Here is a 144,179-nt window from a genome sequence, read left to right on the forward strand (position 1 = left end):
CCCAACCTGACAGAGCTTGAGAGGATCTGCAGAGAAGAATGGGAGAAACTCTCCAAATACAGGTGTGCCAAGCTTGTAGCGTCATACCCAAAATATTCAAGGCTGTAATTGCTGCCAAAGGTGCTTCAACAAAGTACTGAATAAAGGGTCTGAATATTTATGTACAGTAAATGTGATATTTACGTTTGTTTTATTTTGAATACATTTGCAACAATTGAAAACCTGAAAACCTGTTTTTGCTTTGTCATTATCGGGTATTGTGTGTAGATTGATAAATAAATAAAAACAATTTAATACATTTCAGAATAAGGCTGTAACGTAACAAAATGTGGAAAAAGTGAAGGGGTCTGAATACTTTCCGAATGCATTGTACATAGCAAGTGTGCTATCACTATCCAAAATAACAATTTCTTTACATCTGTAAAGAAGGTAAATCTGTACTGAAGGTAAATCCTGAGCTGATATTTTACTGTTTTAGACATGTGTTTTTGTTATTTTATTAATCTATTATTGTTTTATGGTAAAGTGTATTGGGATTTTAAATGCACCAGTTTTGCTCATTGGGCGATGGGCCCCAGGTAAGGATGTCTTCAAATGCATCCTACTGCTGCTTATTCATTGCTGTAAAAGCTTCATTTCCATGTTTTTCTCAGATAAAAAATGACATCTCACTACAATAGACGAATAGTGCATGAATTGTTAGGCAGACAGAGAAGAGATCAGAGAAAGCAGACAAGCAGACAGACAGGCAAATATAAAAGGAAAAACAATAGTCTGTCAAACAAATATGGCACGTGTAGAAAGGCATGCAGGACTCCACATGGGTGCAGCAACTCACTAGTCATTGGGTTCTTTATTACAACCACTGATAAATTAAATCGCCAATCATGCTACAAGTACATGTTTTTTCTTCATGATCCTTGGATCAATGTTCTACTGATAATCGTGTCATCAGACCAGTTTACACACAATGATTCTTTAACCCCAACTAAATGTACTTAGCTAAGTCTTCAGACATCAGTCAAACGAGGGATTCAGGGGAGATTCAAATAGGTCATTGGAGATCACTTGAATGGAGCTTTGATATGGATCCATGGCAGGAATCTGGATAAGTGAAGCCATCTGATACAGTGCTGCTCTCACTGTTAGAAGCCATAGATCTGACAGTTCCAGTTCACAAGATGGTCTCTAGTTCCTTTAGAGACAAAGAGCAGCAGGGGTCCTCGTCTCCCAACCGCTGGGGCACAGAGACTGCAGGCTCTGTCTTGGCTCCACCACCACCCCCTTGGATCCCCTCGCTAGCAGCCCTGGGGTTCCTGGGAAAGGCACTAACACCGGCCTCAGCCCCCACCCCAGGCCTCCAAATAACAAGTTTCTGCCTGGGGGTCTCCGTGTTGCTGGGCACGTAACCTGGCAGGTTGGTGAGGGGGTGGAAGGAGGAGGTGAGGCGTGGCTGCCTGCTTCCCCCTCCCCCATTGCTTCCCCCAGCTCCTCCCATCCCGGGGGCCCCTGCCCCATTCAGGGACATTCCTCTGGGATTGGCCACAGTCAGACTCACGCTGTGGGTGGTGGTGTGTGACATCATGCCGCCATAGTAGCAGCTGCCCCCGCCCCCACTGCTGGTCACCCGGGTCTTCTGTTTGAGGTCCAAGGCCAGGCTCCGCCGTAGCCATGCCTTCTTTACCTCCGCCTGCACCTGGGAAGACAGGAATTAAAGTGGAACTGACAGTGTTTAAGCAACATTAAATCTTATAAAAATCTGCTACACTTTCTGACAAGCGAGCACTTAGATATGCTCGTCTTCATAAATTCATTGATTGTTTGGGAATGACAGACTAAGGCAATTGTGAAAATTCTATGGCAATAAACAATGAGAAAGCGGCCGTGTGTTTGGACAAATAATAGACACTGCTGTAAATAAAACCTAATAAAAACATCTGTCTCATCCGGGACCGGAGTCTACGCCGACCGGTGCACCCTAACCAATCAGAGCTACAGTAGCCCTTTATGCAAAAAAGCTATTTGCCACACGGGCCTGCCATCATTCACTTTGAACCGGACTGTGTGTTTACAGGCAGTAGTAACAGCACGACTTTAGATTATTAGAACGCATTTTTTGCAAAAGCCACAAAAATATGTAAATATCACGGGAGTCTTACATTTGGGAACTTTACAGTCCTATTGATCAAACAACCATGAAAAGGTAGGCTCTCTCTCCCTCAGTTATGCACATCAACAACAATATCAAATACTAATAGCAAGAGCAAGATTAGCTCAAATCTAACAAGGGAACATTAGATAATTAGATTAGATGTTCGTAAATTCAGAGCATTGTCAGCTAGTCTGTTCGTAAATTCAGAGCGCTTCTCTCTCCAAGCGTTCAGACTGCACACTTAAGTGATAATGCCCGAGAAGCCGGTGTTTGGAGGATATATTGGCACAGGTGTTGTTAGGCCCGAGACGAAACACCTGCTTCGAGGGCATTATCACTTTTATACAACGGGTTACCAACATATTCAAATAATAATTGACACATTTTCATTAAAAACGTTATTTTGTTAAATGTATTCATACTATTTCATCCTTCCACAAGATATAGTTCCGACACAAATCTAGGGTTGCTACCCAAGCCGGCTGGTCATTCATTCTATCGGTTTGGTTGCCAGAGACGCGACCCAGTCTTTTTTTTGTTTTTTTTGTTCTGTATCTATGGACGCGACCCAGTCATTTGTTCTAAGTGTTCCATTGACATACTGGCTGGCAACATTCTTATCCCTTGTTTGCTAGGTAGCCAACTATGGCCTTACAGTCACGTCAAGCAGTGCAGCCAGAATAACAACAGTAGCTGCATTTACATTTGTTTAAGCTGTTTTCTCACAACATTTATTTCGATACATCCATAATAATGAGCTAAAGAGACACGATTTTGCTTGGCATTAAAATCACGTCAACCTGAAGCTGGAATGACTGCAAAGTAGCTGCACTTCATTTCGTTTGACCTTTTTTCAATTGACATTGCTTTGTATATATCTATAAAAATTATGGCAGCTGATTCATGATTTCGACTGGTTGAGAAATGCTGCCTGTTTGTCTGTTTGTCTCGTCCCGACTCCTGAGATTTTTGCAGTTCGTTCCAGTCATTGGCAGCAGAGAACTGGAAGGAAAGACAACCGAAGGAGAAAATGGCTTTGGGGGTGACCAGTGAGATATACCTGCTGGAGCACGTGCAACGGGTGAGTGCTGCTATGGTGACCAATGAGCTGCGATAAGGCGGGGCTTTACCTAGCAGAGACTTGTAAATAAATGCATAGTCACTTCACCCCTACCTACATGTACAAATTACCTCAACTAACCTGAACCACTGCACAATTATTCGGTACCGGTACCTCCTGTATATAGCCTCGTTATTGTTATTTTATTGTGTTACTTTTAATTATTTTTTACTTAAGTTTATTTGGTAAATATTTTCTCAACTCTTCTTGAACTGCACTGTTGGTTAAGGGCTTGTAAGTAAGCATTTCACGGTAAGGTCTACACTTGTTGTATTTGGCGCTGTGACAAATAAAGTTTGATTTGATGTCACGCCCTGACCATAGAGAGCTTTTTTATTCTCTATGTTGGTTAGGTCGGTGTGTGACTAGGGTGGGTCATCTAGGTGATTATATTTCTATGTTGGCCTGGTATGGTTCCCAATCAGAAGCAGCTGTTTATCGTTGTCTCTGATTGGGGATCATATTTAGGCAGCCATTTCCCCTTTGTGTTTTGTGGGATCTTGTCTATGTATAGTTGCTTGTGAGCACTATAGCAGCTTCACAATTTTGTTTTGCATTTATTGTTTTCTTTGAGTTTCACTTCATAATAAAGAGGATGGAACCATACCATGCTTTATCTTGGTCCACTTATTATAACAATCGTGACATTTGATTAGATTAGTTACATTCATCCGTTTTTGTCCAAAATATTAAGTCATTGAAACTGAAACAGTGCATCCCGAATTGGTGGAGGCAGCAAATAATGTACCAGGCCAGCTGTGATTCACAACCAGATAGCAATATTTTTTGGACTACCAAGAAATGTATTGGTGAATTATATTAATCATGCAATGAACTGCATATACCTTATAATGACAAAGCAAAAAAAGTTTCAGAATTCTTTTCAAATTTATACAAAAAATGCACTGAAATATCACATTTGCATAAGTATTCAAACCCTTTACTCAGTACTTTGTGGAAGCACCTTTGGCACCTCAGTCCCTGCCGCTGAAAAACATCTCCACAGCATGATGTTGCCACCACCATGCTTCACCGTAGGGATGGTGCCAGGTTTCCTCCAGACGTGACGCTTGGAATTCAGGCGTTTCAATTGTTTCTCATGGTCAGAGTCATTTAGGTGCCTTTTGGCAAACTCCAAGCCGAGCTGTCTAGTGCCTTTTACTGAGGAGTGGGTTTCGTCTCGCCACTCTAGCATAAAGGCCTAATTGGTGGAGTGATGCAGAGAAGGTTTTCCTTCTGTAAGGTTCTCCCATCTCAACAGAAGTACTCTGGAGCTCTGTCAGAGTGACCATTGGGTTCTTGGTCACCTCCCTGACCAAGGCACTTCTCCCCCAATTGCTCAGTTTGGATGGGCGGCCAGCTCTAGGAAAGGTTTGTGGTTCCTAACTTCTTCCATTTAAGAATGATGGAGGCCACTGTGTTCTTGGGGATCCTCAATGCTCCAGAAATTCTTTGGTATCTTTTCCCAGATCTGTGCCTTAACACAATCCTGTCTTGGAGCTCTACAGACAATTCCTTCAACCTCTTGGCTTCATTTTTGCTCTGACATGCACTGTCAACTGTGGGACATTAATAGACAGTGTGCCTTTCTTAATCATGTCCAATCAATTGAATTTACCACAGGTGGACTCCAATCAAGCTGTAGAAACATCTCAAGGATGATCAATGGAAACAGGATGCACATTAGCTCAATTTTGAGTCTCATAGCATAGGTATTTTGTTTTTTTAAATTCTTAATACATTTGCAAATATTTCTAAAAACCTGTTATCACTTTGTCATTATGGGGTAGTGTGTGTAGATTGATGAGGAAAAAATGTATGTAATCCATTTAAGAATAAGGCTGTAATGTAACAACATGTGGAAAAAGTAAAGAGGTCTTAATATTTTCCGAATGCAGCGTATTCTGCCAACAATGTCTGCAAGGAGCCTTACATATGAAACAGCCTACAAGGCAGCATCCTGATTCATCAGCCTGTGAGCATTCCAGGAATAGAGCTCACCCACTCCATACGCACAAAAAGGTTATTTATCTCGAAATTTGTTCACAAATTTGTTTTCATCCCTGTTACTGAGCATTTCTCCTTTGCCAAGATAATCCGCTTCCTTCAACATCATTTTAGAGAATTTGGCAATATGTCCAACCGACCTACAACTTCCGACCACGTGTATTGTGTCATGTGTGAAAGAGGTTTTCTGGTGCCAACATTGTGAACAGAGCCCAACATGGTGGCAGTGAGGTTATGATATGGGCAGGCATAAGCTACGGAAAACAAACACAATGGCCTTTTATCAATGGCAATTTCAATGCACAGAGATACTGTGCCATCCTGAAGCCAATTTATCTGCCACCAACACCTTATGTTTCAGCATGATAATGCACGGCCCCATGTGACAAGGATCTTTACACAATTCCTGGAAGCAGAAAATGTCCCAGTTCTTCCATGGCCTGCATACTCACCAGACATGTCCCCCATTGAGGATTTTTGGGCTCCACAAGCTCACAGAACGGGACTGCTGAGTCCTAAAGCATGTACTGCATAAACATCGTTTGTCCTTGGTTGAAACAGTCACTACCGAGTTCCAAATGGCCTCTGGAAGACATTTCAGCATAATAACTGTTCGTTGGGAGCTTCATGAAATGGGTTTCCATGGCAGAGCAGCAACACACAAGCCTAAGATCAACATTCGCAATGCCAAGCATCGGTTGGAGTGGTGTAAAGCTCGCCGCCATTGGACTCTGGAGCAGTGGAAACATCTTCTCTGGAGTGATGAATCAAGCTTCACCATCTGGCAGTCCGACAAACAAATCTGGGTTTGGCGGATGCCAGGAGAACGCTACCTGCCCGAATGAATAGTGCAAACTGTAAAGTTTAGTGGAGGAGGAATAATGGTATGGGGCTGTTTCACATGGTTCGGGCTAGGAGCCTTAGTTCCAGTGAAGGGAAATCTTAAACGCTACAGCATACAATGACATTGGAGAGACGATTCTATGCTTCCAACATTGTGGCAACAGTTTGGGGAAGCCCCTTTCCTGTTTCATCATAACAATACCCCAGTGCACAAAGCGAGGTCCATGCAGAAATGGTTTGTCGAGATTGGTGTGGAAGGACTTGACTGGTCTGCACAGAGCCCTGACCTCAACCCCATCGAACACCTTTGGGATGAATTGGAATGCCAACTGCGAGCCAGGCCTAATCGTCCAACATCAGTGCCCGACCTCACTCATGCACTTGTGGCTGAATGGAAGTGAGTCCCTGCAGCAATGTTCCAACAGCTAGTGGAAAGCTTTTCCAAAAGAATGGAGGCTGCTGAAGCAGCAAAGGGGGGACCAACTCCATATTAATGCCCCTGATTTTGGAATGAGATGTTCGACGAGCAGGTGTCCACATACTTTTGGTCAAGTAGTGACCAAAAGTGACCAACAGATGCAAATCTGTATTTCCAGTCCTGTGAAATCCATAGATTAGGGCCCAAATTATTTATTTAAATTTCCTTATATGAACTGTAACTCAGTAAAATCTTGGAAATTGTTGCATGTTGCGTTTATATATTTGTTTAGGATATTTATACACAGTAATGCACACTAACAACCAGTATAGGTAACAAGCTACTTAGCTAACTAGCTAGCTCACAAGACTAGCCAAGTTAGCTGCATTATTCCTTGCATGCGATTGGCTGTAGTCTTTGGGGCACGCAGCCAGGGAGACAATTGCCTGTCAAGCATCAGCGCAGCCACAGCGCTCCTTGATTAAGTGATTGTTGTGCATCTGAACAAATTATTAGATGATGTGTGTAACTTTTGATTATATCTTGATCTTGACAAAAACAAGTTTTGTTATGTAGTGATTATGAGATAAGTCGTAACCTCGACATAGGGAAAAAAATGTTTTATTCATATGTCCTCTCTGGACTTCCGTAGATATTCAAAATGAGGTAGATTGTTCTGCATTTACCTCCCCATTGCAGAAACAGTAGATGAATGCCACAAAGAATCCCTGAAAGGATAAAAGGGAAAAAGGCCAAGTTTAGATAAAGGAAATACATTCAGTGCTGTTCAACATTTATGAACAGGACATAGGACAAATTTTTAGGATATAACATAAATCTGTCATTAATAGTCATCAACAGTTGATGGACAATAGCCTGCATAAATTTGGCAGATTAGTCTTTTTTCGTCATTAATTTTGTTCTGGAGGCAGCTCTGCAGAGTGGTTTCTAACTGACACAGCCACACAAAAAAACGCACTGCTAATCATAATGCCTAACCCTAACCCTTCTTAGGGCTAGGCCCATCTTTTCAAAATTTTTCTCAATTTCCACTTGAATGAATTCGTCAGGCCCTGAAGACAGGATATGCATATAATTGGTACCATTGGAAAGAAAACACTTTGAAGTTTGAAGAAATGTTAAAATAATATAGGAGAATATAACACAATAGATATGGTAGAAGAAAATCCAAAGAAAAACCAACCAGAATTTTTTTGAGAGAGAGACCATCCTCCTAGAATGGCAAGTATAAGGTCATATTGAAAATTAGCTCCCTGGATGCAATTCCTATGGTCTCCACAGGGTGTCAGCAGTCTATGTTCAATGTTTCAGGCTTGTAACTTCAAAAACGAATACGTAATATCAGTTTTAGTACAGGAACACAGTCTTGGAAATACGTGTTTGCGTGTGCCATGAAGACAGGACGCACCTGCTAAAATCGGTTACCTATTGAACATACTTCTTTCCATAAGAAGTATGTTATAGTTTGATTACATTTTAGGCAATCTGAGGAGTAAATAGAAACATATTTTGACTTGTTGAAACAAAGATTAGATTTTCGGATTCCTTTCTCTGCATGTTGAACAAGTGGATTACTGAAATCGATGGTGCTAACTAAACAGAATTTTTGGGATATAAAGAAGGATTTTATCTAACAAAACGACTCTACATGTTATAGCTGGAACCCTTTGGATGACAAATCAGAGGAAGATTTTCAAAAAGTAAGTGAAAATTTAATCACTATTTGTGAATTTATGAAACCTGTGCCGGTGTAAAAATATTTTGATGTGGGGCGCCATCCTCAAACAATCGCGTGACATGTTTTTGCTGTAATAGCTACTGTAAATCTGACAGTGCAGTTAGATAACAAGAATGTAAGCTTTCAAATCAGGAATTTCGTAAGGACACATATCCCACAGTATGGCATGAAGCCAAATAGTCCCACATTAGATTTTCTGGACATGTCCTAAGTTACATGTTTACTGGGCTCTCATTTTTGATTACTTATCTAGAGCCTTTCATAGAATTCTAGTCCCAGACCCATTGACCGCTCTGTTTGGTACAGTTGATGGGAATAACCACGAAGGGAAAGCTGTCTCTCTTTGTACTCTATTAGCCAAAAGGCTCATATTGCAATTTTGGAAACTGGAGACTGTACCTACCTTTGAAATGTGGTTACGGGATTTAGGGAATGTAATACATATGGAAAAGGATTTAGGGAATGTAATACATATGGAAAAGGATTTAGGGAATGTAATACATATGGAAAAGGATTTAGGGAATGTAATACATATGGAAAAGGATTTAGGGAATGTAATACATATGGAAAAGATTCGATACAATACCTCCAATAGAAGTTCAATGTGTTACAAAATATGGCAGCCGATACTGGATAAATGGTCTAGTCCCGCTTCATAACTGGGTTGACGATCTGCTGCTACTCTGTGCTGTACTCCACTCAATATTTATTTTTGGCTTAACTACACTGCTTGTAATGACTATATGCTGTCTTGTTATACATGCACCACCTAATAGGATTTAGTTTTATTTTGTGTATGTGTGAGTTAAGTTTTGTTTTGTCCTCTAAATTGGCCATCCCATTCAACAGTACAATGAATGTCATTGTTAGTATTGCTGTCTTTTTTCTTAGATTTTTTATTGTAAAATAATAAACATATTGTAAAATTAAAATAATGTAAAATTAAAATAATGTAAGCTTTCAACCGATATAAGACACTTATATGTACCTAAATGTTTATATCCATAACTTATGATTATTTATTTGAATTGCGCGCCCTTCAGTTTCACTGGAAGCGGGACGCCTATCCCAAAATTAAATTAAGACCAAAAATCAAATGTTTGTTTTCATACATTTTTACAATATAGCCAATTGTTACTTTTCAGCTGCCCTATCTATGGGGAAATCACTCAGTTCTGCCTCCAGGACAAGACTCATGACAATAAACGTCAACCTCAAAACACGATCAAAACACTGAAAAATATATGTTTTTCTCTCAGGGAGTATTTGCCCTTTGGGGTGTCTGACCTGGGAAGAGTTGAAGAACATCTCGTAGTGCATCTGCACCTGCCACAACAGGCCCGTAACCTCAGTGTAGGGTAGAGCCATAAACACCATATAGTGCACTCCAAACAAGGGCATCAGGACAAGGGTGGATTTCAACAGCTTCCTGTGGACAGGAGCAGACACAATTTTACAGATAATATTATAGCAGTGTAATATGCTATTTATCTATGTTTGAATAAAGTGGCCTTGATTTAGAGAAACGTGAAGCTATGTAAGACAACGTAGGATTTACCATCAAAATACAGCCATTGTATTCCCATACCATGCATGGTGATTTCTGATTTCAAATTATATTTTTCAAAACACAAATTTACAGTCACATGTCATGCAATCGGGAAAAACTAGCCTAGGCTCTATCGCAAGTGAAGAAATTGTGGGTTGTATCATATGCATAAAGCATGTATGCATTAATTGATCCATGCTACTACTAGTGCTGTTTATTACAAGTGCATTACTAGTTTACTACTAGTCTATTGTCAGTCTTTTACTGTTTATTAGTCTAATGCAGCCCCTCACCTGTACTGCTGACGGGGGTCCAGTTTGCCTGTGTTGGTCTCCCACAGCTTAGAGGCCAACACTCGTATGATGTTGAGGAACAGGAAGAAGTTCACCTGTAGGAAGAGTTAGAAATACATGTAAGGTGTCCATATTAAGACAGCCTCAGAGTCACAAGGAGTTGGTGTGTAACAGTCACTCTGACTTCGGACACCGTATTCATGATATGAATACCAATAAATAGTACCTTTCAGCTTTTGAGTTGATTTGGATTGTGTCAAATACAATGTTTGATGTGAAATCAAGGATGCTATCAAACAATAAAAAAGGGACAAGAGACCAATGCTTGTGAAGTGCATGAGTCTAGGTGAAAAGGAAATATTTGCTTACTACAATGGCTGCAAGAATTGGGACTTGATAGATCCACTTCAGATTTCCCGCACTGATGTCCCAGCACCTGCAAATGTGTGTAGAATAGCTGCTGTTAAGTGTGATTATTCACTTAATTGTGATGTACAAACAATTATGTATAAAGGGACTCACTGAGTGTCTGCCAGTGATGCTCGCGCACTGACCCAAATAGACACAAACACTGCAGGGACACCTATGAGAGAGGGAGGGAAAGCGGTAGGTGGGTGAAATAGATGAATGTTGAATTCCCATCTGTGCTATCTTACATACACAACAAAGGTATCTTTCCAGGGGGTCTTTTCCAGAAAAAGTACCCAATTGTCATACTTGAGTAAACGGAAAAACACTTTAAAAGAAAATGACTCGAGTAAAAGTAAAAGTCACCCAGTAAAATCCTACCTGAGTAAAAGTCTAAAAGTATTTGGTTTTAAATATACTTAAGTATTAAAAGTAAATGGAATTGATCAAATATACTTAAGTATCAAAAGTAAAAATCATTTAAAATTCCTTATATTAAACAAACCAGACGGCACCATTTTCTTTGTTTTGTTTTATTTTACGGACAGCAAGGGGCATGCTCCAACACTCAGACATAATTAGCAAACAAAGCATGTGTTTAGTGAGTCCACCAGATATTTTTGTTATTTTCTATTGAACTTTTATTTAACTAGGCAACAGATCAGAGGCAGTAGAGATGGCAAAGGATGTTCTCTTGATAAGTGTGTGAATTAGACTATTTTCCCGTCCTGCAAAGCATTCCAAATGTAACAAGTACTTTTGGGTGTCAGGGAAATGTGTAAAGTAAAAAGTACATAATTGTCTTTAGGAATGATCTCGCAACACATGGAGGAGTGTTTAAAGAGGCAATCTGTGGCTGCTTTTAAACCCTTTTTTGGATTTTTAGATTAATGATATATACCCAGTGGCGACTAGTCATTCAGAGCATTTTTAGCATTAACGTGTTTTGCATGTTCTTTTGGCATTAATACATGTCACATATCAGTTTACAAACATTGTAAAAAATAATACATATCATTGAGTTAATAAAGCTGCATACAAACAGGGTCTCTTTTTTGTTTTCTTGAGTAAGTCAGCTCCAAAATGCAGGTGTTTCAGTCTAGCGCAGTGCTTTCTGTGGTGGTGGGGCAGGCCAGCAGAAAATACAGGGTGTTGCGCTGTGATTGGCTCAGTGTTCTGTCACTGGGGACTTCACTTCACTGCCAAGTGTAAGAGCAGACCTTGAAAATTCTAGCCCTTCGGCTGCTGCCATAGAAGTACCCATCCAAGAAGGCTCAAGGTCATTGGCCACAGATAAAATTATGTCAAATCACGTTATATGTACAGTAGCTTTGATTGGACTGATCATGTCAACATCATACTTTCACAATCTTAGCGAGCAGTCATCATCATGAATCAAGTCGACAATCTACTGGCAAATCATGTTTAATCCTTGTCATATGAAGATAAATAATGAAGAGAAATTATAGATAAAACATATCGGTGCTCATCGGCCATTGGACATAAACATTTCACAAGTTGGAAATCGCAAATTCAACAATGAGTGGTTTGGAAGGAATCAGTGACAGTGGCTCTGTGATCCCAAATCTGGGATTAAGGGGTTCTTTTCCAAGTTTATAATGATAAACATCTAACATTGGCCATGCTATCAATGAAGGATGATTTGTGCCGCGCTCAAAACAACTGTTAACTCGAAGGACTACCACGCCACCTTCCTGTTCAAGTCAGCCGAGCACAACAATGTGAGTCCAAAAATATATTGTTTGTTGCTTCATAAACTATGTAATGTGCCAGGGAGTTATGTATACTGTAACTAAGAAAGTAATGCTAAGTGTATGTTGTGTAGTAAGATGTTAGTAGCCCACTGTTCTGACTGTTCTACTGTAGTCTATAACCTGTTTTAGAGAAATGTAGTCATCAAATATTGTAATTGTAATGTAAATCATTGTCTGCTTATATGCCCCCTTTATTTATCCTACGGTTCTAACTCGGTGTACAGGGAGAGCACTGTAAGAACGGCCCATGTTCTGAATTATGTTATTGTACATTTCAGAAGTGCTAAACAGATAGTTATATTGACAAATATAACAGTCCTAGCTCGGTTGTTGTCTTAATCGGAATTATGGATTGCCTCTTATCCGCTTGTCGTCCCCTTATGCCATAGTTTGTACATCTCAATTGTCATTAGAAACCACATTTGTTTAAGCAAGTCAGCCATATCAGCTATGTTTTTTTTAAAGACAGTAAATGAGGCTGAATGAACTGTTTTGCAGCCAGACAAGGCTCCGCTAATAGCCAGGTGTAACAGTGGTAAGATGTTGGGACTGCTGTTGGAACAGCTTTATGTAAACCCTAACAGTTTGCGGGCACCGTTTTCCACTGTTATAGTGCAATTAATATATTGTTTAGTGGCTTTGCTGGCATGCATTCCACTTTTTTAAATGTTTTGCCCCACCAACATTTACATGCTAAAATCGCCCACTGTATATACCCATTGATTTTTGAAGAATATCACTAATAAATGCCTCATTAGTTTAGTTCAACTGTCATTCCCTGTCAGATCCCAACATATACAGTAAGCTTGTTTTACCAATTTTTTTGTAAACAATGTAAATGTGAACAAACACTGTATTGCCTCAAGATATGACTCAAACTATAATTTGAAATCATGGACGGCCAGTCCTTAGTATGGCCTGTCCTTGCAGCCTTAGCTCTGTCTATGATTTTGAGAGTGGTTACATTTCTCCAGCACCATCCCCAGCAGTTTACTGAAACAGTGATGGGGTGCACGCGTCGTTATTTTTTTATACTGCAGATTGCCACTTTAACGCCCCAGGAACCAAATTCATACGATAAATCAATCTTCTGAAATGGCTGCAAAAAAGACAACTTGAAAAGTCAATGGGCTGAATCACTGGTCTACACTCTTAGAAAAAAAGGTACCATAAAACCTTAAAGGATTCTTTGGCTATCCCTGGAGAACCATTTTTTGGTTCCTTAGTAGAACCCTTTTTGGTTCTAGAACCTTTTTAGGTTCAAGGTAAAAACCGTTTCATCATAGAGTTTTTTGAGGGTACCTCGTTAGGTAAAATTGTCCTACCTGGAACCAGAAAGTTGTATCCTGCAGGGTGTGTAGAAAAACTCACCCCAGCCGATGATGGTGAGCGCCCACAGGTAGTTCTTGTCTGAGAGGAAGGCCATGAAGATGAGGCTGTGCAGGTACAGCCCCTCCACCAGGATCCAGTAGTGATTGGTCGCCAGGAAATACAGGAAGAGAGTAACGGCCACCTTACAGCCCACCTATAGGGTGCCAGAGAGAAGAGAGGTGTTCATATTGTTTATAAGGGACTTGGGACATTCAACATATCATCAGATAATGGTTCCAATGGATCAATGGGTTAGAGCAGGTGGGGCAAACTACGGTTTCAATCCGTAGCTTAAACTACATATATGTCGAAAGTATGTCGAAATTATAATGGACCTATATATTTTCCAATAACTGCCCTTTTTCTGGCCCCCTGGGATAGAGCACGGTGTAAAGAACATCGAATTGTGCGATTGAATCCCGCATGGGCCACATATACTGAATGTTTGTGTCACTGTCAATGTTGACATTTCTGTAATTAACTTTGGATAAAATCCTCTGCTAAATTAATATCTTATTTTTACTTGACATTCTCAGAGACATCAAGACTTGGGAGGAGTTTCATCACAGGGCCTATCACCAAGGGCAACTGAACACAAAAACCAACATCTCTAGTTGAAAACTGTGTCATCGATATTGGTCAGAATTATTTATTCCAGTGCCAAAACTGTCAAAAAAGTGTAAGTAGGATAACGTTGGTCATAAAGTCAATATATTCCAAAACAGAGTTTTGTGAGATTAGTGTAAATGCAATGACTTACATGAGGGCTGGGTTTTGATTTTGATCATTCCCACTTGCCCACTAACACAGGATGGTAACGCCTAGGGAGAATTGTCATGCACGGAGTTTGCACACTATCCAATCGTATTGCCATACCAGATGGTGATGCTCTCGAAGGTGCAGCTGTAGAACTTTTTTAGGATCTGGGGACCCATGCCAAATCTTTTCAGTCTACTGAAGGGAAAAGGTGTTGTCGTGCCCTCTTCAAGACATTCTTGGTGTGTTTTGACCATGATAGTTTGTTGGTGATGTGGACACCAAGGAACTTGAAACTGTCGCCCACTCCACTATAGCCCAGTCGATGTGAATGGGGTCGTGTTCAGCCCTCCTTTTCCTGTAGGCCACAATCATCTCCTTTGTCTTGCTCATGTTGAGGGAGAGGTTGTTGTCCTGGCACCACACATAAAAGGCATTTAGCTCATCTGGTAGGCTCGTGTCACTGGGCAGCTTGCGGCTGGGTTTCCCTTTGTAGTCCGTAATAGTTTGAAAGCCCTGTCACATCCAACGAGTGTCAGAGCCGGTGAAGTAGGATTCAATCTTAGTCCTGTATTGAAGCTTTGACAGTTTGATGGTTCGTCTGAGGGTATAGCGGGATATCTTATAAGCATCTGGATTAGTGTCTCGCTACTTGAAAGCGTCAGCTCTAACCTTTAGCTCGGTGTGGAATTTGCCTGTAATCCATAGCTTCTGGTTGGGATATGTACGTACAGTCACTGTGGGGACCACATCATTGATGCACTTATTGATGAAGTCAGTGACTGAGGTGGTATACTCCTCAATGCCATTGGATGAATCGCGGAACATTTTCCAGTCTTTGCTAGCAAAACAGTCCTGTAGCGTAGCATCCGCGTCATCTGACCGTTTCATATTGAGTGAGTCACTGGTACTTCTTGCTTTAGTTTTTGCTTGTAAGCAGGAATCGGGAGGATAGATGACGCAGATTACTTTTTGAAAATGTTCAGATTTTTAAAAAGGAGGGCGAGGGAGAGCTTTGTACGCATCTGTGTGGAGTAAAGGTGGTCTATGGTGATTCAAGAGGGACAAACAACAATAGCAAACATAACACACCCACATTGAACCGCATTTCTTAATAAGCAGCAGAAAAGCCACGGGAAAAGTTCAGCCACACTTTAAGAAGAATAATATGTAGCTTCCTCCTATATGTGCAGGTGTGGGGGTACTAATTATATCTTACTGTTTACTGTTGTTTGTTTCCTGCTGTGTTTTTCTATGCGGTTTATGTATGTGTGAGCTGTGGGAAGATGTTCCTCGTGTAAGACAATAAACTTCAATCTAATCAAATTTTAGTCAGTACAGAAGTGCACAGTACCATATGGGGTCTCTCTGCCAATTCCTCTGCTTCAGTCTTTCCGTCGTCAGACATGGCATAGAGGACAGCATCCTTCACAAAGATACTGATGGCCCGAAACACAAAGGAGGTGAAGAGGTGAATGTGGATGTAGTTCCGTGTACAGTGGAGACGCCTGGAGGGAAGAGAGAGAGCAATGCTTCTTTCACTAAATCAAACAACAGCTCAAATGAACTTTTGTCATAGTAACCATCCAGAACATGTGAAACAAACAAGAAAAATAATCATACAAAACCACCCACTGAAGACACATCAGATCTCATCCGTCTGATAACATTGTTGAGCAGTAATTCCAGTGCAGATTACAATAGGTTCAGAGACCCCAACAGCTACCTATGAGGCCTACACTTGCCACATGCTTATCACATGAAAAACAGATAGGTATCTTAGTGTGCATTGTTAAATTATGAGACTACTTGGTTTAGCCACAGAAAAAGTCAGCAACCTTCACGCTAGCCATGATTGGCTGAGATAATGAGTGGGCTGGACATCCCAAGAGATGAGTTTGGATTGGTCTACCATGCAGCACGCCTCTGTCTATTTGAGCTGGTCAGCATTTGTTGGTAATCCTGTCTAACGTGGCTTTTTTATGTATCACGTAGTAAAACTGCATAAGTGTTGCTCTCCATTTTCTGGGGAATCGAGTTCAGTGGAATTAGAGTATGCTAGCTAAGGAGATGGAGAAAACACCTGTCGCCGGATTACATCTTCAAATTAAGGACAACCATGGCACCCGTGAAAGGAGACGAGTCCATCTATGATGTACACAGGGAAGAAAGTAGTTTCATTTCAAGTAAAAGTGTACCTTTAGCTAGCTAACGTTAATCAAAATCAAAAGAAATCAGCCAAGACCTCAGAAAAAAATTGTAGACCTCCACAAGTCTGGTTCATCCTTTGGAGCAATTTCCAAACACCTGAAGGTACCACGTTCATCTGTACAAACAATAGTACGCAAGTATAAACACCATGGGACCACGCAGCCGTCCTACCTCTCAGGAAGGAAACATCTCTTAGAGATGAACGTACTTTGGTGCCAAAAGTGCAAATCAATCCCAGAACAGCAAAGGACCTTGAGAAGATGCTGGAGAAAACAGGTACAAAATAATCTATATCCACAGTAAAACGAGTCCTATATCAACATAACCTTGAAGGCCGCTCAGCAAGGAAGAAGCCACTGCTCCAAAACCGCCATAAAAAAGCCAGATTACAGTTTACAACTGCACATGGGGACAAAGATTGTACTTTATGGAGAAATGGGGGAGGCTTGCAAGCCAAAGAACACCATCCCATCCGTGAAGCACAGGGGTGGCAGCATCCTGTTGTAGGGGTGCTTTGATGCAGGAGGGACTTGTGCACTTCACAAAATAGATGGCATTATGAGGTAGGAAAATGATGTGGATATATTGAAGCAACATGTCAAGATATCAGTCAGGAAGTTAAAGCTTGGTCGCGAATGGGTCTTCCAAATGGACAATGACCGCAAGCATACTTCCAAAGTTGTGGCAAAATTGCTTAAGGACAGCAAAGTCAAGGTATTGGAGTGGCCATCACAAAGTCCTGACCTCACTCCTATAGAACATTTGTGGGCAGAACTGAAAAAACGTGTGTGAGCAAAGAGGCCTACAAACCTGACTCAGTTACACCAGCTATGTCAGGAGGAATGAGCCAAAATTCTCCCAATTTATTGTGGGAAGCTTGTGAAGGCTACCTGCAACGTTTGACCCAAGTTAAACAATTGAAAGGCAATGCTACCAAATACTAATTGAGTGTATGTTGTAACGTTCTCATGGGTTGAAGAAGGAGACCAAGGTGCAGCGTGGTAGGTGTTCATGATTTTTAATAAACTGAACACCGCAACAAAATACAAAGTAGAAAAAACTAAAGCGCACAGTTCTGTCATGCAACAAAACAGCTTAACAGAAAATAACTCCCCACAAAACCCAATCGGAAAATCACAGCTTATATATGATCCCCAATCAGAGACAACGATAGACAGCTGCCTCTGATTGGGAACCACACTAGGCAAGAACAATAAAGAAATAGAAAACATAGATTCTCCCACCCGAGTCACACCCTGACCTAACCAAACATAGAGAATAAATAAGGATCTCTAAGGTCAGGGCGTAACATATGTAAACTTCTGACCCACAGGGAATGTGATGAAAGAAATAAAAGCTGAAATAAATCTCTCTCTAATAATCTCTCTCTACTATTATTCTGACATTTCACATTCTTAAAATAAAGTGGTGATCCTAACTAACCTAAGAAGGGGAATTTTTACTAGGATTAAATGTCAGGAATTGTGAAAAACTGAGTTTAAACGTATTTGGCTAAGGTGTATGTAAACTTCAACTGTATACAAACAAGAGTACATAAACAGACGGGTATTACATATCGAGATACAATTTCAATTTGTCAAGAAGTTTTATGGTACATATTGCTTTTTTGTTTTTACACTTACCAATCATTTCAAAATCATTTCAATTCTATCTTAAACAATGTGAAGAGGGGTTTGTTCTCTGCTCACTTCATTTTATGAGTAAAGAATCTGGCATGAAAAATAAACAAATTAACAATGATAGTTAAATCAGGGTCTATATAATTTGGATCAAAATAAAACATAATATCAGAGTCTTTCAAATTGACATTAATAGCAGTTTAAAAAAATCTTATCAAAATCATCTGACATAAGAACAGTCCCAAAATAAATGGTCAAGAGCCTCTGGGTCACAACCACAAAATACACGTTTGTTATCAGTAGCTATTTCAAATCTGTGTATAATAAAGGTCTTTACATGGGTGCTTGTCTGCTGTTAGTACAGAACGCTCAGATAAACCCTTAAAGAGATGGGTGGAGATAAAGGTTAAGAGGATGTGAACGATGCTGAATGGGTGTAGACAAAGAAGGGCTCTTCAGTAGTAGTACCAAAAATATTTTCTCAAAAGTGAGTTTACAAGTTTATCAACTTTCAAAGCAAAATTACTTTCCCATTGTTCCTCAAATGTAATGTATGATATACCATTTTGTAGCTGAGTCTCTACTTTTATTCAATGTAAAAAATACAATTTCACATTTTGCTACATAAGCCTGTCAGTCACATTTTTGGTGTACAGTGAGACTGCCCCTAGACACTGATCTTAGGTCAGTTTTGAATATCCCCCACTAAATGGGTAGTTACACCCACAACCCACACATAAAACACCAGTCTCAACGTCGACAGTGAAGAGGCGACTCTGGGATGCTGGCCATCTAGGCAGAGTTGCAAAGAAAAAGCCATATCTCAGACTGGACAATAAAAATAAAATATTAAGATGGGCAACAGAACACAGACACTGGACAGACGAACGCTGCATAGAAGGCCAGCATCCTGGAGTCGCCTCTTCACTGTTGATGTTGAGACTGGTGTTTTGCGGGTACTATTTAATGAAGCTGCCACTTGAGGACTTGTGAGGCGTCTGTTTCTCAAACTTTGTTTCTAGCCATTTTGATCCTGTAATCAACCCCACAAATGCTGATGCTCCAGATACTCAACTAGTCTAAAGAAGGCCAGTTTCATTGCTTCTTTAAACAGGACAACAGTTTTCAGCTAGAATAACATAATTGCAAAAGGGTTTTCTAATGATCAATTAGCCTTTTAAAATGATAAACTTGGATTAGCTAACACAAAGTGACATCACACAGGAGTGATGGTTGCTGATAATGGGCCTCTGTATGTCTATTTAGATATTCCATAAATAATCTGTCGTTTCCAGCTACAATAGTCATTTACAACATTAACTATGTCTACAATGTATTTCTGATCAATTTTATGTTCTTTTAATGGACAAAAATGTGCTTTTCTTTCAAAAACAAGGACATTTCTAAGTGACCCCAAACTTTTGAACGGTAGTGTAAGTATTCAGACCATTTGCTCTGAGACTAGAAATTAAGCTCAGGTGCATGCTGTTTCCATTGATCATCCTTGAGATGTTTATACAACTTGATTGGAGTCCACCTGTAGTAAATTAAATTGATTGGACATGAATTGGAAAGGCAGACAACTGTCTATATAAGGTCCCAGATCTGGGGAAGGGTACCAAATAAATTCTGCAGCATCCCCAAGAACACAGTGGCCTCCATCACTCTTAAATGGAAGAAGTTTGGAACCGCCAAGACTCTTCCTAGAGTTGGCCACCTGCCCAAACTGAGCAATAGGGGGAGAAGAGCATTGGTCAGGGAGGTGACCAAGAACCTGATGGTCACTCTGACAGAGCTCCAGAGTGCCTCTGTGGCAATGGGAGAACCTTCCAGAAGAACAACCATCTCTGCAGCACTCCATCAGGCGGAAGCCACTCTTCAGTAAAAGGCACATGACAGTCCATTGGGAGTTTGTCAAAAGGCACCTAAAGATCTCTCAAACCATGAGAAACAATATTCTCTGTTCTAATGAATCCAAGACTGAACTCTTTGGCCTGAATGCCAAGCGTCACATCTGGACAAAACCTGGCACCATCCCTATGGTGAAGCATGGTGGTGGCAGCATCATGCTGTGGGTATGTTTTTCAGTCTCAGGGACTGGGATGAAAACATGACAACAACCCTGAGCACACAGCCAAGACAGCGCAGGAGTGGCTTCGGGACAAGTCTGTGAATGTCCTTGAGTGGCCCAGCCAGAGCCCGGACTTGAACCTGATCAAACATCTTTGGAGATACCTGAAAACAGCTGTGCAGCGACGCTCCCGATCCAACCTGAAGGAACTTGAGAGGATCTGCAGAGAAGAATTGGAGAAACTCCCAAAATACAGGTGTGCCAAGCTTGTAGTGTCATACCCAAGAAGACTCGAAGCTGTAATCACTGCCAAAGGTGCTTCAACAAAGTACTGAGTAAAGGGTCTGAATACTTATGTAAATGTGATATGTTTTATTTAGAATAAATTAGCAAAATGTTTGCTTTGTCATTATGGGGTATTGTGTGTAGATGGATGAGGGGAAAGAACAATTTCATCAATTTTATAATAAGGCTGGAACGTAACAAAATGTGGAAAAAGTCAAGGGGTCTGAAAACTTTACGAATGCACTGTATATAGTGCAAACTAATAGGGCGAACTCAGTGAAGTTCAATCTCTTGCATCTCTGCACAGCATGGCATTTCTTCTGCGCGGCAATCCTGGAGAAAGTGTGCTGCCATGTAGTACGGGCGCAGTTTAGAGGATACCTGCATACCAGTGTGGCAGATTCATCTGATATCATGACAGTAAACAAACTGGAAATACTGGTCTTTTTAAGGGGGTCCTAATTGTGCTTATGTCACCGCATCTAATTATAACCACATCATAATGCTATATAGCATTATTAAGTAAAGTGCTATTAATTACTTTCTACTTACCAAATGTTATCTTTGGTATTACACGTGCAATAAATCACCTATGTCTTAACTGAGTCTTTTAGATTTTTATGAATGGTGGACTAGTGTATTGGTATTACTATGGTATTACTACTGAAGAGGAGCATTAAAGGGGTCTTACTTGAAGTAGCAGAGAATCGAGACAGCCACCAGTAGGGATACCAGAGAGATGGAGTAGCCAATGGTGTACATCAAGTGTAGCCGCTCAAACACCTCCTAAAAATGGAGAACAAATACACTCAGCAAATGAGCGTGCGTGCGTGCGTGCGTGCGTGCGTGTGTGTGTGTGCAATTGTGCATACTTGTCTCTGCATGTGTGTGTGTGAATGTGTGTGTGTGTACGTGCTTGTGTGTGTGCGCGTGTGAACAGGAACAAAGTCAAGAACATGCTGTTCACAAATGGCTACGGTCCACTGCTGAAGACCACAGCTCGTAGTGGGTGAGTGTCATGATGGACTGATGAATTCCACATAGGGTTTTGATGTGATTCTTTTTTTTTATGCCTGAAAAAGATTCTTGCCACAAGCAAAATGCTTGGTCAACACAGGGTTACTAATTCATGCATTGTGGTTGACACTGTGATAACTGTTCACTTTAAATAGACAGAGAGGGCTTTGTTCAGGTGAAAATCCCCCCTCAAAAATAACACACACTACCATTTTAGTCATTTAGCAGCCACTCTTATGCCTTTTCATACTTTTTCCTTACTGATCTCCCGTGGGAATCAAACATCCAACCCTGGCATTGCAAGCGCAATGCTCTACCAACTGAGCCACACAGGACTGACACACACACAAGCGCACAAATGTGCCCACACACGCACAGCACAACTACACACACAACCACAACCACACACACACAGTCTTGTACAGCTAACCTTGTGAGGACATACAATTCAGTCCCATTCAAAATCCTATTTTCCCTAACCCCTAACCCTAACTGTAACCCTAACCCTAAACCTAACCCTCTCCAGACCAGCTCAATCTGGTTTTGTATATTTGTATATTTAATTGTATTATATATATATAAAGCACATTAACATAGCACTTATCTTTGTTGCACTTAATCCCTTCATCCCTTGGTGTGATTTCCAATTATTTGCTCACTTACTTAATTGTTTATCTATTAATTTATTGATCCAGTTTGTATGTTTTATTATGATGAATTATATAACATTTGTTTCAAAATTAAACTTGTTTACCCCCACCACTTTATCAACAATTGTCTTCCTCCTGTTGTTGAACTGTCACTGTTCAATATAGAAACAGGGCAGAAAGCTGCAAGAGGCCCGTACAACCCAAAGTTTGATACCAGCAAAAATAGAAATCCTCTTAAACCTAACCCCAATTCTAACCTTAACCCTATTAAGTAATAGCATTTGACCTTGTGGAGACTACTAAGATCTCCCTAGTAGGTCAAATTGTGTCCGTTTACTATTCCACACACACACACACACACACACACACACACACACACACACACACACACACACACACACACACACACACACACACACACACACACACACACACACACACACACACACACACACACACACACACACACACACACACACACACACACACACACACACACACACACACCTCTTCCTGGCTTCTATGGCTAGACAATAGGTAGGTGGTACACTCAGTGTAGTTGGCCCAGGTGCGGTTGATGCTAGGCACCTGCTCCCAGTTCCCTGAGGCATCACACTGACGATAGGCCTGACCTGGGGGATGGGGAGAAGAGGGATAGCATCAGCATTAGTACAATAGCCTTAAAAAGGGCAAAACAGAGATTTTGTCTCAGGAGGGGCTCTTGAGCCAAAATAGATCCCTTAAATGCCACAGAAATATTGCCCAGAAATGAAAAAGACTCACCTCCCAAGCCCATGAGCAAAAGCATACACCGAGTGTACAAAACATTAGGAACACCTTCCTAATATTGAGTTGCACACCTTTTGCCCTCAGAACAGCAGAAGGTGTCGAAAGCGTTCCACAGGGATGCTGGCCCATGTTGACTCCAATGCTTCCCACAGTTGTGTCAAGTTGGCTGGATATCCTTTGGGTGGTGGACTAAATGGTCAATTGTTGCGCTGGAAAAACCCAGCAGTGTTGCCTTGCACCTTAATACCCCCCCCCCCCCCCCCCCCCCCCGTTCTAAAGGCTTTGGTCTAGCCCATTCACCATCTGAATGGCACACAGGGTGAACATTGAATCCATGTCTCAATGGTCTCAAGGCTTAAACATCCCTCTGCTAACCTGTCTGCTGCCTTCATCTATTTAACAGGTGACGTCCATAAAGGTTCCTAACTTTCACCTTGATTCATCGGGTCAGTGTATGTCATGGAAAGATGTTTTGAGGCGGCAGGGTAGCCTAGTGGTTAGAGCGTTGGATTAGTAACTAGAAGGTTGCAAGTTCAAATCCCCACACTGACAAGATACAAATCTGTTGTTCTGCCCCTGAACAGGCAGTTAACCCACTGTTCCTAGGCCATCATTGAAAATAAGAATTTGTTCTTAACTGATTTGCCTAGTTAAATAAAAACAATAAAAGAAAGAGCAGGTGTTCCTACTGTTTTGTACACTCAGTGTATATTGTTAGACTAAAACTGAGGATTGTGTGCTTCTGTTGTATCTTATGTGTATGAACCATACAGACAACCAGATTCAAGCCAGAGTGTGATATTAACAACTACTGTAGCTACTAAACTTCCATACTGCATATTCAAAGCCAGGCTGATACGTGTTACGTCTAATGTAATGTGGAGTTAAGACACCTTATGGTAAAGCTTGGGACTGTTGTAAACACATGAACAAACTTGAGCGTGCATGCAGATGTCTGTAAGTACTGTGCAAAAAGAGTACTCGATTTGGGACTGGTGAACTGCATGAACTGAATTTGCTTTTCACAAGGTGCACTTTATAAGGAATCGACTGTTATTAGAAGGTTGGATGAAAGGGTCAGTTTCCCAGCTTGCTAGCCGTGAGGCTGCTGGTTTTGTTTGGTGGCCATGGGGCCTTTTGTTTTTTTGTTTTTTGTTTTTTGGGCATGCCTTTGGTATTTTTCCTTTTTCGTACATATTTATGTTTTGTCACCAATTTAACAAAGAATAATCAGCTTGGACTGGCTGACCAAAAGGTCAAGAGAGACAGAGCTGGCCAAGGTTAGCTTACTGTTTCCCTGGGAAAATTGACATTCAACACAGCTGATTCAGCTGATTTCTCACATAGATGCACATAATTCATTCAAGTTACATAATGCAACTTGGCCTATGACCCTTAGACAAAGCGAGTGCAACAATATCCGTAGGCTAGTTGTTGGTTTCGTAACACAATACATTTTACATTTACAAAACCTGAAGACCAGTGTCTGCTGGTAAACACAATCTATCACTGACTTGTCATGATTACGTAAGTGATCGATGTATGTGGACAATGTACTGTATTTCCTTCTACTGTCTGGGGTTTGTCCATTAGTGTATTCAAAAAGAACAAAGCAGCTATTGAGCTTTAGGTTAGTGATCTTGTCATGAGCCAGCCCACCTCTGTGGTTGAAGTCGTAGATGTATTCTGGACATAGAACCGAGACCAGCTGACTAGGCTTCCCTCTGGGCCAGCAGATAATCCCATCCCACTCCGGTACACAGTCATCTTCTGCAAAAATACAACAGCACAGATGGCCATTTTGTATGAGTCATTGTGCTCTTTCTTAATCAGTAGAACATTCAACCAACATTTCATTTCATAATGTACAATGCATTCGGAAAAACTCAGACCCCTTGACTTTTTCCACATTTTGTTACGTTACAGCCTTATACTAAAATAGTTTTTTTCCTCATCAATCTACACACAATACCTCATAATGACAAAGCAAAAACAGTATTTTATACATTTTGCAAATTTATAAAAAATGAAAAACAGAAATATCACATTTACATACTGTAACTATTCAGACTCTTTACTCAGTTCTTTGTTGAAGCACCTTTGGAAATGATTACAGCCTTGAATCTTCTTGGGTATGATGCTACAAGCTTGGCACACCTGTATTTGGGGAGTTTCTCCCATTCTTCACTGCAGATCCTCCAAGGCTCTGTCAGGTTGGATGGGGAGCGTTGATGCACAGTTATTTTCAAGTCTCTCCAGATATGTTTGATCGGGATCAATCCCAGGCTCTGGCTGGGCCACTCAAGGACATTCAGAGACTTGTCCCAAAGCCATTCCTGCGATGTCTTGGCTGTTTGCTTAGGGTTGTTGTCCTGTTGGAAGGTAAACCGTCACCACAGTCTGAGATCCTGAGTGCTCTGGAGCAGGTTTTCATCAAGGATCTCTCTGTACTTTGCTCTGTTAATCTTTCCCTCAATCCTGACTAGTCTCCCTGCTGCTGAAAAACATCCCCACAGCATGATGCTGCCACCACCATGCTTCACCGTAGGGATGGTGCCAGGTTTCCTCCAGATGTGATGCTTGGCATTCAGGCCAAAGAGTTCAATCTTGGTTTCATCAGAATCTTGGTCTGAGAGTGGTCTGAAAGTCCTTTAGGTGCCTTTTGGCAAACTCCAAGTGGGCTGTCATGTGCCTTTTACTGAGGAGTGGTTTCCATCTGGCCACTCTACCATAAAGGCCTGATTAGTGGAGTGCTGCAGAGATGGTTGTCGTTCTGGAAGGTTCTCCCATTGCCACAGAGGCACTCTGGAGCTCTGTCAGAGTTATCATCGGGTTCTTGGTCACCTCCCTGACCAAGGCCCTTCTCCCCCTATTGCTCAGTTTGGCCAGGTGGCCAGCTCTAGGAAGAGTCTTGGGGGTTCCAAACATGTTCCGTTTAACAATGATGTAGACCACTGTATTCTTGGGGACCTTCAATGCTGCATAATTTTTTGTTGTTGTACCCTTCCCCAGATCTGTGCCTCGACACAATCCTGTCTCGGAGCTCTACGGACAATTCCTTCAACCTCATGGCTTGGTTTTTGTTCCGACATGAACTGTTAACTGTGGGACCTTATATAGACAGGTGTGTGCCTTTCCAAATCATATCCAATCAATTGAATTTACCACAGTTGGACTCCAATCAAGTTGTAGAAACATCTGAAGGATGATCATTGGAAACAGGATGCACCTCAGCTCAATTTCACATCTCATAGCAAAAGGTCTGAATACTTATGCAAATAAGGTATTTCTGTTTTTATTTGTAATAAATGTGCAAACCTATTTTTGCCTTTGTCATTATGGGGTATTGTGTGAAGATTGATTAGGATTTTTTTTTCAATTTAATCCATTTGAGAATAAGGCTGTAACATAACACAATGCGGAGACACTTTCTGAATGCACTGTATCTCAGATGATACGATGCATCTGTAATTACGTTTCTAACAGATGGCCAATCACAATCTGTATCAAGACTCTGCATCATAACTCTATGCCCCGTGACCGTGAGTTGAGCTGGTTTTTCCTATCATTCATCTACACATCTAACCTTCCGTCACTGTGGAAATACTTCACTCCAGGATATTGGATTGATAGCGCTTTTGACTGCACTTGAACAGGAGGAAGTGACGAACAATCTTATTTGTCATCAATTACACTTCGTCCCATATTGGACTGATGGTGGTTGACACAAGGCAAGCTGATTTGACACTTTAACAAATCATTCATAATCTGGACAACCACTGCACCAGAAACCTTTTCTGTCCCTTGATTTTCAGTTGGGTGCATTACTGTAGCCAAAGGGGATCCCAATGAAATCATAAAAAAGTATAGGCTATGTCCTGTAACAGTGTTTCCCATACCTCTCCTCCAATACAACCAGACGTTCCATGTATTTGATGTATTCTAGAAGTATACCTAGGTTTGGGAAACACTGTCCTATGACTTGCGATGTGGTTGAAGTAGTTAACACACCTTTGACTATGGCCAGCTGGGAATGGATTATCCTCTCACACTTGGCACGGGGACCAATCAGGAGGTAAATCTGCTCGTCTCGTGTGATGACATCATCAGAGTCTATCTATGGTAGAAGGACAGGAGAAGAAGAAGAAGATCATATTACCAGGTCAGGACTGATGACTTGACACCAACGTGACACATGCCATGATTTAGGCGAGACAGTTGGCTAGCAGCCAGCGGTATCAACCAGTAAATGGTCAGACTGTCCACCGCTGTGTGTGACATGACATTAAAAAGTTGTTTGTCTCAAATGATGTGGCTCTCGAATGACAGTTGTCATGTCGTGTTCATGAATCATTGCATTATGTCGTGTTTGTTTAACAAGTAGGAGTGTGTGTGCAGACAGTGCGACATTTGTTTTATCCTTCAGGTGTGAAGTCTAAGGTCTATCTTCTTCTTACCTTACCCTTTGTCTGATCATGCCCGCATGTCCAAGACCTTCACCAATGAAATCTGAGGGACAATTAACCCCTCAAACCAAGCCTGGGAATCCAAACTGAATCGCTCTGTTTCACAGTTGTTTTATTTCACTGATTCAGTATGGCCATCTTTTCATTAAAACCGTATGTGCCTGTAAAGAGCGGCATTGTTCAAAACTCATTTGTCAGTGATTAGATCACCTTTAACCAATCAGAAAACAATCTAATCCAAATCTTTTGGACTCCTGGAAGAGCAGCTGTTGTGATTGTTTATTTGGATCCCCATTGGCTTTTGCAGAAGCAGCAGCTACTCTGCCCGGAGTCCACAAAAACACAAAACACAAAACAACAAGAAACAAAACACTGATAAACTGATAAACAAGGAAAGTCACACAAATGTCAAATATATAGCTAGATACAAACAATGCAACTAAAAAAATTATGCAAACAATACAGCACAACAAAATGTGTGTGTTAGTGTCTGGGTGTGCCTGTGTTCACGTGTGTGTCCCCTCACAGTCCCCACCGTTTCCATGAATTGTTTCTCTTGTCTGTTTTTTAAAGGCTAGTTTTGCTGTTTGCTTGAGCAATTGCAGATGGAAGGGAGTTCCATGTGATCATGGTTCTGTATAAAACTGTGCATTGCTGTGAAATTGTTTTGGACTTGGGGACTGTGAAGAAACCCCTGGTGGTATGTCTTGTGAAGTCTGTATGGGTGTCTGAGCTGAATGTTATTTGACTATGCAGACAATCTGGCATTTTCAGCACAGTGATATTTCTCATAAAAACTAGAAGTTAACCTCTCGTCAACCCTCAACTATGTGCAGTTAAGGGAAAGGCGTGCAGATCTTTATTTTCTGCAGTTGACCATATTACCGGACAGTAATCAATATGGGACAAATCCAGAGCGTGAATAACTAGTCCAGTTGATTTTTGTGTAAAACATGCATGACATCTTTTTATAACAGACATACCCCCACCCCAACTTCAAAACAATTTTGTCAATATGACTTGCCCATGATAATTGACCAGCCAATGTTATAGTAAAATCTAATGGGGATCCAAAAAAATACATTCAGCATTTGGGTTCTTGCTAAAGCTATCTATAGGTCCTGTGACGACCCTCCCTCTCTGTCTGCCGAATTCTTTCTCTTTGTTCTTGTTTTCCTTAGTGGAGTGTCGGTGGGTCGAGCCGGAAGGCTCGTCAGCGAAATGGGGCACATCTGGGCCGAGTGTGTCCAGGGATAAATTCACCTTTCCCCATTCATGGAGGGGACTCTCTCCATGCAGACAAGCTGTTGGATTTTGGTTGTGGCATTATTATATATATATATTTTTTAAATGTATATAGAATCAATTGTGGCTTGTCTGTCTGTGCAGCCACTCACTGACACTACTGACACCATTGTTGATTGTATATACAGTTGAAGTCGGAAGCTTGCATACACTTAGGTTCCTAGACATTTTGGCGTAGAGTACTTTGTTGCATTATGATGGGCTAATGCTAATTGGGATGTGCTTTGGTTGGTATTCACTGCATAGTCTTATAAATGTTTTGGTATAGTGCCTTAGAGTTACCAGTGATTTTGGTTGTTCGGTGATGTCATCAATGTGTTGCCTGTAAAAGTATTCCAGTAGGACCAATACAAGTGTCATTAGGCTAACTGATATGAGTATTTTGTTTTGGAGAAAATGTTATTGTTCGATAAACTCTGTAGGTGCTTTGTGTGCATCTTTTTTGAGTTGTAATATTTGTTAGGCCCAGTGTTGGTTGCCTTTGTTTGTTTGGTAAACTTACCACTGTGGTGGATAGTTGGTTGTGTGCTGCATTGGAAAGAGGAACACTGGTTAGTTTCCAGGCCCCTGCCCAGGCTGGCAACTTTTGCTCTACTCGCTGTTGGGACATCAGTCTGAGGTGAGTGCAATCTGCTGTGTACCTCATTGGGTATTGCAGTGTCATTTGCTACCTGGACCTATATAGCCTTTCTTTTCCCCGTTAGGCTTAGCGACGTGTTTCACTTTGGAATACGTTTGGCATGGTTATTTCGTTATTTTTGTGTGGTGTCTGTGGACTGAGCAGTTGTCTCGGGGGCACATCCGTGGCTTGGGGGAATCTGCCAGCATGCTGGGGGGATTTTCCTTGCCAGAGGGCTACAGCGCCTAATTGCCCACCGCAAATCCGCACGAAGGTTAGGGTTGAGTTATTGTAGGATTTGGGGAAGCTCCTTATATACAGTGCCTTGCGAAAGTATTCGGCCCCCTTGAACTTTGCGACCTTTTGCCACATTTCAGGCTTCAAACATAAAATATATAAAACTGTATTTTTTGTGAAGAATCAACAACAAGTGGGACACAATCATGAAGTGGAACGACATCTATTGGATATTTCAAACTTTTTAAACAAATCAAAAACTGAAAAATTGGGCGTGCAAAATTATTCAGCCCCTTTACTTTCAGTGCAGCAAACTCTCTCCAGAAGTTCAGTGAGGATCTCTGAATGATCCAATGTTGACCTAAATGACTAATGATGATAAATACAATCCACCTGTGTGTAATCAAGTCTCCGTGTAAATGCACCTGCACTGTGATAGTCTCAGAGGTCCGTTAAAAGCGCAGAGAGCATCCTGAAGAACAAGGAACACACCAGGCAGGTCCGAGATACTGTTGTGAAGAAGTTTAAAGCCGGATTTGGATACAAAAATATTTCCCAAGCTTTAAACATCCCAAGGAGCACTGTGCAAGCGATAATATTGAAATGGAAGGAGTATCAGACCACTGCAAATCTACTAAGACCTGGCCGTCCCTCTAAACGTTCAGCTCATACAAGGAGAAGACTGATCAGAGATGCAGCCAAGAGGCCCATGATCACTCTGGATGAACTGCAGAGATCTGCAGCTGAGGTGGGAGACTCTGTCCATAGGACAACAATCAGTCGTATATTGCACAAATCTGGCCTTTATGGAAGAGTGGCAAGAAGAAAGCCATTTCTTAAAGATATCCATAAAAAGTGTCAGTTAAAGTTTGCCACAAGCCACCTGGGAGACACACCAAACATGTGGAAGAAGGTGCTCTGGTCAGATGAAACCAAAATTGAACTTTTTGGCAACAATGCAAAACGTTATGTTTGGCGTAAAAGCAACACAGCTGAACACACCATCCCCACTGTCAAACATGGTGGTGGCAGCATCATGGTTTGGGCCTGCTTTTCTTCAGCAGGGACAGGGAAGATGGTTAAAATTGATGGGAAGATGGATGGAGCCAAATACAGGACCATTCTGGAAGAAAACCTGAGGGAGTCTGCAAAAGACCTGAGACTGGGACGGAGATTTGTCTTCCAACAAGACAATGATCCAAAACATAAAGCAAAATCTACAATGGAATGGTTCAAAAATAAACATATCCAGGTGTTAGAATGGCCAAGTCAAAGTCCAGACCTGAATCCAATCGAGAATCTGTGGAAAGAACTGAAAACTGCTGTTCACAAATGCTCTCCATCCAACCTCACTGAGCTCGAGCTGTTTTGCAAGGAGGAATGGGAAAAAATGTCAGTCTCTCGATGTGCAAAACTGATAGAGACATACCCCAAGCGACTTACAGCTGTAATCGCAGCAAAAGGTGGCGCTACAAAGTATTAACTGAAGGGGGCTGAATAATTTTGCACGCCCAATTTTTCAGTTTTTGATTTGTTAAAAAAGTTTGAAATATCCAATAAATGTCGTTCCACTTCATGATTGTGTCCCACTTGTTGTTGATTCTTCACAAAAAAATACAGTTTTATATCTTTATGTTTGAAGCCTGAAATGTGGCAAAAGGTCGCAAAGTTCAAGGGGGCCGAATACTTTCGCAAGGCACTGTATCTCTCTCCTGTGGTGCCCAGTGTGATTGGTGTTTCTCTTGTTGTGGTCTGGTCTGGTGGGCTCGCAGAGGAGAAGAGCACCGACAGAGGGGAAGAGCGCCGACAGAGGGGAAGAGCGCCGACAGAGGGGAAGAGCGCCGACAGAGGGGAAGAGCGCCGACAGAGGGGAAGAGCGCCGACAGAGATGGCCGCCTCGCTTCGCGTTCCTAGAAAACTATGCAGTATTTTTTTTTTATGTGTTCTTTCCTACATTAAAACCTAAGATTACCTGGGGTTCCATTACATACAGTTGGGAGGAACTACAGGATATAAGAGCAACGTCAACTCACCATCATTACGACCAGGAATACAACTTTCCCGAAGTGGATCCTCTGTTTTGCCCACCACCCAGGACAATGGATCGGATCCCAGCCAGCGAACCAAAACAAGGTCGCCATAAAAGGGGCAGACGAAGCGGTCTTCTGGTCAGGTTCCAGAGACGGGCACATCACGCACCGCTCCCGAGCATACCACTCGCCAATGTCCAGTCTCTTGACAACAAGGTTGATGATATCCGAGCAAGGGTAGCATTCCAGAGAGACATAAGAGACTGTACCGTTCTTTGCTTCACGGAAACATGGCTCACTCGAAAGACGCTATCGGAGTCGGTACAGCCAGTTGGTTTCTTCACGCATCGCGCCGACAGAAACAAGCATCTTTCTGGTAAGAAGAGGGGCGAGGTGTATGCCTTATGATTAACGAGACGTGGTGTGATCATAACCTTCTGTTCACCTGACTTAGAATTCCTCACAATCAAATGTCGACCGCATTATCTACCAAGAGAATTCTCTTCGATTATAATCCCAGCCGCATATATTCCCCCCCAAGAAGACATATAGACTGCCCTGAACAAACTTTATTTGACTCTATGTAAACTGGAAACCACATATCCTGAGGCTGCATTCATTGTAGCTGGGAATTTTAACAAGGCTAATCTGAAAACAAGACTCCCTAAATTCTATCAGTATATCGGCTGTGTTACAGATTTACAAATTGGTTCCTGAGGCTTACCGCCAATGATTTAGAACTTTAGAAAGGACAGACAAACAGACTCATGTTGAGTTTGCGCAAGAGTTATCTTCAGTTTAATCGCTGGTGTTCCGCCTCTGCGGTTATCCAGGTGATCTGATTATGCTAGAGCAATTTAAGGACACAATCCCTGATCGTGGCTGACGAGTATGTTTTGACACAGAAAAGCGTCTTTGCAGAGTCCCGTATTCGGAATGAGTGGGGGTTTCAGAGAGATTTGTGCCTCGCCCACCGAGACACTCTGGTTCACTGGCAGAGTTTCATTCAACTAGGGTGGAGCCTGGCTCGCATGGTAAAGCTGATTTTGGTCAAGAGTGTTACTACTGTTAGGGTTCAGGTCATTGGAAAAATTACTAAGGCTAAATTCAGGACTCACGCTTACATTAAACCTAAGCCTATGGTGCTAGCAGCGCCTGTCCCACATCAGTTCACTCTGTGTCATGCCCGGGGGCATGTGAAAGTCCATATTGAACCAGATTATTTACCTTTCATTATGGAGGGTTTTGTGTCAATCTTAGGAAGTAACAACTTTGTGCCAGTGAAGATCCTGAAAGACACAGGTGCCTCTGAGTTGTTAGTGTTTGTCTGTGTTACCCTTCTCTGCTGAGACTGATTCGGGGAATAGTGTTTTAATTAGGGGAATAGGTTTGAACACTGTCAGTTCCATTGCATAAACTGATGTTGGATTCTGAACTGGTGATGTGTTCTCTGCATGTTCGTGTGACGCGTTCCATGAAGCGTGGCGACCTGGTCACTGCTCTGGCTAACGATGATGGCACAAAGAAATATGTCACTACTTTCCCTGTTATCCAGTTCTGTACCCCGCTCCAATCTAATCAAGAAGCAACGGGCTGACCCCACATTAGAAGAGTTGTGTGACCAAATTGTACCTCTGGAACAGTTGGGAGATGTCGCCCATGGCTATTTTCTCCAGGATGATGTCCTGATGAGAAAGTGGGTGTCTCAAGGTAGTTGTTTTGTGGGGGAGGCTATTAGTTAGGTTGTTGTACCATTTAAGGTTTGTGAGTTGTTGCTGAAAACTTCCCACAACGATGTTGCTGGACATCTGGGCATGAATCGCATTCTAGGCCCTTTCTTTTGGGATGTTTCTGAGTTTATCAAAACCTGTCACACCTGTCAATTAACTGGTAAACCTAATAAAGCTATTAAGCCGTTCCCGTACTCAGCCAACCTTTTGAGTATCTGATTATTGACTGTTGGTCCTCTGCCTCGCTCTAAGAATGGTAGTAGTTACCTGTTCACGCTGATGTGTCAGACCACTAGGTTTCCTGCTGCCTATCCTCTCCGGTCTATCACGACTAAGTCTGTGCCAAAAGCTTTGACCCAGTTTCTCACTGTTTGGAATCCCTAAGGTCATTCAGAGTGACCAAGGATCTAATTTCACCTCTAATCTGTTTGGTCAGGTTCTCCAACAGCTCCATATTAAACACAATTTGGCTAGCGCCTATCACGCGCAGAGTCAAGGAGAGCTGGAACGTTTCCATTAAACACTTAAGTCTTTGTTGAGAGCTTATTGTACGGAGATCAATAAGGATTGGGAGGAGGGGTTGCCTTGGTTATTGTTAGCCGCCAGGGAGGCTTCACAGGAGAGCACGGGTTTCAGTCCGTTCACTGGTTTCAGTCCGTTCACGGGTTTCAGTCCGGTACCGTTATTTCGTTGGGTTCTTGTCATGCTAGGTCCTTACATGATGAGGAGGATGTTCCTGGTCCTGATGATTGCGTACTGCAGGGTAGATTGAAAAATTCAGAGACACTGGATGTTTGGATAGCCTTCTCACTCATCTACCTGCTGATAGGCCAGACGAGATGGTCGGTCTGATTCAGGGTTTTCCAGTTTTGTTTTCTGATCCACCTACAAACTTAATAGAACACGATATCGTCAGTGGTTCTATAGAGTTTCTTCAGAGAGATGGCGTTGTCTGGATGCTGAGATTGGGTACATGCCGTATAGTGATATAGCAGAGCCTTCTTTCTCCAGTTGGGCTTCTCCCTGTATCTTGATCAGTAAACTGGATGGGACACACAGATGTTGTATGGTCTACCGTAAGGTAAAGTATCACTAAACCAGATTAATTTCCTCTTCCTCGGATGGAGGACTGCGTTGATCAGGTCGGCGCAGCAAAGTTTGTGAGCAAATTTGACCCGTTAAAGGACTATTGGCAGATGCCATAGACGAGTAGGGCAAATCTCTGCCTTTATTACACCCTCCGGTCTGTACTCATATTCAGTTATGAGTTTTGACCTGCGTAATGCACCTACCCCTTTTCAGCGACTTATGAATAGGGTAGTCTCCGGTCTGGTTGGGTGCTCTGTTTATCTGGATGATGTAGTGGTATATGCAGATACTTGGGAGGAGCTTCTGTCCCGTATTCAAGCCTTGTTCGACCGCCTGGCTGCGGGTCGCCTTACTATCAATCTGACTAAATGTGAGTTTGCTCAGGTGACCGTTATAAATCTTGGTAAGTTGGTTGGGCAGGGTGAACTGCATCCTGTTTGGGCTAAGGTGATAGCTATTGATGCTTTTCACCGCTGACTACCAAAAAGGAACTGATGCGTTTCTTGGGAATGATTGGTTATTACTGTAGTTTCTGTAGGGACTTCTCTACTGTGTTCGCTCCCTTAGCTTTCAGTAAATCAGTCAAGGCGATTTACGTCTGGTCTCCTTTCTGTCAACAGGCTTTTGAGGATGCAAAGAGGTTGCTTACCTCAACTCCGGTGCTGGCTGCTCCTCACGTGGATTTGTAAATCGCCTTGCAGGTGAATGTGAGTCATGTGGGAGCAGGTGCAGTCTTGCTGCAAGCAGAGGTGTCTGGTGTTCAGAGGCCTGTTCGTTTATTTTCCAAAAAGTTTAACCATTATCAGTTGAACTATTCAGTGATGGAAAAAGAAGCGCTAGCACTCATATGGGCGCTACAGCACTTCAAGGTTTATGTCGGGTTGGGTGTAGTACATATTGTGGTCTTTATTCTTACAAGCATTCCATCTCGATGTGCGGCACATCAGGGGGACTGATAATGTCTTTGCTGACATGCTCTCTTGTGTGCCCTGTTCCTGAATGTCCACGTGACTGACTACAGTTTATTTTGTGTTTGGCATTGTCCTGTTCTGTTTCTCCTGTCCGTTCCCTTCTGTTCTCGTTTTCTTCGTTCCTCTTAAAGGTTGTTTCCTGTGTGCAAAGGTTGCTGAGGTCTGGGGAGGACGAGGTTGGCTAGTGCAGTGGGATAGGGGTAACCAGGGCAGTATTTTGTTGTTTATGTGTGATTGGTGTAGTGTCAAATGCGTCCTGGAAGATAGAAATGTGGCACCAGTAATATGGGGCAGATCTTTTGACCTGGTTGGGTTAGAAGCAAGTCATTTTCACCGTAGTAACGGTGCAACCGTAGCTAGGTTTCCATCCAATTGGCGACAGATTCGTGCAAATATGGTTTTTAAATGCATAAAGAAAATATGTGCATTTCCCCACCAATGATGTTTCCACCGAACGGACCCGCTGTGGATAAAAATGTGCGATGAAGTTCAACGTGTTTCTATCACATTTTCAACTCTACTGATAGTTTTGTCACAGAAACCTTTGTGTTAAATACCAAATGTCCCTACTTATGGTCTTGCACATGTGCTGTAGCCAACAGCTTGCTGATACAGTGCGGGTAGGCTGTGCGTAGGCCAGTCTAAATGATGAGATCATTATGAATAGCCTAAGAGCATCGATCAGTCATGCATTGATCATCAAGATCCTAGATATTTATTGGAAAGTTGCATCGAGATCGCCGTGTACTTTCACCACCCTGTGAAGTTCATCCTAATAAACTGCATGGTTTCCCGAGTCATAGTAGAAGGACCACACACACCATATCACCGCGTGACTCCAAGTTGACTTTGATATGATGGTTATTATATCAATATTTGCGCATTAGAGTTTCTACCGGCATTTCTTACATGAATTTTACCAACACAATATGATCCCACCGTGTTGAACAAAAAATTCTGTCGGCATTTAAAAAATTGTACAGAAATTTCCTGTTTTCATCCTAGCTATCATGACGATTTTTTTATATACGGTGAAACTTTACTCACATAGAAACTGTGAAAGGAAACGTGGTTCATGACGCTAATGAATCTGCACAAATCGTGTTTCACTAAGGCACTTGGAAACAATGGCACAGCAAAGCCTTATCATTAGCCTGCATCAAGTATTATCTGAGAGATTTTTTTCATAGTTACACAGTGCTCCAAAAATAAAACTCCTGGTCTCACAGCAAAATATTAGCTAGTTTTCCATCCAACTGTCAACAGATTTTCATGCAAATATTCTCAAATCTGCATATATCAAATAAAGTAAAGCCCTTCCCTTGGCTATCTAGCTTGCTTTGTTTGACCCCGATTGGTGCTTATTTGACAAAGTTAGAGTCGTTTAAGTGAATACTGCCTGCGTCATCGGCGTGCCATGATGGCGTCACTCTATGACCAAATATGTATAATGATATAGTGAAGTCTGGTTACGTTCTAGGATCTCTGAGAAATACATACAGACATGATTTGACTGGTTGAAACAATGTTTAGGGTTAGATTTTCACAGATTCCTTTCTTTGCAAATTGAATCAGTGGAAATACAAAATCTGTTGTGCATGCTATATGGACCTTTTTAGGATATGAAAAAGGTATCTAATAAAATGACTCATCTTATCTCTGGGACCCTTTGGATGATAAATCAGAGCAAGATTTCAGAATGTAAGTACACATTTCATCTTCAGAGGTAAATTTATCAAACCTATCAAGTGGAAAAATGTGTTTTGTTGTTAGAAGCTCTCCTTAAACAATAGCATGGCATTTTTTTCTCGCAGTAATAGCTACTGTAAATTGGACAGTGCAGTTATATTAACAAGAATTTAAGCTTTCAGCCAATATAAGATGTACCGACATTTGTTGTTTCTCTAAAATCTGCGCTGCATCCCTAAGAAGCTCTAGTTTACATGATGAGATTATGGATAAGAGAAGGAATATTTGTATTTGTCAAACAACAGTCAAGCATCAATCATCATGTCACCAGAATAAGACCCTTGATATTTATTGGAAAGGAGCATGAAGCTCATAGCTTGCAACAAACACCCTGTGGAGTTCCTCATAATTTACTTCATCTTTAGCCTTAAATTGCATGGTTTCCCGAGTCATAGTGGGAGGACCACACACCATATCACGTGACTCCAAGTGTACTTAGTTATTAGGGGGAGTATTGGTAAAGTGGGATACTTAAGCTTTGTAATGGATATATTCAATTGTGTACAATAACATACCCAAAAAATGTATGCCTGTGTGTTAGTGAAGTATGTGATGATAAAAAATGGGTTCAAACGTTATGAAGTCATCATTGTGGGCGTGGCATCCCGTGTAATAACACATGTCTCTAGAGGCATAATGATAAGTAAAATGACATAGGGTTCTGAGGAAAATAATGTAGGTTTATATTAAAAAAAAAATAAGGATATTCAAAGTTTCATTATAGCATACATGTATTTTGTAATGGGATGTAATTGTAAAATAATTACTCTAAATGGTTTGCTTACTACTTTCACCTTTTTAGAACACTGACATTTTGACTGTGTTCCAGTGGCCAATCGCCTACTGTCAAACTGGGACACCCTGTTACTGTTAAACTGGGACTCTCCTCTAGGCCATTTTAATGCAGATTTTTTTCTTCTCCTGAGGATTGTGAAATACATGTTTTCTTAACAGAAATCCATTTTCTAAATAGGATCAAACCAACGTAGAAAATCATAGCAAGCTACAGTATATTCATAGGTATATGATGACAAAAATATTATAGTTTGCTGTATTCAACTCTGGTGACAATTAAACAGTCATTGAAATTGTTGAGGGGCGAGGTCCACTAGAGTGTAGTGTTGAGAGTGTTGAGCTGATAGGCCTAGATGAAGTTAATTTGATTTTATTTATAGGCTATACAATTACATATAGGCTACATCATATAATTATAATCAAGTATGATGATGATAATAATAATTGATCATTCTTAATGTTCCACAAAAATACCTAAACGTTTTAATACATTTAATTTGTAATTATAATTGAAGTTAATAATTTCAATATTGAAATTACTCATACTCATTAATTTATCCTTCTTTACAATAAAGAATTAAGTGTCCCACTTTGTCAATCAAGGTGTCCCAATTTACCAGTATCAACTGAAAAGGACAATTTGTGTTTGAAGAAGAGTCATTCATCCTGTGTTTAATTTCTCTTTCTTTTGTATAGTGTAGTAGAGTTCCAAAACTGTTTAGAATGGTATCATGATGGGAGTCAATGGGATGATTCTGTAAGGTGTTCCGGAAAGCACATTTTCAGAAAGTGTCCCACTTTACCAATACTCACCCTATCAGTATTTGCGCATAAAATTATTTCTACCACCATTTCTCGCGCGATACATTTTACAGACTCAAAAAGATCACACCATGTCGAATGAACAAATTATCTGTCGGCATTTATAAAATTGTACCAAAACTTCCTGTTTCCATATGTGGTTTATATCGCACTTTAGAGCCATGCTCCCGAGGAGCTGATGTGCTGCCTCCAGGTGTTGTGAAATAGTTGTACTGGGGTGCAGTATGTGTCGATCCCTCTTGAACCCTTTTTTTTCTGTGGCTCCTGGGTGCCTTGTCCTCAGGGCCCTTGCCTTGCGAGTGATGGGCAAGCGCAAAACAAAGACGCTTTGTGAGCCCGGTACATTTCACAACCACACAGCAAAACTAGCAGCTAGTCAGCTAGCAAAGACTAGCTATACTAGCCATCAGAGAGAGAGCAAGAGAGAGTTATTGACAGAGAGAGATATACAGTCTATTCGGAAAGTATTCAGACCCCTTCCCTTTTTCCACATTTTGTTATGTTACAGCCTTATTCTAAAATTGATTAAACTACAAAAAAACATTTCTAATCAATCTACAAATAATACCCCGTAACATATGACAATGCAAAAATGTTTTTTTAGACATTTTTGCACATACAAAAATTAAAATAAATACAGAAATATCTTATTTACATAAGTATTCAGACCCTGTGTTATGAGACTCAAAATTGAGCTCAGGTGCATCCTGTTTCCATTGATCATCCTTGTTGATGTTTCTTCAACTTGATTGGAGACCACCTGTGGAAAATTCAATTGATTGGACATGAAAAGGCACACACCTGTCTATAGTGGCCTACATCATTCCTAAATGCAAGAAGTTTGGAACCACGAAGACTCTTCCTAGAGCTGTCTGCATGGCCAAACTGAGCAATCGGGGGAGAAGGGCCAGAATCTGATGGTCACTCTGACAGTGCTCCAGAGTTCCTCTGTGGAGATGGGAGAACCTTCTCTGCAGTACTCCACCAATCAGACCTTTATGGTAGAGTGGCCAGATGGAAACCACTCCTCAGTAAAAGGCACATGACAGCCCGCAATGAGAATGCGAAACAGCACCTAAAGGACTCTGGCCATGAGAAACAGGATTCTCTGATCTGATGAAACGAAGATTGAACTATTTGCCTAAATACCAAGTGTCACGTCTGGAGGAAACCAGGCACCATCCCTGCGGTGAAGCATGGTGGTGGTGGCAGCATCATGCTGTTGGGATGTTTTTCAGCGGCAGGGACTGAGAGACTAGTCAGGATCGAGGAAAAGATCAACGGAGCAAAAAAAACAGAGATCCTTGATGAAAATCTGCTCCAGAGTGCTCAGAACCTCGTACTGAGGCGAAGGTTCACCTTTCAACAGGACAATGACCCTAAGCACACAGCCAAGACGATGCAGGAGAGGCTTCGGGACAAGTCTCTGAATGTCCTTGAGTGGCTCAGCCAGAGCCCAGACTTGAACCAGATCGAACATCTCTGGAGAGACCTGAAAATAGCTGTGCAGCGACGCTCCCCATCCAATCTGACAGAGCTTGAGAGGATCTACAGAGAAAAATGGGAGAAATTCCTCAAATACAGGTGTGCCAAGCTTGTAGCTTCATACCCAAGAAGATTGTCATCACTGCCAAAGGTGCTTCAACAAAGTACTGAGTAATGGGTCTGAATACTTATGTAAAAAAAAACTTTTTTTGTTACTCTGTAACGTAACAAAATGTGGAAAAAGTCAAGGGTCTGACTACTTTCCAAATGCTCTGTAGCTGATAATATAACACTTGAAATGTCTATATCTTTATGAAACCTTTTTGAGAGCAATATTTACTGTTAAATTCTAATAGTTTTTCGTTGATGTTGTTTTGTCTTTTCACCTTTGTTTATTGTTTATTGCACTTGCTATGGCAATGTAAACATATTTCCTATGCCAAAAAAGCCCCATTGAATTGAGTGTTTTTTGTTGAGTTTTTATAATACATTTGATTTTATACTGAATTATTAACACAAATAATGGCACACTGTGCCTTTTTAGAAAATAAACAACAAAGTTGTCATTCCTAAAAATATATATATATATATACACAACTCATTTCCTCAACAAAAAATAGTTTTCCCTCCTACACAAAACAAACTGCTCCTTCGTAAGCCCACTTCTCCTCAAACAATGGGAGATCTTTTACAGCCGAGAAGATCTCAAAATCCACTTTTATTCTGGCAATCCTTTCAAAACACGTCTTACATCCTGCCAATATCCTGTGTCTATTTTGTTTACAACTCATCTTAGCTTGTCCAAAAAATGAATTGTGACAGTCTAACCACGTTGGACTAGTAACCGGAAGGTTGCAAGTTCACATCCCCGAGCTGACAAGGTACAAATCTGTCGTTCTGCCCCTGAACAGGGGGAACCCACTGTTCCTAGGCCGTCATTGAAAATAAGAATTTGTTCTTAACTGACTTGCCTAGTTAAAACAGTGTTATTGAAAATCTCCCCTACAGCTGTAAACAAAGACTCCAGTATTTCAAATAGAGACTATCCTATAACACTCCATAAAACAGTGAAAATTGTTTTGTCTTATGTTACAAAATAGACATCCATCTCCAAAATCTGAATTAATAACAGACACAAAAGCATGAACTGCAATGATGCCATGCAAAACCCCCCATTGCATGCCACCAGTGCCCTTTTGCAATGGTGGCTTGTACAATACTCTCCATGCTGGCTTTACCTTGTCACCAATGTCCAGTTTTACCCTCCAAGGAGTTTTCTTTTCAATTCTTCAATTTATCTTTATTCAAAACCTTGATATAAGTATATCCCATTCACCTCATCCAAACCCACTTCTTCCAACCCTCTCAAATCTAATAATAACACATTTCTTTCTGACTCTGGGATGTTGGGTGTAATCCCTAGTTTTGGAAATGGGACGTTTTCATCTTGTACCTTCTTCTTGTGACTATTAAGCATGAACCACTCTTCTACTGACAAAGCCTACCTGTAACTTCCCAGCAGTTGTCTGGTAATCCTTTTTAACCTCAACCCCAAATCTTCAGCCACTCATCCTCCATCCATTAAGGTGGGCCCAGCCATGACCATCAACTGTTTTGGAGTGATGATTTTGCCCTTCACCAGAATCTTGGAGAAATGTGGAACAGCTGCAGTTGTACAATCCAGTCTTGCCCCATACACTCTGCTGGAGTGCATCTGGACACCTTCATTATGCTCCAAACCTTAACAATGCCTCTGTAAAATGGAGGTAATCCCTCCCTAGAAATATGTCTACTATCAACCAAAAATAAAGTCTTATTTAAACCTAATACCCCGAGCTGCTGTAATACAACACCTGCCACCCCTCTCCAAACCACATGTTCCGGACCATAAAGCAACCTTTGAATAAACTTAAACCGGAAAGCAGCAGCCCTACTAGCAAGATATACAAGACCTTGTCCTCCCTCCTCTTTTGACAAATACAAAAAACTTTGTCAAACCCAATAGTATTTATCCCAAAATAAATCTGCAATAATCACCTGTATCTTAGCCAGAAGGCCAGATGGTGGCTCTATACATGACAACCGATGCCACAGTGCAGACCAACCACATTGTTAACAATAATAGTATGACATACAAGATAACAACCAATAACATATCCTCATCCTCCCTCCCACCATTTCAAGCACCCCGTTCAAATTTGTTTCATTGTCCCCACATCCACTAGGTACACTCCAAGATACTTAAACCCTCCCTTACACCATTCCAGCACCCCTGGCAAAGCAATGATCTCTCCAGACCATTTCCAATCTGTAAAGCACAACTTTTTTCCCAATTTACCTTTGCAGAGGATATTCCCCTTGAGACGAATAGGAGGAATATCCTCTGAAAGGTACACCCCTTCAATGTGACTTCTAATGGTAGCAGTGGCTCTATAGCGATGGCATATAACATTCCTGACAAAGAACACCCCTGTCTAATACCTCTACAAACTTTAAAAGGAGCACTCAAGCCACCATTAACTTTCAGTACACTTTCAATGTCAACATATATCACTCTGATCATGGCAATAAAACCAGAGCTGAAACCAAACACCTCAAAAGTGTTCAACTCGGTCAAATGTATTTTCCAGGTCAATCGAAATTAGACCAGTATCCAGCCTAATAGCCCTAGAGATGTCCAAAAAAACTGAATCAAAGAAATGTTTTCCCCTATCTGCCTGCCGAGAACACGGTAGGAATGGTCCGTATGTATGATTTGCCCCATGAACTCCCTCAGCCTATTGGACAAAGCCTTGCACAATAAAGTTACCGGCCTGCAGTTCTTTACCTCCCTAGGGTCACCCTTTTTTGGCAGTAAGGTGAGGACAGCCCTCCATCAGCTTATCGGTAGTAGCCCTCCGGTCAAAGTATTGTTAACTACTGCTAGCCAATCCTCTCCCCAGAAAGTCAACGGGAAACCCATCAAAGCCTGATGCCCTTCCATTTTCCATGCATTTTAATGCAGTGTATAGCTCCTGCAAAGACAATGGTTGCTCTAGCTCAACCTGAACTTCTGCAACCACCTGTGGGAGCCCATCAAGGAACTGCTGTGTCACTGTTTTATCCTCTGTGTACTCAAACCCATAGAGCTCAGCATAGAACTCTACTGCCCTCTTTCTAATTTCACTAGGGCTAGTGAGCTCTTGTCCAACAGCTGATTTGAGGCAATGAATAATTATTTTTTGTTCATTTTTTTTCTCTAAACCGAAGAAAATGTTGGATGAGACATCCATTTCAGAGATTCCCTGAAACGTACTTCTCACCAATGCCCCCTGGGCTCTGATACCCAGCAGGTCTGCCAATGTGGCTTTTTTTGTGTTTTTTCATACAAAACTGGTCTTTTTGAGACCGCTACCTCTCCCAGAAAAAAACTAAAACATTTCCGGAGGTGAGCATCACTCAATAAAGTTGTATTAATATGCCAGTTTGTGCTTTTGGGTTTTACAGCGTTAATGAAACTGTTATGAAACAATGATCAGAAAATCCCACTGGGGTTATCACACTTGATTTACAGACCTGTGGCTTTATTGTTTTGAGCAGCAATCTATGTAACCTAGCCAGAGAGATGGTGTTCTCTCTCACATGGGCCCATGTGTACTGTCTTGTGCCTCCATGTTGGCTCCGCCAAATATCACACAGTTCATGTGTTAAAATAAGACATTTTTAAAAAGTCCTTGAGGCTATATGAGGTTCTTTGTGGTTTCTGGGGCATATACATTTATTAAACACATAGTGATGTTTTCATACCTCGCTCTAACTTGTAATAACCTCCCTTCAACTACATCTTCAACTTCACATGACAAAAACATACACACGCACACACACACACACACACACACACACACACACACACACACACACACACACTCCTGTTGCCACATAATTACATTTTCAATATTACTTTGTGTGTCTTGTATAAAACTTATGTCACTTCCTTTTCCTTCATTAACTCATTCACCACGGCTCTTTTTTTAACATCTCTTGCCCCATTTACGTTTAAAGAAGAAATCTTAAAACTGCTCAAGACTGGGAAAAAATACAGAGGAAGAGACAGAAAACACACATTTTTACAGATTCAAGGCTGCAACTGAACTCTTTCATTTCCCTTAGAATTTAAATCACTTGTCACTCTTGTGACAACTTCCTTGAGTCTAGTGATTTCAGGCCTTGTCAAACCTCCCCCCATTTTTTTTCATTTTTAAAAATTCAATAAACATTATAATCCTGCATATAGTTCCTCCCTTTTGTAAATTTCAGAAATTGACGTACCTTCTCAATCCCATACCTCCCTTCCACCCCATTTCTCTCGCTGCTTTGTTGTGATGCGTCAGATGACTCTCTCTATCCTCCCCAGAGGAAAACTCCACCATCACTATAACCTGATTATCCTCAACTGACTTATCCATTTCTACCTTCCTCTTAGAATTAGAACTTTCATCACCACTTAAATTCATCCTCTTACTCCTCGGTACTTTTAAAACAGCTGCTTCATGTTCCATTGTTTCAATCTCCTCTTGAGCTCCAAATTCATTTTCCAGCACCGACTCAGCGACCCCAGTCGCTGTCTCACTGGCTGTTTCCCCTCCCTCTTTGTTCTGCTCCACCACAATTGCCCCTGTAGCCACACTGCTTTCCTTTCCTACTTTTCCAACCATATCTGCCCACCTTCTCCCTTCCCCTGAACCCTTAGCATGTTCATCCCTTCGCGGTGGTGCATTAGCTGCACCAGCGCTAGAGATAACACAGGGCTCTGCGCGCTCGTTCTTGGGACAATAATAATAATGTACCAAATGCACCTCTCTTCCGCAGCCAAAGCATTGAATTGATTCAGTAGAAGTGTTGAACACGTAATCAAATCCGTCAATCTTAAAACGGAATGCTAAATTCAGTTTGTCAGTATCCTTCTTTAAAATCATATGCACATGTTTCAGCAAAGAAGATTTGCATCCAAAAATAACCTTCTATTGTAGACACAAGTTGACTATGACGAGATAACTCTCGCCCTAACACTTCATCTCTAACAAATGGTGGCATGTTAGACCTTCTAACTTTCTTCAACGGATTAATTAGAGGATATACCGACGTCTGTGTATCCCGCAATACAACACCGCTCTCAACTATCGTATTCACCTTTTCAGTGGAATCTAAGAATATCACTACAGTGCTATTCATACTTGAGGCTGATTTTATGATATCATACCCAATGATAGCGCCAACTGCTAAGGTGCATTCTTCCAACTAACACCCCGCACGCGAGTGACCATTGCTACCAGAACCACCCGCTGGTTGCACCCTCGAGAAAAACATCCTCAACGATCACAATCCCCTATACGTGCTTACAGTGAGACAAGATAACCTTAAAACAACTAATTTAATCAATATGTATACACACACGCACACACACACACACACACTGAAAACACCAAAACCCATTAGAGTGAAAAAGATTCAGTCGCTCCCACAATCGCTCCTGCTTCCCGACTCACTCCAGCATGCACTCCGACTAGAGAGAGAGAGAGGTCATCACAAGCTATTATGGTAAACAGGCATTAGAAGAGGGGGAGAGGGGAAGACGAGGTACTGTAGATACACCCCTGCGCATATTTTCATCAACTACGTCAACTTGGGAGTAGGGAATTTTGTGTATATAGTGTAGTTTCTTTCTACAAGACATGTACATACATTTCACAGCACTATAATGGCTGCCTCCCACAAAAGTGAAAGAAAGTCGTTTCTGTGTCTTCGAACAAACCAAGACCAACTGGAACAACTCATAAATGCAAAAATGTGACAATCACATTCTACGCGTAATTCGCATAAACAAACTGCCTGTGAGGGAACAGTATTTTAGATATAGAGCACATTATCAATATCACGCAAAATATGTTTACACGATATCATCTCCAAGTGTGACCAGGCAAATTATTTTCATAATTGACATTAACCAACTGCCTGGGAGTGAATTGTAGCTTAGATACAGCATAGAGCACATAATAATCAATATCACCAACAGTGATATCATCTCAACGCATGACTTGATGTTTGAGAGGCCTCAATGTTACTTTTACATCCCGGTCAAGCCAAAGTCAACACAGACACCTACTTTACTGTGAGAGTTTTACTGTTTTACCGTTAACTGTAGACACATACTGGAAGTGTTGACATTGCAATGCTGACTAATCCTCTGCTATGTGTATGGGCGTGCATGTGCGTGTGTATGGTGCACACCACCCTTGTGAGCGTGTGTGTGTACTGAACCCCCATTCCCCAATTGTCTCAAGGCTTAAAAAAATGTCTTTAACCTGTTTCCTATCCTTCATCAACACGGATTGAAGTGGATATAACAAGTGACATCAATAAGGGATCTTAGCTTTCATCTGGATTCACCTGGTCAGTCTGTCTTGGAAAGAGCAAGTGTCCTTAATGTCTTGTATACTCAGTGAATTATAAAAATAAATCAAATGCATAGAACCTATTAAATCCTTTGGCTCTGCAGGCATAATGTACACTACATGCCCAAAAGTATGTGGACACCTGCTCGTTGAACATCTCATTCCATAATCATGGGCATTAAAATGGAGTTGGTCCCCTCTTTGCTGCTATAACAGCCTCCACTCTTCTGGGAAAGCTTTCCACTAGATGTTGGAACATTGCTGAAGGGATTTGCTTCCATTTAGCCATGAGCACTAATGTTGGGCAATTAGGCCTTGCTCGCAGTCGGCGTTCCAATTCATCCCAAAGGTGTTCGATGGGTTTGAGGTCAGGGCTCTGTGCAGGCCAGTCAGGTTCTTCCACACTGATCTCAACAAACAATTTCTGTATGGACCTCGCTATGTGAATGGGGGCATTATCATGCTGAAACAGAAAAGGGCCTTCCCCAAACTGTTCCCACAAAGTCAGAACCACCGAATCATCTAGAATGTCATTGTATGCTGTAGCATTAAGATTTCCCGTCACTGGAACTAAGGAGCCCGAACCATGAAAACAGCCCCAGACCATTATTTCTCCTCCACCAAATTTACAGTTGGCACTATGCATTGGGGCAGGTAGCGTTCTCCTGACATCTGCCAAACCCAGATTCATCCATCGGACTGCCAGATGAGGAAGCGTGATTTATCACTCCAGAGAACGCGTTTCCACTGCTCCAGAGTCCAATGGAGGCGAGCTTTACACCACTCCAACCTACGTTTGCCATTGCTCAATGTGATCTTAGGCTTGTGTGCGCCTGCTTGGCCATGGAACCCATTTAATGAAGCTCCCGACAAACATTTATTGTGCTGATGTTGCTTCCAGAGGCAGTTTGGAACTCGGCAGTGAGTGTTGCAATCGAGGACAGACATGTTTTACGTGCTACGCTTTTCAGTACTCGGCGGTCCCGTTGTGTGAGCTTGTGTGGCCTACCACTTCGCGGCTGAGCCATTGTTGCACGTAGGCATTTCGACTTCAAAATAACAGCCCCTTACAGTTGACCGGGGAAGCTCTAGCAGGGCAGAAATTTGATGAATTGACTTGTTGGGAAGGTGGCATCCTATGACGGTGTCACGTTGAAAGTCACTGAACTCTTCAGTAAGGCCATTCTACTGCCAATGTTTGTCTATGGAGATTGCATGGCTGTGGCTCGATTTTATACACCTGTCAGCAATGGGTGTGGCTGAAATAGCCGAATCCACTAATTTCAAGGGATGTCCACATACTTTTGTATATATAGTGTATGTACATATACAGTGCATTGATCTCTATATAGATCATTCATTTTCAAAAACAATTAGTGCAGGACCTCTCCTTGGCATTGTCCCTTAATTAGTTTTTTTCCCAACCCAAGTGATTTTCAGGTTGGCTGAGCAGCATACGTCTGCCTCAGGTTGACACTGATCGACTTCAGGTGATGAAGAGGATGGGAGGATGGAGAGGATGGAGCATAAATTAGTGGTACAGACATCAATTACAGAAGGGGTTAGAGGTCAGGGATGAGAGGTCATTTCAGAGCTGCTATGTGGTTTGATTCTGAGGTAAGCCAGACTTCAAGAGCTTTGGGGATATCGATGGCTATGTCTAAAAAAACAAAAAATTAAGATCAATGACTCGTTAAGAACAGTCGCAAGGGTTCTAGGAAATGTTGTGTTGAATTGATGGATCACTCATAACAGGGATATTGACTATTCACAATGACATAGGCACTACGATAAGCACAGACACTGTGGCATAAGCACTGTGTAAAAGCATAAGCACTGTTTATACTCCCAGTCGGTATTAGATAGAACGTCCACTTTGGGAGAAAACCAATGACTGTATATGCATGGACAAAGCCATCAATCCCGTGACACTTTTCATTCCTATGTGAAGATATAGCGCATTGAAGCCAAATGCAGTCGGTTAAGATGGCGTCTCGTGGAGACATGACATTCGCAGTTTGAGCTACTCCAGGAAGTGACTTTGCAGACTAGCTCAGTGCTGCTCCCTCTCAAGTTGAGGACTGACTGGGGTACTGCAGGTACCATTAGCATTACTTCTTCTGTGTTTGATTTTAACATAATCGGTTCAAGGACATACAGTACATGCAATTATTGGTACCATGTGTGTCTTTTTATTTTTTTAAATGAAGATTGACATTTTTCCATTCACTATGATGTGGGATCCTGTTTTCTTTTAACAATGCCTGCGGGGATTAACAATAGCAGGACCTAACCAAGATGGCGGACTGAACACAGCGGTGCAGATCGTATCAAGATACAAACATAACATTCAATGTCTGTAAGATAGAGTAAATATTAGCACTTCACATACTCGTGGGTAATAACCTTCAATCTGGATAACAACACAAAGCAAATCATTAGGCTAGAGAAATGTATCGACAAATATTACGAAAACAGCAACACCCAAACATGACGGAGAGTAAACAAGGAGAACCAATCTACAAATGAAAACGTGACTCCTTGACGGACACAGACGATTTATGCTTTTCACCAGCGGGAATGGTAAGGGTGGTAAACAGATCTGTTAAAAATCGATAAATGACAAACTGGGCATACTTGAATTTGTCAGTAAAGATATAAAGGAGTTGAAAGCAAGCCTCAAGATGAGTGAAGAAAAAGCTGCGACAATGGAGGAAAAAGAGCTAAAAGGAACAGTCAATAAGATTGAAATGGATGTGAAAGAACTTAAAAAGGAGAACATCTTTCTGAGAGAAGCCTTACTTGACATACAGACTAGATCTATGAGAGAAAATCGGGTACTTACCGGTATCCAAGAAAAAGAAGGACAAGTTCCTGAAAGTGTGGTGAAGGAATTCTTTCTTACAGTGCTTCAGATCCCACACGAAGCTGTCGACAAAATCCAACTCGAATGTGTACACCGTTTCGGACAGAGAGGACAGAGATATGAGCGCCCAATCATTGCCAAATTTGCTTTCTTTTAAAGATAAAATTTGTAGCTCTCGTAGTCTAAAAACTGTACAGTGAGGGGAAAAAGTATTTGATCCCCTGCTGATTTTGTACATTTGCCCACTGACAAAGAAATTATCAGTCTATAATTTTACTGGTAGGTTTATTTGAACAGTGAGAGACAGAATAACAACAAAAGAATACAGAAAAACGCATGTCAAAAATGTTATAAATTGATTTGCATTTTAATGAGGGAAATAAGTATTTGACCCCTCTCAATCAGAAAGATTTCTGTCTCCCAGGTGTCTTTTATACAGGTAACGAGCTGAGATTAGGAGCACACTCTTAAAGGGAGTGCTCCTAATCTCAGTTTGTAACCTGTATAAAAGACACCTGTCCACAGAAGCAATCAATCAATCAGATTCCAAACTCTCCACCATGGCCAAGACCAAAGAGCTCTCCAAGGATGTCAGGGACAAGATTGTAGACCTACACAAGGCTGGAATGGGCTACAAGACCATCGCCAAGCAGCTTGGTGAGAAGGTGACAACAGTTGGTGCGATTATTCGCAAATGGAAGAAACACAAAATAACTATCCATCTCCCTCAGCCTGGGGTTCCATGCAAGATCTCACCTCGTGGAGTTGCAATGATCACCTTACGGTGAGGAATCAGCCCAGAACTACATGGGAGGATCTTGTCAATGATCTCAAGGCAGCTGGGACCATAGTCACCAAGAAAACATTTGGTAACACACTACGCCGTGAAGGACTGAAATCCTGCAGCGCCTGCAAGGTCCCCCTGCTCAAGAAAGCACATATACATGCCCGTCTGAAGTTTGCCAATGAACATCTGAATGATTCAGAGGACAACTGGGTGAAAGTGTTGTGGTCAGATGAGACCAAAATGGAGCTCTTTGGCATCAACTCAACTCGCCATGTTTGGAGGAGGAGGAATGCTGCCTATGAACCCAAGAACACCATCCCCACCGTCAAACATGGGGGTGGAAACATTGTGTTTTGGGGGTGTTTTTCTGCTAAGTGGACAGGACAACTTCACCGCATCAAAGGGACGATGGACGGGGCCATGTACCGTCAAATATTGAGTGAGAACCTCCTTCCCTCAGCCAAGGCATTGAAAATGGGTCATGGGTGGGTATTCCAGCATGACAATGACCCAAAACACACGGCCAAGGCAACAAAGAAGTGGCTCAAGAAGAAGCACATTAAGGTCCGGGAGTGGCCTAGCCAGTCTCCAGACCTTAATCCCATAGAAAATCTGTGGAGGGAGCGCAATGTTCGAGTTGCCAAACGTCAGCCTCAAAACTTTAATGACTTGGAGAAGATCTGCAAAGAGAAGTGGGACAAAATCCCTCCTGAGATGTGTGCAAACCTGGTGGCCAACAACAAGAAATGTCTGACCTCTGTGATTGCCAACAAGGGTTTTGCCACCAAGTACTAAGTCATGTTTTGCAGAGTGATCAAATACTTATTTCCCTCATTTAAATGCAAATCCATTTATAACATTTTTGACATGCGTTTTTCTGGATTTTTTTGTTGTTATTCTGATTCTCACTGTTCAAATAAACCTACCATTAAAATGATAGACTGATCATTTCTTTGTCAGTGGGCAATTGTACAAAATCAGCAGGGGATCAAATACTTTTCCCCCTCACTGTATATAGATAACCAAATGTTTCGAGACACAAGACTACTCTATAGCTATTCTGAATATTACAAAGTTCCTATAGAGGAGTCAAATCATGGAACACCCAATACTAGCCATGGTAGGGATTGTAATAAAAAAATAGAAAAGCAATAAAATACAACAATTGCTAAAGAAATAAACTCCAACTACACTTTACCATTCTAAATAGGGAGTGTTTGTAAAATAATTAGTATTAGAATTTCCATGTATAGTATTTATAAATAGATAACAGACAGCATTTGAAGAAAGGATAATTTGTCAAATAATACATCTGGACCACAAAAGTACTCAATCAACACGGTAGAGATGAAACACAGCAAACAGAGGACATAGAAGGCACAGTACATGGGTGTGTGCGGATTCATTGTGATGGAAGGTGGGGTGTGTGCTTTTGTGTTTGGAAAAGTGTGGAGTTAAGTGAGTGAAAAAGGAACACGGTTGCAAATCCCAGAGCCCATGTGTATTTGTGAGCAGGGATTGTGAGAGAGAGAGATTTCAATTTTGTGCAGGTATGGGATATACATTTTTAAGTCAATTATAAATATAGTTTGTTTATTTATTGTGCTATCATGATGGAACCAGTCCCCAACCCTATACCCTTGACACCCACCTGTGCGACCTATACACTAAGTCCTTATCTGTGCAGTGGTTCATCCTTTAAAGTTGCGAGCTTGCGCCATGGGACTTAGAGGTCATTTGTGGTTTAGTACGGTACCCTGCGTCACCACTTCATTGCTCCAGACCAGCGCAAGGGGGAGCTAGAGCACTGATTATGCTTTTGGGTCCTATTGTGTCTCTGAATGGGCGACACAAACCTAAATAGAAACTGATAATTGTGCACAACTTCAGTATTACTCAGTGTAACAACAGTTTTAGTAAGGTTTTTATTATTTTTTATTTTGCTAGGATTATTTTGGTCTTACTGTAGTACTGTAGGCCACTCCTGACCGGTCACATTGTACAGTGCCTGAGTGGCGCAATGGTCTAAGTCACTGCATAGCAGTGCAAGCTGTGTTGCTACAGATGCTGGTTCAATATCTATGCTGGCCTCAACTGGGAGACCCATGAGATGATTGTAGGTTTTTGGTTTTTGTCCCTCTAAAAACAGAAATAAATAATTCTACAAAACAAACTGGCTTTATTAACAAATTAGTAACAATGTCTCACCCAAAGTTCAGGAATGGCCTTTTTCTTGCTCATTTGACATTATTTGAAAACAAAATCATCTCCAAAATATTTAAGGGGCATTGCACTAATAATGGCGCTGAGTAGGGAAACGTTCCCTCTGTTCTTAGTGCCAGTCTGCACGTTCAAACTAAAACAGTGTAACTAATAGTGGCATCTTTATGCTTTCCTTAATAAAATAATTATAAAAATACTCTTTCAAAATGCCAATGTTTATTTAGTTATGGATCCATAACCAATAACTATGTGAATTACAGAAATATTGGAACAAAGTTGCCTAATGAAGGTAAACAAAATGTTTCACAAATGCTGATGCTCCAGATACTCAACTAGTCTAAAGAAGGCCAGTTTTATTGCTTCTTTAATCAGGACAACAGATTTCAGCTAGGCTAACATAATTGCAAAAGGGGTTTCTAATGATCAATTACCCTTTTAAAATGATAAACTAAGAGGAAGGTAGAAATTGATAAAGCTAACACAACGTGCCATTGGAACGCAGGAGTGATGGTTGCTGTTAATGGGCCTCTGTACACCTATGTTGATATTCCATTAAAAAAATCTGCCGTTTCCAGCTATAACAGTCATTTACAACACTAACAATGTCTACACTGTATTTCGGGATCAATTTGATGTTATTTTAATGTACAAAAACAAGGACATTTCTAAGTGACCCCAAACTTTTGAATGGTAGTGCATATTTACAAAACAATAAATCGGGATTGAAAATGATGCAAACAATTACATTGATGGAAGCTACAAACCATCTGCAATATCAAAGCTGATCTACCCCCTAAAATAAAATAACAATGCCTGCCGTAATGCGTTCGGCCTTGTACTTCCGTGGCTTCAATGAGAGCAGACAGTTGTTCTCCCATGGGGAAAACAACCTGCGGTTACCTTGGTTACTCCATCAGCTCATCGCAAAAAAACTTGACCTTTTTCAAACACAACTTTCTTGTTGTCTGCTTGTTTTAGTCAAATGAATTTAAGAAAAGTACAATGTCTAAAGATGACTTTTCAACATTGCTAGCTCCCCAGCGCCCCCGCTACTTACAAAATCTTAATATTGTAGGGCTACCCTGTCCCTGATTAACCATTTTAATGACGACGCTAGCCACGTGAATGAGTGCTAGGTAGCTACCGACCACAACATTAGTAATCTAGCCAAGGCCAACAACACAAGCAAACGTTCTATACAGCTTCAAGTAGTGAATGTCTTACTTGTGATTATATGTTTTCCACACACATAGCTATGTGTACTTCCCCACTCTCCCTCAATGAATAGCCTGAAGCCACAGGGCTCTCCTTGCAGGAGAAGAAATTGGTTATTTTATAACGGGGGTCAATAGGGAAGGCAGATTTTTTTCCGCCAAGATGTAGGTGGTTTAGGGGAAATCCTTCTTATTACGTGAATATCGACAGGGGAGTATAAGCACAAACACTATGACATAAGCACTGTGTAAAAACACAGGCACCATGATATAAGCATTATGCAGTGCCTTCAGACAGAATTCACACCCCTTGACTTTTTCCACATTTTGTTGCTACAGCCTGGATATAAAATGGATTAAATTGAAATGTTGTGTTACTGATCTACACACAATACCCTATAATATGACAGTGGAATTTTGTTTTTATAAATATTTACAAATTAATCAAAAATGACAAGCTCAAATGTCTTGAGTCAAAAAGTATTCAACTTCTTTTATTATAAGCCTAAATACGTTCAGGAGTAAAAATCTTGCATAAACAAGTCACATAATAAGTTGCATGGATTCACTCTGTGTGCAATATTAGTGGTTTATTTTTGAATGACTACTCCAGCTCCGTAGCTCACACATACTGATAATTGTAAGGTCCTTCAGTCGAGTAGTGAATTTCAAGCAAAAATTCAACCACAAAGACCAGGGAGGTTTTCCAATGCCTCGCAAAGAAGGGCACCTATTGATAGATAAAAACAAGCAAATATTGAATATCCCTTTGAGCATGGTGAAGTTATCAATTATGTTTTTGATGGTGTATCAGTACACCTAGTCACTACAAAAAATACAGGCATACTTCCTAACTCAGTTGCCGGAGAGGAAGGAAACCACTCAGGGATTTCACCATGAGGCCAATGGTGATTTTAAAACAGATAAAGAGTTTAATGGCTCTGATAGGAAACAACTGAGGATGGATCAACAACATTGTACTCCACAATACTAACCTAAATTACAGAGTGAAGGACGCATTACTCAACCTTTGCTTCTCCCAAGCCCGTTGGGGAGTTGCAGCGATGAGACAAGATCATAATTGGATCACAATTGGATATCACGAAATTGGGGAGAAAAAGGAGGTACAAAAAATATGTATTAGAGCTAAGGACAGGCAAAATCCTAGAGGAAAACCTGGTTCAGTTTACTGTCCAACAGACACTTGGAGATAAATGCACCTTTCTGCAAGACAATAACCTCAAACACAAGGCCAAATATACACTGGGGTTTCTTACCAAGACCATATTGAATGTTCCTGAGTGGCCTAATTCAAGTTTTGACTTAAATGAGCTTGAAAATCTATGGAAAGACGTGAACATAGCTGTCTAGCATTGATCAACAACCAACTTGACAGAGCTTAAAGAATTGTTAAAAGAATAAGGGCCAAATATTGTACAATCCAAGTGTGCAAAGCTCTTAGAGACTTACCCCAAATGACTCACAGCTGTAATCACTGCCAAAGGTGATTCTAACATGTATTGACTCAGGGGGTTGAAAACTTTTCTAATCACGATATATTAGTGTTTTATTTTCCATAAATGCTTAAAAAATATTAGATTTGTTTTCTTCCATTTCACATTACAGATTGCTGTGTGTTGATTGTTGACAAAAATGACAATTAAATCCATTTTAATCTCACTTTGTAACCCAACATGATTTGGGAAAATTCTAGGGGTGTGAATCATTTCTGACGGCACTGTATAAGAACCGACACTATATAAGGTCAACACTGTGTATAAGCACAGGCATCATGATTTTGTACTTGTTTATGTATCATGATTGTGACTTTAAAGCAATGATTGGCAATGGACTAGCCTTGTGGCCAAATGCTAACATACTGTAGCAAATTTAGCTAACTGTAAGATACTGGAAATCCAGCCATTTCATTGTTATTCAAGATCCTTATAGTTCTGTTCCAAGCCCCCATTTACACAGTTAGCCATGTAAATCCTGTTGGATAAAGAAATATTAGCAATGTAAAGAGTAGAAACTCAAAAGTAAACGCTGCACTTCAGGGATTTTTGGTCTGAATATGAAAAGTTATTTGCCATACGCACACCTTTCCTTACAGTCATCTGTGTGAAAATACACACTTCACTGCAAATTTGTGTTTAGGCTTAGCACAAAAAAAGAGCCGCAGCACTCTCTTTGTTTGCATGGATAACTAACTAGTAAGTCAATTGACTATTTATTCATGTTTGCATGGATAACTACTCAATTGACTATTTATTTTAATAGCAATCCACATCAATTATGTGAGTTATTGATTTTTTGTCTTATTGATGACTGGCTTCCCAGAACATATGACATACTCAGGAGATTAAATGCCTCAGCAACGGTATTACACATCAAATTTAATGCACTCATCATTTTTTATGTCATTTAAATTTGGTCAATTAGCAGACGCTCTTATCCGGAGCGTACATTTTTCGTACTGGTCTGCCGTGGGAATCAAACCCACAACCCTGGTGTTGCAAGCACCCTGCTCTACCAACTGAGCCACACAGGTCATCAAATGCAACGTAGCTACTTACCATTTTATGGCATTCAAACATGGTGTGAAATATGCATGATATTTTCTGTCATAGTTGTGAATGGAAGAGGTTGGGGTGAAAACTTGAAAAGTCCTTTCATAAGAGGTTTGTCAAAAGTGGAACAGCAGCAACGTGCAGCCTGTGGCATAATACAGTATGATCACTGACTACATTGTTTCAACAATGAGGCACTTCTCAATTATACAGTGGCAGCTATCTGAATATTTGTAAAAGCATATCCAACATAAGTCTATCTCCATCTCATGTGCGTTGTAGATAATCAGTTAATATCCCACATGATCAGTGTCTTACAGGAGAAAAACAAATTAGGCCTAATAAGCTTACTATTAATAAATATGTATTTCATTACTCTGAAACATTAATAAGCATTTGATAATATGAGGTGGTATGTGGTAATATATAAAGCATTTATAACGTCTTACTCATATTATAAAGTGTTACCGAAATACATTGAATGCTTTCTTAAAAATTGCTAATACATGAATGACTGAATCGATCAATCAATTAAATTAATCAATACAAATTATTTAGCAGTTAGATAGATAGGATACTTACCACTGCACTGACATTCATCAATACGCAGCAGAAAACAATTCTGATTCTCCCCACGGACACCATGACTTCCTTTTGACCTTCAACCTGAACCAAAACTTTTAATCACCAAGACACCCCCTGCTCACAACTCCTTATCCTCTCTAGGGTGCAGCGAAGGGAAACGTCCCCCGAAACATGTAGAGTGGTGGTCCTCGAGGCTGTGTCCCATTGCCGCTCCTATTACCTTGGTGCCTGCACACGTCTCTCTAAACGCTTAGGCAGGAGGTGATCCTTCTATACTTCTCATGAATGGTACCACATGAACCATGGCATTGTTGAATGGGAAGTTATTCAATCAAAACGTCCAGCTTCTCCCGCACAGCTGAGAGTGAAGATAGAATCAGTTGTGGAAGTTAAGTAAAGGATTCTCTTTAACCACTGGTAGTCTTCCAATGCGAACTCTCTTCTCTTTTTGCAATCATCTGCATGTAGTGCTTCTCTTGTGAACAATGACCATTGGTAAGGTCAGGTCCCAGTGACTAGGTATGGAATTCCTCATGTATCTCAGGGATGAGTACCTTTGCCATGTTCCTTTGTGTGAGCATGATATTAGTTAGTAAAGGGAGGAGGGAAGACTAGGAGAGCTGCCCATCTACTGCAGCTCCTTCCATTGTTGACTGTGGGAATGGGCTGTCCTCTTGGCGTTCCACCTCAGTTAACTCTTTGCTGCCTGGTGCAGCCAACAATCCCCATCATGTATCTCTCTCTGTGTTTCTCTCTCCCTCCACACCTCATTTTCTGCTGTGTAGACTACTCTCCCTAGCTGCCTCTCCGGGTGACTCAGTATCTCAGGTTTGTTCTCTATTCCCTCAGTACATATTTTTCTCCTTCTCTAAATATGCTCTGTTCAATAGGCCATAGTTATCTCTTAGAATGTATATCATCAGAACAGCCATAGTCCATCAAAGACGAGGGCCACACACCAAAAACATACACCATGGAGCAAATGCATCCCATTACATTTTCACATGCTTAAAACAACAATGTCATTCAATGAGAACAATGTATTACTCTAAAAAAAGATTTGAAGTCATACAAATAATTAGCTTTTAAAGTTCTCTACAACAAAAACATTAACAATGAAGATGGTCCTTGTTTTTTATATCACTCAAAATCTATGTATTTAATGGAAATTAAATCTTAGAAACTGGCGTTAACATGATTATATCAAAACAATGTGCATTACTTTACCTCCAATGTTATCACAAAGACATTTTGAGAGGCTGTAAGAAATGTAGGCTTGTTTTTTTACAACCAAAAGACACACTTTAAATAATGTCTATACACATGCTGACGATAACATTTACTGTTGGAAATATTGTCTGTCGCCCTCTTGTGGCAACAGTAAAGCTTTAAATGGCGGACTTTTATTTTGAAAGGTCCGCTTCTTTCGTCACTAGACAACCCGGAAGCGTCAATTTGACCTCAAAGGACACCAACACTTACTCTTTATAAAGTGTACGTTTACGGAAAATGTGATACATTCAATAATTCATACGTTTTCCATTAGGAACAGGCATTATAGCTAGTAAGATAGCAGACATACTGTTATGTGGTCTTCTTAGCAGCAAGTAGTAACGTCAGCTAGCTAAGCTTATCAAATGTAAGTACTTTTTATGTGGTCTTCTTAGCAGCAAGTAGTAACGTTAGCTAGCTAGCTAAGCTTAACAAATGTAGTTTTTTTGTGTTACATAAAAGCGAGGCAACTGTCATAAGCTATTTTTTTCATTTGAACATACGTGTCCACGTGTTTATTCTGGTTCTCGCATGTATACCAAACATATACTACTGTTTGTCAATGCAATGCCCTTACGTTTTCGTTTTCTGACTCAGGGCAATGGGATGGGCAGTGGTGTTGAGGGGTTTCTTGCCTCTGTGTTTACGTCGACTTGCTCGCTTGACCGCCAACAATTACATGGGCGCAAGGATTCGTCCAGTCCGCACAGACCTGACGGTGACATGTCGCTACCCTCTTTGGACAACCCATCCTGTGAGAACACTGCATCTGTGCTCTAACTTGTGTGCTGGTCATAATAAGTGGTCTAAGGTGAAAAATATAAAAGGACCCAAAGATGCAGCCCGGAGTCGGATGTTCATGAAGTTTGGGATGATGATAAGAATTGCAGTCAAAGGTAAGCTTGACTGACAACTTGTTTACTCCAATTCAATGCACTATATGTGAGCATTATGGGGAATGCTTTGACTGGTGCTGCATCAACCATCAACCAGATTTGCTTGTTAATTCTGTTTTCTACAGAAGGAGGATCTAGTAATCCAGAATTCAATCTAGCCTTGGCAAATGTAGTGGAGCAATGCCGAGGCAAGAACATGCCCAAAGTGTCCATAGAAGCTGCCATCAAGGGAGCGGTAAGTTGACGGAATGATTAAACTGAAATGTTTTTGTAACACTTATAACACTCGGATATAATGCATTATGATACAATTACACTGAACAAAAATATAAATGCAACAATTTCAAAGATTTTACTGCGTTAATGTAAGGAAATCAGTCAATTTAAATAAATAAATTAGGGCCTAATCTATGGATTTCACATGAATGGGAATAAAGATGTGTATTTTTTGGTCACAGATACTTTAAAAAAAGTAGGGGCATGGACAGAAAACCAGTCAGTATCTGGTGTGACCACCACTTGCCTCAAGCAGCGCGACATCTCCTTCGCATCGAGTTGATCAGGCTGTTGATTGTGGCCAGTGGAATGTTGTCCCACTCCTCTTCAATGGCTGTGCAAAGTTGCTGGATATTGGCGGGAACTACCCCACCTCCACCATGGGGGACTCTATTCACATCAGCAAGCCGCTCAACCACACGACAACATACACGCTGACGTCGTTGAAACCGGGATTCATCCATGAAGAGCACACTTCTCCAACGTGCCAGTGGCCATCGAAGGTGAGCATTTGCCCACTGAAGATGGTTAAGACGCTGAACTGCAGTCAGGTCAAGACCCTGGTGTGTCTAAAGATTTCTTAGTTTGTGCAGAAATTCTTCAGTTGTGCAAATCCACAGTTTCATTAGCTGTCCGGGTGGCTGGTCTCAGACAATCCCACAGGTGATGAAGCTGGATGTGGAGGTCCTGGGCTGGCATGGTTACACGTGGTCTGCGGTTGAGGCCTGTTGGACGTACTGCCAAATTCTCTAAATTGACGTTGAGATATGGTAGAGAAATAAACATTCAATTTTCTTGCAACAGCTCTTGTGAACATTCCTGCAGTCAGCATGCCAATTGCATGCTCCCTCAACTTGAGACTTCTGTGGCATTGTGTTGTGTGACAAAACTGCACATTTTAGAGTAGCCTTTTATTGTCCCCAGCACAATGTCCACCTGTGTAACGATCACTTCTTGATATGCCACACCTGTCAGGTGGATGAATTATCTTTGCAAAGGAGAAATGCTCACTAACAGGGATGTAAACAAATTTGAGACAAATAATCTTTTGTGCATATGGAACATTTCTGTGATCTTTTATTTCAGCTCATGAAACATTTGTGATTCGAGTCATACTCAAGTCCAAGTCGTGTGACTCGAGTCCACACCTCTGCTTTTGTCCTCTTCTCAGGAAAAGTCCAAGGCAGGAACCCAGCACATGTATGAAGCCAGGGGGCCTGGTGGCTGCATGCTGCTCATCGATATGCTAACTGACAACAACACCCGAAGTCACCAGGACCTCAAACATCTGCTCAGCAAACACGGGTCAGACCAGGGACTTGGGGGGGGGGGGGGGGGGGGTGTTGGTAAATGTTTTAAGTGTTTCTTATGTTCAGTTTAGATAATGCAATTACTCAAAACATAATGAAAACTATGTCAGAGAGCCAGAGTCTGTTTACTGATCCATAGTTTATTTTTCTGTGTTTGTCCACAGGGCAGCGCTGTGTGACGGGGTGCGTCATAACTTCAGCAGGAAGGGGGTGGTGGTGGCACAGGGGCAGGGTGTGTCGTCCGAGCGAGCTTTGGAACTGGCCATCGAGGCGGGAGCCGAGGACGTCCAAGAAACAGAGGATGAGGATGATAAGTCCCTCCTACAGGTGAGACGTGGTTAGGGTCAATACATGCAGGAGAGCACTGATTTGGCCCTCGAGGGCTGCAGACCTGCTGGACTATGGAAAATCCAGGGCTGTGTTCATTAGGCACCAAACATGGGGGGAAATTGATTGAAATAGGGGCTACCTGGATGATTATTCCATTGCAAACCATTTTAGAACACCCTAATGAACACAACCCAGGGGTTTTCACGTCAATGTATAACATAAGTTGAACAAGGAAACATTGTGCCAGGGACAAATTAAAACCTGACCTCGAGGGTCTGAGTTGTACACCCTTGAACTAGTGTCCTATCCAGCATCAATACATTACTTTCTCTCTCTCTGTAAGTTTGTGTGTGACATGACAGAGCTGAAGAAGGTGCGGACCTCGCTGGAAGAACTAGGTGTGCGCACTGTGTCCGCTGGCCTGGAGTTTGTGTCCCACACACCCACGCAGCTTCCACAAGCCCAGCTGGAGGCAGCCTTATCTCTGATAGAAGCCTTGAGCGACTGCCTAGACGTGGTGCGGGTCTGGGACAACATCCAGGCCCATGACTGACAGTCATATTATGTACTATTGTCATATTACATATTATGGACATTTCATGTTAGGACATATTGCACGTTTGGAAATTTGAATTGAGCAGACAAATCTTAACACCAGATCTGCTCATCTATGGACTGTACAAAAGTCATGGTTGCAGTTATTTTAAGAAGACATTGCGTCTGTCAGTGCTAAGAAAAATGCATTTATCTGGAAGCTCGGGAGCAAGAGAAGTTGGACAGGATTCAGACTTGAGATCTGTGTGCTTAACTCAAATTCTCACCCAAGTCCGAGTTGCAGGTGCTTATTTCAACTCTGAATCGTCCCGATTGTGACTAGCCAGACTGAATCTGTGAGGAAAAAAGGAGTTTGTGTCAGGAAACCACGTAACACTGTGTACCTGCTTAAAGGATATCTTGGCTATGAATGTAAAAACAACTATCATGTCCAAATAAAACTATTTAATTTCTGTGTTAACTGCTCAGAACTCTGGAAGGACTTGGCTACAATGTCACTGCATGAATGTGAAGTTATCAAACACGCATTATCTGATACTGTTTGTTTCAGCACTGTTGATATGGTAAATCATCAACACTTAATAATTTCAGCCTTTCTTGGAACAAATATGACGGGGAAAACTATTTCTGAACAAAATGCATTTGATAGGTGTTAAAGATCAAATGTCCGTTTGGTTTTATTGTTTTCCATGATAAACATTACATCAGGAAGGAAAAGGCGCAACTCTCACTCGCAATTAAAAATGTGGTACTTTATTTTTCTAAATATTACAAATTGTGACAGCTTGGCAGTCAATGGCCTTCATCAGACTCATGATAAATGTTGCAAGTCTTTGTGCTCATACAATATAGAACATAAAACCCATCTATAATGTTCTCAATCATAAAGTGTGTGGAATTTATTTTTCATATTTCTATTATTAACATTTAATATAATCAACATATCTGATCTGGCAAAAAATGCTTATTTTTACAAAGGCTGCAACCTTTACAAAGGCTGCTCCCAGATATGTGTGTGCTTTTTCCCCACTCCATTGATGTCCTTGTCAAGCCAGACATGACAAGGAATTGTCAAGATTGCACAAACAGACTGGAACTGTGGATAAGTCCTCCATCCATCTCAGTGGCTTATCTTGTACACCACATCTCCAACCTGCAGGATCCCAGTCTTGCTGACGGTGTACATCTGTCCAAACAGTGGCGATGTCTTATAGATGTGCTTCTCGGCTTCATCACACAGTCTGTAGTTTTTTAGCGTTTCCAGTGGCTGTTTCCTACTGATGACCCCTGTTTCAGGGTCGACCGTGGTGAAGATGCACCTTCCGCACGCCATCACGCGGTGCATCCGCACATCACCAATCTGGATGTCTTCCCAAGAATCCTCATCAAAGGCTTCGCAACTGCTCACAATGATATTTGGTCGAAAGCGTGCAACTGTGACGTCATTCTCCAGCCTGCTGTTTAGATCCTTCACAGAGGCTTCAGACAGCAACATTATCGGGCCACAATCGGGGTACGCAATCTTTTCCCTCTGAAGATAGAGAGACTCTGTCTCTGCTGGCCTCCTGGGCTTCATGTGGGGCTCAAAGTGCACCAAGCGAAAGGTTTTTCCAGCAGCCAGGTAGCTGGTGAGCCAGTTAGACACTTCGTCGCCACAGTCCCTGCCTTGGATGTCACTGCTAAACACCCTGCAGTTGATGATGGGATTGTCAGGCTGCAGAACAGGGAACCTCAGCTGCTCCATGTCGGGTCCATTCAGACACATCTGTCCCCCCTTACTGGTCAACGACACCAGCACCAGGCGAGGCTCTTGCCTTCCCGTCACCATGTGGCCATCCTCAGTGATCACCAGCCAGTGCCTGCATTAAAACAAGGGCAGCCATTATCACCTCGCTTCAGTCACCTCAGTCAATAGGGGACTTTCTTTTCTATGCACACTCAGATTCACACACATACACGGACAGTCCAGCACACTACATACGCTCACACATCAAATACACAGCTACTCTGTTTATTATATTTCCTGATTGCCTAGTCAACTTTTCCCCCTACCCACATGTAAATACTGTATTACCTCGTACCCCTGCACATTGACTCAGTACTAGTACTCCTTGAAATAGTAACACAATAAGACTATATACCTTTTTTATTTAGCAAATATTTGTCTTTTTAATTCTGCATTGTTGGTAATGGGCTCGTAAGTATTTCACTGTAATGTCTACACCTGTTGTATTTGGCGCATGTGACCAATAACATTTTATTTGATTTAACATTCTACAAAACACATGTTATACAAGAACTAGCTGCTATGCACGAGCTCAGTATGGTATTAAAACTCTAGGTTCATGTCAAGACAACAGCAGTTACTTAACTCCCCCACCACTGTAAAAAAGTATTTTGGAAGCTAAAGAAATGCATTTATTAATGTCTACATTTGTTTTTGCCTCTTGTATTATATTACAGACACACTTTAATGCATACTCTTAAATTATATTATGGGAGCTAAACATAAAAATAATTTTAAAAAATCTATTTATTTAAAGTATATATTTTTTTCAAGTATTAATGTTACTGTCCCCACTACAACAACAACAAATACTTAAATACATACAATTTCTCCTTGAAACATTTAAATGAAATACTATGGAACTACATGTTGTGGGTTCAATTACTCTCACACCGCGCCCATGTAGGCAGGTTTTGCAATGGGTGAAAGTTGATTCCATTCGTTTTGGAACCGGGCTGCCTCCCGGGCGTGAGCCAGGTGCCCCGTTCAAAACCCATGGTAAAGTCAGCTAAAAACAATGTGAAGTAGGAGCACGTAGAGTAATGAGTAGATGTATGTGTTTTCACATGGAAAAGTGATTGCTTTTAAGCTTTATCAGCCTTCTCAATGAAAACGAGTAAGAAAATTCTAACATTTATTTTATGGAAAAGAGATATGATTCTGGATGATGCACTGTGCAGCCTTGTTGACAAAATGGCACAGATTACTGTTTGATTTGAGAAGGGCGCTCCTCCCTCCCCTCTTTTGTCCGATGACGTAACAGGCCTTTTATGAATGTAATTTAACCTATATTTAACTAGGCAAGTCAGTTAAGAAATAAATCTTATTTACAATGAAGGCCTAGCCCGGACGACACTGGGACAATTGTGCGCTGCCCAATGGGACTCCCAATCACGTACGGATATGATACAGCCTGGATTTGAACCAGGGACTGTAGTGATACTTCTTGCACTGAGATGCAGTGCCTTTACACCACTGTGCCACCTGGTGCTCTGCGGCACAGCATAATCGAATCCGCCCATTCATTCCTATGGAGTACTGCTTTTCTGAGGAATGCCAATATGGCCGACCGTGGCTCACATCTGCCATCGAGGGTTTATATTCATTTATATTCATCATTGGCTCTCCATAAAGCCAGCCAGCCAAACAAAGAGCGTTTCCTCCCTCCCCTCTGCTCCCAGAGGTCCGCATGGCCCTAAAATCAGCGTCTAGACTGCATTTGCCTTTTAAAATCAGGATTGGAACGATTTTATTAGCCTATTTTACAGAACAGAACATTCTGCCTCACTGACCTCCATTTAAAAAGTGCAAGGTGCCAATATATTTGACTGGATCTGTACATTGTTGAGTGGTACCTCATCAGAATCACCACCACAACATTTCCATGGCATGTTCTGATCTTTTACTTAAGTGATTCACTTGAATACTTGATAAATATACTATTTGTTATTGTTAGGGTTAGGCAACATGCAATTACTTCGAGCAATAAATGTGAGAAAGGATGATGACAACATAAAATACAGTTGCTGTTGACATGGCTTATGTAACGTTTGGGACCAGTACAAGGAGTGCATTAGCGACTTGTAAAAAAAAACATATTGCAATAATATTTAGGAAAAAGTTACTAACCTATCTCGAAGTTCACCGTACTTCAACCCGATCGGTTGACATTCTGCAAGGGCCACGGACACAGCTCTACCCGACTTCAGTGGGTGAATGAGTAGCTGTGACACAACTCCCACACGGTTAAGTTTATTAGGCCTTAGTAAAAACTTATATCCAAGACCAAGTGCGACAACAGTAATACCACCACCTACAGCCCAGAGCTGGGCTTTCTTATATATAAATGTAAACGCATTTCTCAACACATCTACTAAGTTCATCTTTACTCTTAGAAGGCGCAACAGATATACATTGAACTTGACAAAAATAACACCTCAGTAAAGGGGGCTGGTCTGTGATGATGTCGGAGAACGACAAGTTAGGGCATATTGCCGCGTTCAAAACAACTCGGGAACTGGGAAATCGGAAATCTCAGACTTTTGAGTTCCGTGCTTTCAAAACAACTGCGAACTCGGAAAAAAAACGAGCTCCAACTGGGAAAAATCGACGTGAAAAGTCATCCAACAAGGAATTCCAACTCGAGAACCTAGTTGTTTTGAACTCAGCATGAATGCTGTGTTCATGCGCTAGTTGGAACTAGGAAACTCTGAAATGTCCGGCTTGATAACTGGCTGGAGCTAGTTGAAGACGGGAAGTTCAAAAAAACTTAGGTTGGAGTCATTAAAAACGCGTTTTTCAACCACTCCACTAATTTCTTGTTAACAAAATATAGTTTTGGCAAGTCTGTTAGGACATCTACTTTGTGCATTACACAACAATTGTTTACAGACAGATTATTTTACTTATCATTCACTGTATCACAATTCCAGTGAGCCATACACTAAGTTGACTGTGCCTTTAAACAGCTTGGAAAATTTCAGAAAATTATGTCATGGCTTTAGAAGCTTCTGATAGGCTAATTGACATCATTTGAGTCAATTGGAAGTGTACATGTGGATGTATTTCAAGGCCTACCTTCAAACTCAGTGCCTCTTTGCTTGACATCATGGGAAAATCTTAAAGAAATCAGCCAAGACCCCAGAAAAAAAATTGTAGACCTCCACAAGTCTGGTTCGTCCTTAGGAGCAATATCCAAACGCCTGAAGGTACCACGTTCATCTGTTCAAACAATAGTACGCAAGTATAAACACCATGGGACCACTCAGCCGTCATACCGCTCAGGAAGGAGAAGTGTTCTGTCTCCTAGAGAAGAACGTACTTTGGTGCGAAAAGTGCAAATCAATCCCAGAACAACAGCAAAGGACCTTGTGAAGATGCTGGAGGAAACCGGTACAAAAATACCTATATCCACAGTAAAAATGAGTCCTATATCGACATAACCTGAAAGGCTGCTAAGCAAGGAAGAAGCCACTGCTCCAAAACAGCCATAAAAAAAGCCAGACTACGGTTTGCAACTGCACATGGAGACAAAGATTGTTATTTTTGGAGAAATGTCCTCTGGTCTGATGAAACAAAAATAGAACTGTTTGGCCATAATGAACATCATTATGTTTGGAGGAAAAATGGGGAGGCTTGCAAGCAAAAGAACAGCATCCCAACCGTGAAGCACGGGGTGCAGCATCATGTTGTGGGGGTGCTTTGCCGCAGGAGGGACAGGTGCACTTCACAAAATGGATGGCATCATGAGGCAGGAAAATGATGTGGATATATTGATGCAACATCTGAAGACATCAGTCAGGAAGTTAAAGCTTGGTCACAAATGGGTCTTCCAAATGGACAATGACCCCAAGCATACTTCCAAAGTTGTGGCAGAATGGATTAAGGACAACAAAGTCAAGGTATTGGAGTGGCCATCACAAGCCCTGACCTCAATCCTACTAAAATGTGTGGGCAGAAATGATAAAGTGTGTGTGAGCAAGGAGGCATACAAACCTGACTCAATTACACCAGCTCTGTCAGAAGGAATGGGCCAAAATTCACCCAACTTATTGTGGGAAGCTTGTGGAAGGCTACCTGAACCGTTTGACCCAAGTTAAACAATTTAAAGGCAATGCTACCAATTACTAATTGAGTGTTTGTAAACTTCTGACCCACTGGGAATGCGATGAAATAAATAAAAGCTGAAATAAATCATTCTCTCTACTATTATTCTGACATTTCACATTCTTAAAATAAAGTGGTGATCCTAACTGACATTTTTGGTTGTTTTTTTAAATATCCTAACTGACCTAAGACAGGGGATTTTTACTAGGATTAAATGCCAGGAATTGTGAAAAACTGAGTTTAAATGTATTTGGCTAAGGTGTATGTAAACTTCTGACTTCAACTGTATATAGGTGCCGCGTTTAACCATTTAGAAAGTCAGACATGTCAGAGTTCCCTAGTTCCCAACTAGTTTATTACATTAAAATGGTGGAAGCCCTCAATGGCACTGCCCATGCTAAGATGGCCTTTTGGCCTAATGTGGCTCATTTCACAGTGGTTTCAGAGTCCTGCAATAAGAACTAGGATGCTAATATTTATGTAAACTCTACATGGTTGTGTTCTGTGGGTGTCATTGAGTAGGCTGATACAAATGAAAAGCTGACAAACTGTAGAATAAGTCAAGGAGTGCCATACAGGACCTCTATACCAGGCCGTGTCAGTGGAAAGCCCCAAGACTCCAGCCACACAATCCATAGACTGTTCTCTCTGCAACCGCATAACAAGCGGTACCAGTGCACCAAGTCTAGAACCAATTGGACCCTGAATTGATTCTACCCCCAAGCCATGACTGCTAAACAAGGCTGCTAAATAGCTAATCAAAAAGTTACCTGGACTATCTGCATTGACCCTTTTTTGAACGAACTCTATTGCACTGACTCTATACACACACACACTGAACTCTACCCCCCCCTCCACACACACATACTTACACTGACACCCAAACACACAGACACCCACACCAGTGGAGGCTGCTGAGGGGAGGATGGCTCATGATAATGGCTGAAACGGAACCATGTGTATGGTGTGTATATTTGATACCATTCCATTCATTCCGCTCCAGCCATTACCACGAGCTTGTCCTCCCCAATTAAGGTGCCACCAACCTCTTGTGGCCCAGACACACATAACACGGGCACATATTCATACTGACGCCACACACACATACTGTACACACACTTTTACACTCACCACATACGCTGCTGCTACAGCTCAGTCTATTATCTATCCCGTTGCCTAATCACTTTGCCCCAACCTTATATATACATAGCTACCTCAATTACCTCGTATCCCTGCACATCGACTCGGTACTGGTGCTCCCTGTATATAGCCATGTTATTAGTACTTGTTATTCACTGTGTTTTTATTTCTTGTGACACTATTTTTATTTGATATTTTTGTATCTTTATCTTTAACTCTGCATTGTTGGAAAATGACAGTTGTTTGCTTCACTTTCAATGAGGGACATACATTTTGAAAGCAAACACACACACACACACACACACACACACACACACACACACACAGAGGATGACAGTGGCCGGTGACCATAGCAATGGAGTAAATAAACATTGCTATAACACCAAAAGCATGCATAATAAGTATTTACAGTCAACATAAATTATTAACTGAAAAATAAATTAGAAACAATTATTTGTGTTGTTAGATGTGACTAAACCAATAAAGGCCATGTTAGCTGACTGATATTATCTCATTATTATCTCAGAACAGGGCTAACATTTTTCTAATATTTTTTTGTTAACTGTCCCTTTAATTGCACATTTTAGTTAATTGTCCTTTTAATTACAGGCACCTCTGAGCCATAGAGATGTATAGAAATCACAACGTATCAGTCCACAATGGTGCTGTCTTTCATAATAAAGGTTAAATAAATTATATATTGTTTTAAATAGGACCATATAAATGTTCTGTCAAAAACGTGTATTTGCCTTCCTCTGGTGGCCCGGCTGCATCATTACATCAATTTATATCACTTCACTTCAACGTTATGTCAAACGGGCAGTACTTCGAAAAATATTTTTATCGAGCTCTACTGCTTCATGGCAAAGCAATCGCTGAATGTCTTGAGCAGCCGGATCTAAATACATAACTTTCATAGCGCTACAATAAAGAATGTAACCTACACACTTCCTTAAACCTAAAATAAATAAAGAGGTCATTTTGTGTGGAAGTCAAACATTTTGTTTTACGTCGGAGGTAGACACATTGCATAAGCTCAGAACGACAAATCGATCCCTTTACATAGCAGAGCTTTGTATGCGTCTCTGTGTGTGGAGTAAACGTGGTCCAGAGTTATTTTTCCTCTGGTTGCACATTTAACATGCTGATAGAAATTCGGTCAAACTGATTTAAGTTTCCCTGCATTAAAGTCCTCGGTTACTAGGAGCGCGCCTCTGGGTGAGCGTTTTCTTGTTGGCTTTATGGCGGAATATAGCTCATTCAATGCTGTCTTAGTGCCAGCCTCTGACTGTGGTGGTATGTAAAATAGCTACGAAGAATACAGAATCATGAAGCTAGTTGAGAGAATGCCAAGAGTGTGCAACGCTGTCATTTGAAGATTCTCAAAAATAGACTATATTTAGATGTGTTTATTACTTTTATGGTTACTACATGATTCCATATGTGTTATTTCATAGTTTTGATGTCTTCACTGTTATTCTACAATGTAGGGGGGGGGGGGGGGGGGACGCTACTACAGCAATAAAATATTGCCCTCTTGCTAAATTGACCAAAACCATATCGAAGCAGTGCAAAATGTCAACGGGTTAAACCAGCTCAACTGGTTAAACCAGAATGGTTAAAACGCTAAATCATAGAGGCAGAGGTGGGACCAAGTCACAAGATTCAAGTGTTAAGTCATGTCCCAAGTAGAGCATGTCGAGTCAAGGCCAAGTCATGCATTCTAAGAGCATGTCGAGTCGCAAGTTTTTTTTCAAGTCAAGTAAATAAAATTCTATACAGGCAATGACTTGTTTAACTACAGATATACATCAACAATCTTTGTCAATTTATTGAGGCTACCCGACAGCCCTTTTCATTATGTAGTCTAGAGCATACATGATTATTCAATAATACATTTGAACAAATTTCAAATGCAAGCTTCATAATTAAATGATTCATTTCATACAATTTTGACATACCAAAAGACCAGTAGGCCTATGCTGGTAATTGTTGCTTGATGGCCCATTGCTGGTGAGCTTTCAAGGTAAACAATTAATATTCTTGATCACCACTTTTTTGTTTTTTATTTATTTTGGAGCTGCATATATTTTGGAGCTGCCTTGACTCTCTAGCTACAATTTGACTGGTTTCAAACTTTTTGACCCGTGACATCCAAAAAAAGAGTGGTTCAAAGCTTGCAGCCCACACACATGCACGAGAGTGCAAATGTAGCCTGTCATTACAGCCATAAACAGTAACGCATTTTCAAAACTCAAGATACAGAAATAAACTGTGTTTTACACCGGCACATGACACCCAAAAGTACTTTTTACATTTGGAATGCTTATGTAACCGATGTGAAATGGCTAGTTAGCGGGGTGCGCGCTAATAGCCTTTCAATCGGTGACGTCACTCGCTCTGAGACCTTGAAGTAGTTGTTCCCCGCGGCTTTTGTGGAGCGATTGTCGATGTGTGCAGAGGGTCCCTGGTTCGGGGCGAGGAGAGGGACGGAAGGTATACTGTTACACTTAGCAGGACAGGAAAATGGTACACACACACAAAGAGAACATCTCTGGTCATGTCTTTTGCCTCTGACCTGGCAGACTCACTAAACACACATGCTTCGTTTGTAAATTATGTCTGTGTTTGAGTGTGTAAATGGGGAAAAAAAACATTGTGCCGTCTGATTTGCTTAATTTATTTTTATTTTATTTCACCTTTATTTAACCAGGTAGGCTAGTTGAGAACAAGTTCTCATTTGCAACTGCGACCTGGCCAAGATAAGGCATAGCAGTGTGAACAGACAACACAGAGTTACACATGGAGTAAACAATTAACAAGTCAATAACACAGTAGAAAAAAGGGGAGTCTATATATACATTGTGTGCAAAAGGCATGAGAAGGTAGGCAAATAATTACAATTATGCAGATTAACACTGGAGTGATAAATGATCAGATGGTTATGTACAGGTAGAGATATTGGTGTGCAAAAGAGCAGAAAAATAAAAATAAATAAATAAAAACAGTATGGGGATGAGGTAGGTGAAAATGGCTGGGCTATTTACCAATAGACTATGTACAGCTAATATAAGGAATTGTAAATAATTTATACTTTTACTTTTGATACTTAAGTGTATTTTATCAATTACATTTACTTTAGATACATAAGTATAGTTTAAACCAAATACTTTTAGACTTTTACTCAAGTAGTATTTTACTGGGTGACTTTCACTCTTACTTGAGTCATTTTCTAACAACAAGCAATGCAGATGTAGAAATGTTTATGCAACTTGATTGGAGTCCACCTGTAGTAAATTCAATGATTCTATTGTTCGAACTGCAGATTGTCCTGCTGATTCCAACAGCAGTCTGTTTTCATTAAAGACCCAGTGCAGTGAAAAACATGCTTTTTCCTGTGTTTGAACTTATATAGTATTTCCACGCTATGAGGTTCGAATAATACTGTGAAAATGATAATAATGCCCTCTTAGTGTAAGAGCTGTTTGAAATGACTGACATTTCTGCCTGTTTTGGTGGGATGGAGTTTTGGCCTGCCTGGTGACATCACCAGGCAGTAAATTTGTGAATTTATATATTTTTTATTTCACATTTATTTAACCAGGTAGGATAGTTCAAATCAAATCAAATCAAATTTTATTTGTCACATACACATGGTTAGCAGATGTTAATGCGAGTGTAGCGAAATGCTTGTGCTTCTAGTTCCGACAATGCAGTAATAACCAATGAGTAATCTAACTAACAATTCCAAAACTACTACCTTATACACACAAGTGTAAAGGGATAAAGAATATGTACATAAAGATATGTGATGACGTGGATATACACCTTAGATGACGAGTTTGGAGGGTACTATGGTGTTAAATGCTGAGCTGTAGTCGATGAACAGCATTCTCACATAGGTATTCCTCTTGTCCAGATTAGGGCAGTGTGCAGTGTGGTTGAGATTGCATCGTCTGTGGAACTATTTGGGCGGTAAGCAAATTGGAGTGGGTCTAGGGTGTCAGGTATGGTGGAGGTGATATGGTCCTTGACTAGTCTCTCAAAGCACTTCATGATGACGGAAGTGAGTGCTACGGGGCGGTAGTCGTTTAGCTCAGTTACCTTAGCTTTCTTGGGAACAGGAACAATGGTGGCCCTCTTGAAGCATGTGGGAACAGCAGACTGGGATAGTTGAGAACATGTTCTCATTTACAACTGCGACCTGGCCAAGATAAAGCAAAGCAGTTCGACACATACAACACAGAGTTACACATGGAATAAACAAACACACAGTCAATAAAATAGGCCATAGTGGCGAGGTAATTACAATATAACAATTAAACACCGGAGTGATAGATGTGGAGAAGATGGATGTGCAACTAGAGATACTGGGGAGCAAAGGAGCAAAATAAATAAACACAGTATGGGGATGAGGTAGTTGGATGGGCTATTTACAGATGGGCTATTTACAGATGGGCTATGTACAGGTGCATTGATCTGTGAGCTGCTCTGACAGATGGAAGCTTGAAGTTAGTGAGGGAGATATGAGTCTCCAGCTTCAGTGATTTTTGCAGTTCGTTTCAGTCATTGGCAGCAGAGAACTGGAAGGAAAGGCGGCCAATAGAGGAATTGTCATTGGGGGTGACCAGTGAAATATACCTGCTGGAGCGCGTGCTGCGAGTGGGTGCTGCTATGGTGATCAGTGAACTGAGATAAGGCGTGGCTTTACCTAGCAAAGACTTGTAGATGACCTGGAGCCAGTGAGTTTGGTGACGAGTATGAAGCGAGGGCCAGCCAACGAGAGCGTACAGGTCGAAGTGGTGGTTAGTATATGGGGCTTTGGTGACAAAACGGATGGCACTGTGATAGACTGCATCCAATTTGTTGAGTAGAGTGTTGGAGGCTATTTTGTAATGTGCTTAATATGGTTTACTGTGGGTCTGGAAGGAGAGTTTACAGTCTAAACAGACACCTAGGTATTTGTAGTTGTCCACATATTCGAGGTCAGAACTGTCCAGTAGTGATGCTGGACGGGCGGGCAGGTGCGGGCAGCGATCTGTTGAAGAGGATGCATTTAGTTTTACTTGCATTTAAGAGCAGTTGGAGGCCACGGAAGGAGAGTTGTATGGCATTGAAGCTCCAATAAGATATGTCTATATATATATATATATACATTCATACAGTGGGGAGAACAAGTATTTGATACAGTGCCGATTTAGCAAGTTTTCCTACTTACAAAGCATGTAGAGGTCTGTCATTTTTATCATAGGTACACTGCAACTGTGAGAGACGGAATCTTAAACAAAAATCCAGAAAATCACATTGTATGATTTTTAAGAAATTAATTTGCATTTTATTGCATGACATAAGTATTTGATCACCTACCAACCAGCAAGAATTCCAGCTCTCACAGACCTGCTAGTTTTTCTTTAAGGATCCCTCCTGTTCTCCACTCATTACCTGTATTAACTGCACCTGTTTGAACTCGTTACTTGTATAAAACACACCTGTCCACACACTCACTCAAACCTCTCCACAATGGCCAAGACCAGAGAGCTGTGTAAGGACATCAGGGATAAAATTGTAGACCTGCACAAGGCTGGGATGGGCTACAGGACAATAGGCAAGCAGCTTGGTGAGAAGGCAACAACTGTTGGCACAAATATTAGAAAATGGAAGAAGTTCAAGATGACGGTCAATCACCCTCGGTCTGGGGCTCCATGCAAGATCTCACTTCGTGGGGCATCAATGATCATGAGGAAGGTGAGGGATCAGCCCAGAACTACACGGCAGGACCTGGTCAATGACCTGAAGAGAGCTGGGACCACAGTCTCAAAGAAAACCATTAGTAACACACTACGCCGTCATGGATTAAAATCCTGCAGCGCACGCAAGGTCCCCCTGCTCAAGCCAGCGCATGTCCAGGCCCGTCTGAAGTTTGCCAATGACCATCTGGATGATCCAGAGGAGGAATGGGAGAAGGTCATGTGATCTGATGAGACAAAAATAGAGCTTTTTGGTCTAAACTCCACTTGCCGTGTTTGGAGGAAGAAGAAGGATGAGTACAACCCCAAGAACATCATCCCAACTGTGAAGCATGGAGGTGGAAACACCATTCTTTGGGGATGCTTTTCTGCAAAGGGGACAGGACGACTGCACCGTATTGAGGGGAGGATGGATGGGGCCATGTGTCGCGACATCTTGGCCAACAACCTCCTTCCCTCAGGAAGAGCATTGAAGATGGGTCGTGGCTGGGTCTTCCAGCATGACAACGACCCGAAACACACAGCCAGGGCAACTAAGGAGTGGCTCTGTAAGAAGCATCTCAAGGTCCTGGAGTGGCCTAGCCAGTCTCCAGACCTGAACCCAATAGAAAATCTTTGGAGGGAGCTGAAAGTCCTTATTGCCCAGCGACAGCCTCTAAACCTGAAGGATCTGGAGAAGGTCGGTATGGAGGAGTCGGCCAAAATCCGTGCTGCAGTGTGTGCAAACCTGGTAAAGAACTACAGGAAACGTATGATCTCTGTAATTGCAAACAAAGGTTTCTATACCAAATATTAAGTTCTGCTTTTCTGATGTATCAAATACTTATGTCATGCAATAAAATGCTAATTAATTACTTAAAAATCATACAATGTGATTTTCTGGATTTTTGTTTTAGATTCCGTCTCTCACAGTTGAAGTGCACCTATGATTAAAAAAAATTACAGACCTCTACATGCTTTGTAAGTAGGAAAACCTGCAAAATCGGCAGTGTATCAAATACTTTTTCTCCCCATTGTGTGTGTGTGTATATATATATATATATATATATATATATACAGTGCCTTGCGAAAGTATTCGGCCCCCTTGAACTTTGCGACCTTTTGCCACATTTCAGGCTTCAAACATAAAGATATAAAACTGTATTTTTTGTGAAGAATCAACAACAAGTGGGACACAATCATGAAGTGGAACGACATTTATTGGATATTTCAAACTTTTTTAACAAATCAAAAACTGAAAAATTGGGCGTGCAAAATTATTCAGCCCCCTAAGTTAATACTTTGTAGCGCCACCTTTTGCTGCGATTACAGCTGTAAGTCGCTTGGGGTATGTCTCTATCAGTTTTGCACATCGAGAGACTGACATTTTTTCCCATTCCTCCTTGCAAAACAGCTCGAGCTCAGTGAGGTTGGATGGAGAGCATTTGTGAACAGCAGTTTTCAGTTCTTTCCACAGATTCTCGATTGGATTCAGGTCTGGACTTTGACTTGGCCATTCTAACACCTGGATATGTTTATTTTTGAACCATTCCATTGTAGATTTTGCTTTATGTTTTGGATCATTGTCTTGTTGGAAGACAAATCTCCGTCCCAGTCTCGGGTCTTTTGCAGACTCCATCAGGTTTTCTTCCAGAATGGTCCTGTATTTGGCTCCATCCATCTTCCCATCAATTTTAACCATCTTCCCTGTCCCTGCTGAAGAAAAGCAGGCCCAAACCATGATGCTGCCACCACCATGTTTGACAGTGGGGATGGTGTGTTCAGCTGTGTTGCTTTTACGCCAAACATAACGTTTTGCATTGTTGCCAAAAAGTTCAATTTTGGTTTCATCTGACCAGAGCACCTTCTTCCACATGTTTGGTGTGTCTCCCAGGTGGCTTGTGGCAAACTTTAAACGACACTTTTTATGGATATCTTTAAGAAATGGCTTTCTTCTTGCCACTCTTCCATAAAGGCCAGATTTGTGCAATACACAACTGATTTTTGTCCTATGGACAGAGTCTCCCACCTCAGCTGTAGATCTCTGCAGTTCATCCAGAGTGATCATGGGCCTCTTGGCTGCATCTCTGATCAGTCTTCTCCTTGTATGAGCTGAAAGTTTAGAGGGACGACCAGGTCTTGGTAGATTTGCAGTGGTCTGATACTCCTTCCATTTCAATATTATCGCTTGCACAGTGCTCCTTGGGATGTTTAAAGCTTGGGAAATATTTTTGTATCCAAATCCGGCTTTAAACTTCTTCACAACAGCATCTCGGACCTGCCTGGTGTGTTCCTTGTTCTTCATGATGCTCTCTGCACTTTTAACGGACCTCTGAGACTATCACAGTGCAGGTGCATTTATACGGAGACTTGATTACACACAGGTGGATTGTATTTATCATCATTAGTCATTTAGGTCAACATTGGATCATTCAGAGATCCTCACTGAACTTCTGGAGAGAGTTTGCTGCACTGAAAGTAAAGGGTCTGAATAATTTTGCACGCCCAATTTTTCAGTTTTTGATTTGTTAAAAAAGTTTGAAATATCCAATATCAATCGTTCCACTTCATGATTGTGTCCCACTTGTTGTTGATTCTTCACAAAAAAAATACAGTTTTATATCTTTATGTTTCAAGCCTGAATTGTGGCAGAAGGTCGCAAAGTTCAAGGTAAGCTGCTCTGACAGCCGATGCTTGATGTTAGTGAGGGAGATAAATAATTGAAGTCGGAAGTTTACATACACCTTAGCCAAATACATTTAAACTCAGTTTTTCACAATTCCTGACATATAATCCTAGTAAAGAATACCCCGTCTTAGGTCAGTTAGGATCACCACTTTATTTTAAGAATATGAAATGTCAGAATAATAGTAGAGAATTATTTATTTCACCTTTTATTTCTTTCATCACATTCTCAGTGGGTCAGAAGTTTACATTAACTCAATTGGTATTTGGCAGCATTGACTTAAACAATTTAAACTTGGGTAAAGCATTTCAGGTAGACTTCCACAAACTTCCCACAATACGTTGGATGAATTCTGGCCCATTCCTCCTGACAGAGCTGGTTTAACTGAGTCAGGTTTGTCGGCCTCCTTGCTCGCACACTTTTATTCAGTTCTGTCCACAAATTTTCTATAGGATTAAGGTCAGGGCTTGTGATGGCCACTCCAATATCTTGACTTTGTTGCCAATTAAGCCATTTTGCCACAACTTTGGAAGTATGCTTGGGGTCATTGTACATTTGGAAGACCCATTTGCGACCAAGCTTTATACTGACTGATGTCTTGAAATGTTGCTTCAATATATCCACAAAATATTCCTCACTTGTGATGCCATCTATTTTGTGAAGTGCACCAGTCCCTCCTGCAGCAAAGCACCCTCACAACATGATGCTGCCACCCCCATGCTTCACAGTTGGGATGGTGATCTTCGGCTTGCAAGCCTTACCCTTTTCCCTCCAAACATGATGATGGTCAATATGGCCAAACAGTTATATTTTGTTTCATCAGACCAGAGGACATTTCTCCAAAAGGTAGGATCTTTGTCCCCATGTGCAGATGCAAACTGCAGTCTGGCTGTTTTATGGCTGTTTTGGAGCAGTGGCGTTTTCCTTGCTGAGCGGCCTTTCAGGTTATGTCGATATAGGACTCGTTTTCCTATGGATATAGATACTTGTGTACCTGTTTCCTCCAGCATCTTCACAAGGTCCTTTGCTGTTGTTCTTCGATTGATTTGAACTTCTTGCACCAAAGTACGTTCACCTCCAGGAGACAGAACGCGTCTCCTTCCTGAGCGGTATGACAGCTGCGTGGTCCCATGGTGTTTATACTTGCGTACTATTGTTTGTACAGATGAATGTGGCACCTTCAGGCATTTGGAGGTCTTGGCTGATTTCTTTTGATTTTCCCATGATGTCAAGCAAGAGGCACCGAGTTTGAAGGTAGGACTTGAAATACATCCACAGGTACACCTCCAATTGACTCAAATTATGTCAATTAGCCTATAAGAAGCTTCTAAAGCCATGATATAATTTTCAGGAATTTTCCAAGCTGTTTAAAGGCAAAGTCAACTAAGTGTATGTAAACTTCTGAATTGTGATACAGTGAATGATAAGTGAAAAAATCTGTCTGTAAACAATTGTTGGAAAAATTACTTGTGTCCTAACCGACTGGCCAAAACTATAGTTTGTTAACAAGACATTTGTGGAGTGGTTGAAAAACAAGTTTTTAATGACTCCGACCTACGTGTATGTAAACTTTTGACTTCAACTGTAAGTCTCCAACTTCAGTGACTTTTGCAATCCGTTCAACTCATTGGCAGCAAAAAATTGGAAGGAAAGGCGGCCAAATGAGGTGTTGGCTTTGGGGATGACCAGTGAAATATACCTTCTGGAGCACTTGCTATGGGTAGGTGTTGCTATGGTGATCAGTGAGCTGAGATAAGGCGGGGCTTTACCTGGCAAAGACTTATAGATGACCTGGAGCCAGTGGGTTTTGCGAGGAATATGTAGCGAGGACCAGCCAACGAGAGCAGACAGGTCGCATTGGTGGGTAGTATATGGGGCTTTGGAGACAAAACGGATGGCACTGTGATAGACTGCATTCAATTTGCTGAATAGAGTGTTGGAGGCTATTTTGTAAATGACATTGCCGAAGTCAAGGATCAGCAGGATAGTCAGTTTTATGAGGGTATGTTTGGCAGCATGAGTGAAGGAGGCCGATTCTAGATTTAATTTTGGATTGGAGATGCTTAATATGAGTCTGGAAGGAGAGTTTACAGTCTAGCCAGACACCTAGGTATTTGTAGTTTTCCACATATTCTAAGTCAGAACCGTCCAGAGTAGTGATGCTAGGTGTGCGGGCGGGTGTGGGCAACGATCAGTTGAAGAGCATGCATTTTGTTTTACTAGCATTTAAGGGCAGTTGGAGGCCACATAAGGAGTGTTGTATGGCATTGAAGCTCGTTTGGAGGTTTGTTATCACAGAGTCCAAAAAAGGGCCAAATGTATACAGAATGGTGTCGTCTGCGTAGAGGTGGATCAAATAATCACCCATCATTGAAATTTACAGAGAAAATAGTCGGCCCGAGAATTGAACCCTGTGGTACCCCCATAGAGACTGCCAGAGGTCCGGACAACAGGCACTCCGATTTGACACACTGAACTCTGAGAAGCAGTTAGTGAACCAGGCGAGGCAGTCATTAGAGAAACCAAGGCTGTTGAGTCTGCCCATAAGAATACGGTTATTGACAGAGTCGAAAGCCTTGGGGCCAGTTACTGCGGGGGGTGCAGAGCTGTGGAAAATGTTAAGTTCCTCGGCGTACACATCAAGGACAAACTGAAATAGTCCACCCACACAGACAGTGTGGTGAAGAAGGTGCAACAGCGCCTCATGGAGGATGAAATGCTGCACATGCACAAGAAAGTTTTAGTTTTGTCTGAGTTCAATAAGTAGCACACATAATCTCAATTTCTCTTTGTGTGTGTGTGCCTTTGTGGTTTTTGTGGTGTGTAAATGATTTTATAACTGCAGGGTCAAAAATAACCCTAAGACAATCTTTGTACCCTGGTGGTGTACAGCTTTCATGGAAATATGAACAAAGGCGATGTTTCACTTTTTCTAATGTTGGGGTCACTCTAGGAAAAGTCAAATGTGTTTTATGTGCTGTTTTTGAGGTTGAGTTCCCCACACATCACAACATTTTTCGGTGACTGCGTGATACTTATAGCAAAACTGAAAGAGTCCTTTGAATGTAGTGACAGGAATGTCCAATGTAATAACATTGAGCCCATTTCCTGTTGTTATCCGTGATTTGGGATTGATTTTATTTGTCGGCGGCTCTCTGCTGTAGTCATTGATCAGTTCACTGTGTTAGTGAATGAGGCATAGAGGCATAGCCACGTGTTAACGCTAACCCAGTTCACTGGCCTGTGGGAGTCAGACTCCGGAGGGGATGACCCTAAGAGAGGTTGTCATCTGTGGAGTTTAAAAGAGAGCATTCTAATGTATATTATTAGCAAAAAAGGAACCAGAAAACAACTGGCAAACACTTTGACGAAATCTCTTCAAAGTATTTACTCAAATCGCAATTTTGGCAGACATTTTCTGAGGGAACTGGTTTTATACCGGTAAAGTTTTTTGGGGAGGAGAGGAAGACCAACCGAGGACATTTTCTCAGAGGAGATACATTTTTAAAACTGTCTCTGACTTATATTTGTGGTGGAACAAGTTGCTGAACCAGTTGCTTGTTGGAACATTGTGTGGAGGACCATCTTAGTGGAACTAGTATCCTGAGGGGATATCCTTTCTGTCTCTCCCAGGGACATGAGGGCGGATTGGGGAGCCCAGGGTGGGGAAGTGCGCGTCACCACCAGTAAGTCCGTCTGCATTTGAAATTGCAACCTATTCCCTATGTAGTACACTTGTTTTATTTGTATAATGTTTTTTATGGGCAAAAGTAGCATACGTAGGGAGTAGGGTGCCATTTCAGACATTCCCTCTGTCAGTGTTAAAATACATTCAAAATCAATTTTGTGCTTGCTCAACAGACCTGTGTTCAAATACTATTTCAAAAATCTCAATAACTTTCACATACATTTTTAAGTATGTATTCAGATATATTTTATTTGACAAGACAAGTAACTCAAATACACTCCCATGCATTTAACCCAGGTATTTCAAAATAGTATTTGAAATAAGTATTTGAACATACTAGTTGGTTTTGACAAATAACCATTCAAATAAGCAAATAAAAGTTTTGGGCTGTGTACACAGAAATTATTTGAAATACCAGGTATTCAAATACACACATATTTGAACCCAGGTCTTTTGCTCACAACATAATAATAAAGTTTCCTTTTTAAAATCAATTTTTCTAATGTTTGTTATAGTAATGTACATGAATTCTAGTCCTGAAATCAAGTCAAATATAGTCAAACATTTCCTCCCCCTACTAAAATGGAGGTCAGAATTAATTCAAAGGAGTGTTGTAGCGCTGCGAATGGCGCTACAGAAATTGTGCCTTTTAAAAGGCTATTTCCCTGACATTCTACAACGTGCCTTGAATGATTCCGACCGGAGGCCGGGAAAGTAGGGATGTTTATGTGTATTCTGGTATGCATCTACATCAACAAGAAAATGGTGTGATGGGGCAACACCCCCCATTACCTCATTTAGCTGCCACAAATTAGGGGAGGGGAGATATGCACCTTAATTTAGGTAATTATATGGATTTTTATAAGCATCACAACACTCCAAACTTGTGGGGATTTTTGAAAAGAGAAGGGGAGCTGAAAGGTTGAATTCTGCAACCATAGTCACTCTTTTATAGCATATTTGTAAATTCTAATCTCTTGTGACAAACTGGGTTCTGGGTCAAGATAAGAAATCACATTTTGGTTCTTCATCAAAATATTAATAAGCAAATGCATACATAACCACATTGGGACTCATGTCATTGTCTCTTTAACTAAACATGGGTGCCTGTTTTTCTTTGTCTCCTGTCATTGGCCCCGAATTACCTGTCTGGTGGGAACATTGGAGCTCCATCAGACCTCCAGCTTTGCCAGCTGAACTCCACGTCCGACTCGGACCTAATGAAGACTTGGGGAACAGCCAACCGGGCCCCCCCTCCCTTCAAACCTGACATGCTGTCCCCCCCGACCTCCAGGGTGGAGCTCCTTGCTCCAGCTAAGGTGAAGGAGCGCACACAGAATGTCACAGACAAGGTCACACAGGTAGGGTGGTGTGTGTGTATACATAAGAATAGTATAAAAATGTATACAGTGTATTCACACCCCTTTTCCACATTTTGTGTTACAGCCTGAATTCAAATTGATTAAATGTAGATTGTGTCACTGGCCTACACACAATACCCAATAATGTCAAAGTGGAATTATGTTCATAAAAAAAATGTCAAGCTGAAATGTCTTGATTCAGTAAGTAGTCATCCCCTTTGTTATACGACAAGCCTAAATAAGTTCAGGAGTAAACATTTGCTTAACAAGTCACATAATAAGTTGCCTGGACTCTCTGTGTGCAAGTAGTGTTTAACATGAGTTTTGAATGACTTCCTCCTCTCTGTTCCCCACACATACAATTTTCTATAAAGTCCCTCAGTTGAGCAATGAATTTCAAACACAGATTCAACCACAACGACAAGGGAGTTTTTCCAATGCCTCACAAAGAAGGGCACCTATTGGTAGATGGGTAAAAAAAAACTTTGAGCAAGGAAGTGTGTCCTTCCTAACTCAGCTGCCATAGAGGAAGGAAACTGCTCCGGGATTTCACCATGAGGGCAATGGTGACTTTAAAACAGTTAGTTTATTAATGGCTGTGATAAGAGAGAACTGAGGATGGATCAACAACATGACCTAAATACAAACCTAAATGACAGAATGAAAAGGAGGAAGCCTGTAGCGAATACTCCAAAACATGCATCCTGTTTGGCCCTAAAGTAAAACTGCAAAAAAAATTAACTTCATGTCCTGAATATGAAATGTTATGTTTGTGGCAAATCCAACGGAACACATCACTGAGTACCACTCTTCAAATGTTCAAGCATGGTGGGGGCTGCATCATGTTATGGGTATGCTTGTAATCGGCAAGGACTAGGGAGTTTTTGGGGATAAAAATAAATAGTATAGAGCTAAGCACAGACAAAATCCAATAGAAGAAAACCTGGTATGCCTGGTATGGCATGACAACTGCTCAATCGGCCTCGGACCGCATGGCACTACAGAGGGTAGTGCGTACGGCCCAGTACATCACCGGGGCCAAGCTTCCTGCCATCCAGGACCTCTATTCCAGGTGGTGTCAGAGGAAGGAACTAAAAATTGTCAGACTCCAGCCACCCTAGTCATATACTGCTACAGCATGGCAAGCGGTACCGGAGTGCCAAGTCTTGGTCCAAGAGGCTTCTAAACAGCCATTTTAAACCATTTTCTTAAAACTGCATTGTTGGTTAAGGGCTTGAACATTACCATTCAAAAGTTTGGGGTCACTTAGAAATGTGTTTTTTCTTGTTTTTGCAAGAAAAGCACATTTTTTGTCTATTAAAATAACATCAAATTGATCCGAAATACAGTGTAGACATTGTTACAGTTGTAAACGACTATTGTAGCTGGAAACGGCAGATTTTTTATGGAATATCTACAGAGGCCCATTATCAGCAACCATCACTCCTGTGTTCCAATGGAACATTGTGTTAGCTAATCCAAGTTTATCATTTTAAAAGGTTAATTGACCATTAGAAAACCCTTTTGCAATTATGTTAGCACAGCTGAAAACTGTTGTTCTGATTAAAGAATCAATAAAACTGGTCTTCTTTAGACTAGTTGAGTATCTGGAGAATCAGCATTTGTGGGTTTGATTACAGGCTCAAAATGGCCAGAAACAAAGAACTCCTCACAAGTCTCACAAGTCCTCAACTGGCAGCTTCATTAAATAGTAGCAGCAAAACACCAGTCTCAACGTTAACAGTGAAAAGGTGACTCCGTGATGCTGGCCTTCTAGGCAGATTTAATTCTGTCCAGTGTCTGTGTTCTTTTGCCCATCTTAATCTTTTCTTTTTATTTGCCAGTCTGAGACAAGGCTTTTTCTTTGCAACTCTGCCTAGACGGCCAGCATCCCGGAGTCGCCTCCAGTTGTGAGGCGTCTGTTTCTCAAACTAGACACTAATGTACTTGTCCTCTTGCTCAGTTGTGCACCGGGGCCTCCCACTCCTCTTTATATTCTGGTTAGAGCCAGTTTGCGCTGTTCTGTGAATGGAGTAGTACACATCATTGTACAAGATCTTTCTTGGCAATTTCTCGCATGGAATAGCCTTCATTTCTCAGAACAAGAATAGACTGACGAGTTTCTGAAGAAAGTTATTTGTTTCTAGCCATTTTGAGCCTGTAATCGAACCCATAAATGCTGATGCTCCAGATACTCAACTAGTCTAAAGAAGTTTTATTGCTTCTTTAATCAGAACAACAGCTTTCAGCTGTGCTAACATAATTGCAAATGGGCTTTCTAATGGTCAATTAGCCTTTTAAAATTATAAACTTGGATTAGCTAACACAACGTGCCATTGGAACACAGGAGCGATGGTTGATGATAATGGGCCTCTGTACGCCTATGTAGATATTCCATAAAAATCTGCCGTTTCCAACTACAATAGTCATTTATAACATTAATGTATACACTGTATTTCTGATCAATTTGATGTTATTTTAATGGACAAAAGCTAAATTCTCTTTCTTTAAAAAACAAGGAAGTTGTGACCCAAGACTTTTGAACGGTAGTGTATATGTATATTATATTTAAGCATATTATATTTAAGTATTCCTCAGGATTCAGTATCACTGTGTTTGTATATCTCAGATAGCAACATTTGAGTTGGCTTATCAGAGTTTGGTATTGTGAGACAGAGTAAGCACTTGGAATTATTGTCATCATGAACATCTTAATTCCATATGATGTCACACATAGCAGTCAATTCATCTAGTTAGTCATATCATATTTCATCATGTCAATAGTAGGCCTCATTTCCACTATAGGGACAGAGGAATAGTGTAGAAATGTAGAAACTAGTGTAGAAATGCCATAAATTAGAATAGAAAGGCAAAACATTCTAGGGGAAGGTCTCCACCTCTCCACACACATTTCTAATCAAAGTTACACAACTTGCATAGAGCTGTCTCCGATCGCTCACTGAATTTATATGCTCAATGCGGTGCTTTGTTGGTGTATTGAGATTTGTCCTCCAACCCGTGACTCATACTGACTTGGCACCCTACAGGGAAATCATTGATGCCTGGTATCAGTATTAGGGCACGTGGGAGGCAATGTGGTTGACCCGCTAGTGGAAAAATCACTACGGTGGTTGAATAGATGTTATGTCTCCTGGGTGTGGAGAATGGCTGGCTGCCACTGTCCAATCTATGCCTGCTGGAGCCCCAGGGACAGTATCCTGGTCCAGTGCCATGGTATAATGTGTGTTTGATATCAGTGAAGGACAACAGGGTGTAGTTTTGTACTGTGCAGTCTATAATGCATGTATGGGACCCATGGCCATGACTGTCAAAAGGTGCTTAGCACATTTAATTAAATCAAATTGAAATGGACATCAACTTAAAGGCTTCATAGAGCATTCATTGTCTTCATGAGCCCTATATACAGTACCAGTCAAAAGTTTGGAGACACCTACTCATTCCAGGGTTTTTATTTATTTTTTTACTATTTTCTACATTGTAGAATAATAGTGAAGACCTAACTGTGAAATAACACATATTGGATCATGTAGTAACCCCAAAAGTGTTAAATCAATATGTTTTATATTCTTTAAAGTAACCTTGATGACAGCTTTGCACACTCTTGGCATTCTCTCAACCAGCTTCATGAGGAATGCTTTCCATCACTCTGTGGTCCAAATCATATCAGTTGGGTTGGGTTGGGTGATTGTGGAGGCCAGGTCATCTGATGCAGCACTCCATCAATCTCCTTCTTGCTCAAATAGCCCTTACACAGCCTGGAGGTGTGTTTTGGGTCATTGTCCTGTTAAAAAACAAATGATAGTCCCATTAAGCGCAAACCAGATGGGATGGCATATTGCTGCAGAATGCTTTGGTAGCCATGCTGGTTAAGTGTGCCATGAAATCTTAATAAATCACAGACAATGTCACCTGCAAAGCACCATCACAACTCCTCCTCCATGCTTCACGGTGGGAACCACATGAAGAGATCCTCCGTTCACCTACTCTGCATCTTACAAAGACACGGCGGTTGGAACCAAAAATCTCAAATTTGGACTCATCAGACCAAAGGATAGATTTCCACTGGTCTAATGTCCATTGCTTGTGTTTCTTGGCCCAAGCAAGTCTCTTCTTATTATTGGTGTACTTTAGTGGTGGTTCAGTGAAGTGGTCTCCTCTGAACAGTTGATGTTGAGATGCCTGTTACTTGAACTCTGTGAAGGATTAATTTGGGCTGCAATTTATGAGGCTGGTAACTCTAATGAACTTATCCTCTGTAGTTGAGGTAACTCTGGGTCTTCCTTTCCTGTGGCGGTCCTCATGATAGCCAGTTTCATCATAGCGCTTGATGGTTTTTGCGACTGCACTCAAAGAAACTTTCAAAGTTCTTAATATGTTCCGTATTGACTGACCTTCATGTCTTAAAGTAAGGATGGACTGTTGTTTCCCTTTGTTTATTTGAGCTGTACTTGCCATAATATGGACTTGGTATTTTACCAAATAGGGCTATGTTCTGTATACCAACCCTACCTTGTCACAACACAACTGATTGGCTCAAACGCATTAAGGAAAGAAATTCCACAAGTTAACTTTTAACAAGGCACACCTGTTCATTTTGATTTGTTTAACACTTTTTTGGTTACTACATGATTCCATATGTGTTATTTCATAGATTTGATGTCTTCACTGTTATTCTACAATGTAGGAAATAGTCCAAATAAATAAAAACCTTGGAATGAGTAGGTGTGTCAACTTTTGACTGGTACTGTATATTGAACAAAAATTTTAAACAATATACAACAATTTCAAAGTTTTACTGAGTTACAGTTCATATAACGGAATCAGTCAATTTAAATTAATGAAATAGGCCCTAATCTATCGATTTTCACATGACTATGAATCAAGACATGCATCTGTTGGTCACAGATACCTTAAAAAACAAGGTAGGGGCGTGGATCAGAAAACCAGTCAGTTTCTTGTATGACCACAATTTGCCTCATGGATTCGCATAGAGTTGATCAGGCTGTTGATTGTGTCCTGTGGAATGTTGTCCTACTCCTCTTCAATGGCTGTGCAAAGTTGCTGGATATTGGTGGGAAATGGAAACACGCTGTCGTACACGTCAATCCAGAGCATCCCAAACATGCTCAATGGGTGACCTGTCTGGTGAGGAAGAAGGCCATAGAAGAACTGGGACATTTTCAACTTCCAGGAATTGTGTACAGATCCTTGCGACATGGGGCCATGCATTTTCATGCTGAAACATGAGGTGATGGGGCGGATGAATGGCACGACAATGGGCCTCAGTGTTTCGTCAGGGTATCTCTCTGCATTCAAATGTCCATCCATAAAATGCAATTGTGTTCGTTGTGCGTAGCTTATGCATGCTCATACCATAACCCCACCGCCACCATGGGATACGATGTTCAAAACATTGACATCATCAACGCCTTACTTGTGGTCTGCGGTTGTGCCGCCTGTTGGACATACTGCCAAATTCTCTAAAACGACGTTGGAGGTGGCTTATGGTAGAGAAATTAACATTCAATTCTCTGGCAACAGCTCTGGTGAACATTCCTACAGTCAGCATGCCAATTGCACGCTCCCTCAACTTGAGACATCTGTGGCATTGGGTTGTGTGACAACTGCACATTTTAGTGGCCTTTATTGTCCCCAGCACAAGGTGCACATGTGTATTGATCATGCTGTTTAATCAGCTTCTTGATATGCCACACCTGTCAGATGGATGGATTATCTTGGCAAAGTATAAATGCTGACTAACACGGATGTAAAGATTTGAGAGAAATAAGGTTTTTGTGTATATTGAACATTTCTGGGATCTTTTATTCCAGCTCATGAAACATGGGACCAAAACTTAGTATGTTGCATTTTATATTTTTGTTCAGTGTAGATGCTTCACAAATCATGCATAAACAAGGTCATAGTAGAAGGTGATGTAGCCTAAAATGTCATTACATCTGGTGCTTTTCCATATGGGCCAAAAACCTTTTCCCATTCTTTTTATGCTTATTAATGATATCTGAAGCATGTAGGCCTTATAAATAATTTATGAAGGCTTCCTTTGTCTCTGGTTTCTTTGCCCCTTTTCCACATTTTGGTTTCTCTTACTGTGTCCCTCTTTCTTCCTTTCTCTTTCTCTCTCTTACGTTCTATTTTTATTCAAATGGGGTCGGTATTAGTGGTGCGCGGGGTCAGCTGCTTTTTCACCTGCGACTGCCCACAATTGCTAATTAAAATCGCTGGGGAAGCAAAGCCAGTAAAAAAAGCCATATTGCTTTTGTTGTGATATTTGCGTTGTTTGCTCTATAACCATTTCATTCATACTCCACTGTGATATACAATAAGGCTGTGACAATAAAAAGACAAATCACACAGTGGCGGAATAAATTCAACTATGCACAAGTTTGTTTCATCATAAAACCGGAGAGCAACATCCGGAGAGCAACAACAAAGCAAATATTGCATGTAAAAAACAATTATATAACCTGCAGCATGTTCAAGCAAGTTAATGTTTGACAGTTTACTAAACAACTACTGATTTTAAACAACAGTTATCACAAGTCAGCACAAAGACAATTGGAGTACTGCCTCCGCTATTCCAGGACTATTTCAACTTTAACATTTAAAACATCATCAACTCAACAAGGCTATGCATGCTTAGTTTAATACTCTGAAAACAAACTTAAAGATACCAAAAACTTTTTGTTATAAATTGGGGACTCACCCTACTTGTAGACTACTTGAACACCAATGCCGTCCTCCTCTCATGTTGGCAAAACAGTCTATGGCTTTTTGTTTTCATAGGCTAGCAAGCATTTTACCTTGGTAGGCTAACTTCCTCATATGGGCAACAATGAACCAGCTAAGTTGGCTAGCTAGTTAACGTGAGCCTCCTAGGCTATGTCGTGTCTTAGGCTATGCCGGATTAAATGATATGACATGCTATTCTATAAAATAATTTCTCCGTAATTAATATCACCTGATTGAGCTAATCATGTAAATGTAATTAACTAGAGAGTCGGGCACCACGAAATAATATTTATGGAGCTGTTATCTTTTGAATAAACTCTTAAAGACCTAGTAATATTTTACATCAATAGCCGTCCATATCAATCGTCACCTTAATTCAGTCTCATCTGAAAGTTGTAAATCCTTTTATCTGCACGACCCCTGGTTAACAAGTTGAATCAGCAATACAAAATTGGGTTTAATTATATATTTACTAAATACCTAACTAATCACACAGAATCACACATGTACACAATTAATCATAACTTGATTACAAACTACGTCATAAAGGAAAACGTCCCTAGCGGGCGGAACAGATATGACAGCTTGTTACACAAAGGAAAAGGGGCTGGGTTGAGTGAAAGGCGGGAGACTGAGGAACAAAGGGAAAAAGCTGTGCTATCATAAATACAGTATCTTATGCATTCTAAATTATTTACTCTGAGCTTCAGTAGGTTGGTGGTAGATCAAGGCCGGGTTGCCAAACCGAGTCCTTTGAAGAATGTCTCTGGTGGTCAATTGGATACGTTGTAGTAACGTTGTTGTGTGGTAGACGGGATACTCTGTCTGTTCCTTCCTAACCTGCGTTTGCAGCTGCGGTTGCTAACACAACGACTAGGAGATATCACTTCTGTAGTGAATAAGAGTTCAAAGTTCATACCATTCGCAACCAACGCTCACGCTGATGTTGGCTTCGTTCTGTAGTTATTATCTGAACCATTCTGACATAGGACCGTCGTCCTACATTCCCGGAACAGAAAGTTATGTTGTCGTCAAGGCTTTATATAGGAAGGGAGAAAGGGGTGTGTTTCATAGTTTACAACCTCTGTCTCTTCACGTGGGCGGGCCACTGAGTGAGCAGCGCTAACTTATGAAAACCCACATCTCACATTTTAGAAGCTAAAATCACATTTCATCCCGTCACAAATAATTTCATATTCAAACATTTAAATTGAACAACAATTCCATGTGAATCCGATAACTCTGATGTGTAGACTTTCCACTGTAGAGTTTATGTCATCTTATCATTGATGAGAATGTCTCAGATGACAACCGAACTGACATCATATTCATTAAGTACCACCGCATATGTTCAATTGTTCGGATTACCAGAATATAGTTATTTTCCTCCCACCTACGGATGTTCCCAGAATCTCTATGTTAACCAAGTTTAAAAAAAAATGTAACCTCAGTAGGGTAGAGAGAGGAAAAAGGGGGGAAGAGGTATTTATGACTGTCATAAACCTATCCCCCAGTTCAACGTCATGACAGCTACATATCAAACTTTGTCTCAAGCCATTCGCACAATATATGAATTTATGGTTGGATCAGAATCTCCATCATAATCATTGTTATGTACAGAGAATTAAGTCAAAACCACAAGTCCAAATCCCCATCGCCATCCAAGGCTTTAGGAAAGGGATCATTTCAGCAAGCTAGCGACGCAGAACATCAACACAAGCAGATCAGAAATGGACACGTTTTTCTGACAATGATAACATTTGCTCAAAGATGTGATTTGATTGGTGTGAAGCCAAATCCAAACCGTTGTTTTACTGCTCCAGGACGACCCACAGTTGGGCACAGCTCAACTCTGATTGTCTAATTATTCGATTTTTTTATATAAAGGGAGGCCAAATGCTTGCTGGAATCTATCAAACGCTACGGAGGCAACATGTCATAATCTTTTGTTCCAGACAGCATCAGATACATGGCCTACACAGACATGGCCTACACAGACAGCGCTCTGATGATTTCTCCTGTGAGATTCAGCCACACAGACAAAATTAATTATTTCATCATTTTTTGGGGTGAAATATTTGGGGAAGCCTGCCTCCCCCTGGCATCCATGAATGCACACTGCTGCCGCAAGCCTGACTATATGTGATAAAGTGAAAATCTGAGGCTTACACCAACCCGCAAATATTTTTTTAATTTTATTTTACCAGATAAGTTGACGAAGAACACATTCTCATTTACTGCAACAACCTGGGGAATAGTTACAGGGGAGAGGAGGGGGGATGAAAGAGCCAATTGTAAGCTGGGGATGATTAGGTAACCGTGATGGTTAGAGGGCTAGATTGGGAATTTTGCCAGGACACCGGGGTTAACACCCCTACTCTTATGGTAAGTGTCATGGGATCTTTAGTGACCACAGAGAGTCAAGACACCTGTTTAACATCCCCAAAAAAAGAGACAAAGATGGTACCCCCTAGGGCAACTTCCCCAATCACAGCCCTGGGGGAATGGGATATTTATTTTTTGTTATTTTTTGTTGACCAGTGGAAAGGGTGCCTCCTACTGGCCACCACCACTTCCAGCAGCATTTGGTCTCACATCCAGGACCAACCCTGCTTAGCTTCAAAAGCAAACCAGCAGTAGGATGCAGGATGGTATGATGCTGGCTTATAGAAATTGTGCTGTAGGCTACAGTCAGAGACATCAGATTTTTTTGGGGACAAGGTACAGAATATTTTTGGGCCTAATTTAGATATGTTTCTGCTTATATAATGAACATAAATACAGTTGAAGTCTGAAGTTTACATACACCTTAGCCAAATACATTGAAACTCAGTTTTTCACAATTCCTGACATTTAAACCTAATAAAAATTCCCTGTCTTAGGATAACCCCTTTATTTTAAGAATGTGAAATGTCAGAATAATAATAGAGAATTATTTATTTTTCATATTTTATTTATTTCATCACATTCCCAGTGGGTCAGAAGTTTACATGCACTCAATTAGTATTTGGTAGCATTGCCTTTAAATTGTTTAACTTGGGTCAAAAGTTTCAGGTAGACTTCCACAAGCTTCCAACAGTAAGTTGGGGGAATTTTGGCCCATTCCTCCTGACAGAGCTGGTGTAACTGAGTCAATTTTGTAGGCCTCCTTGCTAGCACAAGCTTTTTCAGTTCTGGCCACAAATCTTCTATAGGATTGAGGTCAGGGCTTTGTGATGCCACTCCAATACCTTGACTTTGCTGCCCTTAAGCCATTTTGCCACAACTTTGGAAGTATGCTTGGGGTCATTGTCCATTTGGAAGACCCATTTGCGTCCAAGCTTTACATTCCTGACTGATCTTGAAATGTTGCTTCAATATATCCACATCATTTTCCTACCTCATGATGCCATCTATTTTGTGAAACGCACCAGTCCCTCCTGCAGCAAAGCACCCTCACAACATGATGCTGCCACCCCCGTGCTTCACAGTTGGGATGGTGATCTTCGGCTTGCAAGCCTTCCCCTTTTCCCTCCAAACATGATGATGGTCATTATGGCCAAACAGTTATATTTTGTTTCATCAGACCAGAGGACATTTCTCCAAAAAGTACGATCTTTGTCCCCATGTGCAGATGCAAACTGCAGTCTGGCTTGTTTATGGCTGTTTTGGAGCAGTGACGTCTTCCTTGCTGAGCGGCCTTTCGGGTTATGTCGTTAATAGGACTCGTTTTACTGTGGATATAGATACTTTTGTACCTGTTTCCTCCAGCATCTTCACAAGGTCCTCTGCTGTTGTTCTGGGATTGATTTGCACTTTTCGCACCAAAGTACGTAAATCTCTAGGAGACAGAATGCGTCTCCTTCCTGAGTGGTATGACGGCTGCGTGGTCCCATGGTGTTTATACTTCCGTGCTATTGTTTGTACAGAGGAATGTGGTACCTTCAGGCATTTGGAAATTGCTCCCAAGGATGAACCAGACTTGTGGAGGTCCACAATTGTTTTGTTGGGGTCTTGGCTGATTTCTTTTGATTTTCCCATGATGTCAATCAAAGAAGCACTGAGTTTGAAGGTAGGCCTTGAAATACATCCACATGACTGTGCAGGGACGCAGCCATGGGTGGACGTGGGAGGACATAGGCTGGGCCTTGCTCCGCAGTGGGTGGGCCTATCAGAATGAGTTTTCCCCCACAAACAGGCTTTATTACAGGCAGAAATACTCCTCAGTTTCATCAGCTATCCAGTTGGCTGGTCTCAGATGATCTTGCAGGTGAAAATTTCGGATGTGGAGGTCATGGGCTGGCGTGTTTGAACATGGTCTGCAGATGTGAGGCCGGTTGGACGTACTGCCAAATTCTCTAAAACGACATTCAATTCTCTGGCAACAGCTCTGGTGGACATTCCTGCAGTCAGCATGCCAAATACATCTGTTGAATTGTGTTGCGCCTTAGTTGGTGGGGGTTCTTACAGGACTGCCCAACTGAAACTTTTTGGATTTGAATTTGAAAGGACAGCCGGTGCATTCACTTTAATTGAGATATTAAAATGTTTCAGTTAAGTGCCTGCACCTGCTGTCCTTTCAATTTCAATTCCAAAAGTTCAGTTGGGCAGTTAGGGTCCTGCAAGAACCCCCACCGACTAAGGCAGTTCCTCAATGAATCCCACCTCCTATGGTGTTCTTGGAAGAACCTTTTTGGGGCTATTTTCAGTGACAAGAACGTTGAGGACCTTAGATCTTAGAAGAACATTTGTTGAACCCCTAATTTGTAGAGTGTAGGAGACTAATACACCCTTGCCTACCAGAATAATGTCATAAATGATAGAATAAATGCTTCAATTTAGTTAACATCAGAAAAAACTTTGTCATCTCTGCTTCTTTCATGGAGCAAAGACATTTAGGGACCAGGGAGAAAATGCAATAAATAACAACAAAATAATATGAAACAGTAAGCTGTGAAAATGACATGTTTCTAATCAAATATGCATCTAGGCCCAACTGAAATCTTATGTGGTTAAAATACTATTAGCTTTTATGATGCTGATAAAGATATATACATCTTTAGAGGTGCTAACTGTGCATTCTTATTCTCTGAAGATGCTGAATGAAATACGTATTTCTCCACTCTTGTTCCCGAGTCAAATTCTTTACATTTGGTGTATCATTTTACTGCAAGAAATAGTTAATTCTGCAGGAGTTAATATTAAGGATTGGTTATAGACATGCAGTCAGTGTCCAGATTTCAGTTTCCATTTAACCCATTTGAACAGTAGGTTAAAGTTACCGTGGCGTGCCTTAGGCCTATTTGAAGTCCCCATCTTGTGACAGTCAAATGTGTATAGCGCCTCACAATCATCAAACATACTGTAAAGTAGGCATTGCTATCATCCTCTATTTCCATTACGCTAAATCTTTCCCAACCCTTACTTTTCTGGCCCTCCCTTTTCTTTATTTTCAACTCTCCATTTCACAGCTTTTCCCTTACTGAATTAAACTCAAACATTGTCCTTTTTGCTTCATTGGATCAGGGTTAACTTTTTCTGATGGTTCCTAAAAGCGTTTAGCGATTAGCATGTAGGCTATTTGGCACATGTAAAGTCAGGCCCTAAAGCTTATGCAGTAATGCTAGATAGCCTAAAAATAATGAAAGAAAAACCAAAATGATGGATATAAATTGCACAACAATTATACATTTTATGATTTTTTTTCATGTATTGTTTTCTCTTTATTCATCCCGCCCAGCACTCTCTTCATCCACACAATAATATTTCATGACCCTAAACCCACCGGCCCGCCAAACTGGTCTGAGTATTTTGTATTATTCTGTATGTAAATCCAGGACACTCCATTTAGTAGGGTATGTATTCATTTGTGGATGTCCATCACCCATTTCTTATGATATGTTACAAATTACAATTCATATTATATGTTATACATTTGCAAAACGTACAATGATTTGTAATTTGCTAAATGTATGATAAGTTATGAATTCTAGCTAGGTGGCTAACGTTAGCTAGCTGGCTAACATTAGCTGGGTTGGAGTTAGGGTTAAGTTTAAGTTTATCAATTAGATTAAAGAGTTTAGGCTTGGGTTAGCTAAAAGAGTTAGGGTTAGCTAACATGCTAAGCAGTGGCAAAGTAACTAAAAAAGTAGTAAGTAGTTAACGTTGCTAATTGACTAAAATGCTAAAGTTCTCCGTGGTGAGATTCAAAGTCAACCTTTGGGTTTCTAGACGTCGAATTTAATTTATTTTGGGTAACAGACATATACAACAAATGGTACAATGTGGACCCAGAGGATATCACTTGACTGCATTAATTCAAACGCTGGTTTCCAAAGTGGTCCTCAAAGTGGTCCTCAATTTTACAAACAACCATAAATACATTATTCACTGCACGTTTCCCTAACCTTAAATCAACCATATTTAAAATATATATATTTCACCTTTATTTAACCAGGTAGGCTAGTTGAGAACAAGTTCTCATTTACAACTGCAACCTGGCCAAGATAAAGCATAGCAGTGTGAACAGACAACAACACAGAGTTACACATGGAGTAAACAATAAACAAATCAATAACACAGTAGAAAAAAAAGAAAGAGTACATTGTGTGCAAAAGGCATGAGGAGGTAGGCATATTCATTTCACATTAAAACAATCTATTCATTTCATATACCTATCATTCAAATAAATACACCTGACCAGCAGTAGGGGGCACAAGGGGCAGTGGAGTTGTTTCTCTTACTTAGACAACCTTGTCCCAATCAAAACCTTTGCCTGCTTTTTTAAAGCTATTTCTACTTGCTTGATCTCCCGGGGTATGCTATTCCATAGACAAATGCCTGTACAGAAAAACGTGCTCCATGCATTACTGTTTACTCTTGGGATTTTACAAGACATAACACTAGCTCTGGTATTGTAACTGTGTTGGTTATAGACCAAATAAATGTGTTTTTCCATATAACCTGGGACACTATCATTTAAGATGTCAAACATATGATTAAGTTTAAAGGTCCACTCTAGTCTCTAAAGGCAACAAGCCCACCTCCTGTAACTCCTGTACCCCTATGTGGGTCCTAGGGGGGGACATTCAGTATACAGTGCCTTGCGAAAGTATTCGGCCCCCTTGAACTTTGCGACCTTTTGCCACATTTCAGGCTTCAAACATAAAGATATAAAACTGTATTTTTTTGTGAAGAACCAACAACAAGTGGGACACAATCATGAAGTGGACCGACATTTATTGGACATTTAAAACTTTTTTAACAAATCAAAAACTGAAAAATTGGGCGTGCAAAATTATTCAGCCCCCTTAAGTTAATACTTTGTAGCGCCACCTTTTGCTGCGATTACAGCTGTAAGTCGCTTGGGGTATGTCTCTATCAGTTTTGCACATCGAGAGACTGACATTTTTTCCCATTCCTCCTTGCAAAACAGCTCGAGCTCAGTGAGGTTGGATGGAGAGCATTTGTGAACAGCAGTTTTCAGTTCTTTCCACAGATTCTCGATTGGATTCAGGTCTGGACTTTGACTTGGCCATTCTAACACCTGGATATGTTTATTTTTGAACCATTCCATTGTAGATTTTGCTTTATGTTTTAGATCATTGTCTTGTTGGAAGACAATTCTCCGTCCCAGTCTCAGGTCTTTTGCAGACTCCATCAGGTTTTCTTCCAGAATGGTCCTGTATTTGGCTCCATCCATCTTCCCATCAATTTTAACCATCTTCCCTGTCCCTGCTGAAGAAAAGCAGGCCCAAACCATGATGCTGCCACCACCATGTTTGACAGTGGGGATGGTGTGTTCAGCTGTGTTGCTTTTACGCCAAACATAACGTTTTGCATTGTTGCCAAAAAGTTCAATTTTGGTTTCATCTGACCAGAGCACCTTCTTCCACATGCTTGGTGTGTCTCCCAGGTGGCTTGTGGCAAACTTTAAACGACACTTTTTATGGATATCTTTAAGAAATGGCTTTCTTCTTGCCACTCTTCCATAAAGGCCAGATTTGTGCAATATACGACTGATTGTTGTCCTATGGACAGAGTCTCCCACCTCAGCTGTAGATCTCTGCAGTTCATCCAGAGTGATCATGGGCCTCTTGGCTGCATCTCTGATCAGTCTTCTCCTTGTATGAGCTGAAAGTTTAGAGGGACGGCCAGGTCTTGGTAGATTTGCAGTGGTCTGATACTCCTTCCATTTCAATATTATCGCTTGCACAGTGCTCCTTGGGATGTTTAAAGCTTGGGAAATCTTTTTGTATCCAAATCCGGCTTTAAACTTCTTCACAACAGTATCTCGGACCTGCCTGGTGTGTTCCTTGTTCTTCATGATGCTCTCTGCGCTTTTAACGGACCTCTGAGACTATCACAGTGCAGGTGCATTTATACGGAGACTTGATTACACACAGGTGGATTGTATTTATCATCATTAGTCATTTAGGTCAACATTGGATCATTCAGAGATCCTCACTGAACTTCTGGAGAGAGTTTGCTGCACTGAAAGTAAAGGGGCTGAATAATTTTGCACGCCCAATTTTTCAGTTTTTCATTTGTTAAAAAAGTTTGAAATATCCAATAAATGTCGTTCCACTTCATGATTGTGTCCCACTTGTTGTTGATTCTTCACAAAAAAATACAGTTTTATATCTTTATGTTTGAAGCCTGAAATGTGGCAAAAGGTCGCAAAGTTCAAGGGGGCCGAATACTTTCGCAAGGCACTGTATACCTGAACATTATTTTTGCATGACCTGAATTCTCTTTTCCAGCTTTTTTGATAGCCCACTATACCAAGCAGAGCAGGCATAATCAAAATTACAGTGAATCAAAGGTTGAAACTAACAGTTTCTTAAAACTTCTTATGGCTTGGGGGCAGTATTTCGGCATCTGGATGAGAAGCTTGCCCAAAGTAAACTGCCTGTTACTCAATCCCAGAAGCCAGGATGCATATATTTGGATATAAAACACTCTAAAGTTTGCAAAACTGTTAAAATAATGTCTGTGAGTATAACAGAACTGATATGGCAGGCGAAAACCTGAGGAAAATCCATCCAGGAAGTGGGATTTTTTTGATGTGGGTATTTTCAATTGAATGCCGATACAGTATCTAATGGGTTAGGACCCAGATTGCAGTTCCTACGGCTTCCACTAGATGTCAACAGTCTTTAGACATTATTTCAGGCTTTTTTTCTGAAAAATGAAGAAAAATGAGACTCTTTTTGTCAGTGGACTGAGGAAGAATGCAGAGCTGGTTTGTGCACGTGACCGATTGCGCGCCCTTCGTTGTTTTTCCTTTCTATTGAATACGTTATTGTCCGGGTGAAATATTATCGATTATTTAGACAATTGATAACCTGAGGATTAATTAGAAACATCGTTTGACATGTTTCGATTAACTTTACCGGTACTATTAGGATGTATTCGTCTGCATGTTTTGACCGCCTTGGAGCCAGTGGATTACTGAACAAAATGTGCCAACAAAACTGAGTGGTTGGGATATAAAGAGGGACTTTATTGAACAAAACAAACATTTATTGTGTAGCTGGGACTCTTGTGACTGCAACCATATGAAGATCTTCAAAGGTAAGTGATTAATGTTATCGCTATTTCTGACTTTTGTAATTCCTTTACTTGGTTGTAAAATGTGTGTATGCTTTTGTAAGCGGGGCGCTGTCCACAGATAATCACATGGTTTGCTTTCACCGTAAAGCCTTTTTGAAATCTGACAAAGCGGCTGGATTAACAAGAAGTTATTCATTAAACCAATGTATAACACTTGTATTTTTTATGAATGTTTATTATGACTATTTCTGTATTTTGAATTTGGTGCTCTGCAATTTCACCGGATGTTTTTGAGGTGGGTCGCTTGTGGAACGCCTGCGCCAGAAAGGTTAACTTTGATGTCAACATATCTAGTGTTATGATATAGAAATGTACATTTGTAAGTAAGTAACCATCTGTCTTATGTAACCATACCAAACGTATCAAGTCATACTAATTTGAGTGCCGGATTTATGTTTACTATGTTACTATGTCTAGTCCAGGCTGGGCCCGCAGTTAAACCGTTGGGACAGTGGGTTATGAGTCAACCCGAACATCACTAATCAGTATTGTGTGTTTGTCGGGGTGCGGCACTCATGAGAGGCAGGACCACATGCTGCTTTGAACAACAATTTATGCAAATTAGTCAGTTCACAGATGTCCACCAGATGGGACAGTATTTGAGGACTAGAGTCAGTTTGTAAACACAGGTGTTCCCCCGATCTCACGCCTGATTGATTATGAACATAATCACAGACAAGGTTATCAGACAGCAAGATCCCTTATTCCTCTCCAACTATAAATGTGAAAGGGAGAAAATACCTTACAGCTAGCTAGCTATCTGTTGTCTTTTCTATGTGATCTGGAGTTCATCAGCGACACTATTGCTATGCTGGGGTTGTGATAGACAATAGTTGACTACTTTGTCCATAAGAACTGGTCTGGATGGCTTTGTTAAGGCGGTAAATTAGTTAGTAGACCAAAAAGAAAGAGTTCCAAAACTCTGCAAATAAAATCTAGTTTTCCCCTCGCCACTCAGACCACTGACAGTCCTAGCAAAATTCTTGCTTGAGAAATTGCTCTTTGCTAAGAAGCTATTGTTTCTTTTTGACCATTTTAATTGAAAAACAATCACAGTAAGGTACTTAATTGTTACCCAGAAATAATTTGATATTGAGATAAAAACAGCTGCATTAGACCTTTAAAGAACAATATATATTTTTTTATATATATTTACATTTATTTTGACCCTGAAAGTGGGCTAGGAGAAACTGTAATCCAGTGTTGGTTTAAACCACCAACTTCAACTTACTTTAGTCATGGCTAACCAAAAACACAATAGGATAACATGGGGAAACAATTACAGAAGATATTTACAAATCCAAACCACAGATTAGTTTTTCTTACGCAGATTACTACGTTCAAGGTAAGATTAAACATTTTAAGTAACAAGTAAAAAAATAAAATAAAAAAACTTGTTCTTTGAGAACTGTTGTTTTTGTGTGTGTTTGTTATGTAGTACATGGTGGATGAAGTGCTTGAATATATATTTTTATGTTTTTGAATAGTGAATACAATAGACAGAAATGTACATCAATGCGAGTATAAATGAGCCTATTTCAATCTCACCCTCTATGTAACATGTCCCTTTAGAAAGTATTTATACCACTTGACTTACAGCTGTGTCTTTCTGGGTAAGTCTCTAAGAGCTTTCCACACTTGGATTGGGCAACATTTGGCTATTTATTATTTTTTTAAATATTCAAGCTCTGTCAAATTGGTTGTTGATCATTGCTAGAGAACCATTTTCAGGTCTTGCCCTAGATTTGAAGTAGATTTAAGTCCAAACTGTAACCTGGCCACTCAGGAACATTCACGGTCTTCTTGGTAAGCAACTCGTGTAGATTTGGCCTTGTGTTTTAGGTTATTGTCCTACTGATGGAAAGCAGACTGAACCAGGTTGTCTAGGTTTTTTCTGTGCCGAGCACCATTCTGTTTCTTTTTATCCTCAAAACTCAAATCCTTAACGATACAAGCATACCCATAACATGATGCAGCCACAATTATGCTTGAAAATATGGAGAGTGATACTCAGTAATGTGTTGTATTGGTTTGCCCTCAAACGTAACACTTTGTATTCAGGACAAAGTTAATTGCGTAGCAATTTTCTTTGGCAGTATTACATGCTGACCACACAGCTCACGTCTCGTGGGCTGCAAAATACATTTACACATACATGTTATTCAATCATTACACCCCCACTGCTCACGCGTGTCAACAAGCGTCTGTATAGCCAGGCGCTAAAATAGAACTTGGTTCTATTTGTGACGCGCTGCAAGTCCTGCCTCTCCCATCGCATTAGTTTTTAGGATCATATACCCAGGTGGGTGATTGGAAGCTGAACTGAGGTCCACACTCCAGTATGTTGTGGTAATGCACCTTAGTTGGTTGCCAACCACCATATAAAGTCCAAAGAACAAGCCTGTAGAAGATTACTAGAAACTAACCCAGTTTAACGTTACCCTTTCATCTGTGGATTCATTGTCGGAGTAGAGGACAGATTAACTAGCAACAGAAAGCTAGCTAGCTATTGTCATAAATGTTTAATACTTTTCAACCTGTTCCCAAATGAATATAGTTGGTTCAGAGTTTGTTTTGATATTTCACCCTTGTGTCTCGATCGCGTCTTGCCTTGTTGCAAACAGGATGCATGTGTTTGAACATTTCTATTCTGTACAGGCTTCCTTCTTTTCATTCTTCCAATTAGGTTAATATTGTGGAGTAACTGCAATGTTGTTGATCCATCCTCAGTTTTCTCATATCACAGCCATCAACCTCTAACGGTTTTAAATTCACCATTGGCCTCGGTGAAATCCCTGAGCTTTTTCCTCTTCAGCAACCGAGTTAGTGACTGGGTACATTGGCAACTGCATCTTTGTAATGACTGGATACACCATCCAAAGTGTAAATAATCTTCATCATGCTCAAAGGGGATATTCAATGTCTGCTTTTTTAAAAACCTATTTACCAATAGGTACCCCTCTTTGCAAGATATTGGAAAACTGCCCTGGTCTTTGTGGTTGAAATTCACTGCTCGGCCGAGAGACCTAGTTTATGGGGGTACAGAGATTGGGGTAGTCATTAAACAAATCATGTTAAACACTTATTGCAGACAAAGTGAGTCCATGCAATTTATGTGACTTCAGCAAAGTTTTACTCCTGAACTTATTTAGGCTTGCCATGACAAAGGGGTTGAATACTTATGGACTAAAAACATTGCAGTTTTTAAGTTGTAAAAATTCCACTTTGACATTATGGGGTATTGTATGTAGGCCAGTGACCCCCCCCCCCCCAAAAAAAATATTTTAAATTCAGGATGTAACACAAAACGTGGCAAAGGTAATGGGGTGTGAATACGTTCTCAAGGCACCGTATCTGTTTACTGAGAAAAGCAATACATGGACATATACACAATCAATCAATAGGCTACAGCAGGTTGCACTAATTCAAATCGAATTAACAAAGTAATAAGTATTGATTAGTAATTGGTGTGCGAGCACTTGCTGAATGCCTCTGGCACCACTCTATGCTAATGAAACTCTCAAATATAATTTGGATCTCTGTTAGGTTCTGTCTCTGGGTGCTGACGTCCTGCCGGAGTACAAAATCGAGGCCCCGGTCACCCACGCATGGACCATGCTGCACTACAGCCCCGTCAAAGCGGCGTGGGACTGGGTCATCCTCCTCCTGGTCCTCTACACAGCCCTCTTCACCCCCTACTCGGCCGCCTTCCTATTGGATGAGCGTGGGGACTCGCTGCGGCGGCGTTGTGGCTATACCTGCAATCCACTTAACATGGTGGACCTCATGGTGGATGTGCTGTTCATCGTGGATATCGGGATCAACTTTCGCACAACGTTCGTCAACCCCAACGACGAGGTGGTGACCCAGCCGTGGAAGATCGCTGTGCATTACCTCAAGGGGTGGTTTGCCATCGACCTGGTTGCCGCCCTACCCTTCGACCTGCTTATCTTCCGCTCAGGGTCTGACGAGGTGAGAATAATGCAAGTTGGGATTAATATTAACCACTTTACTTGAAGCCAACAGGTATAATGCATTATAAAGCATTTTAGGCCTTTAATAAGAGATCAAAAGTGGGTTAATCTCTCAATGAGCCTGAATAAATACAAACCAGATAGGCATAAAATATTATAACCCTTATAAGACAATATAAAGGTTCAAGCTTATTTAGCGGTTATGAGTTGGTCACATGGTCTCGTGATGAGGTAACCATGTCTGCAATTTTAAAAAATTCAGTTGCCATCAGTCCAAGAAAGAATTCCCTTTTGATCTAATGGTCAAGATGCTGGTGTCTCCCGTGGGAGAGCAGGTTTCAGATCCCACTAGGGACAACAAGCATGAACATTTCCTGTGTTACTTATTTAAAAGCAAATTTGCTAGTAACCTGTAGCCATTTCCCATCAATTCATTCTGCATCTATTTTCCCATTTCCTCGCTACTATTCTCAATAAATGGCCACCTACTAAAGATGGCCACCTTGATTGGCCTGCTGAAAACAGCGCGGCTGCTTCGGCTGGTTCGTGTGGCGCGGAAGCTCGACCGCTACTCGGAGTACGGGGCCGCTGTCCTCTTCCTGCTCATGTGCACCTTTGTGCTCATCGCCCATTGGCTGGCCTGTATCTGGTACGCTGTTGGCTACGTGGAGAGGCCCTACACTGAGACGGGTTGGCTGGACAACCTGGCTGAGCAGCTGGGCAAGGCGTACAACGCAAGTGAACCTGGCTCGGGTCCGTCCGCTAAGGACTATTACATCACTGCACTCTACTTTACCTTCAGCAGCTTGACCAGTGTGGGCTTTGGGAACGTCTCCCCCAACACCAACTCAGAGAAGCTCTTCTCCATCTGTGTTATGGTTATTGGCTGTAAGTTCCTAAATGTTCAATTTACTCAGAAGAACATTCACAATCCATACACACTGCATTCAAATGTAGTACATTTCATAAATACTTATGTCAACAACTGCAAGATATTTTTATTATGTCACGTATACTGCATTATCAACGTGCAATTGTTGACAGAAGCCTTTTTAAGCCCCAATTGGCTCCTCCTCATCCTCCAGCTCTCATGTACGCCAGCATCTTTGGAAATGTGTCGGCCATCATCCAGCGCCTATACTCAGGGACGACCCGCTACCACACCCAGATGCTGCGGGTCAAGGAGTTTATCCGCTTCCACCAGATCCCCAGCGGGCTTCGCAACCGCCTGGAGGAGTACTTCCAGCACGCCTGGTCCTACACCAATGGCATAGACATGAATGCAGTGAGTAGAAAACCGGCCACCAAACTCGTAAGAAACACTTTCTTCGGTAACACTTTACGTAAAACCTGCAGGTATAATGCATTATGATGCCGTTATAATGCATTGTAAGACTTATCTTGAGCATGTATGACCTCCGTATGTCTTATAATCCTGCCATCATGATCCTGACTAAACACCAGCCATTTTCAGTCAGTTAAGGTGTAGTACATTGAGAAATAACATATTATAAGCCTTAAGAAATTATAAAGGCTATGTGCTTATAACATGTTATAAAGCATTATACCTGTAGACTATCTTCTGGTCAACAAATCTATTCAAATCCCCAAGGCATCCAGCGTAATAAACTGCAGTGCTGAAAACTCAGTTTACAGTGAGAATGCCCTATTGCAAAATGACTGATTTTGACATTTATGTTGACTTTCCATCTTCCTCCCAAGGTGCTGAAGGGTTTTCCAGAGTGCTTGCAGGCTGATATATGTCTGCACCTGAACCGCAGTCTGCTGCAAAACTGCAAGGCTTTCCGGGGGGGCAGCAAGGCCTGTCTGCGGGCTCTGGCAATGTGCTTCAAGACTGTGCATGCCCCACCAGGGGATACACTCATCCACTCTGGAGACATCCTCAACTCTCTCTTCTTCATCACTCGCGGTACCATCCAGGTCACTCATGATGAGGTCGTGGTGGCCATACTGGGTAAGGAAGGCTATGCAATCTATTGTTCAGTTCGCTGCAGCTGGCGACTTGAACGAGCTGCAACAAACACTCAAAACTGGACAGTTTTATCGCAATATCTTCATTCACAGACTCAATCGTGGACACTCTTACTGACACTTGTGGCTGCTTGGCGTGATATTGTTGTCTCTACCTTCTTGCCCTTTGTGCTGTTGTCTGTGCCCAATAATGTTTGTGCCATGTTGTGTGCTGCTACCATGCTGAGTTTTTGCCATGCTATGTTGTTGTCTTAGGTCTCTCTTTATGTAGTGTTGTGTTCTCGTAGTGATGTGTGTTTTGTCCTATATTATAATTTTTTAAAATTCCAGCCCCACGTCCCCGCAAGAAGCCTTTTGCGTTTTGGTAGTCCGTCATTGTTGATACGAATTTGTTCTTAACCTACTTGCCTAGTTAAATAAATATGTGTCAGATCTGCTGCATTGACTTTAGCTATATGTTAGTCATTGATGTCTTTCAAACTATTTTAGAAATGTAAATGTAGTTTCTGAAGATCATGCTCCTTCTCATGTCATGAATTATATACAGTAACTACATCCTATAGTTCGGAATTTAAAATAACAGCCATCTGTGATGAGATAAGTGATGCCATCCCCCTTCATTTACTCTCACTGTCTCCCTTCCTCTATCCTGTAGGGAAGAATGACATCTTTGGGGAGCCTATCAACATGTATGCAGAGCCTGGCAAGTCCAACTCTGACGTGCGCGCCATCACTTACTGTGACCTGCACCGGATTCAGAGGGATGACCTGCTCGAAGTTCTAGACATTTATCCAGGCTTTGCCGACAACTTTTGGGCAAACTTGGAGTTCACCTTTGACCTAAGAGACGTAAGAAGGAAAACACACACGTGGCTAAACTGAGAAAATGGACACATTTTATTTGGGATATTTATGGTATTGGTGAACAAGATCCTTTTGGTTCACTGTGTCCAATGAAATGGGATTGTTGGCACTGGATGTGTTCAGTTTGTGTCTTGCTATTTCTGTATGCCAGGCTGACCAGGTCCCACCAATACTGTTGGCTGATGATTCTGGTGATGATTGTGGATACAGTCGTAGTAAGCCACGACACAGGGGACACTCCCTGGACTGTCGCAACGGTCCTGGTAAGTTAAGTTGATTAGTTGAATCAGGGTCTGTATGTATCAAGCAAGCTAGCTGTATGGACTTATTTTTTACATTCTACATTGGACAGACGGCATGGACCAGGACGACCCGTACCCCTACCGCCAACGCCATTCGGTCCCACAGCCACACTGGGAGGAGGGCTGCAGCTGTGAGTCGCCTTGCTCCCAGTCCAGCGAGGACCTAAACAAGCCCCTAACCCAAGGGGGCAAGGTGGACCTGTACCCTCCGGACGACGATTGGCTGGAATACTCCCCCTCCGTGGTGCAGCTGAAGCCCCCTAGTGGCGCCACAGTGGGCAGAGAGGCCCCCATGGACAGGGCTCAACCAGGTACAGTATGAGCAGTATGGTACCTCCATTTCAATTGTATGTTATGTAGCATTACTGGACCGGAGGGTTGCGGATTCAAAATCCCAAAAGAATCCAAAAGACATCAGTTGATCGACAACAATGTTCTGTTATTTTCACTCTGTAAATGTTTCCAGCCACCTCTAACCTCTCACCGAACATGTCTGGGTATGTTCAATACTGGCCAGAGAGGCAGTCGGTCCAGTACTCCAACAGGCAGTGGCGCTCCTCTTCGGTTCGGACCTCATACCACCCGCCCCCGTTCACAGAGGAGAGGCCCAGTGAGCTGGAGTCCCGACTGGAACTACTACAGTCACAGCTCAACAGGTGCGAGGAACAACACGCTTACTATTACAAAACTATTTTCAACAGTTGAGCCAGACAAACAGTTGAGCCTCCACGTTTTAGCTTATTTTCAATTTACCTAGGGTGCAACGCTGGCTGATACCATCTGAAATAAAATGTTTCCTGAGCTGAAATAAAAGATTCCAGAAATGTTCCATATGCACAAAAAAGCTTATTTAGCTCACATTTTGTACACTAATTTGTTTACATCCCTGTTAGTGAGAATCTCTCCTTTGCCAAGATAATCCAGCCAGCTGACAGGTGTGGCATATCAAGCAACTGGTTAAACAGCATGATCATTACACAGTTGCTCCTTGTGTGCTGGGGACAATAAAAGCCATAACACAATGCCACACATGTCTCAAGTTGAGGAAGCGTGCAATTGGCATTCTGACTGCAGGAATGTCCACCAGAGCTGTTGCCAGAGAATTGAAAGTTAATTTCTCTACCGTAAGCCACCTCCAATGTCTTTTAGAGAATTTGGCAGTACGTCCAACCGGTCTCACAACCGCAGACCATGTGTAACCACGCCAGCCCAGGTCCTCCACATCCTGCTTCTTCACCTTATTCACCTAGCTGATGAAACTGTGGGTTTTGCACAACTGAAGAAACTGTCTCAGGGAAGCTAATTTGCGTGGTCGTCCTCACCAGGGTCTTGACCTGACTGCAGTTCGGCATCGTAACCGACTTCAGTGGGCAAATGCTCACCTTGGATGGCCACTGTCACGCTGGAGAAGTATACTCTTCATTAATGAACCCCAGTTTCACCTGTACCGGGCAGATGTCACAGATGAATGGCCTTGTGTGGGTGAGCGATTTGCTGTTGTGAACAGTGACGCATGGTGGCGGTGGGGTTATGGTATGGGTAGGCATAAGCTACAGTCAATGAACAAAATTGCATTTTATCGATGGCAATGTGAATGCACAGAGATACCGTGACGAGATCCTGAGGCCCATTGTTGTGCCATTTATCCGCCACCATCACCTCATGTTGCACAGCCGACGTTGCAAGCAGCTGTATACAATTCCTGGAGCCTGAAAATGTCCCAGTTCTTCCATGGCCTGTATACGCACCAGACATGTCACCCATTGAGCACGTTTGGGATGTTCTGGTTCAATGTGTACAACAGCGTGTTCCAGTTCCTGCCAATATCTTGCAACTTTGCAGAGCCATTGAAGAGGAGTGGGACAACATTCCGCAGGCCACAGTCAACTTTATGCAAAGGAGATGTAGCGCTATAGGAGACAAATGGTGGTCATACCAGATACTGACTTGTTCGCTGATCCACACCCTTACTTTTTTTTTAAGGTATGTGACCAACAGATGCATATCTGTATTCTCAGTCATACGAAATCTGACTGATTTATGAACTGTAACTCAGTAAAATGTTTTCATTTATACTTTACCTTCAAAGGGACAATCTCCAATTCAAACAAAAGCAGTTGCTGTATCCCCACTCCCCACATTAACCAACTGGAGCTTATGGAGTTAAACTAACTTTGACAAGAGAGACATTCCAGTTGTCTTAGAAGGTCTGGAAGGTCTTTAAGGGCAACAGTGAATACATGGCTACTTAGTAATCCTCCTTTTCCTTCCCTCTTTCTGCCCCCTTTATCCCTCCATTACCAGACTGGAGATTCAAATGACTGCCGATATCAACGTCATCCTGCAGCTGCTCCAAAGGCAGATAACGCCGGTACCGCCCGCTTACAGCACTGTGTCAGCCATAGACTCACCTGGCCTATATGGGACAGGAGCACCAGTGTTGCACACCATGTACCAGATCCCACCCATACAGATAGACAACCAAGCATCCACGCAGGTAGGAATTCTGATGGTGAACACAAAAACAAAATCTGTCAAAGCACCTGAAACATTCACAGAAGCTGTGTTACTGCAGTTAAACCTCCAACCTGTGACTGAATACTCACCCTTGATTGTTTTGTTGTAGAGCTCTGCCCAGCCTGACCTCAAGTTACCCCTGAAATCCCAGGAGTCGCTGTCCAGCGGTATCCATCTGACTGTAGAGTCCGACGACACCATGTCCGTCACCCCGGAGATGGAGCCGACCGTGCCACTCTCCTCCCAGCCGATGGTCAAGCGGTCACTGTCTCTCATGGAAACGTCCAGACTAAGTGGCAGCCTCCGCTTCCCCTCGTTGCCCGGGAACCTGGACGCCTCAGGGCAGGCGGAGATCCAGAAACATCGCTCAGATCCTGTGCTTTCTGTGACCTGAGACCCCTGTCCCTAGTTCCCCAAACCTGGGATCCTACAGACTGCTTCCACTCATATACAGATTGCAAGATAGTAGCAAAACATGTATTTCCAGGCCCTGCCCTTTAACAGCCCCTAACCCCTACGTACTGAGATCGGAGTAGGTGGATGAGCTTAAACAGCCGTTAAAGTCCTGCTAACTTTAGCCATCACTAGCCAAAAAAATCTGAAATTGATGGGGACATGGCATGCAGAACTGTATGAAAAAGGTTAAATCAGGTAACGTCAAACCAAATAATGAGTTGATTACAGTTGTTTTGGCCATGTTTATACAAGTACTGAATGCCCCCATCACTTTCATAGATTTTTTGCTAGCGTCGGCTAGGGTTAGCTGAAGACTTTAATGGCTGTTCAGAGAAAACCGAACCATGAATACGATTCTCATGGCTCATAAAATACTTTCAGGGTGAAAAAACATCTAACATTAAGTTGGAAAACACTGAACTTCCCCTTTAAGATTAAGTGCCTAGGGGAGGGGGTTGAGGTTGTTTATGGAAAGGCTGAATTCCATGTCACCCCCATTCCCCTTGTCCTTCCATTTGCGCATTCACGCGCTCCTCCGACATATGCAAATGTCCCAAAGCAGAGGGAGTGAAAATTAGTGGGTATAGGGGCTAATTAGACCCTCCAATAGCCACTTCAAATCAAATCAAATGTATATGTCACATACGTGTTTAGCAGATGTTATTGTGGGTGTAGCGAAATGCTTGTTTCTAGCTCCAACAGTGCAGTAATATCTTACAATATACACAATCTAAAGTAAAGGAATGGAATTAAGACTAAATAAATATTTGGACGAGCAACATCGACTAAGATACAGTAGAATAGGATAGAATACAGTATATACAAATATGAGATGAGTAATGCAAAATATATAAACATTAAAGTGACTAGTGTTCCATTATTTAACTGGCCAGTGATTTCAAGTCTATGTATATAGGGCAGCAGCCTCTAATGTGCTAGTGATGGCTATTTAACAGTCTGGTGGCCTTGAGATAGCTGGTTTTTCAGTCTCTTGGTCCCAGCTTTGATGCACCTGTACTGACCTCACCTTCTGGATGATAACGAGGTGAACAGGCAGTGGCTCAAGTGGTTGTAGTCCTTGATCTTTTTGACCTTCCTGTGACATCGAGTGCTGTAGCTGTCCTGGAGGGCAGGTAGCTTGCCCCCGGTGATGCGTTGAACAGACCGCACCACCCTCTGGAGAGCCCTGTGGTTGCGGGCGGTGCAGTTGCTGTACCAGGCAGTGATACAGCACAACAGAATGTTTTCAATTGTGCATCTGTAAAAGTTTGAGGGTTTTAGGTGCCTTCTCCACCACACTGTCTGTGTGGGTGGACCATTTCAGTTTGTCAGTGATGTGTAAGGCGAGGAACTTGAAGCTTTCCACCTTTTCCACTGTGGTCCCGTCTGTGGATGGGTGGGTGGGGTGATCTCTCTGCTGTTTCCTGAAGTCCACGATCAGAGCTTTAGTTTTGTTGACCTTGGGCGAGGTTATTTACCTGGCACCACACTCCCAGGGCCCTCACCACCTCCCTGTAGGCTGTCTCATCATTGTTGGTAATCAGGCCCGCTACTGTTGTCATCTGAAAACTTAATGATCGAGTTGGAGGCGTGCGTGGCCACGCATTCATAGGTGAACAGAGGGTATGCATCCTTGTGGGGTCCCAGTGTTGAGGATCAGCAAAGTGGAGGTGTTGTTTCCTACCTTCACCACCTGGGGGGCAGCCCGTCAGGAAGTCCAGGACCCAGTTGCACAGGGCGGGGTTCAGACCCAGGGCCTCGAGCTTAATGATGAGCTTGGAGGGTACTATGGTGTTGAATGCTGAGCTACAGTCAATGATCAACATTCTTACATAGGTATTCCTCTTGTCCAGATGGGATAGGGCAGTGTGCAGTGCGATGGCATCGTCTGTGAATCTATTGGGCGATAAGGAAATTGAAGTAGGTCATAGGTGATATGATCCTTGACTAGTCTTTCAAAGCACTTCATGATGACAGAAGTGAGTGCTACGGGGCGATAGCAATTAGTTCAGTTACCTTTGCTTTCTTGGGTACAGGAACAATGGTGGACATCTTGAAGCATGTGGGGAAAACAGACTGGGATAGGGAGAGATTGAATATGTCTGTTAACACTCCAGCCAGCTGGTCTGCGCATGCTCTGAGGACGCGGCTAGGGATGCCGTCTGGACCAGTAGCCCTGCGGCGGCAGGGTAGCCTAGTGGTTAGAGCGTTGGACTAGTAACCGGAAGGTTGTGAGTTCAAACCCCCGAGCTGACAAGGTACAAATCTGTCGTTCTGCCCCTGAACAGGCAGTTAACCCACTGTTCCCAGGCCGTCATTGAAAATAAGAATTTGTTCTTAACTGACTTGCCTGGTTAAATAAAGGTAAAATAAAAAAAAAAATAAAAAAAAAAACAAGTTTAAATGTCTTACTCACGTCGGCCACGGAGAAGGAGAGCCCAGAGTCCATGGTAGCGGGCCATGTCGGTGGCACTGTGTTAGCCTCAAAGTGGGCGAAGTCAGCTGCGGCTTCAGAGCAAAGCGGTATCAAATGTATTTATAAAGCCCTTTTTACATCATCAGATGTCATAAAGTGCTGATACAGAAACCCAGCCTAAAACCCCAAACAGCAAGCAATGCAGAAGCACAGCAGCTAGGAAAAACTCCCTAGAAAGGCAGGAACCTAGGAAGAAACCTAGAGAGGAACCAGGCTCTGAGGGGTGGCCAGTCATCTTCTTACTGGGCCGGGTGGAGTTAAGAGTACATAGCCATTAAGGCCAGATCGTTTTGAACATTTTGAAGAACTTTCATAGATGACCAGCAAGGGTCAAATAATAATCACACTGGAGAGGGCACAACAGGTCAACACCTTAGGAACAAGTCTGTTGGCTTTTCATAGCCGAGCATATAAACCTGGCATCCCATAACGCACCACTTTATTTTGTGAAATAATTGAGGCATGCTTAATTATGAGCCACCTTTATTTGTTGGTGTCTGATTGAGAATTGACACATGTAACATTTGAAATACCTCCCAAATTAAATGTTTAACTGTTAGAGTTTGTTTTTTGTAAAATTATAAGAAATTATTTCATGCTCATTTTCTTATTTAAATGTGGAACATGAACCGCATCATTCAAGTCACCAGTGTCTCCCGAACAGGGGAGAATGACTGCTCTCTCTCATTGAAGCCACAAAGTTCAAGGCTGATCGCAGTACTGCAGGCATTATTTGCAGAAAACAGGATCCCCCATTATAGAGAAGGGGAAAATGGCGATCTTTGTGTAAAAAATAAATACAAATTTAAGACAATAATGGTACCTATTATTACCAATAATAACTACTACAACAGATGTATGTCCTTGAACTGATGATTTTAACGTCGTAGCCAATAGCCTGCAGTACCCAGTTGGCCTTCAACTTGACATACTCAATGAGAGGGGGAGGCACTGAGCTAGCCTGCAACGACACTTTCTGGACTAGCTCAAACTGCGCATGTTATGGGAGAATCTCAATACATACTCCTCGCGTCCTCGCCTTCTTAAAACCCATTAGATGAGAAAGCCAGAGGCCCATCCCAGAGCCCGAGGCCAGCTCTGACACTCGTTGGATGAGGCAAGCAAACTATCACAGATTACGAAAGGGAAACACAGCAGCGAGCTGCCCAGTGGTACGCCAGATGAGCTAAATGACTTCAATGCTTGCGTCGAGGCAAGCAACACTGAACCCTGTATGAAAGAACCAGCTGTTCCGGACAACTACGTGATCTCGCTCTCCGTAGTCGATGTAAGACATTTAAAAAAGGTCAACTATCACAAGGCTGCGGGACCAGATGTATTACCCTGACTGCACTGCTCTGATCAGCTGGAAAGTGTCTTTGCTGGCATTTTAAAAAATTTCAAGCAGACAACCATTGTCCCTGTGCCCAAGAATGCCAAGGTAAATCGGTCTAAATGACTATCACCATGTAGCACCCACATCTGAAATGCTTTGAAAGGCTGGTAATGACTTACATCAACTCCATCCCAGAACCACTACAATTAGCATATCGCCCCAACAGATACACAGATGATGCACTCTCTATTGCACACCACACTGCCCTCCCCACCTGGATAAGAGGAACACTACAGTGCCTTCGGAAGTATTCAGACCCCTTGACATTTTCCAGATTTTGTTACGTTACAGCCTTACTCTAACCTGACTAGTCTCCCAGACCCTGCCGCTGAAAAACATCCCCACATATGATGCTGCCACCAACATGCTTCACTGTAGGAATGGTGCCAGGTTTCCTCCAGACATGACACTTGGCATTCAAGCCAAAGAGTTCAATCTTGGTTTCATCAGACCAGAGAATCTTTATTCTCATGACAGTGGAAGGCCTGATCACCAACTATGATGAGAAGCCTACAAGGAGGAGGTCAGTGACCTAGCAGTGTGGTGCCAGGACAAGAACATTTTCCCCAATGTCAGAAAGACAAAAAGGAGCTGATCATGGACTACAGGAAATGGAGGGCAGAGCACGCCCCCATCCACATTGACGGGGCTGTAGTGGAGCAGGTTGAGCGCTTCAAATTCCTCGGCGTCCACATCACTAAGGAATTAACATGGTCCACACACCAACACAGTTGTGAAGAAGGCACGACAATGCCTCTTCCCCCTCAGGAGGCTGAAAAAATGTGTCCGCACCATTTGAAAAACTGCACCGATACCGTAAGATAGCGTACTTTAGACAAATTAAGCACACTAGGCAGACGGGTGCAGAGGTTAAAGGGCAATCTGTAGTTAACAGACGCTGGATAGGGGAGGAGAAGTGCAACCACTCACACAGTCATTTTTTACAATGTAAGTGTAAAACAAAATAAAAAACATGGCAAAATAAGCTCACATGTTAGGCTCTGATAGGGCAAGAGGAATATTATCAACATTATCAACCTCAATGTCCTCCCAAAATACCCACAAAGAAATGGTCCTCCAACCAGTAAGTCACAGGGTGTCAAATACAGACTGAGGCTGTGTCTAGCGCTTAAAGAGGAAGAGTGCACCCTGTGCAGCACAGTTTCCCAGGTGTCATCCCCAAGTTCCTCCCCCAAATCCTTTTCCCATCGAGTCTTTAAAGGCAATACAGAAGGGTTCTGTAAGTCATTAATGATTTCATACACATTTGAAATTTCACCCTTGGGAAGTTTGTTTTGCTCAAAGATGCTTTCTATAGCTGTACTCGCAGGGCTATTGGGACATTCAGGTGTGTTAGCTCTAACAAAGTTCCTAGTCTGGAGACAGCGGAAGAAGTGGGATTGGGGGAACTTTTCCTGTAACTGAGCAAAAGAGGCAAATGTATCAAAGAATAGTCGGGCTAGTGGATAGGCCCAGTGAGTGCCAGATGCCAAAATCCACATCCTTTAAAAAGATGGAGGAAATAGAACGTTCTGATTGATTGGGCCTGATGGAGAAAAGCCTCAAAGGCTAAACGGAACTGATTCCACATTTTAAGAGACTGCTTTACAATTAGGTTGACACACCTTTTGCCTAGGGACACTGGGAGAGAGGGGCACAACACAGAGGAAAGTGCAGCAGGCTTACATGATTCAAATTCTATCTGGACCCAGAGTGGTCCAGTAGAATCAGTCCGCAGCCAGTACAAAAGGGCTCTGAGATTTGCAGCCCAATAGTATGTCTGAAAATTTGGTAGCTTTAAACCCTCCAATGCCCTAGACTTCTATACATGTTTTCTACCAATCTGCGGTACCTTGCCATTCCAAATAAATGCATGAATGTTTGATCCAGTGAATTAAAAAAAATATTGGAATAAAAATGGGTAAACATTGAAATAAATATAAAAATGTAGGCAACACATTAATTTTAATAACATTAACCCTTCCAATAAGAGAAAGAGGTAGAGACTTCCAAAAAGTGTTTCAAACTGCCTGCTAGAGCAACAATACTGTCCTTAAACAAATTGGAATATTTCCTTGTCACTAAATAGGTGAATTGATCCCAGACATTCCTAAATTGAAAGCTTGTAAAAGAGCACATTTAAAGCAGCCTTATTTACAGGAAAAAATTAACTCTTGCCTAGGTTCATCTTGTACCCTGAGCTTGCTCCAAACTGTTTAAGAATAGATAAGGCATGTGGTAATGAGGTATCAGGGTTGGAGACGAACAAAAGGAGATCGTCAGCATATAGCGAGACCTTCTGCTCTAAACACACCCTGAGTATACCTTGAACAGCCTCAGAGCACAGTGCGACGACGAGGGGCTCGATTGACAAAGCAAACAAGGGGGAGAGTAGACAACCCTGTCTGGATCCACGGGGAAAGGAAAAATAGTCAGAGGACAAGTTAGTCTATACCGAAGACATTGGAGAAATAAAGAATGTTTATCCACACAATGAATTTAGGACCAAAGCCAAATTTATAAAGGGTGGCTGTTAGGTAGTCCCACTTAAAGCTGGTCATAAGCTTTTTCTGCATCGTGCAAGACAACCACCGCTGTGTCCCCAATGCTGGGGAGGACAGTATATTCATAAAGGTGTCTAATATTGAAAAACGAATGCCTAATTCTCATAAAGCCAGTTGGTCAGAATTTATTACTTGGTGCAGTGAGCCGTCCATACAGATGGCTAAGAGCTTGGCTAGGATTTTGTAGTCACAGTTTAAAAACAAGATCCACATTCCAGGGGATCCTTCTTTTTCTTTAATAGTAATGAAACCTCAATTACCTCGTACCCCTGCACATAGCAAAGTTATCGTTACTCAATGTGTATTTATTTGAGTTCTATTATTTTTCCATGTTTCTCAACATTGTTGGGAATAGCCCGAAAGTAAGCAATTCACCGGCTGTTTATGAAGCATGACAAATTAAAAAATGTTTGATTTGAGGTGGGGAGTGAGTGATTCTCCCTGTCTACAGAAATCTCCCACCTTAACCGACTTCCTGGGTTTCAAATGCACTATTGAGTCTTCACATAGGAATGAATCATGTCATGTGATTGTCTTTATCCATTCATATACACTGAGTGCACAAAACATGAAGAACACCTTCCTTATATTGAGTTGCATCCCCTTTTGCCCTCAGAACAGCCTCAATTAGTTGGGTCAAGGTGTTCGAATGTGTTCCACAGGGATACTGGCCCATGTTGACTCCAATGCTTCCCACAGTTGTGTCTAGTTGGATGGATTTCCTTTCGGTGGTGGACCATTAACATTTTGTACACAATGTATACAGTCATTGGTCCCAAAATTGATGGGTTTATTTGATACAATAGCCACTTTTGAAGTCAACCTCTAGTCATCAACACGTGACAACGGAGGCCCCACTGGGTAAGTTGGTAAGGTCGAGGGGCTGGTTTGGGATTCACCAATGATCTGACACCACTATCCTCTCTTTTTCGTCTGCTATTTTTCTGTTAAATACAGACTGCAAGACGGAAGTGGCTTATCGAGTCCATTCTCTTCCTTCCTGGCCTCCATGGTCTTCCATCACTTTTCCATGTAGCCAACCCATCTATCCAGCTAAACTGAAGTGTTGATGAAGTTGATGTACCTTGAAGGGATAGTTCTCAAAGTACAAAAAATTAACATGATTTCCACTTATCCTTCAAAAGCCTTTGTCACTTTGTGCTATAATCCACTTTGAGGGGTGGGGGGGGGTGTTCACTGACCTCCGGATGAGCCAACTCTTCCCTGCATGTTTCATTAGACTACAATCAGAGTCAACTGCAGAAAATGATCAGCTTGGCAGGTTCAACACTGATGCTACATCTATAATGATATAAAATATACACAATTAATTTTCCAACAACAGGTTTTTTTGACAATGTACTACACAACCAATAAGCAAAGCATACAGACTTCGGGCGCTTCAACATCGTGGTGTGTTTTGAACACCACAATCAAATAGACTACTGTCAATCTCGACAAACAGAACAGGGCTACATCCCTCCCCATCTTGTAGGCCTACCCAGTATCAAAGGGTTGGCAATCTTGGTGTTTGGTAACAGATGTGTTTTTCCCCATTCTACACAGTTTGGATGATGAAATTATATTTTGGATGAAAATGTGCACAGAACGCTTTTGAAGTAGCCTAAATCAGATGAAAACATTGACTGGTTGTGTTTATGCCACATGTAAAAAGGTAAAACATTTTACAAGTTAAATGACAAATATTTAGGCTACTTTGAAGAGATAAGTTCTAGGTGTGTGAGGAATAGCCGCTCGGATTGGAGAGGAGGCAGAGCACATTAAGCTTTCCTGAATAACTGGGCCTGCTGGGAGTATTCAGTGCATTCGGGAAAGTATTCACTTAATCCACATTTTGTTACAGTGTTGGGGTAGGTTCCTTGTTCCTTGTCAATTATTTGCTTATTGTTGAAATCAGTAATCAGACAATATCTTTAAGTAAATCAATCAATCATTCATTTATTAATGCAATTAGAGACAGAAGTTGACAACGGGAATGCACGCATGTTTCCGAATAAATTCTGCAAAATAGGAAAGGGTCCAAGTTGCTTTAATATGCTTGCAGTCAACCCCTAGTAATGTAACTGCCTATGTCAACACCTTCTACCCATGAGACCAAGCCTATGCATATACAGTTACACAAACTTGCAGGAGAGAACAATTGTTCCAGTGTTCAAGGGTTCAGCAGTAATTTTCCACTCCCCAAATTGCTTTATGGTATGTCTGACTTGTCTCTTTCACTCCCCTGCAGGGTTCTGTGTCTATGAATCTCTTTTAGCCTTGAGGCGCTTTCTCACAGACACCCTGTTTTGACTGCAATAACACATCTCTCAGACCATTTCTTATAAGAAGCAGAGACTAGAAAAGAACTGTGGAAAAATATTAAACCTTGTAATGCATATATTGCTAATCTGTAGTCCAGGGCCCTATAAAGGTAGGGGGAGGTGTCTTTACAGCCCTTCCTTCTATTAATACAACATAAGCATAATCAATTATTATAATACATCAATCATTTGGTGCAGCCCCTATCATGACCCCCATCAACAGCCTTATTATAAAATGGATGCAATAGTGTTTCACCCCCACAATGACAAAGCAAAAACAGGTTTTTAGAAATGTTGATTAAATTATCAAAAATACACAGAAATACCTTATTTTCATAAGTATTCAGACCCTTTGCTATGAGACTCGAAATTGAGCTCAGGTGTATCCTGTTTCCATTGATTATCCTTGAGATGTTTCTACAACTTGGAGTCCACCTGGGCTAAATTCAACTGATTGGACATTTATTTTTAAAAAAGGCACACAACTGTCTATATAAGGTCCCACAGTTGACAGTGTACGTCAGAGCAAACACCAAGCCATGAGGTCAAAGAAATTGTTCGTAGAGCTCCGAGACAGGATTGTTTTGATGCTCAGATCTTGGGAAGGTAACCGTAACATTGAAGGTCCAAAAGAACACAGTGGCCTCCATCATTCTTAAACGGAAGAAGTTTGGAACCACCAAGACTCTTCCTAGAGCAGGCCGCCCGGCCAAACTGAGAAAGTCGAGTAAGAAGGGCCTTGGTCGGGGCCTCCCAGGTGGTGCAGTGGTTAAGGGCGCTGTACTACCAGAGACTCTGGGTTCGCGCCCAGGCTCTGTCGTAACCGGCCGCGACCGGGAGGTCCGTGGGGCAACACACAATTGGCCTAGCGTCGTCCGGGTTAGGGAGGGGTTGGTAAGGATATCCTTGTCTCATCGCGCACCAGTGACTCCTGTGGCGGGCCGGGCGCAGTGCGCGCTAACCAAGGTTGCCAGGTGCACAGTGTTTCCTCCGACACATTGGTGCGGCTGGCTTCCGGGTTGCATGTGCGCTGTGTTAAGAAGCAGTGCGGCTTGGTTGGGTTGTGTATCTGAGGATGCATGACTTTCATCCTTCGTCTCTCCCGAGCCCATACGGGAGTTGTAGCAATGAGACAAGATAGTAGCCACTAAACAATTGGATACCACAAAATTGGGGAGAAAACGGGGTAAAAAATATATATATATAAAAAAAGGACCTAGCCTTAACATATAAATATACATTAAACGTACCAGATGAAGACCAAGAGCCCGATGGTCACTCTGACAGAGCTCCGGAGTTCCTCTGAGATGGGAGAACCTTGTAGAAGGACCACCATCTCTGCAGCACTGGCCAGACAGAAGCCACTCAGTAAAAGGCACAACAGCCTGCTTGGAGTTTGCCAAAAGGCACCTAAAGTACTCTCAGACTACGAGAGACAATATTCTCTGGTCTGATGAAACCAATATGGAACTCTTTGGACTGAATACCAAGTGTCACGTCTGGAGGAAACCGGGCACCATCCCTACGGTGAATCATGGTGGCGGCAGCATCATGCGTGGGGATGTTTTTCAGCGGCAGGGACTGGGAGACTAACGAAGCAAAGTACAGAGTTCTTTGATGAAAACCTGCTACAGAGCGCTCAGGACCTCAGACTGGGGCGAAGGTTCACCTTCCAACAGGACAATGACCCTAAGCTGATCAAACCGAGACAAGTCGCTGAGAATTGGCCGGAGCCCAAACCTGATCAAACCTCCATGTGAAAACCTGAAAAAAAGCTGTGCAGCGACGCTCCCCATCCAACCTGACAGAGCTTGAGAGGCTCTGCAGAGAAGAATGGGGGAAACTCGCCAAATACAGGCGTGCCAAAATTGTAGCATCATACCCAAGAAGACTCAATGCTGTAATTGCTGCCAAAATGTGCTACAAAGTACTGGATAAAGGGTCTGAATATTGTTTAAGATGTGATCGCTTCTTATATACATTGGCAAACATTTCTAAAACCGTGTTTTATGTCATGGGGTATTGTGTGTAGATTGATGAAGAAAAAAAACAATTGAATCCATTTCAGAATAAGGTTGTAATGTAACAAAATGTGGAAAAAGTCAAAGGAGTCTGAATACTTTCCGAATGCACTGTATGTGGCACACTATTATATTTAGACTTGGGAAAATAATGATCTGCAACAGACAGCGCATCTCAGTATCAGAACTTACAGCCAGACTGCCCTGCTACTGCACCTTTCTAGACCGTATAAAAACTGTAGAGAGTAGACCCACAACTGATCCAAATGGAATAAAATACAAATATCACAAGGCTTTTGCGCCGTTATTCAAATGACATTGTCACTTCAGTTTACAGCCTAGAGTATAATTATGTACCTTGAAAACAACATAATTATTGATTTCATTGCAGTGTTGTAGGCTAGTCTAGGTAAGATAATTGTATCGTCCCTAAACTGCCTGTCTCATGTCTTCGCTGTGCTTCCATGCTCAATGATGCACCTGGCCTCTGCTTATATTGAACATTGGTGCAGCTTTGAATGATTTTGTTACTGTCACTATGAATGGTGGCTAGATAGAGGGCCGGGTAGACTATTATTGACCTGTGGTACAGTTTGCGCATGGAAAAGTGTAAGGGATAAGGGAAGTACCAAAACACCTTGATACAGGTTGTTATCAATGAAAAGTCACAAGTTGCAGGGTGTTTAATTTGCCTACTGGGGGGCAAGGAGACTTCATGCTTTTCATGATCAACTAATCATGTAATTTCAGATACAGAAGCCTCAAGATCGCTCAATATTGGTCACCATAAATTGGATTTCCAGTACCTTTACCTGACAAGCATGAATGGTTTAGGTTAATTTCCCATCCTTTGTGGGCTCTTGCATGTCAAGCAGCAGAAGGGCGTATTTGCCGATGTACTATATTAGCTGTTAATGCTTACTTTGCAAGCTACCAGTAGAAATGTTGTTCAGTTCGGGGTAAACATAGTGGTAAGTAGACCCAATGTACCTTTTTCTCCAAACAACCTAGTGAAGTTAGCTAAAATTATCCCCTTTTTCAAAATGTTTCTTTAAGTGTGTTTAAGCACGATTTCTGCTGACAGACAAGTTACATTGACTGATGGGCCACATCAAATGAGCTAGCTAATAACAGATCACGTCAATATGTCTTGTTAACAAACTGTCAGGTGATAAACTAGATGGTTATATTTTCTTGGGTTGACGAAAGTAGTCCGAGTGACAACTTGACCAGGACGAGGATTTGCCGATGTCAACCTCTTTCCAAAAGCCTAATCTACTAGCTAGCTACATGCCAAATGGATAAACTGAAAATACATGATCAAATTATGTTTACTGATTATGAGAAGCATGCAATTACTTGCTGCATAACTGATGTGGCCAAACGTGGAATAATCGGAAATGTGTAGTTCTATGCTCTTCAAGAGGTGATGATATTTAATAAAACAAAGCACACTGAAAAAAAATATTAAAAACGCGACATGTTAAGTGTTAGTCCTATGTTTCATGAGCTGAAACATAACATTTCTGGGATCTTAATTCTCTCAAATGTTGTTCACAAATTTTGTTTACATCACTGTTAGTCAGCATTTACAGTTTGCCAAGATAATCCATCCACTTTACAGGTGTGGCATATCAAGAAGCTGATTAAACAGCATGCTCAAACAGGTGCATCTTGTGCTGGGGGCAATAAAAAGGCCACAAAAATGTGAAGCTTTGTCACACAACACAATGCCACAGATGTCTCAAGTTGAGTAATTGGCATGCTGACTGCATGAATGTTCACCAGAGCTGTAGCCAGAAATTAATGTTAATTTCTCTACCATAAGCCGCATCCAGTCGTTTTAGAGAATTTGGCAGTACGTCCAACCGGGCCTCACAACCGCAGACCATGTGTAACCACGCCAGCCAGGACCTCCACATCCAGCTTCTTCACATGCGAGATTGTCTGAAACCAGCCACCCGGACAGCTGATGAAACTGTGGGTATGCAAAAACAAATAATTTCAGCCCAAACTGTCAAAAAGCCTATCATGGGAAGCTCATCTGCATGCTCTTCATCCTCACTGAGTTCTTGACCTGACTGCAGTTCGGCATCGTAACTGACTTCAGTGGGCAAATGCTCACCTTCGATGGCCCCTGGAGAAGTGTGCTCTTCACGAATGAATCCCGGTTTCAACTGTACCGGGCAGATGGCAGACCGCATCTATGACGTCGTGTGGGAGAGCGGTTTGCTAATGTCAACATTGTGAACAGAGTGCCCCGTGGTGGTGGGGTTATGGTATGGGCAGGCATAAGCTATTGACAATGAACACGATTGCATTTTATTGAAGGCGATACCGTGACGAGATCCTGAAGCCCATTTCTCCACCGCCATCACCTCATCTCTCAGTATGATAATGTCACAAATATCTGTACACAATTCCTGGGAGCTGAAAATGTCCCAGTTCTTCCATGGCCTGCATACTCACCAGACATGTCCCCCATTGAGCCTGTCTGGGATGCTCTGGATGTCCCGCAATCTCGCACAGCCATTGAAGAGTGGGACAGAAATCCACAACTCTATGCGAAGGAGATGTGTCGCACTGTATGATGCACAGTGGTCACACCAGATACTGACTGGTTTTCTGATCCACGACCCTCTTTTCTTTCCATCTGTGACCAACAGAGATGCATGTCTGTATTCCCAGTCATGTGAAATCCATAGATTAGGGCCTAATAAATGAATTTAAATTGACTGATTACCTTATATGAACTGTAACTCAAAATCTTTGAAATTGTTGCATGTTGCATTTATTTTTGTTCAGTGCAGTTCATATTTATTTAACAATCCCTTGAAAACAGCACGTAGGCTTAGCCGTCAATGGTTTTAGCAGAGCTGGGGTTCTCCTTGACCAGAGCAGCCAAATCGAACGCTCTGCACCGTATTGTGACGTTTTATTGATAACAACCTATATGGGTTGCACGCAAGCAGATGACGAAATCTGTCTAGGATAGAATAAATTATATAGTAAAACCTGCAAAAAGAGTGTAAACAGAAAAAAAGCACTACCCTCCCCTGTGCCCAATAAAAACTAATAAACAAAGCAACTTTTTTGGACAACCCTCCCTTATTCCCCTCCCCCCACTGACTAAGCCTATTAAATGGTTTGTGTCATTTTTAAAAGTTGGTTGCCATAAAAGGTGACCCCAGCTGTCATGGCTGTTCATGTCATTGTGACGGTGTTATGTAGGTAGCCCTTTCGACCGAGGCTTGAAGTACAATGTAAAAAGTAGAACCACTTCTTGATATGACCTTTGCACCTCAACAATACAATATCCCCATCTGTACATTACAACAATTCATATACATTTACCTAATCTAGTTTATACACAAAGTGTTTAGGGTTACCTTTAGCAATAAGATCATTTTTTACAATATTTTACAGGCAGAACCAAGGAAGACAAATAGCAAAGCTGTATTGAAGTAGTGGATGAATAAGTTCAATGGAGAAATTTACTGTAATTTGTATTAAATAAAGATGTTTTTCATATCACAATTGTCACTATGTTCAATGGCAAAACTGTAAATGTGAAGATAAAAACAATTGAATACCTGAATAGTTGAATTCAGTCCCGTTTTAAATATAACCATATGATCTGAAACTATGTGATTCAGACATAATGGGGTGTTAAGAGAACAAAGATATTGTAAATTACAATGGCCACTCAACTAATAACTACATACATTATACTGCATTTAAAATGTTAAAAAGAGCGTAAAAGCGGAATCGGCAGTAGAAACAATAACAAGAGAGACTCCCCCGCCCCCGCTTCGGTCAAAAGCTGAGGGGTTGGGGCTGGAGAAATCTAACCACTCAAATTCGTAGACTGCTATGGATGCAAGTACTGACCATTCATGATATCAAAACTATCGTTTTACCATGTTTTGAGGCTATATGGTGTTTACATTTACTTTGTTTACAAACATGAGCTTATATTTTGGGTTCTGATTTGGAACGACTTTGAACTAAGCATTTATAAGTTATATTCTTCAAGAATCAAAATGGGTACACATCATTAAATGTATACGTCCCAAAAATGGATGTAGCAACTGCTGATTCTACCAAAAACCACTTTAAAGAAACAGATCCATTCACATGTTAAAGCCTATACACTTATCAAACAACATGCTGAAAAGTCTCAGATTTAAACAAAGTGCCCTGGTAAGTGTGGGTATAATTGTGATGAGTCTTTTGGCTACTCTTGATTTGGGTTCTTGTTTTTCCTTCACAAAACATAAATCTCACAATGAACTGCATCTTATTCAAACATGTCTGTCAAAAAAATAACAGCTTCTGAGAAAATTCTAAATTGAGAGGCAGCCAGAGGGAGTCTTGAGCATTTCCGTAAATTACTCAGGAGGGTGTAAACATTGTCTGTGGGTAACGTTGTCGCCCCCCTTTGAGTGTAAAGGGCATCTATAACATTATCCTGAAATGAAAAGGGCAACACATACACAATCCAGTATCATACAGTTCAGTCCTACATGAACAGGAGTCCCTGTTGACGTCAGATCATAAAAATGAAGTTGCCATGTCCGTTCTTGAGCGGGCCGGAGTTAAACTATCCCTCTATGTTTACCAACTGTATTAAAATAGGACATCGACACTGAGCTCAGATCAGATCAGATTCCAAGGATCACCTCAGACTGTCCCGCTAAGAGCTGAGCCCAGGTTATGTCAGACGCGGAGAATCTCTAGGCAGTTGTTGTAGCAGATTGCGATCCAGTCAGGCTGGGTGGATGCCCACTGGACGTTATTGATCTCGCCTTCGGCCGTGTAGGCCAGGATGGGGTCCTCGATGGCCCTGGGCATCTGCTGGATGTCCCAGATCAGCGCCTGATGGTCATCCGCTACTTTCCGGACAGGAAAGGGGACAGTAGTTAGTGTATTGTAGGCTGAAATCAATGCTTGTGTTCTGGGCTACTAGAGGGCAGATTTGATAATCAATGGTATATATTTTTTCAGCCCTGTGCTCTAGTTTCACTAAATAATTCCATGGGGATGTTATGGAACAATGATTTAGAAAATCAAATCTCACCAGCGATGCAGATGTGCCATTTCATTTATATTTTCTGAGAATGTCTGATGTTTGTGTCAGAATCTTATGGATTAATTAATCAATAATATACATTAATTACAAATTGACATATGTTTCCATACCTTGTAAGCACTCTATTGAAGGACGGAGTGCATTGCAAGTTTTGAGTTTGTTCACCTAGCCACTGCCACCATCCGCAAACTTTAGCATTTTATAACCAAAAACCAATTTAAGTAAATGTATCCTATATTATCATGTTTTAATTTTCAAGTACAAATTATTCCAAAGTCCTTGGCATTTTCCATATACTGCTTAAAAAAAACAAAGGAAAAAGGATGGTTTATTTTTTTTACTTGGAAGGTTAGCACATTTGCACATGGATAATACTGTATAAGATAAGCGGGAGGAAACAGAGGGCTTACCTGCTGTACAAATGTGGCAGGAGGAGTGGGGCGCCCAGGCGATGCCGTTGACACAGGCGCGGTGGTTGTTAAGTCTGGCCACTGGGGTGCATGGCACACGGACGTCCAAGATCACCACCTGGGACAGACCGAGAGAAAAATGCACCTGCTAAGGTAGAATACATATAATCATAGACCACTAGAATTTTTGTTTAGCATAATTGACTGACTTTTACTGGTCCAATATTGTAGCCAGATAACCAAACAGGCATTTTTTGAATTGCTATAGCATTGATCCAATCACATACAGTACAATGAAGTATGGGACAGACATGCAGACGGACAGGCAAACAGATGCAGGGCTGACCTCCATTCCATCCATCGCCATGGTGGCCAGGTAGTTGGGGTCTTGTTTGTTCCAGCAGAGGCGGAGCAGCGGGTGGTGCTGGGGGTCCTCGTAGATGATGGTGCTGTGCTCCAAGTGGCGCAAGTCAAACATGCGCACAGAGCCATCTGCCCCCACCGACGCAAACATGTCCCGGCCACCACCGGCTCGGCTGAATGCGATGTCATAGACCTGCGACAAGGACACACACGACAGACATTTGGTGAAATAACAGGTGACATCTACTGTTCTGATAGAAAATATGGTTTGTTCATAGTCTACTGACTTGACAGATATTTTAGCCATACTTGCCTAAAGTACAACAACTGACAATGGGTGGAGGCGGTAATTTCATTGATCACTTGGAACATTGCTATACCATTACATTGACTATGCCCAATATCCACACTACTAATGGCCAATACATCACCACATACTTATAGTATGCAAGTGTGGATATTGGAACTTAATTTATTTCAGCTCTGGCCTAACCCCTGCAGTGTCTTTACCTCTTTGTCATGGGCGATGAGCTGAGTCTTGACATGGCCAGACACCAGGTTGACCCTGCCCAGTACCTGACCTGTCTCCAGGCCCCAGATAGTGCAGGTGGTGTCAATACTGGAGGTACCTACAGAGAAGAAACACAAGATTTATTGAACGGGATCTTAAGCACTTATACATTTGTAACATGTTGTATGAATTGGAGTTTGTAACATATCATTTCAATTGCAGGGGACCCGTTTTGGCTTGTGAGAGATGAAACTACTAGCTGAAATTATACAAAAGCTTTACAACACATCTTTAAGGATGCTTTTCTATATCCTTTAAAGGACTATGTATCATTCATAAGCAAATGGCATGCTATATAAAGGGTGGGGATGCATTTGGCAGCATAACCCTTTTGTATCTTTTATGTCACCTTTCATGTAGTATGACTTTGCTTAAAAAAATGTAGAGTGAAGCGTCGATGTAGAGCTAATGTTAATGTATAATAGCTAATGTGCGATCTGGAAGAGGCATCCAGAGAATCTGGTAATGTAGTCTGTCCATAAAAAAAAGGATAAAGTTATTCTCACCCAGCAGGTTAGGGTCCACCTCATTCCAGTCAAAGGATGTCAGCGGTGCACAGAAGTCAGAGTTTTTGTTGTTGTTGAGCAGGCATTCCAGACGAGTCTCAGTGTCACTCACCTGTCAGGAACAACAAAAGTTTGTTTTTAAATCACCTCATCAAATGAAGCAGACATGTATCCCCCCCCCCCCCCCCCCCCCCCAGTGTTCTACCCTGGATAATTTGTATGTCCACCATGGATAAGTTTTATGTAGAAAGACGGAAGCTCAGTTCTGGTAACTTTTCAAAAAAGGGCATTCTACTCTAAAATGAATGAAAATTTAATTATGCTGACACCATCTAAAATATACATTTCCAACTCCAGAAATGAGCACAACATATTGGAAAAATGATTTGTTACAAATATTTATACATATTGGACCATACATCTAGACTATGCTTGGTCTATATTATCAGGTATGCCATTAGCAATAAGCATTATCACCTGTAGACCAACTGATGCAGCATTATGGCTATAATTAAATAGGCGGAAGCATGGGGTTGCCCATCTGCATTTACCCTATTGGGCTAAACACTAGACAGATCCCAAATGGGATCTCTAGATTTAAATTGGTGCAGTTCACGTATATTTAGGAGTTGAGAAATAAATAAAGTAGAAGTGGAAAGCTGGGATCCCCCACTTTTAAAAAAGGTAATTAAAACTTGTTTTCACCGGTGATTGCAAGATTTGGTATGCATTGAATGCGTGTCAGAATGCATGTTTCTCTCACATAGAACACACAACAAGCCGACTAGGTAAATAGATCAACTGTTTTACAATGGGGTTTTCAGATTTTTCTAATTCATTGCTTGTTGTCATTGCAGAGGAAAAGATAAATGTGGACTGTTTTAGCATCTTCAAAGTGCGCAGAAATATATATTTTTTTATTGGTCCTGGCGGCAACTGAATGCAGCAGAAACCAATACCCTGCTCCACCCTCCCCTTTTTTGCTTTCTATGCCAAGCCTATAAATAACGCCAACATGCAGCTATGAGCTTTTGACAGTTGTACAGAGATAAAGCAGGAAAGCAGAGACCAATCTCCATATACTAGTTGTAATAAAATTATTTCCCCAATTAAGAGGGTAGTCCCAGCCGGGACTCGAACCCGGGCCAAGTGACTGTCAACCCAGCACCTTAGCGTTTGCGCCAACTGATCCGAAACTCTTCACAAAGTCACTAGGTATTGGGGATAAAATTAGGATCCCCATTAGCGGTTGTAAAAGCAGCAGCTACTTTTCCTAGGATCCACAGAAAACATGACATAATACACAATATGACACAATACAGAACATTAGACGAGAACATACATACATACATACATACATACATACATACTTTTTTTTTTAAGGCACACATAGTTTGTATGTATTGATATGTACTGTAAGCTATCTAGGTCAAATAGGGGAGAGGCGTTGTGCCTTGAGGTGTTGCTTTTAGTGATGCACCGATATTTCACCGTCATTTTTGGCCGATATCAATATCCGATATTTCTCTTGCCAAAAAAAAAAAAACTATACCGATATTAGAAATTTTTGCAGCCTTTTAAGCATTCTAGTACAGTTAAATAGTTAACACACACGAAGCAGTTTAAGGCACTGCATCTCAGTGCAAAAGGCATTACTACAGTCCTTGGTTCGAATCCAGGCTTTATCATATCCGGCTGTGATTGGGAGTCCAATAGGGCGGCGCACATTTGGCCCCAGTGTCATCTGGGTTGGGCCATCATTGTAAATAAGAATTTGTTCTTAATTAACTGACTGGCCTAGTTAAATAAAAGGTTACACACACACACACACACACACCAAAAAGTTTGGGCACTTATGGCCCCATTACCAAACCTATATTTCTTGCACTTACTTCCTGTGCCGTTTCATTGTTCGTTCGTTTCATTCTCAACCAGGATTTCTATGGAACGTCGTTTGTGTCTTTGCATGTCAAAAAATATACTATTTAACATGAATTGACATGTCAAATAACTATTTGTCAAATAAAATCGTGTTAAATAGTATATTTTTTTGACATGCAAAGACAAACGACGTTCCATAGAAATCCTGGTTTAGGATTTAACATGTCAATTAAGCTTGTTGACCAAATCAGGACCTGAAAATGACTGCACGTCACACAATAATTTCACGCGTTCATTAATTTTTTACGTAGTTATTATCCAGATTACCCATCACTCGTATTTCATATGTCACGACGATTCATCGATACGTATGCTATGATGCTGCTAAAGTTGTCTCGTGCACCTACAGTGCTGGTCATAAAAAAAGCTAGCTAGCTCATGGATGCAAACAATGTTCTTCCCCAAAAACATAGCGAAACGACATCTGTTTCAGTAGCTATAGTTAGCTAGCTAACTATATAGCTAGGTGTCATCTAAAATAACCCTAATTTATAAGACCGTTCTTATTTGAATAAGGGTGGTCGGACCCATCTATGTGAAGCTATCCACTATAAGCATTTTAGCCACAACAGTGGACTTTGCAGTTAGCCTTCTGCATAAATAATTATACAATTTGTATTAATTTGCATCACTGTCAATTGCATACCTTTATTTTGAAAGCAAACTGCAAATTCCACTACTGTGCCTAATCCATTTTGTGGCTAGCTTCACAACAGAACCTGGTCCGGTCGCTGCTTATAACGTTAGCTTTGGGCAACAGGGTTAAGTAGCTGGCTAGCTATTTATTTAAGTTAAATTCAATTTGCGAACAACAAGTGGCAACCTGGCTAATACTTACAAGGATTCCTAAATCATTGTAAAGAATAATGAAAATGACAGCAGTTTCTACTTGTAATTTTTTTCAGGCTGGTTGTATTGGTGCTAGCTAGGTACCAAGCTAAAGCTAGCTACCCCAGAAGTTGCGGTCTAACAGATGCTTTATTACCAACGCGGTATTGAAAACACATTGTTCGTGGCCAGTGTTTGCAGACTTTTGTACAGCTTTGACAGTGCTACTGTATTTTTTTGACACAAAAAAAACAAACAGCATTCCATAGTACTTATGTCGTGAAGCTAATAGCAGTGACGCTATTACTGTGTAACTCCAGTAGGGCAACATCTGAAAAGAATAGCGCACTTGGTAGTGTGTACCGGTGCTCGACCAGTCGGCGAAAGCGAACATCACCCACGACAGAGAACGGTTGATTGTCAAGGGAAATTCATTCCATTGTCTTGGCTTGGCTTTAATGGATTTCGCCTTTGAGTGATCTCGCCGAAACGTTCTTACTCTTTCAAATGACTGCTCGACTTGTTGACTGCTCGATCCACACAGCAAACATTGTGGGCTAAGTTAGGAATGCCATGTGGCACATGTAGTGCGTAATTTTACGTGGCGTATGCACATCAGCTTTGAAATCGGTGTTGAACTAGACATCGGCCGATACCGATTTTGGCATTTTTAGCTAATATCGGCCAACTCCGATTTGTTCACCGATATATCGTACATCCCTAGTTGCTTTATGTGTTTTTTAAACCAGAGTTGCTGTTCATTTGAGCAATATGATATGGAACGGAGTTCCATGCAATAATGACTATATAATGCTGTACGCTTTCTTGAACTTGTTCTGAATTTGGGGACTGTTAAAAGACCCCTGGTGGCATGTCTGGTGGGGCAAGTGTGTGTGTGTGTGTAAATTGACTATGCAAACAGTTTGGGATTTAACAGTTTCTTATAAAAAGAAGTGGTGCAGTCAGTCACCCTTCAACTCTTAGCCAAGAGTGACTTGTGACTTGCATGCGTAGTATTTATATCAGCCCTCTGATTACAATGAAGAGCAAGACGTGCCGCTCTGTTCTGGGCCAACTGCAGCTTAACTAGGTCTTTCCTTGCAGCAGTCGACCACATGACTGGACAATAATCAAGATAAGACAAAACTAGGCCTCCCGGGTGGCGCAGTGGTTAAGGGCGCTGTACTGCAGCGCCAGCTGTGCCATCAGAGTCCCTGGTGGCACAGCCCAGCCTCTGTCGTAACCGGCCGCGACCGGGAGGTCCGTGGGGCGACGCACAATTGGCCTAGCGTCGTCCGGGTTAGGGAGGGCTTGGTCGGTAGGGATGTCCTTGTCTCATCGCGCACCAGCGACTCCTGTGGCGGGCCGGGCGCAGTGCGCACTAAACAAGGTTGCCAGGTGCACGGTGTAGCCTCCGACACATTGGTGCGGCTGGCTTCCGGGTTGGATGCGCGCTGTGTTAAGAAGCAGTGCGGCTGGTTGGGTTGTGTATCGGAGGACGCATGACTTTCAACCTTCGTCTCTCCCGTGCCCTTACGGGAGTTGTAGCGATGAGACAAGATAGTAGCTACTACAACAATTGGATACCACGAAATTGGGGAGAAAAAGGGGTAAAAAAAAAAAAATCAAAATTAAAGATAAAAGAAAACTAGAGCCTGCAGGACTTACTTTTTGGAATGTGGTGTCAAAAAAGCAGAGCATCTCTATTACAACCATTGAATCTGTTTTGACTATGTTAGATTGTAAACTAAGGTAACGAACGCCAAGTAATTTAGTCTCCTCAACTTGTTCAGCCGCCGCACCATTCATGACCAGATTCAGCTGAGGTCTAGTTCTTAGGGAATGATTTGTACTAAATACAATACTGTTAGATGTTCAGCACCAGTTTATTACTGGCCACACATTACAAAACAGACTGCAACTTTTTATTAAGTGTTTCAGGTGACTTCATTAGCTGTGGTTGCTGATGCATGTATGGTTGAATCATCAGCATACATGGACACACATGCTTTGTTCAATGCCAGTGGTAGGTCATTGGTAAACATTTTAAAAAATTAAAAGAGCTTCACATATTTGACATTAGAGAAGCTTCCATTAAAGAAAACCCTTTGAGTTATATTAGATAGAAAGCTCTGAATCCCCAATATGGCAGAGGTTGAAAAGCCATAAGTTTTCAACAACAGGTTATGGTCAATAATATCAAAGGATGCAATGAAATCCAAAACTCCCACAATCTTCTTATCAATTTCTTTCAACCAATCATCAGTCATTAAGTGGCAGTGCAGTATATGTTGAGTGCCCTTCTATATAAGCATGCTGAAAGTATGTTGCTAATTTGTTTACAGATTAATAGCATTGTATTTGGTCAAACATTTTTTTTCCAGCGATTTGCTTAGAGCTGGCAGCAAACTGATAGGTATGTTGTTTGAACCAGTAAAGGCTGCTTTACCACTTGGGTAGTGGAATGACTAGCTTCCCTCCAGGCCTGAGGACAAATACTTCCCTCTAGGGATCAATTAAAGATAAAAGATTAAAGATATGACATATAGTAGTTGAGTCCGCTACCATCCTCAGTAGTTTTCTATCTAAGTTGTCAATGCCAGGTTTGTCATAATTGATCGTGAATCATTTTTCCACCTCTGACACTAACTTCCCAAAATTCAAACTTGCAATGAATTTCATTAATTTATTTTTGTGCATGAATACGATGGCTCACTGTTCATTGTTGGCATTTCCTGCCTAAGTTTACTTCATTGGCAAATTGGGCAATCATTAAAAACATTGTCAACATCAAAATGGTTTTGTGATAAGCCATCTGATACGATAAAAGTTGTGGTTGAATGTCTTTCATTTAAAGTACGCCAACATTTTTTTATATTATTGATCTAGGCTTCATAACACAGGTTCTTCTTTTTTTGTTGCGTTTAGTCACACAATTTCTCAATTTGTAGTAAGTCGGGATGTGCAGCCAGACTTAGACACTCCTTTTGCCCCATCTCTTTCTTCCATAGTTTTTCAGTTCCTCATCAATCCATGGAGCCTTAACAGTTCCAAGTCAGTTTCTTAACAGGTGCATGTTTATCAATAATTGGAAGAAGCAGTGGCTGTTAGCGCTTGGTGGCCTATAGCAACACCGCAAAATAAAGGCTTCAGATGTGCTAATTGAACCTACAACCACAATTCCTCAATAACACTTGACATCATATCTTCTCTAAGCATTATAGGGTTATGGCTCTAAATACATACAGCAACGCCTCCCGCATAAGCATTTCTGTCTCTTCTATAGATGTTATATCCTTGTATTGCTACTGCTGGATCATCAAATTAATCATCTTTGTGAGTCTCTGAAAAGGCTAATATATTCTGATTTTAGCAAGTTATTGATTTCAAGAAACTTAGTTCTAAAGCTACATAGTGTCAAGTATGTGATGGCCTCCCGAGTGGCGCAAGGCACTGCATCGCAGTACTAGCTGTGCCACTAGAGATTCTGGGTGCAAGTCCAGGCTCTGTCGCAGCCGGCCACGACCTGGAGACCCATGGGGCAGCGCACAACTGGCCCAGCGTTGTCCGGGTTAGGGGAGGGTTTGGCCGTCAAGGATTCCTTGTCCCATCGCGCACTAGCGACTCCTGTGGCAAGCCTGGTGCAATGCACGGTCACCAGGTGTACGGTGTTTCCTCCAACACATTGGTGCGGCTGGCTTCCAGGTTAAGTGGGCCTTGTGTCAAGAAGCAGTGCGGCTTGGTTGGGCTGTGTTTTGGAGGATGCACGGCTCTTGACCGTCGCTTCCCCCGAATCCATACGCGAGTTGCACCGATGAGACAAGACTACCAATTGGATATCACAAAATTGGGGAGAAGACCGTAGATTAAGAATTATTGACTTGCATAAAGCTGGAAAGGGTTACAAAAGTATCTCTAAAAGCCTTGATGTTCATCAGTCCACGGTAAGACAAATTGGCTATAAATGGAGAAAGTTCAGCACTGTTGCTACTCTCCATAGGAGTGGCCATCCTGCAAAGACAACTACAAGAGCAAAGCGCAGAATGCCCAACAATGTTAAGAAGAATCCTAGAGTGTCAGCTAAAGACTTACAGAAATCTCTGGAACATGCTAACATCTCTGTTGACAGGTATATGATACATAAAACACTAAACAAGAATGATGTTCATGGAGGACACCACAGAAGAAACCACTGCTGTCCCAAAAAAAACATTGCTGTACGTCTGAAGTTCTTAAAAGAGCACTTGGATGTTCCACAGAGCTTCTGGCAAAATATTCTGTGGACCGATTAAAATAAAGTTGATAGGAAGGAACACACAACACTATGAGTGGAGGGAAAAAAAGGCACAGCACACCAACATCAAAACCTAATGCCTGTCATAGCGGAATGTCCCCACGCGCTCTGGCAGCTTTAATGGCTGGAATAAGTTTGTTCCTCTTCTGGCACACAGCTTCGGGATATTCCACTGAAGAAGATATGTTCCACTCAAGTTCTTGGCTTACCAGAAAAGCTACCCTGCCCGCAAGCTGCCCAGTGGACCAGACGAGCTAAATGACTTCTATGCTCACTTCGAGGCAAGTAACACTGAAGCATGCATGAGCGCATCAGCTGTTCCTGATGACTGTGATCACACTCTCCGTAGACAATGTGAGTAAGACCATTAAACAGGTCAACATTCACAAGGCCGCAGGGCCAGACAGATTACCAGAACATGTACTGCGAGTATGCGGTGACCAACTGTCAAGTGTCTTCACTGTCATTTTCAACCTCTCCCTGATTCTGAATACCATCATGTTTCAAGCAGACCACCACAGTGCCTGTGCCCAAGAACACTAAGGTAACCTGCCTAAATGACTACCGACCTGTAGCACTCACGTCTGTAGCCATGAAGTGCTTTGAAAGGCTGGTCATGGCTCACATCAACACCATTATCCAGAAACCCTAGACCCACTCCAATTTGCATACTGCCCAAACAGATCCACAAATTATGCAATCTCTATTGCACTCCACACTAGAGGTGTGGGCGATTAATTAGGGCCGACTTCAAGTTTTCATAACAATCGGAAACCTGTATTTTTGGACACCGATTTGGCAAAAAAACATTTTTTTACACCTTTATTTAATCTTTATCTAACTAGGCAAGTCAGTTAAGAACACATTCTTATTTTCAATGGCGGCCTAGGAACGGTGGGTTAACTGCCTCGTTCAGGGGTAGAACGACAGATTTTTACCTTGCCAGCTCGGGGGATTCAATCTTGCAACCTTACAGTTAACTAGTCCAATGCTCTAACCACCTGATTACATTGCACTCCACGAGGAGACAACCTGTTACGCGAATGCAGTAAGCCAAAGTAAGTTGCTAGCTAGCATTAAACTTTACTTATAAAAAACAATCATTCATAATCACTAGTTAACTACACATGGTTGATGATATCACTAGTTTATCTAGCGTGTCCTGCGTTGCATATAATCGATGCGTTGCGTATCGTTGCTCCAATGTGTACCTACCATAAACATCAAGGCCTTTCTTAAAATCAATACACAGAAGTATATATTTTTAAACCTGCATATTTAGCTAAAAGAAATCCAGGTTAGCAGGCAATATTAACCAGGTGAAATTATGTTACTTCTCTTGAGTTCATTGCACGCAGAGTCAGGGTACATGCAACAGTTTGGACCGTCTAATTTGCCAGAATTTTACGTAATTATGACATAACATTGAAGGTTGTGCAATTTAACAGGAATATTTAGATTTATGGATGCCGCCCGTTAGATAAAATACGGAATGGTTCTGTATTTCACTGAAAGAATAAACTTCTTGTTTTCGAGATGATCGTTTCCGGATTCGACCATATTAATGACCTAAGGCTCGTATTTCTGTGTGTTATGTTGTAACTAAGTCTATGATTTGAATGAGCAGTCTGACTGAGCGATGGTAGGCAGCAGCAGGCTCGTAAGCATTCATTCAAACAGCACTTTCGTGCGTTTGCCAGCAGCTGTTTATGACTTCAAGCCTATCAACTCCCGAAATTAGGCTGGTGTAACCGATGTGAAATGGCTAGCTAGTTAGCGGGTTTCACGCTAATAGCGTTTCAAACGTCACTCGCTCTGAGACTTGGAGTGGTTGTTCCCCTTGCTCTGCATGGGTAACGCTGCTTCGAGGGTGGCTGTTGTCGATGTGTTCCTGGTTCGAGCCCAGGTAGGAGCGAGGAGAGCTATACTGTTACACTGGCAATACTAAAGTGCCTATAAGAACATCCAATAGTCAAAGGTTAATGAAATACAAATGGTTGAGAGAGAAATAGTCCTATAATAACTACAACCTAACACTTCCTACCTGGGAATATTGAAGACTCATGTTAAAATGGAACCACCAGCTTTCATATATGTTCTCATGCTCTGAGCAAGGAACTTAAACGTTAGCTTCCTTACATGGCACATATTGCACTTTTACTTTCTTCTCCAATACTTTAACATGTTTCATTATTTATTTGAGGCTAAATTGATTGTATTTATGTATTATATTAAGTTACAATAAGTGTTAATTCAGTGTTGTAATTGTCATAACAAAAAAAAGTTATTTAAAATCGGCCGATTAATCGGTATTGTATTTTTTTGGGGTCCTCCAATAATCGGTATCGGCGTTGAAAAATCATAATCGGTCAACCTCTACTCCACACTGCCCTTTCCCACCTGGACAAAAGGAACACCTATGTGAGAATGCTATTCATTGACTGCAGCTCAGCGTTCAACACCATAGTGCCCTCAAAGCTCATCACTAAGCTCAGGACCCTGGGACTAAACACCTCTGCAACTAGATTGTGGACTTCCTGAGGGGCCACCCCCAGGTGGTAAGGGTAGGTAACAACACATCCACTGCTCTGATCCTCAACACAGGGGCCCCTCAGGGGTGCATGCTCAGTCTCCACCTGTACTCCCTGTTCACTCATGACTGCATGGCCAGGCACGACTCCAACACCATCATCAAGTTTGCCGATGACCCAAAAGTGCTGTAGGCCTGATCAACAATGACTAGACAGCCTATAGGGAGGTGGTCAGGGACCTGGCCATGTGGTGCAAGGACAACAACCTCTCCCTCAACGTGATCCAAGACAAAAGGAGGTTATTGTGGACTACAGGAAAAGGAGGACCGAGCACACCCCCATTCTCATTTACGGGGCTGCAGTGGAGCAGTTTGAGAGCTTTAAGTTCCTTGGTGTCCACATCAGCAACAAACTAACATGGTCCAAGCACACTAAGACAGTCGTAAAGAGGGCACGACAAAGCCTGTTTCCCGTGAGGAGACTAAAAGGATTTGGCATGGGTCCTCAGATCCTCAAAAGGATATTATTCAGCTGCACCATCGAGAGGACTGGTTGCATCACTACCTGGAATGGCAACTGCTCGGCCTCTGACCACAAGGCACTACAGAGGGTAGTGTGTATGGCCCAGTACATCACTGGGGCCCAAGCTTCCTGCCAACCCAGGACCTCTATACCAGCCACCCTGGTCATAGACTGTTCTCTCTGCTACCGCATGGCAAGCGGTAGCGCCAAGTCTAGGTCCAAAAGGCTTCTTAACAGCTTCTACCCCCAAGCCATAAGACTCCTGAACAGCTAATCAAAGGGCTACCCAGAACGCTCTTTCATACTGCTGCTACTCTGACTATGCATAGATAATAACACTGACTCTACCAACATGTACATATTACCTCAAATAACCAGTGCCCTCACACATTGACTCTGTACCAGTACCCTCTGTATATAGCCTTGATATTGTTATTTTACTGATGCCGTTGAATTATACTTTACAGTGGCTTTCCAACGGATCCACCCCCCTTGGCATTTTTCCTATTTTATTGCCTCACAACCTGCTATTAAAATATATTTTTTTTGGGGGGGGGGATTGTAACATTTGATTACACAACATGCCTACCACTTTGAAGTTGCTAAATATTGTAAGATGCTAAATAAGTTTTTTTTTTATAAAAATGACTGAAAAGTGTGCATAACTATTCACCCTATTCACACTTTGTAGAGCTACCTTTTGCAGCAATTACAGCTGCAAGTCTCTTGGGGTATGGCTCTGTAAGCTTGGCACATCTAGCCACTTGAATTTTTGCCCATTCTTCAAGGCAAAACTGCTCCAGTGCCTTCAAATTGGATGGATTCCACTGGTGTACAGCTATCTTTAAGTCATACCACAGATTCTCAATTGGATTGAGGTCTGGGCTTTGACTAGGCCATTCCAAGACATTTAAATGTTTCCCCTTAAGCCACACAAGTGTTGCTTTAGCAGTATGCTTAGTATCATTGTCCTGCCAGGTGAACCTCCGTCCCAGTCTCAAATCTCTGGAAGACAAACAGGTTTCCCTCAAGAATTTCCCTGTATTTACCGGCATCCATCAATCCTTCAATTCTGACCAGTTTCCCAGTACCTGTCGATGAAAAACATCCCCACAGCATGATGCTGCCACCACATTGCTTCACTGTGGGGATGGTGATGAGGTGTTGGATTTGTGCCAGACAGAGTTTTCTTTGATGGCCAAAAAGCTCAATTTTAGTCTCATCTGACCAGAGTACCTTCTTCCATATGTTTGTGGAGTCTCCCACATGCCTTTTGGCAAACACCAAACGTGTTTCCTTATTTTTTTTCTTTATGCTATGGCTTTTTTCTGGACATTCTTCCGTAAAGCCCAGCTCTGTGGAGTGTAAGGCTTAAAGTGGTCCTATGGACAGATACTCAAACCTCTGCTGTGGCGCTTTCAAAACTCCTTCAGTGTTATCTTTGTTGCCTCTCTGAGGGTTTGTTGTGGTGCCATGTTCTTTCTATTTTTGAATAATGAATTGAAATGTTGTTCCGTGGGATGTTCAGTCGAAGCAGTGTTAAGGTCGCTACACTACCACATTCAGGAGAGCGTCTCCCATGCTTCTCTATACCAAGCCCTTCACATGTATGAGCCTCTGATTGGAACCTCTTGACATTGACGCTAGATGTAGGGTTATGGTCGCTACAATATTCAGGGTAGGCACAGGTCTGGCAGTGGTAGGCTATTGGTTTCTTACCCTCCAAATGCGCAGGTAGTCTCCACTGGTAGCCAGCAGGTCAGGATACACCCCCTTGGTGTCGGGAATCCACATAATTTTTGTGGTGGGGTAAGGGTGGTCGAATGTGTTCCGGCAGACAAACTCTGAGCTCTCCTCCTCCAATCCAACTATCTGAACCTATGGGGAAAACAGACAATAACAACAGCATGGGGCAGTAGGTAATCTAGCGGTTAAGAGCCTTGGGCCAGTAACTGAAAAGGGTGCAGGTTCAAATCGTCGAGTTGACTAGTTGAAAACCCTGACGATGTGCCCTTGAGCAGGGCACTTAACCCGTATTGCTCCTGTAAGTCACTCTGGATAAGATATGAACATTTTAAATGTGCTGTCAAATCACAGCAAAAAGTTGACCCTATATTAAGCCTGCCGTTTTCTGTGATGAGGATAAGTATAAGCCTGTATTATCAAATTTAATTTACTGGAACTGCCCAACAGTGACACCTTTGTTTTATTGACAGTGATGGATATTGTTGGAATTGTGCTAGTCTAATTAATCAGGCTGAAATAGACAATTAATTGGTATATACAGCCTGACACTAGCAGTCATTTCTCAGTGTAATAGTTAGGATAATGGAAAAATTCGGAGTACAACGAATTTCTAATCCCTGGATTGAGGTACATTTTCCGAGCCATATCTCACGGCGCCGCGGTGTCTTAATCTACACAGGAAGCCCATCTGACCCTAGTGCAGCTGTAAGCAAGCAGGTCAGATATGCTGGCTAGGCAAGGGTTTAATTGTAACAAATTACAAATCTGAATCTAATCTGACACCTCTTCTTACTGGTAAAAATGATATGGTTAGATACATGTAGAATGTTCCGTAGGTCAATAATCAAGAGGCGACAAGAATATTTACAATTTGACCTGAAGAAACGTTTGTCATCAGTAAAACAAAAGTGTTCATAGATTTAAACAAAACTTCCGAGGTATGTACATACACTAACCCAGCCTGGTCTCAGACAAACGTAACATAGTAAATATAATTCCTGGACACTCAAATAAAGACAGTTATTTAAAGCAAAAACTAATGTGGGGGGGGGGGGGGGGGGGGGGGATGGGCATATAACCCAAACATCTAGCCACCAATAGGTTGCGAGATTGAATCGCATCACGGACAACTTTTCAACTACGTAGAAATGTTTTGCTACTTTGCAACTACTTAGAAGGGCTGGCAGTATATCGTATTTTACTATATACACAGGGTATTGATGCACGGACCGGTTTGGCTTTTTCCCTTTACCTTCTATAATTGTATTTGAATGTTTGGTTTGTTAAATATGCTGTGTGTAACATCCATTTTTATAGTTTACACTGCTACTTGAGTTCTCTCGCTCTTGGAGTGCATTTGTTGTTGCTTGACCACGAGACACTTGCGTTCAGTCTGCATGATTACTGCAGCACATGCAACAAATTTTCCAGTTTGCTTCTTAATATAAATCAACAAGTGTTATACAATTTGTTTGTGTTTCTTACATCTGCAAACAGCTAGTTTGTCTTTTCTTAGCAGAATTTAGCTAAATTGTGTTAGCCTCTAATGCTAATCGCTAGTTAACTGGCTAGCTAGCTAGCTAAAAAAAATGAGTCAGATCAAAAGTAGCAAGCTAATACAGCCTAATACCAGTGTTGGTGTAGGCCTATAGGGTCCCCTAGGAAACACTGACCATCATTTTGGTTCCAACCCTGTCACAATAACTCCTCCCTGGCATTTTCATTTGTCGTCATGTCAAACAATGTATTCAAAGAGCGCACTATTATTTATATTCTCACTATACAATTAGAATGAACATTCTATTTCCATGATTCCAAGTGTTTTGATCTAAATCGCAAAGTGTTTCAAAATAAGGTGTTTTTTTGCCCATATCGTGGATCCCTAAGTGGCAGTGTGAAAATAATTTCAAATGAGTGCAGGAAATGCAAAAATATATGGAAATGCAGGAAATTATTTCAGGTTGAAGTTGAATTAAAGTGTAAAACAATCAGAATGGACCAAGACCCATTCAAATCACTTAGAATGGATGCGGTACCACCGTAGAGTTAGGCACTACTCAAAGCACATTTTCAACTTTTATTATTCAAAAACGTAAAATACCATTTAAAAAAAAAACATTTATACAGTGATGTATTGGACATGTCGCCCAGCCCCTTACTACTTGGTATGTTAGCTAACCCTTCCCCTAACCTAGTTAACGTTAGCCAGCATTCATAACATATAAAAGTTGACACACCTACTCATTCCAGGGTTTTGCTGTATTTTTACTAATTTCTACATTGTAGGATAATAGTGAAGACATTAAAACAATGAAACACATATGGAATCATGTATATTTTATATTTGAAATTCTTCAAAGTAGCCACCCTTTGCCTTGATGACAGCTTTGCACACGTGGCATTCTCTCAACCAGCATCATGAGGTAGTCACCTAGAATGCATTTCGAATTAACAGATGTGCCTGGTTAAAAGTTATTTTGTGGAATATCTTCCTTCTTAATGTGTTGAGCCAATCAGTTGTATTGTGACAAGGTAGGGGGGTATACAGAAGATAGCTCTATTTGGTAAAAGACCAAGTCCATGTTATGGCATGAACTGCTCAAATAAGCAAAGAGACACGACAGTCCATTACTTTAAGACATGAAGGTCAGTGAATCCGGGAAATTAAGAACTTTGAAAGTTTCTTCAAGTGCAGTCGCAAAAAACATCAACCCCTACGATGAAACTGTCTCTCATGAGGACCGCCACAGGAAAGGAAGACCCAGAGTTACCTCTGCTGCAGAGGATAAATTCATTAGAGTTACCAGCCTCAGAAATTGCAGCCCAAACAAATGCTTCACAGAGTTCAAGAAACAGACATCAACTGTTCAGAGGAGACTGTGTGAAATCAGGCCTTCATGTCAAATTGCTGCAAAAGAAACCACTACTAAATAACAGCAATAAGAATAGACTTGCTTGGGCCAAGAAACACGAGCGATGGACATTAGACTGGTGGAAATCTGTCCTTTGGTCTGATGAGTCCAAATATGAGATTTTTGGTTCCAACTGCCGTGTCTTTTTTGAGACACAGTAGGTGAACGGATGATCTCTGCATGTGTGGTCCCACCATGAAGCCCGGAGGTGGTGGTGTGCGGGTCCTTTGCTGGTGACACTGTCTGATTTATTTATAATTCAAGGCACACTTAACCAGTATGGCTACTACAGCATTCTGCAGCAATACAGCATCCTGTCTGGTTTGCGCTTATTGGGATGATCATTTGTTTTTCAACAGGACAATGACCCAACACACCTCCAGGCTGTGTAAGGTCTATTTGACCAAGAAGGAGAGTGATGGAGTGCTAAATCAGATGACCTGGCTGCCACAATCACCCGACCTCAACCCAATTGAGAGGAGTTGGACTGCAGAGTGAAGGAAAAGCAGCCAACAAGTGCTCAGCATTTGTATGAACTCCTTCAAGACTGTTAGAAAAGCATTCCAGGTGAAGCTGGTTGAGAGAATGCCAAGAATGTGCAAAGCTGTCAAAGGCAAAGAGTGGATACTTTAAAGAATATAAAACATGAAACATATTGATTTGTTTAACACTTGTTTGGCTACTACATGATTCCATATGTGTTATGTCATAGTTGATGTCTTCACTATAATTCTACAATGCAGAAAATAGTACAAATAAATAAAAACCCTAGAATGAGTAGGTGTGTCCAATCTTTTGACTGATACTGTATATGAAATAGGTATTGGACATCCAAAAATGAATTTACATAAGAATAATACGAAATGTTCTGAGACCAGGTTTACTAACCAAGTATTAGCACATTGAATAACAGGTTGTCTACGTTATTTCGAATTTGATTTACTTTGTTGTTACGGTGTTCCCCGTTCTACCCTAGTAGGATTAAATGTAGGCTAATTTGATTCCTAATGGAATGTTTGGAGAGAAAATGCGTTACCTTGTTATTGTACTCCTCGACAAAGCTGCCAAGAGCGAGACGAAAGCGCTTGTCTGGTCGCACACTCCAATTCATTGCATATACCGTCCATGGCGCCTCGTATTTGTAAATTTCTTTGCGCTTACCGTGAAGCGACATGGTCAAGGCAGTGAAAAATCTATGTATTCAAAAAAATACCAAATAAGGCGAACTGTGACTTAATCTACAACCGGGTTTAAATTTCCGAGCTAAATGCGTCTTGGAGGCCGATGCTTTTTTTCCCCTTTGTAGTCAAATAAGATGGCACTCAACGTTTCAATGTAGCTACTTTGTATAATCTGCAGTAGCCTTATGTTGATGAAGAGCCCACCAAAACATTACAGTACGTTTACAAGGGTTAGCTGAAAACGCTACATTGAGCACACAGAATAAACTGCAACAAACATAGGACTATTCACCGAAGCAATGGCTGCTGTCTTGGACCACTTAAAAAAGACTACCACTGTTGTATCAATGGTGTTTCTAACTAAACCAAGATAGATCACAGCTTGTTGTTTCCAATGGGAACAAATTAGTCATAGTGGGCTGAACAAGCAGGAGGTGGGTAGAGCTAAGCACGCGTTTACGATATCTCATTGGCGCGTAATCGTAACATCTGCATATTTCCGTTAGGGAACGCCTACTCTGTGAAGTACGCGTGTGCAATAACTCAATTCGCCTTTGCACTCCTGAACAATGCGATTTGTAAAAACATTTGCAAAGGGTAAAGTCTACAAAACGTTGTCCACTCTGTTAATACGATATTGTGTTTTTGAAACAGAAAACTGTAATGAGATCAAATGTTTAATAGATGAGAAAATGTGCAGAATTTCGGCCAAAGTCCATCTTCTTCCATCTTCTCCCACTGCCCGCCAGTGTGCTTCCTCTCACTACCATATTTGGAATTGAGTGGAAACGCCAACCGGATGCTTCACATTTATACATCCAGTGAAATATCTGTCTCATTGCTCCATCTGTGGTGGTATGCTATGCACGTCAAAACGGTGCCGACGTTACAATTGAGGAGATTCTATTAATTTGGCCAAGGTAGGCGTGTTTTGCACCGGATGAAAGAGGATTCGTTTGGCAACCATAATGCCTACCAGCGGCGAGACAGGTGCCCTGTTCAAAAGCCGGTGGCGAGGTAAACTCAAAACAAAGTGATGTAATTAATGTAATTAATCCTTCATCCCAAGATGGCATAGCAGTTCAGACGTATTTTTGTCCTCGTCCTGTCGTGTATATAAATATATAGATATATTTACAACTTTTTTTTCACATACATTTTTAATTTTCCAAAAACTCATCTTCAGAACACTCTCCTGCAATCCGCTTCACCAATTTATATTTACATAAAAAAGTATTATTTACCTCAGATCTGTAATCCTCCGAGAGGCTAGCCAGAAATTAGCCAGAAGCTAGCCGGGAGCTAGCCAGAAGCTGGTCCAGAAGCTACTCTGAAGCTGGTTCAGAAGCTAGTTAGCTTATTTACTGGCTAATCGTTAGTACTCAGCTAACCACGGTTTGTGGTCATCGGCTGTCCTTTGGCTCGAGAATCTATCGGCAGTTTTGTACGGCGCGGTGCAGCGCAGCGCGGCTCGGAACGGAACATACCGGATTTCGGCCACTGGCTCTGGACATCCATACCTGGATCTCACAGCTAGCTAGCTGCTATCCGTGTGACTATCGGCTTTCGTCGATTCCGGAGCTAACATTAATTGTTCCGGAGCTAGCCAGCTGAAGAGTTCCATCAATCACTCCTGGGCTGCAGTCACCTATCCGGACCCGTTTTGCTGCCTACGCGGAGCCCCACCGGGCCTTCACAGTTGGACTGCCGACGTTGTCTACCCGAGGGAATTGTCCGACTGGCTCCTCCGGCGCAACGTTGCCTGGGCGCCCATCTGCGGCCTGCTAGCCGTTGGCTATCTTATCGGCTG

At 41.6% G+C, this 144,179-nt stretch overlaps 5 protein-coding genes across 7 annotated transcripts; 2 read left to right on the top strand and 3 right to left on the bottom strand.

Moving 5' to 3' along the window:
• Positions 1-247: 247 nt before the first annotated feature.
• Positions 248-57,865, bottom strand: pth3r (parathyroid hormone 3 receptor). The gene is made up of 13 exons (XM_036946628.1): positions 57,086-57,865; positions 27,126-27,231; positions 24,774-24,884; positions 22,833-22,957; positions 21,350-21,444; positions 15,806-15,959; positions 13,696-13,849; positions 10,664-10,724; positions 10,511-10,577; positions 10,142-10,236; positions 9,587-9,728; positions 7,227-7,268; positions 248-1,696 (listed from the first exon to the last, which is right to left on the bottom strand). The coding sequence occupies exons 1-13, from the start codon at positions 57,146-57,148 to the stop codon at positions 1,175-1,177; spliced, it is 1,737 nt and encodes a 578-aa protein (XP_036802523.1). The 5' UTR covers positions 57,149-57,865; the 3' UTR covers positions 248-1,174.
• A 610-nt stretch (positions 57,866-58,475) lies between these two features.
• On the top strand, positions 58,476-62,202 carry LOC110492861 (translational activator of cytochrome c oxidase 1). 2 transcript variants are annotated; one of them, XM_036946630.1, is made up of 6 exons: positions 58,476-58,582; positions 58,958-59,256; positions 59,382-59,491; positions 60,704-60,837; positions 61,007-61,169; positions 61,516-62,202. In XM_036946630.1, exons 2-6 carry the CDS (start codon positions 58,962-58,964, stop codon positions 61,723-61,725), a joined length of 912 nt encoding a protein of 303 aa, XP_036802525.1. In that variant the 5' UTR covers positions 58,476-58,582; positions 58,958-58,961; the 3' UTR covers positions 61,726-62,202. The 2 variants fall into 2 exon arrangements, with proteins under 2 accessions (XP_036802525.1, XP_036802524.1); XM_036946629.1 differs by having other exon boundaries at positions 58,504-58,727.
• Positions 62,203-62,458: 256 nt separating this feature from the next.
• Positions 62,459-66,199, bottom strand: LOC110491752 (mitochondrial amidoxime-reducing component 1). The gene is made up of 2 exons (XM_021565439.2): positions 65,644-66,199; positions 62,459-63,586 (listed from the first exon to the last, which is right to left on the bottom strand). The coding sequence occupies exons 1-2, from the start codon at positions 65,895-65,897 to the stop codon at positions 62,848-62,850; spliced, it is 993 nt and encodes a 330-aa protein (XP_021421114.2). The 5' UTR covers positions 65,898-66,199; the 3' UTR covers positions 62,459-62,847.
• A 15,739-nt stretch (positions 66,200-81,938) lies between these two features.
• Positions 81,939-109,362, top strand: LOC110492862 (potassium voltage-gated channel subfamily H member 6). The gene is made up of 11 exons (XM_021567337.2): positions 81,939-82,221; positions 102,133-102,573; positions 103,055-103,448; positions 103,646-103,845; positions 104,283-104,535; positions 105,208-105,401; positions 105,568-105,679; positions 105,769-106,029; positions 106,185-106,374; positions 108,023-108,215; positions 108,345-109,362. The coding sequence occupies exons 1-11, from the start codon at positions 82,081-82,083 to the stop codon at positions 108,627-108,629; spliced, it is 2,664 nt and encodes an 887-aa protein (XP_021423012.2). The 5' UTR covers positions 81,939-82,080; the 3' UTR covers positions 108,630-109,362.
• A 12,883-nt stretch (positions 109,363-122,245) lies between these two features.
• Positions 122,246-142,729, bottom strand: LOC110491753 (DDB1- and CUL4-associated factor 7). 2 transcript variants are annotated; one of them, XM_021565441.2, is made up of 7 exons: positions 142,225-142,729; positions 138,250-138,408; positions 126,415-126,526; positions 125,848-125,966; positions 125,321-125,530; positions 124,975-125,092; positions 122,246-124,367 (listed from the first exon to the last, which is right to left on the bottom strand). In XM_021565441.2, exons 1-7 carry the CDS (start codon positions 142,360-142,362, stop codon positions 124,192-124,194), a joined length of 1,032 nt encoding a protein of 343 aa, XP_021421116.1. In that variant the 5' UTR covers positions 142,363-142,729; the 3' UTR covers positions 122,246-124,191. The 2 variants fall into 2 exon arrangements, with proteins under 2 accessions (XP_021421116.1, XP_021421117.1); XM_021565442.2 differs by having other exon boundaries at positions 122,246-124,364; positions 142,225-142,727.
• Positions 142,730-144,179: the final 1,450 nt, after the last annotated feature.

Source organism: Oncorhynchus mykiss, chromosome 16 (assembly GCF_013265735.2).
Source record: "Oncorhynchus mykiss isolate Arlee chromosome 16, USDA_OmykA_1.1, whole genome shotgun sequence".
Classification (NCBI taxonomy): Eukaryota; Metazoa; Chordata; class Actinopteri; order Salmoniformes; family Salmonidae; genus Oncorhynchus; species Oncorhynchus mykiss.

Excerpts from the sequence above, each read along its gene's own strand:
- pth3r (XM_036946628.1), bottom strand. The coding sequence starts at position 57,148 with ATGGTGTCCGTGGGGAGAATCAGAATTGTTTTCTGCTGCGTATTGATG. Across the intron at positions 15,960-21,349 it reads TCGATTCTCTGCTACTTCAA|GCGTCTCCACTGTACACGGA; the intron begins GTAAGACCCCTT and ends TCTTCCCTCCAG. Across the intron at positions 1,697-7,226 it reads ACTGTTTCTGCAATGGGGAG|GTGCAGGCGGAGGTAAAGAA; the intron begins GTAAATGCAGAA and ends CTGTCTTCCCAG.
- LOC110492861 (XM_036946629.1), top strand. Across the intron at positions 59,257-59,381 it reads GATAAGAATTGCAGTCAAAG|AAGGAGGATCTAGTAATCCA; the intron begins GTAAGCTTGACT and ends TGTTTTCTACAG. Across the intron at positions 59,492-60,703 it reads AAGCTGCCATCAAGGGAGCG|GAAAAGTCCAAGGCAGGAAC; the intron begins GTAAGTTGACGG and ends TCCTCTTCTCAG.
- LOC110491752 (XM_021565439.2), bottom strand. The coding sequence starts at position 65,897 with ATGAACTTAGTAGATGTGTTGAGAAATGCGTTTACATTTATATATAAG. Across the intron at positions 63,587-65,643 it reads TACGGTGAACTTCGAGATAG|GCACTGGCTGGTGATCACTG; the intron begins GTTAGTAACTTT and ends GTTTTAATGCAG.
- LOC110492862 (XM_021567337.2), top strand. The coding sequence starts at position 82,081 with ATGAAGACTTGGGGAACAGCCAACCGGGCCCCCCCTCCCTTCAAACCT. Across the intron at positions 102,574-103,054 it reads ACGAGGTGAGAATAATGCAA|ATGGCCACCTTGATTGGCCT; the intron begins GTTGGGATTAAT and ends CACCTACTAAAG. Across the intron at positions 104,536-105,207 it reads GGTCGTGGTGGCCATACTGG|GGAAGAATGACATCTTTGGG; the intron begins GTAAGGAAGGCT and ends TCTATCCTGTAG.
- LOC110491753 (XM_021565441.2), bottom strand. The coding sequence starts at position 142,362 with ATGTCGCTTCACGGTAAGCGCAAAGAAATTTACAAATACGAGGCGCCA. Across the intron at positions 138,409-142,224 it reads TCGAGGAGTACAATAACAAG|GTTCAGATAGTTGGATTGGA; the intron begins GTAACGCATTTT and ends TTTTCCCCATAG. Across the intron at positions 125,531-125,847 it reads TCATCGCCCATGACAAAGAG|GTCTATGACATCGCATTCAG; the intron begins GTAAAGACACTG and ends TCCTTGTCGCAG.